General features: G+C 55.6%; 7 protein-coding genes and 1 long non-coding RNA gene across 27 annotated transcripts; 4 read left to right on the top strand and 4 right to left on the bottom strand.

Annotated features, from left to right (window-relative positions):
* Positions 1–6,857: 6,857 nt before the first annotated feature.
* Iqgap3 (IQ motif containing GTPase activating protein 3) lies at positions 6,858–42,824 on the bottom strand. Of its 3 annotated transcripts, none has more exons than XM_021249450.2 (38): positions 42,694–42,824; positions 37,848–37,935; positions 35,966–36,122; positions 35,085–35,162; positions 33,450–33,526; positions 32,604–32,671; positions 32,403–32,516; positions 31,986–32,164; positions 31,667–31,754; positions 30,976–31,139; positions 30,476–30,563; positions 28,544–28,704; positions 26,892–27,049; positions 25,020–25,141; positions 24,773–24,936; positions 23,486–23,576; positions 22,672–22,839; positions 22,434–22,573; positions 22,171–22,341; positions 19,293–19,376; positions 19,090–19,161; positions 18,944–19,013; positions 17,213–17,421; positions 16,591–16,743; positions 16,175–16,338; positions 15,720–15,944; positions 14,827–14,967; positions 13,404–13,488; positions 12,805–13,037; positions 12,423–12,555; positions 12,209–12,311; positions 11,669–11,795; positions 11,019–11,106; positions 10,156–10,485; positions 9,687–9,853; positions 9,411–9,512; positions 8,826–8,934; positions 6,858–8,395 (listed from the first exon to the last, which is right to left on the bottom strand). In XM_021249450.2, exons 1-38 carry the CDS (start codon positions 42,728–42,730, stop codon positions 8,282–8,284), a joined length of 5,022 nt encoding a protein of 1,673 aa, XP_021105109.2. In that variant the 5' UTR covers positions 42,731–42,824; the 3' UTR covers positions 6,858–8,281. The 3 variants fall into 3 exon arrangements, with proteins under 3 accessions (XP_021105109.2, XP_012923394.2, XP_021105110.2); XM_013067940.3 differs by having other exon boundaries at positions 10,156–10,368; positions 42,694–42,823; XM_021249451.2 differs by lacking the exon at positions 42,694–42,824 and adding an exon at positions 42,204–42,343.
* A 5,072-nt stretch (positions 42,825–47,896) lies between these two features.
* Positions 47,897–56,747, top strand: Ttc24 (tetratricopeptide repeat domain 24). 6 transcript variants are annotated; one of them, XM_087203383.1, is made up of 9 exons: positions 47,898–48,271; positions 49,474–50,171; positions 50,279–50,482; positions 50,860–50,988; positions 51,595–51,666; positions 53,056–53,153; positions 53,318–53,412; positions 54,034–54,130; positions 54,447–56,747. In XM_087203383.1, the coding sequence occupies exons 2-8, from the start codon at positions 49,478–49,480 to the stop codon at positions 54,125–54,127; spliced, it is 1,386 nt and encodes a 461-aa protein (XP_087059509.1). In that variant the 5' UTR covers positions 47,898–48,271; positions 49,474–49,477; the 3' UTR covers positions 54,128–54,130; positions 54,447–56,747. The 6 variants fall into 6 exon arrangements, with proteins under 6 accessions (XP_021104991.2, XP_087059509.1, XP_087059508.1 ...); XM_087203382.1 differs by having other exon boundaries at positions 53,294–53,412; XM_087203384.1 differs by having other exon boundaries at positions 47,902–48,271; positions 53,321–53,412.
* Positions 56,748–58,557: 1,810 nt separating this feature from the next.
* On the top strand, positions 58,558–60,922 carry Naxe (NAD(P)HX epimerase). 2 transcript variants are annotated; one of them, XM_004871220.4, is made up of 6 exons: positions 58,558–58,739; positions 58,813–58,921; positions 59,055–59,165; positions 59,249–59,362; positions 60,188–60,335; positions 60,668–60,922. In XM_004871220.4, exons 1-6 carry the CDS (start codon positions 58,558–58,560, stop codon positions 60,868–60,870), a joined length of 867 nt encoding a protein of 288 aa, XP_004871277.2. In that variant the 3' UTR covers positions 60,871–60,922. The 2 variants fall into 2 exon arrangements, with proteins under 2 accessions (XP_004871277.2, XP_004871278.2); XM_004871221.4 differs by lacking the exon at positions 59,055–59,165.
* Positions 60,923–61,528: 606 nt separating this feature from the next.
* On the bottom strand, positions 61,529–76,899 carry Gpatch4 (G-patch domain containing 4). Of its 9 annotated transcripts, none has more exons than XM_021249335.2 (10): positions 75,239–76,899; positions 70,211–74,436; positions 69,308–69,401; positions 65,849–65,982; positions 65,165–65,238; positions 64,982–65,074; positions 64,795–64,881; positions 63,231–63,319; positions 62,937–62,987; positions 61,529–62,769 (listed from the first exon to the last, which is right to left on the bottom strand). In XM_021249335.2, the coding sequence occupies exons 4-10, from the start codon at positions 65,925–65,927 to the stop codon at positions 61,905–61,907; spliced, it is 1,338 nt and encodes a 445-aa protein (XP_021104994.1). In that variant the 5' UTR covers positions 65,928–65,982; positions 69,308–69,401; positions 70,211–74,436; positions 75,239–76,899; the 3' UTR covers positions 61,529–61,904. The 9 variants fall into 9 exon arrangements, with proteins under 9 accessions (XP_021104994.1, XP_087059512.1, XP_087059515.1 ...); XM_087203386.1 differs by having other exon boundaries at positions 69,308–74,436; positions 75,239–75,380; positions 75,665–76,899; XM_087203389.1 differs by having other exon boundaries at positions 65,849–66,656; positions 69,308–74,436.
* A 3,308-nt stretch (positions 76,900–80,207) lies between these two features.
* On the top strand, positions 80,208–90,668 carry Hapln2 (hyaluronan and proteoglycan link protein 2). The gene is made up of 5 exons (XM_004871229.3): positions 80,208–80,307; positions 80,489–80,842; positions 80,918–81,034; positions 81,114–81,296; positions 81,666–90,668. Exons 1-5 carry the CDS (start codon positions 80,220–80,222, stop codon positions 81,947–81,949), a joined length of 1,026 nt encoding a protein of 341 aa, XP_004871286.1. The 5' UTR covers positions 80,208–80,219; the 3' UTR covers positions 81,950–90,668.
* Positions 83,541–92,570, bottom strand: LOC110347013 (uncharacterized). Its single transcript, XR_002391336.2, has 2 exons — positions 91,280–92,570; positions 83,541–86,283 (listed from the first exon to the last, which is right to left on the bottom strand). It is a non-coding gene; the product is annotated as an uncharacterized LOC110347013 (long non-coding RNA).
* A 50-nt stretch (positions 92,571–92,620) lies between these two features.
* Bcan (brevican) lies at positions 92,621–107,648 on the top strand. Of its 4 annotated transcripts, none has more exons than XM_004871231.4 (14): positions 92,621–94,707; positions 97,793–97,878; positions 98,060–98,434; positions 98,653–98,827; positions 98,970–99,097; positions 99,421–99,714; positions 101,054–101,275; positions 101,758–102,357; positions 105,275–105,382; positions 105,796–105,954; positions 106,147–106,229; positions 106,504–106,648; positions 106,763–106,953; positions 107,223–107,648. In XM_004871231.4, exons 2-14 carry the CDS (start codon positions 97,794–97,796, stop codon positions 107,340–107,342), a joined length of 2,685 nt encoding a protein of 894 aa, XP_004871288.1. In that variant the 5' UTR covers positions 92,621–94,707; position 97,793; the 3' UTR covers positions 107,343–107,648. The 4 variants fall into 4 exon arrangements, with proteins under 4 accessions (XP_004871288.1, XP_004871289.1, XP_087059506.1 ...); XM_087203380.1 differs by having other exon boundaries at positions 94,543–94,707; positions 97,533–97,878; XM_021249350.2 differs by having other exon boundaries at positions 94,570–94,707; positions 99,436–99,714.
* A 7,645-nt stretch (positions 107,649–115,293) lies between these two features.
* Positions 115,294–122,699, bottom strand: Nes (nestin). Its single transcript, XM_004871233.3, has 4 exons — positions 121,780–122,699; positions 120,873–120,997; positions 119,748–119,821; positions 115,294–119,501 (listed from the first exon to the last, which is right to left on the bottom strand). Exons 1-4 carry the CDS (start codon positions 122,560–122,562, stop codon positions 115,606–115,608), a joined length of 4,878 nt encoding a protein of 1,625 aa, XP_004871290.2. The 5' UTR covers positions 122,563–122,699; the 3' UTR covers positions 115,294–115,605.
* Between the last annotated feature and the right edge of the window lie 12,336 nt (positions 122,700–135,035).

Below are 135,035 nucleotides of genomic sequence, written 5' to 3'. Positions count from 1 at the left end.
GGGCTGGGGATGAAGCTCAGCGTGAAGGCCCTCGGTTCAATCCCCAGGACTAAAACAAAACAAACAAAAATAGCATCTTGCTGCCAACCTGGCACAGTCCCCAAATTCTGCAGGGCACAGGCTCAGAAGTGGGGTCTTCTGTCTCTCACTCTGGACCTGGGCCTGGGGTGTACTGCTGAGGAAGCAAGGCGCCAGGAGAGGCCTTTTTGGGTGGGTCCTGAGACAGGGTCTCCCACTGTAGTGCAGGCTGGCCTTTCACTCACTGTGTAGCCCAGGCTGGACTGGAACTCTTGGTGATCCTCCTGCCTCAGCCTTCTGGGATTGCAGGCATGCGCCACGCCTGGGTAAGAGAGGCCTCCTCATTCCTGCCGCACAGGGATGATAAAGTTGGGGATGGAAAGGCGCAGACTGGCTTTGCCTTTATTCTGCGTTGCGCCTCGCCCTCTGCACAGCTCTGGGGGCCGTTTCCGGTCACGAGTTGTTAGCCCACCGGGCAGTGGCCTTCCTCACTTCAAGGCGCTGAGCCAGAAGGCTGGGACAGGGAAAGCACGTTCCTGTTCACTCAGCAAGGAGCACTGTGGCTTCCAACCCAGGACTGGTGTGGCCACGAGTCAGGCAGAGAGGAGCACGGACACTGCAGAGAACCCCAGTGCCTCTTCACATGACACGGAGTGGGGCTGGGCACCAGGGGACACGTGAGGGGAAGGACCAGTCAGGACCATGTCCTCAAGAGTTCCACCTTGGAGGAGCTGCTGTGGAGGAAGAGGGCTCTGATCCCTCAGAGCTCGGCAGACAGACCGAGACCCAGCCCTGGCCCAGTCATTTCTAGCTGTGTGACCTCAGGTGAGTCACTGCCCTTCTCGGAGCCTGTGTTCCTCCCTGCTAACGTGACAGCTACTCAGAGGGCTGTGGAGTGCGACTGACGTGTGAACGGTGTACTTTGGACTTGGTTGCCATGCAAGAGTGGATGTACCCTCTCCTTCCGTCCTCTGTGGCAGAAGAAATGTAACCAAGGACAGCAGGCTCAGCAGGGCTGCAGTCAGGCACCGGAGCCCAAGCTGGTAGTTCCAGCACTGAGGGAGGCTGAGGCAGGCAGATCGGAAGTTTGAGTCCCACCTGGGCAAATGGAGAGCCTGTCTCAAAATAAAAAATACAAAAGGCTGGACCACAGCTCAGTGGGAGAGCATTCCTGGATTCGCTCCTCAGTACTGCAGGGGGAGGGGCACAAACCTGCTGGTATAGTGCAGGAAGCCCAAAGCCTGGCAGGGATCTGAAGAACACCAAATTACTTCCGGTCTCCTCCCTGTCAAGCTCCCTGGAGGCACAGGAAGCTCCCACAGGCTGCCTGGCAGCTCCATCCCAGAGCTGGAGGGATGAGTAGAACTGGAGCCCCAGTGCTGGAGGTAGAGATAAGAGGTTCCGATCTTCAGGATGGAGCTCTAACCTCCGCAGCCATTCGGAAGGCTGGAAAGGAAAGGAGGAGTTATCAGGAAGAAGCAGAGGTCTGCTGAGCCCGGGGAGGTGGTCAGAACTGCAGAGAATCGCCATGCACTCAGCACCTGACTGTTCTGGTTTGCACCCTAACAAGAATCCCAGGTGACCCAAGGATACCTTCAAGGTGGAGACTCAGCCTTCATAGTGGCACATACCTATAATCCCAGCTACTCTGGAGGCCGAGGCAGGAGGATCTCTGCAAGTTCAAGGCCAGCCTGAACTACATAGGGAGACCTTGTCTCAAAAAACAACAGCAACAAAAAGGGTTAGGGATGTAGCTCAGCACCAGAGTGCTGGCCTAGTAATATGAAGCTCTGGATTCAGTCCCTCTCTGGCTGCAAACAAAAAAATAAAAATAAAAACCAAGCAGTCAGTGCTGCAGCCTGTTTACAGCCCCCAGGAGGTGAGTGCTGTTAGGCTGCTCTTGAATGCTAGGGGCTGGCAGGGCTGGGGAGGACAGGGCTCTGCCCCCTCTGCCTGTGGCTTCTCTCCCTGGCTTTGCACAGCAGGCTCCCAGCCTGGCTGTCCCTTGAAGACCCTGGCTGCAGCCACAGGCCCCGGGTTCCGAACAGCTGTGCAAGGCAGCAGGGTTCGAGGGGATCTGGGCCTCTGACCTGGAGCAGCCGGAGGGAGGCCAAGGGCTCAGGGAGGTGGATGTGCCTGAGAGCAGTGCACAGGCCAGCAGTCCAGGTGTCCACAGACACGAGGGTGGTGTGGCCTAGTCACCTGCAGCATCAGTGCCTGAGACCATGCAGCGTCATGGCCTAGGGCTTGGGGATGGGCTGGGCTAACTGGGTGAGTCACTCACTCTCCGCGCTGGTGTCCGACCGACCGGGTTTGGTCGGGAGTCCTCCCAGAGCAGCCCCACAGGTCCTGCCCCTGGGCTGGACTTCCGTGGGGTGGGGGGTCTGGAACAGCAGCAGCCTCTTGGCTCCCATGTCTCTCCAGGGAGCAAGGCCAAGGGACCAGGCTTCTTACAGAGAGGCTAAGGCTTCCAGAATCACAGATCCTGAGATCAGGTGCCAAGGGCAGTCAATATTGCCTTTGAGTGCTGGGCATGGTAGTTCACGCCTATAATCCCAGCACTGAGGGAGGCTTGCTTGCTTTCTTTCTCTCTTTCTCCCTCTCTCTCTCTCTTTCTTTCTTTCTCCTTCCTTTCTTCCTTTTTTGCTTTCTTTCCTTTTCTTTTTCCTCCTTTCTCTCTCTCTCTCTCTCTCTCTCTCTCTCTCTCTCTCTCTCTCTCTCTCTCTCTCTCTCTCTCTCTCTCTCTCTCTCTCTTTCTTTCTTTCTTTTTCCTTTTTTCGAGACAGAGTAACCCACGCTGGCCATGAACTCTAGGCAATCCTCTTGCCTCAGCCTCGAGAGTGCTGGGATTATGGGTGTGCACCACCAAGCCCAGCTCTGTTGCTTCTTTTTTTAACTCCTCTCAAAAAAAAAAGCCTCCAGAATTTCTGTTCTTCCTCTTTTCTGTTAATTGGCACAGGTTTTCCCAAGGACACAAGGTCTCACAGAAAAAGATCCTTAGCAAACACGGACATTTTGACCAGGAACACCCCTTCTAGAAATATAGTGCATGGAGTAAACACAGCTGAAGATTTCTGTGGTCTGGAAGCAGCCTGGGCTGAGGGGCCTGGCCTGGCGGGAGGATGCTGAGCACATCAGAGTTGCAGGACTGAGCTGATTTGGAAAGGTTGGGGATCCAGGGCCAGAAGAGGGGTCTCCCGAGGGCAACCCGGCTCCACTTGTCTTTCCCTTCTGGGCGCCACTCTGAGAATTCAAGTTCCCAGGCAAGGGAAAAGGTCAGGGTGGCTGGTCTGGACCCGAGCCTATGCCCTGGACCGCTGGACAGCTTCTGCTGACCTGTAACTCATCGTGTGAAGGAGGGAGGACCGGTTCTAAGGAAGAGGTCAGAGAGAACAGCCCGGCAGGACTCGCAATGCAGCATTATTTTATGCATCAAGAACTAAAAGGGACCTTGGGCGCTGAGGTCCACGCCTGTGATTCCTGCTACTTGGGAGGCTGAGGCAGGAATATTGAAAGAAAGTTTGACAGCAGCCAAGGCAATTTAGTGAGATCTTCTTTCAAAATAAAACTTGAAAGAGCTGGAAATGTAGCTCAGTTGTAGGGCCCTTGTCCAACATGTATGAGGCCCTGGGTTCAATACTTGGTATCTGAAAAAACAAAACCAAAAAGAAAACAGAGCTGGGGTATAGCTGGGTGGAAGAGCACTCGCTTGGCATCGATGAGGCCTTCGGTCCCCCATGTAGTAAAAAATAAAGTGAGACAAAACCTAGATGCTTGTCTTGCAGTGGACGGCTTCAGTAAGTCGCTGTACATTCCTTTGAATATGGAGAAATGTTTAGTGTTAAATGGAAAAGGAGGATTAAGAAACGTGTGGCTCTGATCACAAATATGGTTAGGACAAAATACATCCACGTGTAATAAAACATTTGGTTACGCTGGTGTGGATTAGTTTTTTCTCTTTCTTTTTGGTGCTGAGGATCCAACCCAGGGCTCGTGCTTTACCACTGAGCTGCACCCTGGCCCTCTTTTTTTATTTTTAAAATATTTTCTCAATTTCCTACAATGAACATGTATTATAATTAGGAGAAAAACTATAGGTTTTTCTAAAAGTTCATATTCTTTGATCTACTGCTTTGTTTTAGTATTTCTTTTGTGTGTGGTGCTGGGGTTGATCTCAGGGCTTCATGCATGCTAGTAAAGTGCTCTGCCACTGAGCTACATCTCCAGCCCTTTTCATTTTTTATTTTATTTCCCTGAGTTGCCTAGGCTGGGCTTGAACTTTCGATCCTGCTGCCTCAGCCTCCCAAGTAGTTGGGATTACAGGGATTTACCACCATGCCAGGCTGTTTCAGTATTCTATTCTGAGAAGATAACTGCAAATGTAATTACAGCCTTCTATAAAAAGATATGCAGGGGCTGGGGATGTAACTCAGTGGCACCGAGCCTGCCTGGCAAGTGCAAGGTCTTGAGTTTGATCCCCGGTACCAAGAAAATAAAAAGATATCCATTGAGTAATTATTCATAATAGTGAAAATGGGGGTTGGGCTATACAGTGAGTGTTTAGCATGCACAGGACCTCAGTTTGACCCCTAGTATCACACATGTGCACACACACACACGTGTGTAATAGTGAAAATGAAAAACAACTGTCCAAAATGGTAGGAACTGTACTTTAAATTGTACTTCAGATATGGGCTATATACTATATTACGGGCATTACTAATGTTTTTGTAGCCAGGCGTGGTGGTGCATGTCTGTAATCCCAGTACTGGGGAGGCTGAGGCAGGAGGATCACTGTGAGTTTAAGGCTAGCCTTGGCTACATAGTGAGTTTGAGGCCAGTCTGAACTACACAGGGAGACTTTGCCTCAAAAAAACTAAAAAAGGGACCAGGGATTTAGCTCAGTGGCATTGCACCTGCCTTGCAAGCACAAGGTCCTGAGTTTGATCCCCGGTACCAAAAAAAGGAAGAGTTTTATAGTTTCAATTCTTACACAGTTCTGTGATCCAATTTGATCTTCCCAGTACAGGGGGTTGAACTCAGGCCCTAGTGCATGCTAGGCAAGTCCTCTACCACTGAGCTATGTCCCCAGCCCCTTTTTATTTTGAGACCAGGCTTTGCTTAACTGCTCAAGCTGGGCTTGAACTTAGGATCCTCCTGCCTCAGCCTCCTGAGTGTTGGGGTTGCAGGCGTGCACTCCTATGCTCAGCTGGCATTTACATTTTTGGTATTGCCAAGTTGTCTCCAAAGATGATGTCCTGGTAAATATTCCCACCCCGGGAGCTGAGTGCCTGGATCTCAGATTGGGCATCGAAGGTCAGCCAGGGCATTGATGAGCTTGAGCTTATGGGTGGCCATTGCTGAGGTGGAGGGGCGTGGGTGGGCAAAAGAGAGAGTGGTCCCAGAAGATGGTTTAAGAAATGTAAACATCTCGGGAAATATGAAGTGTTTTTTTAACATTTACTGGTTTATTTTATTTTATTTTTTTGGTACCGGGGATCGAACCCGGGTCCTTACGCTTGCGCAGCAGGTGTTGAATACTGGTTTATTTTAGACATACACAATGATCACATTCATCACAGGGAGTTTGTGTCTGTACATGATATCCTGCTTTTTTCTCCATTCCCCCTCCCTTCCCTCCCACCCCTCTTCCCCTCATTTACAAAAGCTTGGGAACATGAACTTTTTCTTCAGTTCCTTTTTTTTTTTTGGTACCGGGGATCGAACTCAGGACCTTGCGCTTGCGAGGAAGGCACTGGAACTACTCAGCTAAATCCCCGGCCTGGGAGTATGAACTTTTTGAGTGGATGGGCCTGAGGTTTTCGTTTTCCTTTTGGTGTTACTAGGGATTGAACCTAAGACCTTCCACTGAGCTACATCCCCAATCCTTTTTACTTTTTTTTTCTGGTAGCAGGAATCAAACTCAGGACCTTGTGCTTGTCAGGCTGGCACAGGCCACTGAGCTACATCCCCAGCCCTTTATTTACTTTTTTAAGGGAGGGTCTCACTAAAATGCCCAGGCTGGGCTCAGAGTTGCCACCCTCCTGCCTCGCCCATCTGGGGCCTGAGTTTGAAGCCCTATTCCGCCCCTCACCAGCGAAGCAGACAGGCAGTTCCCAGCCCTCTGAGTGCTCATCATTCTTAAACAAAGATGGTGGCCACTTATCTTTGCCCGGCTGCTGCAGGCAGTAAACACTCACATCTCCCAGCCCTTGACGGGTGAGCGGAAGCTTCTGTGACACCTGTGTGTGTGGACGTGTGGCTGAGTGCTGCGACTGTGGGCAGGGTTGGAGCTGCTCGATGGGTGTGACACTTTTAATGACTGAGCTTGTGCAGAAGCTGGCACCCACTGGTATGTGTCACTGTCACCCCGAGCAAGGCAGCGCTTGTCTTTGCTGTGACTGAGATCGAATGTGACAGCAAGACAGGTCCTGAGTGACAAGGGAGCGGACTGTGCCAGGTGCACGTGGGGGCCAATTGGGCTGCCAGGTGGTCTGCGTCAAGGCAGGTGCCTATCACCGCCCCTCAGGAGGGGCTTCCTCCAGCAGTGGCACAGTGCGGGGCACAGAGCCACAGCTCCTGCCAGACTCGGGTGCTGTGTGCGAAGGGGTGGGGCAGAGGCCTGGTACCCAGTCTCGGTCTCCAGCTTGGCTGATAAAACCAGAAGGGAAACTCCAGCATTGTCCCAGGGAGGGACAAGGAGCAAGTGCCCCACCTTGGGAAGACTTTCCCGGCTCCAGCAGGCAGCATGGCTCACCCCAGCTTGCCCTTCTCCGGGGGGAGCCTTGTGACCCTGAGACCTGCACTTTGCGAGGTGAAATAAAGGCGATCAACAGATGTGGGGGAAATGTCTGCTTTTATTTTAATTTTTTCAAACACAATTTTTGGTTGGGGGGGCAGTACCAGGGATCGAACTCTGGACCTTGTGCTTTTGAGGCAGGCGGTGGAACCACTGAGTTACATCCCCGGCAGGCGGTGGAACCACTGAGTTACATCCCCGGCCCAACATCTGCTTTTATTAAAATGGGATCAGAGGGCAATAGGGACAGGAAGTTGGAAGGCATGGGGTGGACAGATGGTAGCCGAGGCAGGACAGATGGAAGGCAGCTGCTGAAGAGCAGCTCGGAGGCCGAGGGTCCTGTGGGTTCGAGGATTGGAAGAGACCACTGTGTCCCATAGGAAGCTGAGATAAAGGGTTCTTAAACAATGGGAGCTCCACTGTCCGCCCCCGGGGGACTTCACTGTTTCATTATCTCGTGGTGCCGAGGATGGAGCCCAGTGCCCCACACATAGTAGGCATGTACTCTGCCACTGTGCGACCTCCCCAGCCCTTTCTAAAACTTTTTTGACACAAGATCTTGCTAAGTTGCCCAGGCTGCCCTCAAATTTGTGATCCTCCTGCCTCAGCCTCCTGAGGAACTGGGATTACAGCCATGTGCCACCACTCAAGGTGACTTTAATACAAGGTAGGGAAGACTGGCATGGATATTAGTCTTTTTTTTGGATACTGGTTATCAAACTCAGGACCTTGCGCTTGTGAGGCAGGTGGCAGAACCACTGAGCTAAATCCCCAGCCCAGATATTAGTTTGAGAAAGGGAAATGAAAACTTTCTTTGAGCTGAAAAAGATGAAAGAATCAAAACCATGATTAAGACTGTGCAATGGTCTGGAATACAGGGTGAGAGGCGGAGTAAACACCCCATTGACCCACATATGAAACAGACCCTAAGCAAGGGAACGAGATCTGAGCTCCACGGGAGGTCAACAGGGCCACAGGACCATGTGGGCACAAGCTCTGCACTCACTCCTGCCGGGGAGGAGGGGCTGGAAGCGCCCTGGGGTTCAGCAAGGCCCAGACCCCACTGGGATGAAGAGGAGGAAGACGGGGAGCTGGCCCAGCTCTGCAAGTCCGGGAGAGGATGGCCCAAGGGAACCAGGCCACTGAGGCAGCGCCTGTCACAATGGGTGACCAGGAGGGGGCAGCAGCAGACGTGGACCCGCAGCGTCCCAGGCAGCATGCAGATCCCAGGCTTGGTTCGTTTGCTGGAAGAGGCCGGGCTCCCTCCCATGGGGTGTGAAAGCCGTACAGTGGGGATCAGGGCAAGGCCCACTGCAGGAGGAGCCAATGTCCCGAGGCCAGGCAGCCCCCGCTGGCTGGGGACCAGGGGGGACTGTGTGCCTGGCCAGGCTGAGGCCCGGTGTCTGTGGGGAAGCAGAGCAGGGGTGGGGATGTAGAGGCTTGGCTGGCACTGCTGCGCTGCCGTCACTTCCGCAAGAACTTCTTGTTGAGCAGGAAGATGAGGAGGTTGACATTGACCCGGGCCTTGTTGAAGAGCTTCATGACGGCGACGCCCTCGTACTGGAGCTGCAGGAGGTCCTGGAGGGAAGGGACAGGGAGGCCCATCGGCCTCTGACTCCTGAGCATCGGGGCCTGCGGCCCTGGAAAGCCACCTCAGCCCCGATGAAAACAAGGCCAAGAGCAAGGACCGGGATTCGGCTGAGTGACAACTAAAGCAGAGCCAGGGCGTGAAATCAGTTTTCTTGCTCAAAGGCAATACAGCAGGGCAGAATGATGGGTTTAAAATCGCTGCCTCCCGGAGCAGGGCTGCACCTGAGGCTGGCTTCTTCACCTTCGGCATTGGAGCCATGACACAGGGATGACCTCAGAGGACTGAGTGAGGGGCGGGAAGGCCCTGGCTGTGTCGGGGCCTCACATACTGATCCTGCGCCCACACTGCCAGCCGGCTCTGCTCGCCTTGGTGCCAGCTGCCCAGCGGTGCCCCAGGGCTCGCTGGCTGGCCCCTCACCTGATAGTGAAGCTGAAACCGCTCCATGTCCACACCCAGGAATTTGGCATTGACTTCAAACTTCCCGGCCTCGTCTCCGGGGCTGATGTCGAAGATGACGTTCCTGAAGCTGTTGGGCAGGATCCGCACAGGGCCTTCGCCTCCTCCCGGGCTGCAGCCCCACTCCTGCTACTCCCCAGCCTGGGCAGTGGCGAGTGTCCTCGAGCCAGGCTGCCCTTCCCTGTCGCTCCAAGTTCTCTGCCTTCTCTCAATCTCTCCATTCCTCCACCTTGTGGGGATCAGACCCAGCAGCAAGCTACCACTGAGCTACATCCAGCCCCAGCCCTTTTTGAGATAGGGTGTCCCTAAGTTGCCCTGGGGGGGGGGACTTGTGGTCCTCCTGCTTCAGCCTCCTTCAGCATCTCGCCAAGTGCACTGGCCCTACCCAGCTGTTCTCACCAGGAAGCTTTCCCAGCTTTCTAGAACCGAGCTAGGCCATCTCTGCTGTCCTCTCCTGGGGATGCATGCCGTCTCCATCCTCAGTCTAGCAGCTCCTTCCCTCTACCGATCTCCAGAGCTCCCCACAGAGCTGTGCCCCCTACGTACTGAGAGGCAGGGAGATCTTCAATTTCCAGTAAGACGCCCCTCTCCAGGAGCTGGGCGGCAGTGTAGTGAAGGGATGGCTGCTTCTTCCCCTTCCCCGGATTCCTGATCAAAAGAAGGCCCGGAGGATTCACCCCCCACTCTGCACCGATGACATACTTGTTCTCCGTGGCTGACAGGAAGGAAGCGGGGCCCGCGGGGGACCCTCCTGGGGAGCACAGGGAAGGGGCTGTGTGCTGTGCCAGGCCCTCGTGGGCAGGTGGGGTCACAGGGACCTACTTGGAGCTGGGGGCCAGGTGGTCCAGGCAGGAGCGGATGTACTGGCTGTAGTAGTCGCCCTGCTCCTCACAGAAGGCCGTCTTGGTGCTCAGGGCCTGGAAGGTGGCCCGAAGCTTGACCAGCTCCACCTTCCGCCGCTGCCGGTGCCGGCGCTGGTTTCGGATGTCCTGGAGGTTGGAGGCGGAGGGAGGGGTTGGCGGGCCGGCCGCAGTGAGGATGTTTGGGATCCAGGCAGAGGCAGCTTCCTCTGGGAGGAGGCAGCTCAGGGCTGCCGGGCCCTCCCCTAAAGGCGCTGCTAAGTCCCCTTCCAGTATGAGCTGTAAGAACGGCCCTCTTGGGAGCTGACTCTGGGCATTTTCCCTGCACAGCGCCCTCCGCCTGCTCTGGCGGGGCCCCAGGGAGAGGCCTGCACCCCCAGCGTGCACACAGGTCCCACACACGTGCCGCAGGCACAAGGCCTGGCCAGTACCTTGGCCAGCTCATCCACTAGGGCCTGGTATCCATCACTGGCACGGACCAAGCCCAGGCTCCCAAGCTGGCGCAGGTTCCGCAGGACTCGCCGTTGTTTCTCTGCCAGCGGCAAGAGGGACTGAGCCGTCAGCGAGTGGTGTCGTCGCAGCGGCTCCGGGCTCTGGGCCTCACAGGCCTGGCGCTGGCACATCAGCCGCTCATGGGCCACTTCCTGGGGGGCAGAGATGCTGGAGGGGGCCCCACCACTGTGCCCCCAACCTGGGGCAGGCCTGGGCGCTTGGTGTGCTTTTGGGTGTCGCTGGGAAATGTCTGTCCTCGAGCCTGGCTTCTGCAGGGTGCAGGAGGGGAGGGTGCGCTGACAGAGTGGCAAGGCTGGCATCACGGATCGCAGTGGGTGGGGCCCAAGGGGACCCAAACAGAAGCCGCAGCATAAAGGACTCAGCAGGTGCAGGCTGGGACTCTCAGCACTGGGCTCTGTGTCAATCCAGGGTGTGTGGGCTTCCTCCTGCCCTGGTTTCAGGACATGCCTAACTCTGAGGGCTGCCTCCACCTTGCGGCCGGGAAGCCCCTGGCTCCCACCTGCTTCCTACCTTCTCTGGCTGCCAGACCTCAAGCAGGCCTCCCCTTTCTGAGGGGAAGGGCGCCCTCTGCTCCCAGACTGCCCCCTCAAGCCTGCCGGCCCTGCAAACCCAGGGCTGTCCCTGCAGGGGGGAAGTCGGCCCCAGGGACTGCACCTGGGAGCTGAGGCCGCTGGCCGAGGACAGCTGGATGGGCGAGGACAGTGTGGCCCTTCAGGGCAGACTGCAGCGGGGGCTCAGCGGCACGGGGTGGGGAGACAGTGCAGGCTGGCCGGCCACCCACCTGCTCTCTGGGGGCCGAGAGGGACAGGACCTCCTCCAGGGAGTCCCCGGGGTGGAACTGTATGAGATCGGCCAGCATCTGCTTGGTGCTGTGGGAGAGGAGGAGCAGGGAAGGGTCTGGCTGGGGCTAGCCAGAGACCTGAGGTAGGCGGACCTCGAAGGCAGGAGGGAGCGAGGGCAGGCAGGCCCCATGTCTAGGACACCTTGTCCTCGAACTGCCTTCCTCTGGATCCTTCAGCACAAGGACTCGCTCCTACCAGCCCAGGTGTCCCCCGTGACACTGCCTCCCCCCGGGGCTCTCTGCCCTGGTGGCCAACCCAGCCCAACCTGCAGCCCTGAGGCAGCAGGACAAAGCACAACAGCCCCATCGTGAGTGAATGGGAATGGCTGGGGAAGTGGGAACTTGGCTCCCTTGGCCCAGTGACCAGCCTGCTCGGCCCCGCCCCATGGCGACCCGCCTCGCCTCTGCTGGGTAGGGCCTTGGCAGGGTCTCACGCCGCTCGGTCTGTCCTCTGCCTCGCAGAGGGAGCCCCAGAGCCCAGGTTCTGCCAGCACCCGGAGGCAGCAGCCAGGGGAAGGCAGAGTGCGCTGAGGCCATGTCCTGAAGGCAGAGGCACTGGACGGCCAGGTGGGAGCGCGGGGCCCACGCACCTTAGAAGCAGGCTCCGGGCTCTGGTGCCATCAGCGGCTGCCTCTGGCCCTTCAAACTTGCTGATGAGTGTCAGGGACACTTCGAGCTTGCTCAGGTCGGGGTGCCTGTCTGCTGCCGTGCTCTCCCCTGAGGAGGGGCGAGAACGAGGGACAGGGACACGTGTGCGTGCATGCACACCCTTCCAGGCGCTTCCTGCACTGTCCTGGGGGCTGCACAGGCGGCCACCCTGAAACCAGCTCGGGACCTTGCCTGGAGTGCGTGCGGCGCTGTCCTGCCCTCCGTCCACAGCCCCGAGACCCTCCTTGGCAGAGAGACCATGGGAACCCCAAAGGCCCGGCCCCACACGACCCACCCTGCCATGCGTGTGACAGCACCAGTCCCTCCGCTCCTGCCCACTCTCAGTCGTCTACAGGCCTGTGTGTGTCTGCAGGGCAGGAGGGAGTGTGGGAGGAAGCCAGGCTGGTTCATGTGCTCCTGCGCCCTGCCCTCGGGTGCGACCATCCCCCTGGCAGGCACAGCTGGCTCAGAGTCGAGCGTACCGATGAGGTCGGACACAGTGGGAAGCTCCCCAAGGTCCTCCAGGAGCTGGTGCAGGGGGTCCTGGTGGTAGGGGGCGATCCAGTCCTGGTGCTCCAGCAGCAGCTGAGACAGAGGGAAGGAGCTGCAGGGCCGAGCCAGCCTCCCGCCCCCCCCCCCCCCCCGGCCAACACCTGCCCGCCTGTCTAGCCCGCGCCCACCGGCTGCAGCCCTCACCCTGTGTGTGTTAATCAGCTCCCCCACCGTGATGTACACCATGGGCTTGGCCACAGCCACCGTGTCCGAGTACTCGTCTACTGCAAAACGCTCCTCCGGCTCTGGGACCTGGCAGGCTCTGCAGATGAACTTCCTGTCCCCAGAGATGGCCCATGAGTGGGCAGGGTTGGTGCCTGCGTGTGCATCCTCACCAGCCCTGCCCGGCTGGCCCTTGCTGGTGGCCGCCCCCGCCAGTCCGCCTGAGTCTCAGCTCTGGTCCACTTTTGCCCGATGTCCTGTGCAGCCCCAACCCCCATCCTGGGAGGCCTCCCTGACCCGCTCACTGCCCTTCCTAACCCTAACCCTGGCCTGGATGGAGGAGTGGGAGGCTGAGACCCAAGACCTGAACTTGAGATGTGTCTCCTCCAGGAAGCCGTTCAGGACGTGCAGGTGCTGGCTCTCCCCGGAGAAGGTCTTGCCGGCTGCTGCGTGCTGCAGGAGCTGAGCCACAGCCCCCAGGGTGTGGCGCTGGGGGGCAGCCAGGGTGCCACCCGCTGCCAGGGCCACAATGTCGAAGGCGTCCGGAGCCACCACAGCCGGGTTCAGGAAGCGGTAGTAAAGGAGGTTCCCCACCACCTGTGGCACAGGACATAACCAGGGGCCACCGTGATGGCAGTGGCCGAAGGGTGCCAGCGCTCGTGCTAGGCCCTTCCCCACTTTGCAGAGAAGAACGGAGACCCAGAGCAGCTGGGCAGCTTGCCAAGGCCACGCGGGTGGCGCACGAGCAAGAGTGGGGAGTGGGGACTGGAGCCCGGACCTTCCAGACAGGAGGCCCAGAGCTGTCCAGCCTGTCGCTCGCGCCCAGCTGCCCTCCCTTGGCAGCCTGGGATCGGTTTCTGAGGTGGAACAGACTCCCCCAGATTCTGCCTGGTGGCCTTGCTGTCCTTGTGTCTCGCAGTCACAGGCAGCAGCAGCACAAAGGAGGGAGGGGAGAGCACTCGCCTTGTGGACCTCACTCTCCGGGACATCGGGGAACTTCTCCACCAGGGCTGTCTTCAGGACTTTGGCCATGTACCGCATCCCGTACCTGGGGACAAAGCCACGGGCCCGGCCCCAGCTGTCTCTGCCCAGGGCTCACAGAGTGTGACCGGCTGCTTCTCCCTCCAGCCCCAGCCTTGTCACAGCTGACCCAAAGCACGGCCCCTCTGCCACCGAGCACTCTGGGCCTTGCCCCTTCCTCCTGCCCGTGTCAGTACCAGGGTCAGGGACCCGTCCACTCCTAAGGGCTCGGGCTGCCTGCAACCCTCCTGTCACCCTGCAGAGCGCCCAGGTCAGTGCACCCTCTTCGCCGAGGCCTCAGCCTGCTCTCCAGGAATCTGACACATGGCCAAAGCCCGGGAGGCTTCGGGCGGCCAGCTGGGTGGGCTGTGGGCTCCAGGGACACCGAGCAGTGAGCAGGAGCACTGTCCCACTGCTCACCTAGCGGAGACTGCACCGGGCGGGCCTTCCCCCATCGGCCTTGTGAGGATCAAGTGCAACTACGTCTACAAAACCTTCAAAGGCATTCAAAGGTCCCAGACTTTATTACTGTCATTCCTATCAAGGTTGCGCTACCTGCAAACTTAATTAAATTTGTTCAAAAGTGATTCCTACCTCCTAGGGTACCAGAGGCAGAAGTTTACAACTCACTGTAGACTTCTCTTTCTTAGTCTGAGGGCAATGTTTTCTGACTCCTAATTGTAAACCCTGAATATAGTTCTCAAGTTTGAGGTCCGGGTTATGAACTCTGGGTTACCCCAGCACCCCACCTTCCCCTGGGGAGTGCCAAGCACCAGAAAGGCCAGGAGGCACAGTGATCCGTCCAGATGACACTTCTGGTCAACAGTTTTAGTTGCTTTTTGCTTTGTTTTGGAGACAGGGTCTTACTATATAACTCAGGCTGGCCTCAAATTTGCAATCCTCCCGCCTCAGCCTCCCAAATGCTGGGATTATAGGTGTGCCTGACAAACTGTTTACCAAAAATACCAACTGCATTTTAAGAAAGGATAGAATGGGCTGGGATTTAGCTCAGTGGTTTCACTGCCTGCTGTGCAAGCGCAAGGACCTGAGTTCGATCCCCGGTACCAAAAAAAAAGAAAGGAGAGAATTATAACGTGGTTCATTGCTTTGAAATATTTCTTATTTCTGACTCTGTGCACCAAAGGGTGCCATTTACCTGTCTGCTCTCAGACAACAGTGTGTCCTCATCGTTCCAGGCCCCTTCCTCTAGCTCTGGTGACGCCCTGCTGGCACACATGGCCCTGCTCACTGCAGCCCAGCCCCACCCCAGAGCAGGGGCTCCTGGAACGCCTCAGAAGCACCTGCCGCCTCCCGCCTGTTCTGCCCTTCCCATCAGGCCTGGCCTGTGCCGGGCTGTTGCACGTACGGAATTTGCTCCACAGATGAAGTGATGGCCACAAGGAACTTCTCAGTCACAGCGAGGAGGTTGCGCAGGGAGATGTCCAGGCGTCTCTGCACCTCAGGGTGGCTCAAGGCCTGCTCTGGGGTGACCTCATAGGGGAGGTGGCTGTGGTAGGAGAGACAAGGTGAGGCTGGAGGCCACCCTGCCGCCCGTCCCCTTAAAGTCTTCATTGATGAGTCTGGTCTCACACAGATGCGTCAGCAGCCAGCTCGCTAAGGGATAGGAGAAAGGGCTCATGGAAGAGGGAGGGGTGGCAGGCAAGGAAGAAAGAGCTGGGGTCCCCACAGGGAGGCCGGAAGTGAGTAGGAAGCAGTAGAGATGTGTAGAGACGCTGCTGGGCACTGGAAGACGCCAGGGGCTGCCTTCAGTCCCTCCCAGTGGGGACAGCAGGGAAGCCGAGGCCTGTTTCCCCGGCTAAAGCCCCTCTTGCCCTCTAGAGCAGCCACCAGGGCCACCAGGTCTCCTCAGTGGTGGGATTTCCCGAGTTCCTATGAACTCGAACTCGGCCATGCCCCACCCACAGGCTGGCCTGTCTCTCTCATGACCTCACTCATCGGTCCATCTGTGAATGTGAACATTCACCTACTCCCTTCTCGGCCAGGAGCTTACACCTCCACCCCAGCATACTCGGTGCCATTTGCAACCCCTGACACAGCAATGAAGCCCACTTGCCTATTCATCTCTGCTCATCTCCTGTAAAGCCCACCAGGTCCTAGTCACTTACACCAGTTCCCGGTTAACGGTTAAGGGCTACCTTATCTACCCCCCAGACCCGGATCATATTTGCATAAATCGGCACGCTCCCCTGCAAGCGCACCTGGCTTCCCAGGGAGGCGGCCAAGCTGCGGCCCGCTCACCTGCGCTGCCCCGTCTGGGCCTCGCTCTGGTTGATCCAGCTCTTGTAGAGGTGGACGGGGTCGGTGTGGACGCTGAGCGCTCTGTCCTGCAGCACGTCCTGGATAGCCTTGCCCAGGATCTCCCGCAGGGCACTCAGTCCCCGCCCATTGCGGTAGAATCTCACCACCAGCCTCACCACGGTGGGGTTGCCAGTTACCATGTCCCGGGGGTGCTCCACCTTTGACCTGCAGTTCGAGGAGTCAGGGAAGCGGGTTTCATGCCTCTGTGTGGTTGCTTTTCCTTTCTGAGATCGTGGAGCTCCCCGCCAGGGAATGTCCCACCATCTCTGTCTCATTGTGCCGTCCTGTCTCCCCAGGAGGCTAGTCTACCTTGAACCTCAATGAATGTCACCTCGTGAAGGAGCCCAGGGGCCTCTCAGCCCACCCTTCCCGCGCCTGTGCTTGGGAGAACCCACTCGATCTCCTCCTGCAGCGCTGACTTGAACAGCTGGAGCAGGAGGTAGGCCTCCCGGCAGTTGGAGGCGTAGTTGTACAGACTGAAGATCACTCCTTCCATGAACCTGGTGGTTTTGTTCTGTGGCATCTGGAAGATGAGCTTGGCCAGGTAGGTGGGCTGAGTCTGTGGGCAACAGGGGACAGGCAGGGCTGAGGATGCACCTTGGGGACCCAGACTGAGGGAGAAAAGCCTTTCCTGGCAGGAACTGGGGCACAGGGGAGATTCCCGACAAACAGGAGAGGGCATCACTTCCCCAGGGACGGGGCATCAGGGTTACAGAAAGGACGTCATGCAGGCAGGGAAAGGGCCCAGGAAAGTCCCAAGGCCCCAGGGCTTTGGGTGGACTGGCTTCTCCTTCCGGAACTCTCTGCTCACCTGGAGCAGGTAGAAGAGGTGCTGGTAAGCTTCAAGCTTCTGCCGCTTCTCTTTGCTCAGCGACTTTAATCCCTTCTGCTTGTCCAGAGCCACCATGTCTGACAGCTGCTCTTTGTTTTTCTTGGTCAGCTTCTTGCAGTGGGAAACCACCTCCTGTGGGGGCCAGAGAACAGGACTGAGCCGGGGGAGCAGTGCCCTGGGGTGCGAGGGCCCTGCACCAGTCACCTCTGCTCTCACAGGGTCAAGCTGAGGCACAGCCTACTCCGCCCTGCCACTCACTACAAACTCGTGTAATTTAAGGGTATGGAAGCCCGCCCTGATCTCCGCACTCGGCCAGGGGTCCACTCTCACTCCAGTTTGTTAAACAGGAAGCAGACCCCAAGGTTGGAGACCCCGAAGTAGTCAGTCACCCCAGCCAGGCACTGCCGTTCTGCCTCTGGGGCTCTTCCCACTACGCCACACACCCACACATGGCGCCTGCCTAAGGCCTCTCCAAGGTCAAGGGCCTTGGGGCAAGGGCCGAAGGGCGTGATAAAACCCGCGAAGGGCGTGATAAAACCCGCGCATGTGACGGCTTCCCCAGCACGAGTGGTCAGCAGCCCGCACAGGCGCCCGGTCTCACCTGCAGCGTGATCCGGTTCCTCACCAGCAGGCCGATCTTGATGTCCATGAGGTTGAGGTCCTGCTCCAGCTGCTGATTGGAGCGAATCTTCCTGACCACCTCCTCCTGCAGCTTGAGCAGCTCCACCTCGGCCAAGAAGTCCTGCTGGCTCTGGTTCAGGAGGTGGGCGAACTTTCGCACCACCCCGAGGGGAGGGTGGGCGGAGTGCACTGGGGAGGGAGAGTGTGTGGGACCCGAGTGCCCCCAGGGACTCCTTGGCGGCCCTACCCAAAGCTGGCCTGGGCTGCTCTAACTGGCTCTGCTCGCAGCGCCCCAGCCCGGACTGTCCCCGGGCAGGGACGAGTCTCATCTCGCGACCAGTGGGACACCGCCGTGCCCAGCCCAGGCCTGTCATTGACCTCCACACCCAGGCCCCGGCCCCAGTGGCTCTGAGGCCCCTCGTGCTGGGCTGGCCAGGCCCTCACCCCTCATCCCCGCCGCCAGCCCCTGCTCAGCCCTGGCTGCTTCACACAAGCTCCTGCAGGAGGGCCTGGCAGGGCGGACGGGGCAGTCAGTGGGGTTCAGAATATGGGGTGGTCAGAGCTAGATGGGATTTGGTATTTAAGGAAAAAAGTCTCCGAGTGAAGCTACAGGGATAACAAGACACAAAGTCTACACTTGTAAGCATTTTTAAAGCACCTGTGAGGTCAGGACACTAAAACCACCGGCTTACTGACAGTTCACTGAGGCACAGAGAGGAGTAACCTGCCCCAGGTCACACAGCTAGTACTGAAGGAAGGAGCCAGACCTGCAGGAGGAAGGACGAGGCCCTGTGCCTACAGGCAGTCTCACAGCAGAACTGGCTCACGAGCCACAGCTCACTAGTGTGGGTCGAGCTTGGGGATCGACGGGAAACAAGGGCTCTAAGGCCAGCCAGAGCATGGAGAACGCCTCCCAGAGGCGGCTGGGAAGAGGAGGAGAGCACAGCCTCGCAGAGCTGGAGGGCAGAGCTGGAGGGCAGAGCTGGCACTGTGGTGCAGCACCAAGACACCAAGGACAGAAAGGGCCGGGCTGCGGGAGGTGCAAGGAAGCAGCTAGCTGGCTGCAGGCAGGTGGCCAAGGTCCCTGGCCAGAGAAGGGGCAGACAGGAAAGGACTGAGTAGCGAGGGAGACAGCTCCTGACCTGAACAGCCACCCTGAGGCCTGAGAGTATAGCCTGCTGCTTCAGGGCCACAGGGCCCGGAGGTAAACATGAAATGGGCCATTAGTCAGCACCACACAAAGGAAGAAGACCCTTGCGGGCTGGGCTTCGGCATTGGAGGACAAATGCCATGGGTGGCCTGGAGGGGTCCCCTTAAGGCTTGATGTGCACGTCCAGCCTTGGGAACATGGGACAGGAAGCAGGTGCTCCCTGCAGTGCCCCTACACTGCCCCACAGGGCCTGTGCCGAACCTCAGAACCACAGGTGGAAGAGCCATGGGCAGGGGAAGGGGCACAGTTACAGCTGCCTGGAGCCCGAGGGAGAGGAGGTTTCTTTAGCCTCTGGTGGTAGCTCCAGGTGGCTAAACAGCCTGGTTGGGGAGCTCTGCCTGGGACAGGCTATCTGTTATTAGAGGGCAGGATGTGAGAAACCGTGCCGTGCCATGCCTTCCCTGCCCACCGTGTATCCCACAGGGGGACACTGAGGTGCCCCAGGCCCTGGGGGTCCTAGTCGCCCTTTGAACAGGGGTGGGGGTAGCTCAGGCAGCTCACCTAACGTCCTGTAGTCATCTCGGACTTTCCTGGCTCGGAAAAATGCCTGGATCTTCACAACAGAGTCAACCTGCCATGAACAACCTGCTGGCCACCCTTGTTCTGGTCTTATGGGGAAGGCCTGGGTGGGGACAGGCGACACTCACATTCCTCTGGAAGTAGCGGAGTCGCCTGAGGTACTGGCTCCGAGCTGCCCACATCCGGGCCCAGGCCTGGATCTGGGAGGAGAGACTGCCTCAGAGGTCCAGGCTGGAGGCCCAAGCTGCGGCCTAGCCGATTCAGACAGCCCAGCGGTCACAGAGGTGAGAGGGCTCCAGGGACAAGAACCCACCCGAGTGACCACAGCTACCTTGATTATGGCATCCAGGTTTGCTTTAAAATACTGCAGCCGCTCCAGGTAAACCTTCCGCTGTCTATAACCCCGCCAATGAGCCTGCAGAGGAGGAGGGAAGGCAACCCTAGGTCTCCTCTGCCCAAGAGGCTCGGCCCGGGGTCTCCCGGGATGGAGGGAGGAAGTGGGAGGGGAAATCGGCCGTGTTCTCAAGCTTCCAGCTTCATGGGGAAGCCCCAGTGGCTGCACGTAGCCATGTGTGCCCTCTGCCACACTCCTTGGTGCCGGCAGACACGCACACCCTCACCTATACCGCCTCACGGAAACTTGATGTTACATGCAGGCCCAAGAGACATTAAGAGCATACACATACTCTCCACCCTCACCACAGCACGCATCATGCCCCAGACACAGACACCCACGAGCAGCCACCTACACCATCACGTTCTGCCACCTCCCATGCACCCGCAGAGTGGGCCAGCGGTGAAGGCCACGTGTCACGGGGCCAGGGCGTGCACAGAGCCTGTCCACGGCGACCCGCAGCCACCTGGGTGCACCTTCTCTTCACACAACACCTGCCAGCTTTGACTCCAGCAAACCTTCCCACCGAGGCACCCAGCACCCAGCCCTGAATCACCCTCCTCTGGTCTCCTTCCTAGAAGCCTCTTCCCTTTCACCCCAAGCTTGCGTGAGATTATTTTTTCTAAAGTACGGCTTGAGCCGGGTGTGGTGACGGGAGGCTGAAGCAGGAGGATCAACCTGGGCCACCTAGTGAGTTCAAGGGCACCCTGAGCTACACAGAGACTCTGTCTCAAACCAACAGTACTGCCTGGACAGTGCCTCTCTCACCCCGAACCTTCCAGAAGTTCTCGACCATCTTACCCACACTCCACATATGGCTTCCCATTGTCCCTCACCCTAAGGACTCTGTCAGGTCAGACATTTCACTTTCTTCACAACATGCCTTAGGGCATTCTGTCCCTGAACTTTTATTTATGGAGCCCTCGCCCCCAGCCCTACCTATCCCACTGAAACCCTGTTTTAGGAACCACACCCAACATCTCCCAGCACGGGCCTGGAGGGCACTCCACCTGAGAGTTGCCACTTGGTCAGGTTTAAGGACACCCCAGGGCCAGTGCTGGCCAGGCTTCTGCCCGAGGCTTGCTCAGTCCTGTCAGGACAGGATGTAGATGAGGCAGCATGGCTGCCACTCCAGCTGTCCACACAGCTGCGTAGAGGCCAGGAAGCCCCATTTCCTGCCCTCCACACTTCTGTCCTGACCCTCACCTGCCGCCTGCTGTATCCTCTGGGAAGTGCGGCAGGACATGGCAGGGGGCTGCTCTCTGCTCTGATCCCCTTAAAAATACGCCGGAGGCTGGGGAGTAGCTCGGTGCTAAAGCACTGGCCTAGCCTGATGGAGGGCCTGCGTTCCATCACCAACACTGCCAAACCAAACAAAGCAAACAAAAAGCTACGCCTGCCGCCTGCCGATCTGCATTAGCCAGAATTTAGAACCATGGTTGGGGTTCCAGCTGGGTTAGAGGTTCAGGAGAGATCAGTCTCAGGCAACCTCACTTCTGAGCCTTATTTCCCCATAGCTGGGGCCAGTGGCCTATGGCTCTCCACTGCTTCCCTCCCTCCCCCTCCCCCTTTCCCTCTGCCCCAGGACCCAGGCCAGCACCCACACAGCTCCAGCATGAGCGAAAAATCTTCCTCTGACTGCACCTCCTCCCCATGGCCATGGCCTTTCATCTCCCTGGTGTGACATTCCACCCTGGGCTCGGGAGCCCGGGGTTGCTATGACTCACAGCACCCCACAGATGACCACAGTTCTCAGCTGTGTCCTGGGACCAGTATCCCATGGTGATGACGATCTCAGGCCAGCAGCAATGGCACGCGGGCTTACCGCCCAGGCCGAGTGTCATTGCCCCCCCGTAATCCTCACCAATAGCAGGGACGGTACCATCGTTGAGTGAGAAAACAGTGCTGACTGAGGGGCTGGAGGAAAGCACATGAGGTCATGTGACCCAGAAGTGGGCGGACCGGGAGGCAAACTCCAGCCTCCAGATTTCCACTCCAAGGCCCTTGGTCCTAAAAAGCCACCAGCTGGACACCTGTCTCCCTTGAGGCTCGAAGATGTCGTCGCATCTCTACCATCACAACAGGAAGTGCTGTGACCACTCACTGTGGGGCTCGCCCCACCGCCCCTCCGTGCCCAGTGCCCCGTGGCGTGCTCAGTGGGCACTGGGCATCCAGGGACGGCTCACATCTCCAAAGGCCCCGCAGATTGCCCTTGCTGGGGAGGGGAGGTCCCCTGCCACTCAGGGCTCGCATGGAGCCCCCTGGCCACCTCCCCTGGCCTCGGGGACCATGGTCCCATCCACAGGCCAGAGGATGAGACGGAGGGGTGGCTGCCCGCAAAGGTAGAAGCCCCTCCTCTCCCCGGGCAGCCCACCCCTTCTGCTCACTGCCACACCTCCTGTCTCCTGTTCGGCCAGGATGCCCTCCTGCCGTCACTCAACTTCAACCACTCTTCCCTGGGGAGGCTGGGAAGCAGCTCTCACATGCTGGGGAGTGAGAGACGCCAGTAGTGAGCCTCACATCATGGCCCCGCCTACCTGCCAGGCGCTGCATGTGAACACACGGGACTCCTGCCCTCCTAACAGGCCTGCCACAGCCTGGGTGCTATTATTATTTCTCTTTTCAGAGAAGGAAACTTGGGCAGAGAAAAGGTAACCTGCAAGGTCACACAGCCAATGGGCGGTGGGGCTGGGGTCTGAGCCTCCAGGTCCCACGCTTCCCACCGCGACTACACGGAGGCCCACGGATCACCCTGGCCCTGTTCAGGGAGGAGGGAGCGCAGACACCGCAAGGCTTAGAAAGCCAGAGCGGCCACCTGGATCTTGATGACGGCTGGGAGCCTGGTCCTCAGGAAGTGAGACCCCTCGGCAAACTTCTGGCGGACAAGGAAGCCGCGGACGTGGGCCTGGAGCTTGACGACAAGGCCCACGTGGGCCTTCCAGAGCTGCTGGCGGTCGTGGGCAGCAGTGACCCGGGTGACGGTGGACTGTGGAGACAGCAGAGCAGAGAGAGTGTGGTCCTCTGGCGGGAAGGCAGAGGCCTCTCCTTTGGGGTGGCCCCTCCGTGATCCCCGCCAACCTGTATCTCCTCCCGCGTCAGGTGGGAGGTGTTGAGACGGCAGCCAGGGGGCTGCTCCCAGGTGCCCTGTAAAGTCTGCAGATGGAGGTAGTAGGCGGTACCGTCCTTCATGCTGTGTCGGACCCACAAAGCTGTGTCCCCTGAGCAGAAACCAAGGAAGCAGAGAAGGATCGGAGGAGGCAAGGCGGCCGGGGTCAGCACAGGAGGGGAGGGAGGGGAGGGCAGCTGGGGCCACTACCTGCACTCCGCTTCTTGGCCCGGGCCCCTTCCAGGGCCCGCTGGTAGCCGCTGGCACAGCCAGGAACCAGGCCTCGGAGGGCCACGGCGGGGTTCCTTAGCACCCGCTCCGTCTGCGCTGCCTTGCCCTCCCTGATGGCCTGATTGATGGCAGCCACGCCGAGGGCCACTAGAGGAGCAGGAGAGAGTGGTGAGTCCTTCCTCACGTCTCCCACGGGGCCTGTCCCTCAAGGGGGCAGGCTTCAGAGGAAGGGACACTCGGAGGACCCAGGGAACCCCAGCAGGCAGCGGGCGGCTGCGCCACAGGAGGAAGCGGTAAGGGGGCCCTGTGGGAGGCACAGTGGGCCAGGCCAGCAGGGCTCTGGGACAGCAAAACTGGCTCGCTTAGAAGCTTAGTGGCAGAAAATGGGCAGAGAGGCCAGGACAGTTTCCCAGGAGAAGACAGTGCGAGTGGAGGAGGCTGGTGGACACCTACCCACCCACCCGCCAGGCAGGGTCGGTCTGCACCTTCCTCACCCCTTGAACCCAGGACCCTTCTCCCACCTGAGACCGAACACTGGCCAGAGCTCACTGTTGGAACCAAACTCGAGCTGCCAGCAGAAACGGGGAATTTCTGGGCATTACATGACCACATGTGCTCACATCACAGGGAAAGGGCCCACGGGAAGCGCAGGAGGGATCAGCCTGGACTCCCAGCTCCTACTCCGAGAATCTCCTGCCTGGCTGTCTCCTGCTCTGATCCCGGTGCCTGTCTGGGCTGCAGCTGAGGCCCTGTCCCCGCCCCCCCCTCCTGGTGCCCCCGGCCGCCCACTTACTTCTCTGAGCTGTGTGTGTGTCCTGGTTAGCTCGGACCACTCCCTGGCGGATCTCCTCCAGCCACAGCACAGCCCCAGGATCCCCTGTCACCTGGGAAATGGGAAGAGAAAAAGACATGGCAGGCGTCTGGTCTTTCAGGGCCCCCGAGCCAAGCAGCCCAGCGGAACCCAGCTGCAGGCTGATGCTGAGAGCCACAGCAATGGACTTGTGGCTTCCTTGGGTCGCTGCCAGGCACAGAAGGCTCTTGCCTACCCTGATTCGGGCTGTTCCAAGCCTCAGTTCTGCATGGCCCGGGGACTCTACGAAGCTTCTCACACCCTTAGCGTCTGCCGCCTGCTCAACAGCTGCACTCCCGCCCTGGGGCCTCAGCCACTCTGGGGATGGCCCACCAGAGGCCTCACCGACCGACCCCAGCTCCCCATTTCTGTGGCTTAATTCACACCTTCTCGGGCTGATCCTGACCTGACCTTTGCCTTCTCCTTCCTGTTCTTGCTCCATTCTCTTCGAGCCACAAGCACAGGACGATCACGTGGCACAGGTCAAGTGTGCCTACCTGCCATACCGACAGCGTGATGCCTGACCCACACTTGGCTTCCTCCAACTCTCACACCAGCAACAGACTTTGTAAATGATGCTGTATTGAGCACTGACTGCCAGCACTGCTCTGAAGCTTGCTTTCCTTCCTCCTTTTTAAATTATGTTGGGGATCAAACCCAGGGCTCTGTGCATGCTAGGCAAGTGCTCTACCACTGAGCTGTACTCCTAGCCAGCCTCAAGCACTTGACTATGAATTAACGTTTATAACACACATAAAGCAACGCTCCACAGTGAGAACTCAACGAATGTCAGGCAGAGCTCCTGTCATGTGACTCTCACCCCTGTAACTGTGAGGTAAACTCATCACTGCCACACTTTTGTAGGTGAGGAGATGGAGGCCCTGGGAGGCGGGGGACACCAGTGGAGGCACAAGCTGAAGTCGCCTGGCTCAGGGGCCCTGCTTCTGCTTCCCAGTCACTGTCTGCAACATGCTCAGGGCGGTTCAGCGCAAAACCCTGCCGTCTGCTGACTCATTATCACCCTCCCTCTGGGAGGGGCTCAGGACAGGGACTGCATCTCACAGGTGAGTGCACAAGGCAGAGCAGGGAGCAGCCTAGGATGAGTCCGCACGCTGGCCAGTACCCTGTGATGAGGGCCGGCTTCCTCCCGTGCCCACTCCTGAAAGCAGCTGTCCATCAGGCCTCAGTGGGTGTTCCCCTGCTCTCCTGCCTACCCAGGCCTGAGCTCACCTGGGCCTTATGCCTCTTGGCTGCCACTAGGAGGAAATGGTACCGCGGAGCAGTAGGAAGGCTGACATCTTCCAGGCCAGCCGCAGGAAGCAGCAGGGCAGAGAGAGTCCTCTCTGAGCTGCTCTGGTCCAGAGCCTCATTGATGAGGCTGATGGCGAGAACCTCTGAGGAAGAGACGTGAGATGGGCAGGCCCCAGCCTTCTGGCTAGGGGCAGGGCTGCCCAAGGGACTGTCTCCCCACGCTCACGGTCGGTTTCTTCCTGGACCCGGGTGTTGACCTGGCTCACGGCGGCTTGTAGGTCATTCCAGCTCAGGAAGGCCCCACCTACGCCACGCACCTGCCGCAGCTCCACCAGGGCCTCGAAGTACCTGGAGCAGGGAGAAGAGCATGAGGCAAGGGCCCTGCAGCCTGGGGCACAAGTGACAGCGCTTTAGCCAGCTCCTTGAGCGCCTCAGGTGGCACTCAACGGGGCTGCCCTCCTCACCAGCTGTCTCCCCACGTCCGCTGCCTGGCTGCTCCTGACCTCCAGGTGGAACCACCCGATCCCGGGTCGGTCGTCAGGTCTCTTCCACCGGCCTTCATGGCTGGATCACCTCACCTCGAGGCTCTATGTGTCTCACGCTAAGGACTCCCCAGAGCACAGCTCCAGTCCTCGTGTACCCAGCAGCCTGCAGGGGTCTCCACGCCGACACCCAGGCAGTGCTGGAAACCCCACGGCTCACGGCCGAACTCCTGATCCCCTGCTCTCTCCCTCTTTAGCCCCAACCACTCCATCTGACCCTGCCGTCCTGCTTTCAGGGCACATCCACAAGCTGATACCTTCTCCCACCGCCTCTGCACCTTCCCCAGCCAAGGCCCAGCTATCTGGTGCTAGAAGGCTCCAAGGGCACCGCAGGCCTCCCTTGCTCCCAGGCACCTCGAAATCCCTTCCCAGCACAGTTAAAGTAGTTCGGCCTGGCTCCCTCTGCCTGAAGGCCCGGGTGGCTTCCTTCCTCCCTCAGAATGAAAGTCAGAGGCCCACAGCCTGGCCTCTGCGGCATTCCCTCACCTCCTACTCCCCTCTGTGTCAGCCTACTCCACCACCCTGGCTTCCTGATGCCTGGTCTGGTCCCTTCCCTTCCACCCTTTCCCCCTCCCTCTCCCCTTCCCCTCTTTCTTTTTCTTTTGAGACAGGGTCTTACTATGTAGTCCAGGCTAGGCTCAAACTCACTAAGTAGCCCACGCTGGCCTCAAAGTCATGGTGATCTTCCTGCTTCAGCCTCCAGAGTGCTGGGATTACAGGTAGGTGTCAGTACAGCCGGCAAGCTTTACTTTTAGCTATTTTTGCGGTGCTGAGGATTGAACTAGGTCCTCATACATGCTAGACAAGTTCTCCATCTCTGAGCCACAGCCCTGGGCCTCCTGATGTCTCTCAAATGCACCCAGTACACGTTCTTGGGGCTCCAGCCTGAGAGCCACTTAGGCACTTCAGATCCCTGTCCCAATGATCCCCCTACCCAGAAGGCCACGCATAACCCCACAATTCGGAGAGAAAGCTGCCCCTCTCATGTCCCCACCCCTTGCCCTTGTTTGGCACCATAGCTCTTCTGCTCTCTCCCCGAAACCCTGTATTGGGGATTGAACCCAGGACCTTCACACTGAGCTACCCTCAGTCCTTTTTTATTTTGAGACAGGGTCTTGGTAAATCACTAAGTTGCCCAGGCTGGGCTTCAACTTGCAATCCTCCTGCCTCCAGCCTCCCAGAGTGCTGGGATTATGGGCGGGCACCACCTTGGAGCTCTTCTGCTTTTCTAATCATTTGTCTCCCTCTACTTCAAAGCAAGTTCGAGGAGGGCAGGATTTGTTTGGTTCACTGCATTTCCCAGCACCTAGAAGAGTATCTGGCACGTGGCTAGGTACACAAACATCTGCTGTGAAATACTGAATCAGTGGACAAGGGGATGGCCGTGGACCCACCCAGTCCCGGGAAGAGACACAGGCCAAGGGACTGCGCCCACACCCAGAGGGAGGCTGTCCCAAGAACAGGAACCACCCGGAAGGCGAGTCTCGCAGCAGGACTCAAGCATCAGCCCTGTTCTCCTCCCTCACTATCGAGTGTAGCCGACCCCTCACCCTCACCGTCGGGCATTTTCTCCTTCCACTTCGGCCAGGCCAGAGGCAGGGCTCCTCAGACTGCTCCAGAAGCCAGCGGCATCCCTGGCCTCCAGGGCGCGGTTAATCAGGACCACAGCTGAGAGCATCTCCACAGCCACGAAGAGCTCCTCCTGGCCCAGCTCCTGCAGCAGGAGGGTCTGGGTCATTCAATAACAGGTGGGCTCAACACGGGGACACTGAACAGTGTGCTTGAGTCTGAATGCCTCACACAGCATCATTTAAATCTCAGCAGGCTGACGAGGCAGGTGCCACTCACAGCCCCATTCCACAACCAGCCCACGGCTAACGATGCTGACACAGGTGCCTGACTCCAGAGCCACCATGAGCAGTGAGCTCCGCTAGCAGCCACCTGGTCCCTGCTCCACACCGAGAACCGCACTTGGCCCTGGCGCCACTTCCAGCCTGCCCAGTCCTCCTCCTCCTCCTCCAAATCTGCTTCTGCTGCCCCTGTTGAGGCACCCTGCCTGCCTTCTGCACTAGAACCCTGTGATGACAGTGGACGCTGCCCACCAGGCTCTTCTCCAAGCACAAGTGAGCTCACTGAGGCCTCACAGCAATCCTGAGAGGGGAGGACATGACGGCTCCCACTTTATGTACGAAGAAATGAGAGGCAGAAGGTAACTAACTGCCCAATGCCACACAGCTAAGAACTAGCAGAGTTTGCAGTCACTATGCTTTACCTCGTAGTACTTATTGTCGCCTCCTTGCATGAAAGCAATCCACACACTATGACTGTGAGTTCCTGAAGGTCATGCTTGTGTCGGGGTGTGCCTGGCGTAGATTTTCTATGAATGCCTACTGGAATGGGATTCTCTACTGCTTCTCTCATCTTCCAGGAATCCTTCCCTCAGTACCTCCTGCCTCACTTCCCTGAAGTCTTCTGCCCAAACCGTCTTTTCTTTTTTCTCTTTTCGTGTGTGGTACTGGAGGCTGAATTCAGGGCCCTTATACTGAGCTACATCATCAACCCTTTAAAAAAAATTTTTTTTTTTTTTTGGTACCGGGGATCGAACTTGGGTCCTTGAGCTTGCGCAGCAGGCGGCAAAACCACTGAGCTAAATCCCTGGCCCTTAAAATTTTAATTTTGAGACAAGGTCCTTATTAGTGGCCAAGTTGCCCAGGCTCACTCAACTTTCAGTGCTCCTGCCTTGGCCTCCCAGAGCGCTGGGATCCCAGGTGTGTGCCAGCACATCTGGCTCCTTCGGGTGTATCCTAACTTCTCCAACAGCCTGGGAGTCCCTGAGTGGAAGCGCTGTCACCTCCCTGTTGGCGAAGCATACTAACTGACATGAGGCGGGACAGCGGAGTGGCCAGAAGCATGGCCTGCTAGGATTCCTGGTCTGCACCCACTCCCGGTAAGCACTGCCAGGCACGTGGAGCTGGGCAGTTACCCTCTGCCCTTTAGCTTCCTGTCCACTGGACTAGGATAACACCTACCTGACGGGACTCCCTTCAGGCGTGAACGTGTGTGGGAAGTGGAGTTTTCAAGGGCATCGCCTGCCATGATTGCTCAGTAAGACCAGGACAAGTGTCACTCCCCTCCACAATCCCTTGCCAGCATCTCCATTGGCCCCAGCTCGCAGGAAGCCCCACGCCAGCCCTGTGTCTGGGCTTACCCCCTGCTGCTGCTGGAGCACCGCCAGCTCCTGCTGGTACACAGCGGAGGCGCAGGGGTGGACGGGAGGCAGCTGGGCTGCAGGGCTCATCAGCTCCCTCACGGTATCGGAAGCTGCTCCCCTCCGGATGGCCCTGTTGATCCGCTGCACAGCCTGGAGCACTGCATGGGAGGAGAGTGAGAAGTGTGCAGGCTGGGCCTTCCAGCTCTCCTGCTCTCCTGCCTGGCTCGGCTCTGCCAGGACTTCCGTGGGGAAGTCACTGCTCAGAGAGCTGTCGGCTGGGTTTGAAACACCTCTCTCCATGCTCAGGAGAAAAGGGCTTGGGCCACTTTAAGGAGAGGCTCCCCAGGAAGCCATCTGTCAGGCCCAGAGGTTGGGTAGCTCTGCACGGGACACACATAGCAGCTAACAGGGCAGAGGTGACTGCATGATGGACAGCTGGCTGTGGAGCATGACTGAGGCAAGATCAGCCAGGGGCTGCAGAGACAACCTTGGTGACAGCAAAGGCGAAGGCATCACCAGCTCCCGGGTGATAGGAGGAAGTTAGAAAGGTTCCGAGGTTCGCTTTAATCTGAGTTTACAAAATCCAGAGCTTAGAAAATGCCCAGGCAGATCTAGATTTTTGCTAACTGCATCCCATGTCAATCCCTGTAAATTGGTAATTAGTTCTACAGGCTCGATTAAATTTTAGTTCAATAAAAATAAAATTAAATAAAATGTCCAGGCATCAAGGACCACAGACGCTCTTGGGGAGAAATAAGGACACAGAACTCCTACAGAGCCTTCCTGTCAGAGCCAGACTGGAGCCCTACCCCTACCATGCGATGGCAGGGCAGGGGCACAGGGTCTGGCCAGGAGTGAGCAGGAAGCGTCCCGAAGGAGGCCCAGGCAGCCGAGACCTCTCACCTGCTCCTGGCAGGGAAAGTGCTAGAGAAACCTAACCCAGAGGACCAGAGGCCTGGTGACGGAGAGGCTGGGCAATCAAGAGAGAACAGGTCTTCCTGCTCCGCAGAGCTGGGGGTGACGCGGACAGGAGGTGGGGCCGGCTCTGGAAAGGGACTGCCTGTCGGACAAGGCGGCGACTGAAGTACAGTGAAGTACAGCAGTGCCCCAGTCCACCACCGTGATTCTTTCCAAGATTCGGGCTGAAAACTGAATTGTCCGTCCAAGAACCGAGTCAAATTCAATGGTTAGGTTCGATGTTACGGAGAACTTTGATTCAGTTCTCATCCTGTTTGGTTTGTGACCAGAAACGAGGACAGAATTAAGGTCATGAACCAAGGTAGCAGTGTATAGGCTGCTAAAGGGAAGACCCCGTGAAGACCTGAAGCTGCTCAGCACGGGAGGTAAGCTCAGAGGCGTCCAAGATGACTGGCAACAGCCATCAGGACCGACCTAAGCTACTAAGGCGAGCGCTGCCAGGAGTGGCCCTGTGTCCAGGAGCTGAGAGGCCGAGGCCGCAAGGGCCAGTGTCCCAGGCCAGGCATGTGCCGGGCACTCCGCCTCGCGCCTGCAGACAGACTGACCCCTCACGCCAGAGGGAGGCCAGCTCGTGTGTTCTTGAGGGAAGACTGATATCTGTACGTTTTCAAAGGAAACTGAGAATATAACTTTCTCTCATCTGGGAAATCGAGACATTTCAGCAGTCAGGAAGTTCAAACAGCTTGAAACTGTCGGAATGGGAAGCTTCCCGGGAGGAAAGTGCCTGCCCAGTGTGGCACTAACACGGCACTGTCTCTGAGGCCTCCGTGAACATATCTGTACGTCCCCAGGGCAGCCAGGACCAGAGCAGAGCAAGAGGGCAGAAATCCCTCTCCAGGCTGGTGAGCGGGCGGCACTTTCCTTGCCCAGTGTAGAGGCCAGGGAAGGTGTGGGACGCTCTTCCGTGAGCCGACAGGGCACCCAGACCAAACCTGAGCGGTGATGACTTACTGGCCTGCTGCTGGTCACCCTTCACGTTGGCCGCAGCCACCGCGGCCTGGACCTCCTCCTTTTCTAGAAGCTCCACCAGGCCCAGCTCCTGCAGAGGGAAGAGACCAGGGCAGAGTCCTGTGGGGCATGAGCTCCCAGTCCGCCCGGAGCCATCCTCCACCCACCTCCTCCCCTCCCGCAGGCAGAATAGCCCCGCACCAGCCCCTGAGCCTACCTCATCCTTTCTTACTGAACGAGCGTCTGAATAACAAACTGACAAAAGCGGCAGCATTAAAAACAAGATTACTAAGTTGAGGCCCTAATTCAGCAAAGGGGAGCGTACCCCTGCCTCCTAGGTCAGTGTGAGGGACTCTCGGAGGGCCGAGGCTGACTGGCCCAGTAGAGTAAGCTTTAAACACGCGGCCAGCGCCTCCTGATGCCACGGACTGGCAGTGGCGGTGGCCGAGTGGGAGGCCCTCTCCCACCCTCAGTCAGGCAGAGGCGGCAGGAAGCAGACCGACCTGTGCTTTCTGCTCCCGGTCCGAGCTCAGCTGTTCCAGGTACCAGTCAGCAAAGTCTCTCCTCACCCCGCGCAGGGCCAGGGCAGGGTCCTGCAGGGCCTCAAGCAAGCCCTCGGGGCTCTGTCGTTCCACGGCATCATCAACAATGTCTAGAGCCCCACGGACTGAAAAAGGAAGGCCAAGACTCCATGAAGGGCGATGTGAGAAAGCCCTCTTCCTGCCTGCCAGGTACCCGAGCCTGGCCCCTTGGGTTTCTGGGCCACCTGGTCCAGCCCACACTCCTCAGCTTCCTCTCCACAGCCTCCCCTCCCAGCACCTCAGACTGAGGATATTCTGACCATCATAGCCAAATGCCCGCCGTCCTGAGCCTTCTGCTACCCCACCCCAACCTGTGCTCTGCGTTCTCTTCTCAAGGACCCCAGGGAAACTGTCCCCCACCACAGAAGCCAGAGGGTCTGTCCCTCGGCCTCTGTCCTCTCCACAGAAGTCCCTTTAAACAGAAGCCTCCCACAGTGGACCGCTTCTCCAGACACTGATGCCAGAAAGTGGAGCGTACGCTCCCTGAACTACCATCTTTCTCCTGAGGAGAGCTGGCTCAAGCGAGGCGACAGGGCTTTCTGGGGGAAGCCACCCCCAAACCTCCCAGTGCTGACCCTGGAGCACCAGCAGCCCCTCTCGGCCAGTCCCTTACCGTTGACATGGTTGATGTTGCCCTGGATTTCCGCCTGGGTCAGGTAGTAGTCATAGATGTCCTGGCTTTCTCTGTCGTCCTGCAAAAACTAGAGAAGGAAACCAATGCAGGCCCCTCCTGGGCCTCCCTGCCCATCTGCACTGATTTCTTCTGGGGGCTTCCTGAGGCCAAGGCCAGTCACTCTGGGGAACAGACATAGTTAACAGTTTCTCTAACAAGCAGCTCTGGAACTAGAAAGGACAGGAAGAGTCCTGGTTTCACTTGAGACTCTTCAGGTCACTCAACTTCCTGGCCTCAGCACCCCGAGACCCCTCCTCACATGGCTCCTGGCATCGGCAGCCTTCTCCACCTTGGCCTGGGCCAGCAGCTCCTGGTAGAGGGCAGCCAGAGGCTCCCGAAGGTTCCCCAGGAGAGCGCTGGGATTCTGCAGGGCAGTGAAGGTGACCTCGACCACCCCGCGCTCCACCGCCTCATTGATGGCAAGAACAGCTGCGTGGACTGGGAGGGAGGGGGCATGGAAACAAGGTCAGGAAGCCAGAAAGAAGTCCAGGCCAGAGCAATCCACCTACAGACCCCTCCGACATCATGCCCTTCACCTTCCTGGGGGCAGGTAAACCAGGTAGCCTGATTCACCTGCCTGTGGGTGAGAGGAAGCCAGAGCCATCCAAGCAGCAGGAGGCTTGAAGTTCCCCATGCTCACTCGCCTACGCCTAGCAGGGCAGTGGCTGGTCCCTACCTGCAGCCTCATCCACAGAGAGCTCATTGGCCAGGATGCCCCCAATCTTGCTGAAGGCAGGCAGCTGGAGGCCATATTTAGCAAGCTCAGAGGCCATGTTGCTGAGTTCCTCGGCTGCAACGACACCACCAGTACCTTCATCAGGCCCAGACCCTGAGACCCTGCCCAGCCTGTGGTGGTCGGGGAAGGATCTGGGCTTACCTGTGAATTTCACTTTCCCGTAGAGATCATGTATCTGAGGAGCCAATCCCAGCCGGAAGAGGAAGAGACTGGGAAAGAATGGAGAATGGAGGGTGTTGGAAGGCACAGTGCCCGGGACAAAGGGCAGGCACAGGACATGTACTAGGGCCACTTAGAGCTGAAGACCCCTGAGGGCCTGCCTGGAGTCACCCTGATCCACAGGAAATGATGTTATCACGCACCAGGCAAGTGCTAGAGAGATGACTAAGATGGCGTGGGAGGCCTGGTGGGACTGGGAAGGCCTCACAGAGGACACTGGCAGGAGCAAGTCACAGGATGGTGACAGAGGACAGGAAAGGCGCTGCAAGCATGGACCTGCTGAGCCAAGGAGCGGAGGCATAAAAAGATGTGGGAAGTGAAGGCAGGAAGAGATGAACAGCCACAAGATCTGATGCGAATTCCTGTGACACAGCCAGCTCAGTGCTGATGGCTGCCGTGAGTAGGATCAAACAGCCTCTGCCATTCACACTGCATGGCTGGCGATGATGCTTTTTTTGGTGGTGCCAAGGATCAAACCCAGACCTCGCACATGCTGGACAAGCACTCTACCACCGAGCTACATCCCCAGCCTGGGCGTCACTGTGCGTCCATCTTGTTCTGATCCATTAACCTAGCCCAAACCGATGCCCCAATACTTCCTATTCTTTCCCTCCACCCACACAAATGCACCTGCAAACACGCACATCAACCTCAACACAGCCCCATGAACACAAAACCTCTCTCCTGACAGGCTGTGGCCCACCCTCTCTCCTTCCTGTTGTGGTAGTGCTGTCAATCATGGGTCACACCCACCCAGAGGAAGCGCACCTGAGGGCATGGATGCAGTAGATCACTCGGGGCATGTTCTTCTTGTCATAGATGTCTGTGGTCTCCGGGAAGAAGGTCTGGGGGGAAACCAGCCTGCTGTGACTGGAGACAGCACCAGGCATGGCGAGGGGCCAAGCACTGGGCCTGCCTCTCCAGCCTGAGGTGTGCGTCCCCTGTTGCCTGGGGCCTCCATCAGTCTCCTCAATCACTTCCGGTCAGCCCAGTACTGAGAAGGCACTGGGGACACGTGGTAAGCCAGTATCCAGCTACAGACACATGGTCACACAGTGCCCTGGTTGCGTGGAACCCTGACAAGGCCATTAGGCTGCAGGACACAACCCACATCCTCCAGGAAACACAGGCCCCAGTCACTTGGAGCTACAGCGAGGGTCCAGTGAGGTGCCCATGGCCTTGGACCAAACACAGCAGGGCAAGCCACCTGGCTCCAAGCCAGAGCCTTCTGATCGACTGAGCCCCCTGCTAAGAAGGGGGTCACTCCAGGTACATCTTCCCATGCCACCTAGCAATTGTGATGAGACCTAATGCATCCTGGCCATGATATGGACCCAAAGTGTACCGGCCTGAGGACACACGCTCCTATGCTTCTGCCTCCAAAGGATTTTTCATTATGCTGCTTCCTCATCTTAGAGTTCCTTTTTACAGAGAAGGCAAACAACAGAATGAAACCATACACTGTAGGATCCTATCATGCCTAATTTGTATAGCTCCTGTTGGGTGTGGTGGTGCATGGCTGTAATATCAGCATTTGGGAGGCTGAGGCAGGAGGATCACCATGAGTTCAAGGCCAGCCTGGTCTCCATTGTGAGTTCAAGGCCAGCCTGAACTACATAGGAAGACTCTGGCTCAAAAAAAAAAAAAAAAAATTGTGTAGTTCTTTACAAATGGAATTTGTACAGAGCACATGACCCTTCTGCCAACATTAAAGATAGGGCAGGATCGCTGTGCCCACTTTACAGCTGAAGTACACAGAGATTCACACAACGGATGCCTCACATGTAAAGCTGGGGTCTCCGGCCTCAGCCTCCCACCTGCAGTCTATCACCTACAAGGAGGGGCATGGCGAGCCCTGGTGCCCCTGTGAGGCTCAGGTTGGCTGATCTGAGCTGTCTCCTGCACTAACTGGGGCCCCGCTACACAACGGCTGCAGGGTTTTCACCTCCCTTCATCCACAGGGAAGCAGCGAGGCAGGGACCAAGTAACCTGGTTCAAAGAAACACAGCCCCAAGGAACTGTTGTTTGGTTATATTACTTTAGAAGATACATGGAGGCGGGCGTGGTGGTACACTCCTGTAATCTTAGCACTCGGGAGGCTGAGGCAGGAGGATCACTGTGAGTTTGAGGCCAGCGTGGGCTACAGTGAGTTCAAGGCCTGCTTGAACTGTATAGAAAGACCCTGTCTCAAACAAAAAAGATAGATGGAAGGGCCGGGGATTTAGCTCAGTGGTTCCACCACCTGCCTCAAAAGCTCAAGGACCAGAGTTTAATCCCCAGTACCAAAACAAAAGAATAAAAAAGATACATGGAGATGGGCACTAATGGTCCAGGGAGATAAAGCATGAGGGGATGGGGGACTCATGAAGGGTAGAGACAAGCAACAGTCAGGCCCATCGTTACCAAAGGCAGACCGATGTGGGCTATTGCAGATAGCCAGAAGTTGATGTTGTCTGTGTGCCGGAAATGCAAGCCAGTTGCCTGAAAGGGAAGGAAAGAGGAGAATCTATTTCCACAGATCCTGGTGCTTCCTATGGGCAGAGCCCAGACTACGCTTAGAGATCCAAGAGGAAAGGATGGGGGAGCAGAGGACCCCTCTCCCATCCCCCAACCAAGGACGAAGAAACAGAAGTCACCGGGACGGACGGCTCAGCTGGTAAGCCTTCCTAAGAAGGAGAGCAGGAGGGGAAGGGGCGGTTGGGCTGGCTAGAGCACAGAGCAGTGCGTGGGTGGAAGAGTCTGCTTTTCAGGGCATCTTTTTTCAGGTGGTTCTGGGGATTGAACCTAGGGCCTTGCACAAGCTAGGCAAATACTCTACCACTGAGCTACAGCCCCAGGCCATCGGGGCCATCTTAAAGCCCACCTAACAACTGCCCCTTGCTGATAAAGAGTAATATAAACCACCTGACTGGGAGACACCGACTTTTCATTTAAAAAGTTTTTAACACATACGAATTGTACAAGTTAATGGAGCTTTACTGTGGCATTTCCACGCGTGCACGCATGGGCCCTGACCATGGCTTTCCTCCCTCCCACCTCTCTTGTCCTCCCCTTTCCCTGCTGCCCCTGGACCCCTTCCCACTCCCTAATAGTCCCTATTCTAGTCTCAGGAGAGACCCTGGTTAATACCTGTTGTCCAGGTGCAATGATTAATAGTACCCGCTTTCCTCCTTTAAATTGTCCAGATTTGGACAATAAACTGTTCAGTCACCCATGCTCACGGTTGCAAAGAGAAGGGGTAGTTTGAGAGGAAGAAGGTGGAAGGTGGAGTATACAATGCCCACCTGGTACCGCAGTTGCTCCACGTCATAGATCTTCTTTAAGGGGACAACGGAGGGTGCGAAGCAGTGGCCCAGCTTGGCCAGCAGCACCCCATTCCGAAGGCTCTCCTCCAACTCCACCGGGGAAGGAAGCTCCTCCTTCAGGCAGGCCTCCATCCAGCTGCAGGCGTGAGAGCACCTCTCGCTCGCTCTGGCAGCCATGCTGGTTTATTCCAACTCAGGGTCTGTCTCCCTGTCTCCTGCAATGGCCCTGAGCCTCTCCTAGCTCCTGTTCCTGCCTTACCCCGACCCCCCGCCACTGCATGGCTCTTCCCACTTCCTCCCAGGCTGCCCCAAACCCCTGGACCGACCGGCTCTGAGCCCATCTACTCCAAGTCTGTCCGGCAGAGCCTGTGCCTGCCCACCTCCAGTGAGGCTCACAGACTCTTGGAACTCAAAGGCCCATTTTCCCCACCGCCTCCCCTCCATTCCCTGAGCCTCAATTGCAGCATCTGCAAAATGAGGGTGACACCACCTGGATTTCCTGCAGCAGTGGGCAGCTGCCAGGGTCAAATGAACTAACGAATGTGAAAACACTTTGAATATAAGGTTATAAAATATGTTATTGCTGGTAGTTTTACAAAGGAGAAAAAAAAGGCTCCTTAGATGGAATCTCCTAATGTCCCTATGTATTAGGTCTACTAGAAAGTGTGTTTCCACATTTTATTTTTGGTTTGCTTGTTTTTGGTTTGTTTTTGTTTTTGTTTTTTTTGGTACCGGGGATCAAACTTGGGACATTCCGCGTGACAGGTAGGCAACGGCACCACTGAGCTCAATCCCTGGCTGGAAGTATGTTTCCAAAGAGATCAGTCATGGCCTGCTTCCTGCCTTTCGTGCAACAGACACCTGATCTCTTACCTGCTCCACCCTACCTACTTTTTGGGGAACAGTAAAAATAGACTATTGGGTAAAAGGAAAGAATTATGTATTTATCCTGCCCCTCTCGGACAAACTGAATGGCAGGGTGACCAGAAAGCCCTGGGCTGATTGGGGAAAGATCTTTTTTAGAAAAAGATTTCAGGTAACTAATGAAGAAGCAATGTCAGAATTAGAAAATAGTCACTTAGAATCCTGATAAAATAGATTCTAGTGAGGACCAATAATCCAGGAAGCCATTAGATGAAAGGTTAATGGGGAATCTTATGACACAGACACCAGGTTATTACCTGAATTCCCAGATCAGACTTAATTTCACTAAAAGTGGGATGAGCAGTCACGTCCTATAACACACACCACTGTCAATGAAGGCTTCTTGTCAAACAAATTGAACCTGAATTCAATCAAGCCTTTAGAGCCAACATCCATTTATAGGAAATACGTGGCTTACAGGAACAAGGTGAATGACACAAGGAAGCAAATAAAGTCAGGATATAGGATGTTCTACAAGAAAAGTGATCCACTTTCTTAAACAAGCCAATGACCCAAAAAAATGAAAAACGGGAGGTGAACTGCTCTAGGTTAAAGAAGACGTAAAAGACAAGCGTAATAAGTGAGCTTTTTTAGATCCTTATTTGAAAAATCAGATTTTCTTTTTAGACAATCAGGACAATTTGAAAATGTCCTGGGTTTTGATCTTTAGGATTTACAGATACTTTAGCTAGGTATTATAATGGCACTGTAGTTACGTCAGCAAATGCCCCTAGATTTTAGGTAGGTTTTGAAGGACATGGGATAAAAGGATGTAATGCTTGGGATTTGCCTTAAAAAGCAGAAGATGCTATTTCAACCTGCCTTTTTCCACACCAAGGGTCCTTGTCCTGTTGCACTGGCTTTGAGGACAGGTGTCTGGGCTGGGGAGAGTGGGAAAGGCAGACCAGAGAAAATCCACCTTTCTGTCTCTGCTTACCGCTTGGCTTCCTCCAGCCGGCACAGGTACTGATAAGCGACATTCTGCCGCCTCTGCTCGTCCATCTCCTCAGCTGTGAGGCGTTCATCTGAGGGGAGAAGATCAACAAAGGGGGCTTAGGCAGGAGCCTAGCTCTGAGGCTTCTTCTGAAAGACTTTGCTAGAGCTGGGAGCACTGGTGCACACCTGTAACCCTGGTACTCTGTTGGTGAGGAAGGGAAGATCGCAAGCTCAAACCCAGCTTGAACTACACAGCGAGACCATCTCTCAAAAAAGACTGGCACACAGACCTGCCAGAGGCCTGAAACATCTCCCCCATGTCCCAACTAGTCATTCAAGACACCTTTTATCAAGGGGCCTCCTCTTCTTTGCTCCGCAGCTAACTTCCTGTCTTCCTTCTCCTTCCCAAGCCTACGCCATGCCTTCTGGCAGTGCTGTCCAGCACAGGTGTCCAGGGCCTTCCTTGGCTGGGAACTTAGCTCCTTATCTTATCCCTGATTAGACTGGGTTCTCCAAGACCTGGACCTGTGTCATCCTCATTAGGTACTCGGTCAGAGGCAGGGTTCACAGATTCAACTAGGACTCCATTCAACAACCCCTCATCATTCAGTCAATACCTCCCTTTCCTGGGGCCGGGGATTTAGCTCAGTGGTACTGCACCTGTCTCACAAGCGCAAGATCCTAAGATCTATCCCTGGTACCAACGCCCCCCCCAAAAATAAATACCTCCCTTTCCTCAGGCCAGGGCTGGTGGACCTCTCAGAAAACAGAGATTAGTACTAAAAGAGAAAATTTTGTAAGTTAATAACTCCAGTGTAAGGTAATAAGTGTAATCATAACCCATGAATGAAATCTATGGAAGCAGCAGAGGAAGTGAAGGATTCTACCTATGAGCTAGGTCCTTTTCTTTTTTTTTTCTTTTTGTGGTACTGGGGATTGAACCTTAGGGCTTTTGCACTAAGCTACATCCCCAGCCCTTTCTTACATAATTTTTTTTTGTTACTAGGGATGAACTCAGGACCTTGTGCTTGGGAGTCAGGCAGTGGCACCACTGAGCTAAATTCCCAGCCCCATAATTTTTTTTGATTTTGAGACACAGTCTTGCTAAATTGCTAAGTTCCCCAGGCAGTGCTTGAACTTGCAATTCTCCTGTCTCAATCTCCCAGAGTGCTGGGATTATGGGCATGCACTACCACACCCAGCTGAGCTAGGTGAGAACAGGTGCATGAACCGGTAGGCTGGGTTTGGTGGCAAAATCCAGCTACTCAGGAGGCTCAGGAAGGGGGATCATGAGTGCCAGGCTAGCCTAGGCAATTTAGAGATCCTGTCTCAAAATTTAAAAATAAATTATTTTCTTTTAAAAAAGGGATGAGCCTGGGTAGGAAGAATCAACATAGTGAAAATGGCCATACTTCCAAAACTGCTATACAGATTTAATGCAATGCCGACTGAAATTCCAACAATATACTTCACAGAGCTAGAGAAAACAATCCAAAAATTCATTTGGAACCAGAAGAGACCTAAAATAGCAAAAGCAATTCTGGGCAACAGAGACATGGCTGGGGGTATCACAATACCCAACTTGAAGCTATACTACAAAGCTACTGTGATTAAAAACAGCATGGTACTGGCAAAGAAACAGACCTGAGGACCAGTGGAACAGATTAGAAGATGCAGAAACAACTCCAGACATACTCAGCCACCTCATTTTTTTTTTTTTTTTGGTACCGGGGATCGAACTTGGGTCCTTGCGCTTGCGCAGCAGGGAGCGAAACCACTGAGCTAAATTCCCAGCCCGCCACCTCATCTTTGACAAAGGAGCCAACCACCCTCATTGGAGGAAAGATAGCCTATTTAATAAATGGTGTTGGAAAAACTGGATTTCAACCTGTCAGAGATTAAAACTACGGCAGGAGATGTAGCTCAGTGGTTCCGCTGCCCGCCTTGCAAGCGCAAGGACCCGAGTTTGATCCCCAGTACCGAAAAAAAACCCCAAAAAACAAAACACTAGACCCATATCTATCACCATGCACTAAACTAAGATCTAAGTGGATTAAAGATTTAAATATTTAGACAGAAACACTAAACTTGCTGGAAGATAAGTTAGGTAGAACTCTTGATGACATTGGCATAGGAAAAGACTTTATGAACAAAACCTCAGCCATCCTCTTAAGTGAAATAAATAGGACACACATGTGTAAATACCAAATAGTTTCTCTAGTGTGAGAAACTGAGAGTGTAAATTAGGACTAAAAAGATTAAAAACTAATAATTGATACTTCAAAATAGGAAAAGGTCCAAAGGGGTAGGGGTGGTAGGAGGGGAAGGGGAAAGGAAAGAAGGGAAAGAAAAATTATGAGAAAAGGAAAAAAAAATGGAAACGAAGTATGTAAATAGGGAAGGGTTTAGGGGTGAAGGGCTCACAGGGAATGGGGAAAAAATAAGAACCAAGACATATCATGTACAAGTACAAGCACCCAGTGATAAATGTAAATGTATTGTATACCTAAAATGTACCAATAAAAGAATTTAAGAAAAATTAAAAAAAAATAAATAAATAAAAAAGGGATGAGGAAATAGCTTAGGGATAAAGCTCTGGTGAAGCATATGTGAGACTCTGGGCTCAATCCCCAATACCACACACACACACATACACACATAAAGAACCGAGGGCTGGGGGTTTAGCTCAGTGGCACTGCACCTCCCTCACAAGTGCAAGGTCCTGAGTCCAATCCCCAGTACCAAAAAGCAAAACAAAATAAAGAATAGATAGAAAGGGGGAAAGGGGGCCCAACAGAGGGAACCACAGCACTCGGGATTAAGTGGAAGGAAAAGGAGAATTTTTTAAAAAATCACAGGGCTGGGGATTTAGCTCAGTGGTTTCGCTGCCTGCTGTGCAAGCACAAGGACCTGAGTTCAATCCCCAGTACCAAAAAAATAAAATAAAATAAAATAATAAAAAAAAAAATCACAAAAGTATCTTTATTATTGTTTTTTGATATAGGTCACCTGAGGAGGAAAATAATCTTCGAAGCTAAATAAAATGCAGACAACGCTGACCTCAAACTCAAGAAGAGAGAATTCTTTAAAGGAGACAGCATTCTCACTCTTCCCTAGTAGCTCCTTTATGCTATTCTCTCTCCTTCTCCTCCACCTCTCCTTAGGGAAGATAATATCAGATCTCACGGTGTGAGGGGAGGACACACACACACACACACACACATGACAAGAAAACAATGTAGGTGGCTTGCAGAGACTAAGCTTGGTCAATTTGTGCTGGGTCTTTATCCTGTTTCCACAGACTGCATATCCTGCGTAAGATTTGGAGAGGGCAGGGCCTATTTGAATTGGCAGTTAAGAAAGTTAAAAACACACACACACACACACACACACACACACACACACACACTTTCAAGTACAGATTTGAAAGCACCGGCCAAAGGCAGGAAGTCCACGGGCTCCTCTGAGGAGGCCTGCAGGGAACAAGTATTGGTTGTTAAGCATGGAAAATAAATCAGTGAGTGACCTCACCTCAGAGTTATGAACCGAGACTGAGATTGGCAGGACTTTGCGCGCGCACACACACACACACACACTCACACACACACACACTCACACACACACAGTGTCTCGTTAAAAAAAAAAAAGCCCACAAAATATTCTTCCTGCCCTTCTTAGGCTGGAACTAGCTTTCCTTCAAGAAGTGGGTGGACATGGACTTCGCTCTCTGAACCCTAATCTAGAAGAAGGAGGGGTGAAAAAAGAACAGCCGGTTTTGCATTTCACTCAGGATAGGATGGAAACCTCAGCCTTCCCATCCTTTGGCCTCCAGTCCCTCCCTCCCTCTCCAAGCATAGCACTGCTAGTAATAATTGCAGACGACTGGAAGCCAGGCCTACTGGAGCTGAAGCTGCTGGGTAGAGCTCAGGACTCTGCATTTTAACAACTCAGGCACTTTTGGCACCCTGCAGTTTGAGAAGAATTGTCTCAAAGCTGCCTCTTTCTGTTTTACCATTTTTGTTTTTGGTGGTACTGGGGATTGAACCCAGGGACATCACACTGAGCTCTATCCCCAGAGCTTTTTTTTTTTTTTTTGAGACAGGGTTGCTATTGTTCAGGCCAACTTTGAATTCACTATGGAGTCCAAGTTGGTTTTGAACACGTGGCAATCCTGCCTCAACCTTCCAAAGTGTTTGGATTACAGGTGTGTGCCACCAGGGCCGGCTTATTTTTTATTTTGAGACAGGGTCTAGGTGTCTTATTTGCTCAGGCCGGCCTTGAACTTTCCATTCTCCTGCCTCAGGCTCCCAGAGTGATGGGATCACAGGCCTAATCACCACACCCAGTTGCTCTGTACCTTGTTTGTCTAGTTTTGGTTTTGGAGACAGGATCTCATTATGTAGTTCAGGCTGGCCTCGAACTCGAACTCGCAGCAGTCCTCCTGCCTCAGCCTCCCGAGTGCTGGGATTACAGGCGTGCACCCCCACCCCCGGCTTCCAGGCGGCACCCCCAAGGCAGGCGTCCCCCACGTGCCTTTCGGAGTCCAGTCCCGGGACAGCGCTTGGTAGGCGCGGTAGCGTCAATAGCCCCGGGTTTAAAGGGCCATCTAGGCCACCTTGCACAACCTCCGGACCCAGGAGCCCCGGAGTCCGGCGTCAGGGAGACAGCCGTTCCAAAGGTGCGAAGCGGGCCACCGTCCCGCCCACCGGCACCGGCACCGGCACCGGGGCTCCCGTTTCCTCCGCACCGAGCAGCCCCCCGCCCCGCCCGCCCCGCCCGCCACCCCGCGTGCCCAAGCCCCTCAGCCGCATCCCGGCGTACCCGCTTCGGGCCCTCCCGACACTCACAGGCCTCCCGACCCCGGCGCTCTCCTCCGCCCTCCATGTTGCTCCTTCTTCCAGGTTTGAATCTCCCGCCGCTGGGCCACCGCCCCTCGCCGCCACCACCCTGGGAAGGGCTGCTTCCGGTCCGCGGCGCAGGGAACTCTGGGATTTGTAGTTCCGGGCCGCGGAGGTCCGCATCACGGGTGGGTAGGGAGAGCCCTGGTACTCGAGGCTGCGGAGGAGGGGGTCCGAGGCTGGGAAGGCCCACACCCTGTACCCCAGTTCAGGCTCACTTGGCTTGCTGTTCCTCCAAGGGCTACCTTCATTTCAGGTAGCCCTTGCCTTCATTGTTTCCTCTAATGTTCCCTTTCACCCTGCTCAGCTTTCCACAGTATCCCTGGGACTCGTTCTCTTAGGGGCCTGCTTGGTGCTGTGCACTAAATCAGGTGGCGGATGCAGAGACATAAACATTGTTAACGCTCTAAGAAGCCTGCTGTTCTGGCTCAAGTCCTAGACATATAGTTAAACAAATTAGAGGTCAGTGATGCCCAGAGAAGGGAGTTGGTTTAAAGGGCTGCTTCCTAGAACCAGTTGATCTGGGCTGAAAAGTAAGGGAGAATCTATCAGATTCAAGGAGGGAGTTTGCATTAGTTACTTTTCTCTTGTTGCTGAGGCAAAATACCCAACACCCAAAGTTAAAGGGGAAAGGGTTTATTTGGATCACAGTTTGTAGAGATTTCAGTCCATAGCCAGCTGGCTCCAGGGCAGGGTGGCCTGGCAGAGGAGAAACTGTTTATGGTGGCCAGAAGGTAGCAAGCAACTAGGGAACCTTAACAGCCTCTTTCTGGCCCTTTTTATCTTATCCAGACTACTGGGATTAGGGAGGTCCCAAACCAATCAGTGAGCTGGTTTAGTAATCACACTCCCTGAATCCCAGCATCACACACTCTAGATGCAGCTACCTCTGACAAAAACCCACCTATGACTGCACAAGGCTTTGGGGGACATCTAGACCCAAACCATAACAGAGGCATTCTAACCTGTGGAAACAGCCTATCCAAGAGCAAGGCACTGGCGTCAGGAAATTAAACTCAGTTCAGTTTTAGGGGAGAACAGAGTTCAGCCAGGGAGAAGGAGGAAGGAAATCTCAGGACCAGGTCAGGACCCTTAGCACTTTCCTAAAGTGCTGGGGTGAGGTCAGGTAAGCAGTCAGCAGCCAAGGAACACTAGACATAGGTCTCAGACAGATTTATGTTGTAGAAAGATCCCTCTTAACAGCAGGGGTTTGGAGGGGGATGAGACTGGGAACAGGGACCATAGAGGGGGCTACTGCAGTAGCGTAGATAAGAAGTAATAACGACCTGAATGAATAAATAGTTCAACAACAACTGTGCTGAAAAAATACAGTAGACCCCCAAATTACAACTGGCCTGACATACAAACAACTTGGATTCATTAGGTTAGTGGGAGATTCATCTGTCTCTTGTTATCTATAGCTTGTATTCAGGTAAACATACAGATCTTAGTTGTATTGACTTACAACCCACAGCCCTCAGGAACCAATCAAGTTCATAAGTCAAAGGTTCACTGTATTTTTGGGTACAATTTCTGATGTTTCCCTCCCCCACTCTTTCTTCCTTTATCCTTCCCTGATGTTCCATATGAACAGCCAGGCAGGTAGGCTCTCAGCATCAGGGGAGAATGTGAAGGGACAGAACACAGAAAACAGCCAAGCGTACAGCCTTTAGAACAGAGAAGATTCAGGGCTGAGACAAAACTGGACAAAATAAGGTTTGAAGATAGTGGGTATTCCCTTTAAGACCAGAATGGATTCCCCTGGCCTCTCAGAAACTAAGGGAATTAGAGACAGTCTAGATCTTGATGGCTCCTAGTAATATTGTTCCCCTTTCCTGCTTCCTGGGATGGCCTTTGGGAATACAAGACCCTGAGAAGAAAGTGTCTTAGTTACTTTTCTTGTTGCTAAGACAAAATACCTGACACCCAAAGTTAATGGAGGAGAGGTTTATTATAGCTCACAGTTTGTAGAAGTTTCAGTTCATAGTTTCCTGGCTCCAAGGCAGGGTGGCATGGCAGTGAAAAACCATTCATGGCAGGCAGAAGGCAGCAAGGAAGCAAGCAGTGAAGTATCGAAGCAGCAAGCAAGCACAGCTGTCCCCTTTCTGTCTCTTATATTCTATCCACTCATACCGAGCCTGGGCTTTCCCTTTATTGACGTCTAGGATTATGCCAAACCAATCAGTGGACCAATTTAGTAATCACACACTCTTGATCCCAGCATCACATGCCCTAGATCCAGGCACTTCTGAAAAGCCCCACCTGTGACCACATGCGGCTTTGGGGGACATCCAGACACATACTGTAAGTGAAGGGTTCCATAATGTCAGGCAGCTATGCACCTAGATGTGCAGAAATTCCCTGAGCCAGCTGGAAAGGACGTTCCTAAATGAGTTATTCCCCCTTTTTGCTTGGGCAGGAGTCTGGGCTTGAAAGGGTCAGGTAGGTGAGAAGAAAGCGGATGGACATCTTTGTGACTAGATGGCCGAGCCCAACATGGGCCCCCACCTTGAGTCCCGTCATCACTCATCTCCCCCACGTGGGCTCTGCCCTGGGGAAAAGGAGTGGGCCCAAGCCCCGGGCTGAATCACTGGCCCGCCATGCCAGTGGGATAGGGACTCAGAACAAGCTGAGAGGAGAGGTGTTGCTTTGGTTCATTTGTTTATTTTGTTGTGTTTTTCCTGTTGAGACAGGTTCTTGCTATGTAGTTCAGGCTGGCCTTGAACTCATGGCAATCCTTCTGCCTCAGGCTCCCCAGTGCTGGGACTACAGGTGTGTGCCACCACACCCAGCTTGAAATCTTTTTTTTTTTTTTTTTGGTACTGGGGATCAAACTCAGGACCTTGTGCTTTGCTTTCAAAGCAGGTGCCAGAACCACTGAGCTAAATCCCCAGCCCACCCAGCTTGAATTCTTAACCACTATACATAGATAATATCACCTCCAAGGCCAGGAGACTGCGGAAACGGGGTGCACTGGGGAGGAATTTCAAAGGTAGGCTGGAGGAGGAGGACCCAAAGCTTTTCTAGCTTTCAAAGTTTCTCGCTTCTAGACTGTTCTACTAATATTATGGCTGCATCTAGATGTCCCCTAAATCCTCATGCAGTGATAAGTGCGGCTTTTCAGAGGTGGCTGGATCTAGGGTGTGTGATGCTGGGATTGATTCACTGGTGCTAGGATTAAGGGTGTGAATGCTGCCCACCCTAAGGCTGAGCTGGATAAGATATAAGGGGCAGAGCTGCTGTTTTTGCTGCTGGTCGCTTGCTGCTTGATGCCTTCTGCAGCTCCGTGACACCCCCTGCCATTGATAGCCAGCCCTGAGCCAGCCAATTATGAACTGAAACCTCTATAAACTGTGACCTAAGATAAACTCTCAGTATTGTGTATTTTGTCTCATCAATGAGAAAAGTAAAACAACTAGTAGCACCAAGAACATGGGAAAATAGGAGTTTTACTTGGGTAAGTGAAGTCCACAGGTATACATGTAAACAGATTGCTTATCAGCGGTGTTAAAATCAGAAGAGTAAAATAAATGCTCTCGAAAGAGTACATGAAATAAGAAGAGAAAATATGAAAGGGCAGAGTGCTGCTGAGCACTAGCATTTAGCAGGTGGACAGAGGACCTGGAGAGGAGCTGGAAAAGGAAGTGTGGCAGGTGAGAGCCAGGACACGGTGGGCCATGGGATGCAAATGGGAGGGGTGGACATAGTCCGGAATCAGAGAAACAGTCAGAAACGTTCAGTGGGTTACCCATGGGAGGTTATCGTCCCCCTCCAAACCCTCCTCCAACCTTAGGGAAGCCTGCTGAGTCGGCCAGCCATGGGTGCATCCTGAAGAGCCAGCCTCAGGGCAGAAGCTGCAGACAGCTGGCCAGCCCACCCTGGGCATGGGCGCCCCTGCCAAAGGGCCACTGTGCCTGGCTCAGGTAAGCAGCCAAGGCTGCAGGGGAAGTGCGGGCCAGTCCACTATGGCCTCAGACGCTGACTTTGGGCAAAGGCCTCCCTACTGAAAAAAGGCCTTTCTCGCTGGGTGCAAGAGCACACACTGTGAGCCCAGCTGCTGGGAAGGCTAAGGTAGGAGGACTTCAAGTCCAAGACCAGCCCGGGCAGTTCAGGGAGACCCTGTCTCACAATAACTACAGAGGGCTGGGGACATTGCCACATGGTATCCCCGATACCACACAACCACCCAACCAACCAACTAACCAACTAACTAGAAGGCCATTCTCAAGGTGAACGAGCATATTTGCTTTCTGGTGTAGGCCATCCTTGGCAAGTTGGGCATCAGGTCCCTGTGCTCCCAGGGCCCGTGGTCCTCTCATTAAGCAGAGCCTGGAGCTGAGGAAAGGGGTTTGGGGACAGTGACGCTCTTCTGATCTCGGGCCTTTTCTGACCCGGATGTGGATGACCACATTCTGGTTCCAGATGTGAAGCTACCACACACAGGCGCAGTATGGACGAGTGTGTGAAGGGCTTCACCTCCACGACAGCCCAAACCCCATTACATTTTGCAGTCATCATGATAGTGGATGGGGCCCTCGGCTGAGTGCCTTGGATCAGAAAGCCCAGGGTCTGTCCCAGCATGGCTTTGCATACCTGTCAGGGAAAAGGAGAAGAAGAAACAGGTACGAGCTCAGCAGGACAGGCTCAGAGCAGGGCAAAGCTGAGAGGGCCGCTCTGGCACTGGAGACCAGGCCAGCTGCTCTGCTGCAGGCTGCGGGTCTTTTGTGGGGTCTCGGGGAGGGGGAGCTCAGCGCGAGGGGCCAGGCTGCCTGGCAAGGCTTGGGAGAGCACAGGCGGTGACGGCCACCCAAGACCAAGGCTTGGGAAAGCGCGGGCAGTGGCCGAAGAGCAGGGAGGACAATGCTAGGGGTCCCCGGATGAGCTGTGCTGGGAGCAGGGTTTAGAGGGGCCTCATCAGGACAGCGCCGCCGGATTCCTCCAATACCTGCAATCCCAAAACTCTGGGAGGCTGAGGCAGGAGGATCACAAGTTCAACCCTAGCCTGGGCAACTTAGTGACTCAACAATACCCTGTCTCAAAATAAAAAATAAAAAGGCTGGGGATGAAGCTTGGTGTAAAAGTCCTGGGCTCAGTCTCCCAGAACCACAAAATATAAAAGGAAAAGAAAACCAGGGATCTAATCCCAGCCGCGTGACAGCTGTTTTAGGCAAGTCACACCGGCTCTGAGCCCCAGAAGCGTCCTCTGAAATGAAGGGGCAGATACGATCTGGGGGGTGTTATTAGGAAGCAGCCCTGTGAGGCGTCTACTCCTTGAGTAAGGGACCTGAGGGTGGGGCTGCAGCAGGGTGGCGGGGGATTGGGTAGGCCTGCTGTCTGTGCCCAGCGCCATCAGAGTTCAGCACTAAGATAGGTCGCCCGAGCTGTCATTCAAAGAGTTCCTTAGCAGTGGGAGGGTGGGACCTGGCTGTCCGGTAACCCTGGGGGCCCCCAGCTAAGAGCCAGGGGAAGTAACTGGAGCCAGAGGAACCATTCCAGAAGCCCGCTGCACTGTGGAGAGAACCTGGAGGTAAGTCATCCTGCAGCCTCTGCCTGAGACTGGGCAGGGGGAGCCAGGAATGCCCCGTTGAGGGCCTTGAAAAGTCAGGAGTTCTGGGTGTTCTTGGAAGCAAAGATAGTTTCTCTGAAAAGAGAATGCATCACTTCTGCCTATTTCTGCTAAGAAAAGAAGAAGAGGAGGAAGGGTCGGAGGGCCCAGCGGCCTGGCCAGGTCTCTTCCACACCTTTTGCTGTCTCCTGGGCGCAGAGCTTAGCCAAGGGCTTTGCTTTTCCAGGGGAAAGTTAGGAACAGGATGAGGTGAAGGTGTTTGCATTTGGGGGGCTCTGGAGACCCGAGCAGGATGCTGAGGGTGCAGAACCAGCCAGCGGACCGGACCCTAAGCAGAGGACACGGGGAGACAGGAGCTCCTGGGGTATACGCTGCGGCTGCTCCTTACCTGGAGCCCTGCACATTCAGCAGCCTGTTCCCGCTGGGCCCCGGCCTGGCGTGGCTGTGCTGCTCCGTCTGGTTCACTCTAAAAGTTGTGGTAAGGTAGATGTAACTTAAAACTTACCATTTTAACTTTTAAAGTTTTTGGTGCTGGTTGTTGAGCCTGGGGCCACACTCACGCTAGGCAAGTGCTTCATCACTGAACGCTACCCTCATTCTAATTGTGTGTGTATGCGTGTGCCTGTACGTGTGTCATGGGGGATTGAACCCAAGGCCTTTTTTAAATTATTATTTTGAGACAAGGACTCTCTAAGTTGCCCAGCTTAGGCTGGAAGTTGCAGTCCTCCTGCCTCAGCCTCCCAGCATGCTGGGATTGCAGCTGTGCACCATCAGATCTGGCTCGATAAACTTTTATTTAGAATTTACTACGTGTCTTCAAGCTGCTCCACATCTAGTGGGAAAGACAGACAAGAAAGTCAGCGTCTCCAACCATGTGATAAATGCTGTAACAGACACAGGTGTGAGCTCTGCCAGGGCCACAGAAGCCCTCAGTGGCGGGGAGAAAGATGGAACCTGACCTGAGTCCTGAGGGAGGACTCAGGGAGGAGCCAGATGAGGTGAGGGGTGATGCGCTGCCTGCTGGCACAGATGGAGCTGCGTGAGCCGGGGAGAAACCCTGGGCACTGAGCTCACCCTGGGACAGGAGTAGGGCTCGACTGCCCCCAGGATCCTGCTGCAGGGGAGCAAGCCGACCTCCTGACCCCTCCGTTCCCCACTGTCAGCCCCATGTCTTCCCCCAGCCCCGAGGAGACACCCCAGGAGCCCGAGCCCTGCAACCGCAAGAAGAGGAAGAAGGGATGGCTGAGGCGAGAGGCCAGCATCCGAGCCCTCACCAAGGCCGGCCATGGGGCCCTCCGGGCGGGCCAGCACCGAGAGGCTGTGGTCAGCTTCCAGAAGGCTTTCCTCCTGGCCTCGGGGGCCCCGAGGCTCCGGGACACCTCTGTCCTGCGGGCCTGTGCCTTCAACCTGGGGGCCGCCTACGTGGAGACTGGGGACCCCGCCAGAGGCCTGGCGCTGCTCCTGCGAGCCCAGCCGGAAGCCAAGGCCCAGGGCAGGCATCATGGTGACCAGTGTTTCAATGTGGCCTTGGCCTACCATGCGCTCGGCGACCTGCCCCTCGCTCTGGGCTGGTACCACAAGGCCCTGGCCCATTACCAGCCGCAGGGTGACCAGGGAGGGGCCCAGGCAAGGATGGGAGCCTGCTACCGGGCCCTGGGGTGGCCCGAGCAAGCAGCCCACTGCCTTCAGGAGGCAAGCCAGGCCTACACCCGGGCGGGGCAGCCCTGGGCCGCAGCTCTGGCATTGGGGGCCGCAGCGCGGTGTATGCTGAAGAGTGGGCGGCACGGGGTGAGTGAGGTGGTGCAGGTGCTGGAGGACAGCCGGAGGCTTGCTGAGACCAGCGCTGAGCTGGGTCTGCTGGGTGAGGCCTTGACAGCAAAGGTGTGGGGCGGGGGAGCCCCTGAGGACTGTGGGAGACCCCGGCAGAGTGGACGGGATGGCACCCCAGTGACCCCCTCTACCCTCTAGGGCATCTCTATAATGACCTAGGCCTGGGCTATGCCCAGCTGCAGCTGTTCCCTCTGGCCGTGGAGGTCTTCCTGCAGGCCCTGCCCCTGTGCCAGCAGCCAGGAGAGCAGGCCACAGTGCTGAGGAACCTGGGGATGGCCCACAATGCCCTCGGCAACTATGGACAAGCCCAAGACTTTCATCAGAAGGCTGCCAACCTGCACGGTGAGTGCCTGAGGCTCAGGGCTGCACAGGGAGTAAGGGGGCGCTCCATGGGGCACGGGGCCTCAGGATGGTCCTGGAAGCCGAGATCCAGGGGTGAGGCTGGGAGAGTCAGACGGGAGGCAGCAGTGCTTGGGGAAAGGAGGCCTGGAGTGGAGCTGGGCCCTCCGTGTGACACTCAGCCCCCACGTATACAAACAGAGCCACCGACACCTCCTCGCCTGCCTCACAAGGTTGCTGTGTGGCTTAAACCAGCATCTGGGCCTGCAGGGAGAGGCCGGGCCACTGTGGCCCTGTGGATGCCAGCTGAGGCTGGGCACCAGGGCTCCTGGGCCCTCCCAGCAGGCACAGCCCCTTAGGGTGGTGCCCTCTGTCCTTAGGCTCCGTGGGGCAGAGGTGGGAGCAGGGCCGCAGTTTTGCTAGCCTGGCATTCGCACTGAGCCAGCTGGGGGACCACAGGGCGGCCAGAGACAACTACCTGCACGCCCTGCAGGCTGCCCGGGACACTGGTAAGGGTGAGGGGGTTGCATGGGACTTTGGGGGCAAAGACACAACCCTTGGGGCTGGCGAAGGGGCAGGGGGCGGGGGGTGGGGGCAGCATCTCTGGAGGCAGGGTCATGGGGAGCAGTGGGGGACCTCTCAGGCTCTTCCCCAGGGGATGTGAAGGGGCAGTGGCAGGCCTTCGAGGGGCTCGGGGCTGCTGCAGCCAGACTGGGGCAGTACGACCAGGCCTTGAAATACTACAAGGAGGCGCTGGCCCAGAGTCAGGTCAGATCTTCTGCGTTAGACTCTGACTCTTTCCTGCTACCCCTCCTTCAGAAGCCTGCAGCTGTCACTCCTGTCTTTGCTCCTGTCTCCTTCCCACCATCATTCATTTACTCATCAAACATGCACTGCACAGAGTATGGCCTGTGTGGGGTGCTGCTGTGGGGAAGAGGTGGGCCCTGTCTGCAGTGCTGGGCAGTCAGTGCAGGGCCCGGAAAGGCAAAGGAATGGGGTGAAAAAGAAGGGAGACAAAGTCCCCTCTGCCCTGCCTTCCTGTTTCTTTCTCCCAGTCCCCTGAGGACTACCAAGCCCAGGCCTGCCTCACCCTCCCGCATTACCGTCCTCCCCAGAAGGAGCCGGACTCCACACGGCGACGGCTGGTGGCCAAGCTGGCAGACGCCACGAGGACCCGCTTGACCCAGGTGGGCTGACCCAGGGTCACCCCTGGTGAGATGACCCCTAGACCAGGAACTGGGGGCAGACAAGGCTGGGGGTAGCGGGCCTGCTGTTCTCTGGATGCCAGGACTGCCCTGGGCCTGCCTGTACACATTCTGTGCCTGGGGCGGGGAGGCAGGGCTTTGGCCGGGCGCTAAGAAGCCCACGGGGCAAAGCCCGAGGGTCCTAACAGCCAAACTTGCGGGAGGTGCAAACAGGAGCAATTCCCTGGCTGCAGTTCCCTCAGTGGCCACAGGGTGGGGATAGTGCTCCAAGGAAGGCCTCACCGGCTCCAGGTTAGGGGCGTTTCTGTCTCCCCCACACTCTTGTCCCTCCATGGCCTCCTCCCTTGCACTTTGCGATGCCCTTAGGAAACCTCCTCCCACACCAGGAATCGAAATACTTTATAGTACGTACTTTGTTATATGTATTTAATAGGGTTTATGGCTTCTCATTTTATTTATTTATTTATTTATTTATTTATTTATTTATTTATTTATTTATTTTTGGTACCTGGGATCAAACTCAGGACCTTGCACTTTTGAGGCAGGCGCAGCACCACTGAGCTAAATCCCCAGGCCTATGGCTCCTCATTTTAAAGACTGGACATCATATTTATAATCTACAAGCAAAATTAAATTGTCCTAGGTCTGGGGGTGCACCTCAGTGGTACAGCACTTGCTTTGCATGCACAAGACCCTGGGGTTCAGCCCCAGCTCTGAAAAAATAAATTAGTCTGAGCTGGGTATAGGGGCACAGGGGTGTAACATCAACACTTTGGAAGGCTGAGACAGAAAGATTGCAAATTGGAGCCCAGCCTGGGGAATTTAGCAATTTAGTGAGATCCTGCCTCAAAAAACAAAACAAAACATTAAAAAAAAAAATTGCCTGGAACAGACAGCGGATTAGATTGTGGTCAGCAGACCCAGGCCCCACCCAAGGTCGGCCAACTCTGTGATCTTGCCAGATGAGGCTCTGGGCCAGGTGGGCTGGTGGTTAGGCTCCTACCAGGCCCAAGAGCCTGAGCTCCAGCTTGAGAGCAGCCAGTGGGGTCCTTCACGGAGCAAAGGCTTCCCCCAGGAATTAGTTCTCAGCAGCGAGCGGCACACCCTGTTATCTCTGAGAAGGCGGGGCTGGGGATTTAGCTCAGTGGTTCCGCTGCCTGCCTCGAAAGCACAAGGTCCCAAGTTCAATCCCCGGTACCAATAAATAAAGAAATAAACAAATAAATTGTCTGTAGGACAGAATCTCTGAGAAGGTAGCGTCTTTCTCCCAGCCAGTCTGCCTCCCTGCAGGCTGCAGAAAGCAGCACATGCTCACATGCACATCAGGGACATTGTTCTCAGAATGAGCCCCTGACTTCCTTGCATTCCTAGACTCTGGCTCCAGGAAGGCCCGAGGATCCAGGCAGGGCCTCCCAGGTGGCAGAGACCTCAGCCAGGACACAAAGGAGCTGGGCAGTGGCCCAGGACAGGTGAGTCACAGGCGCATTCGGGGGTGTGTGTGTGTGTGTGGCCACAGCTGCTGGGTGTTGGGGTGCAAGGGGTAGGACTCACTGGCAGCCCAGGGAAGAGCAGCCTGGCCAGGGTGCCCCTCTGCTGGGCTGTGCCCCAGTTCCCCACACAGCAGATCTCCCAGCAGATGGGAAGATGGAGAGGTGGAGGAGAGCCCCCCAGAGAAAGAAGAGGGGTCGGCATGTGTTCCTGTGATGTCCGGGCCTCAGAGACCAGAGCGTGAGTGGAAGTGGGCTGCCACCAGTGGAGCTCTCCTCCCGCTTCCTGGGCCTCCCACCCTCCATCTGCCCTCGAGCCACCCCGACCCTGGCTCTCCAGGCTGCCAGTCCCTAGTCCAGCCGTCCCCACATTTCTGCTTCCTCTGCACACACTGGCCCGTTTCCCCCTGACCCCTTGCCAGATTCACCCCATTCTCACTGCTCCCACTGCTTTCCCAGCTTGTAGAACTTTGCGTCTTGGAGACTTGCTGAGAGCCTGTTACCTGCCAGTGGGTCGCTGGGTGCCTTTCTTACCCCAGCCTGCAGCTCGTTGGCCTTCCTCCAAGGCTGCCAGCCTTGGGAGCAGAGCGAGTTCCCTGCTGCCTGGTCAGCAGGCTTGAATTTACCCAGGTCTTCACTGCAGTGTGTGTCCTTCCGGGCACAGTGAGTCAGGCATTCCGGTCAGCTCCTGTTTACTGAGCACCTGCCCAGCGGAGGGCAGTCCTTGGGGCACCCACTGTGTGCAGTCCCAGCGCGTCCCCTGACACACACAATCCTTGTTCCTCCCCCGGAGCTTTCTCTTTCCTGCTGTGATGGCCCTTGGTGTGGAGGCCTGTGATGGATGCACACAACCCTCTTCCAGGTCCAGGACACACAGAGCATCCTCCCTTTGGAGGTGCAAGCCCCCCCAGAGTGGGATGCCCCTGCGCCCTGGTACACAGTGGCTCCCAGGGTAACAGGTGAGTGGGGGGGCGAAGGAAGTAGAAGAGGCTGGGGGGAGGGATGGCCCTAACAGGACATGGCCAGTGTTAAAGTCGCAGAAGATGCGATCTGGTGCTTGGGGTGCAGGCCCCAGAGCCCCTTCGCCTTTGCCCTTCAGCAATCTGAACAGCCCTGGCCCAGCCTGGAGGCCTGCGGCCAGCCTTCCTCCTGCACCCGAGTGCAGCCTCAGGGAAAGGCAGGGCCCAGAGAGCTCTCCCTCCTGCCCTGAGTCCACAGCAGGGATGAGGCCCTGTGCGGCTGGCGAGTCCCTCTCTGCCTCCTCACGTCCTCTAGGGAGGCCCTGGGCAGGAGTCCCGCCAGGAGAGTCCCCCAGTCTGGCTTCTGCACTGTCTCGTGACCTGGATGCTTCCAGCAGGGACTTGGGGTCCGAGCCCTTCCGGGGCCTTCAACCCTGCGAGGCACAGTCAGTGAGTGGGCGGAGCAGTGCTGGCTCTGCTCCTCATCAGGAGCTGGGACTTAGTCGGCAAAAGGAAAAAAGATGGTGAATCCCCTTCTTCTTTCTGGATCCAAACCTCACGATCGCTAAGGCCTTGGGCAACTGTAAAACTGTCTCCTTGGTTAGGTGTCATGATGGCTCTGGAGTCACTGACTTTCTCCAGCAGATCGCCTTTCCTCCTTGGGAAGGAGAGATGGAAGGCTACAGAAGGCATCTGTATTTATTTATTCTGAGACAGCCTCGCTAAGTCAGTGAGTAAGCTGCCAGGCTGGGCCTGCACTCAGAATCCTCCTGCCCCAGCCTCCCAGAGAGTTGGGGAATTACATCCGTGGACTCTGCTTCCCGCCCCTTGGAGCCTGTCGGACAGTGACGAATGCCAACTCGGGCAGCAGTGACAGACATCTGTTGAACACTTGGACCAAGCCTCACGGGTTTCCTTCTCACAAGCCTCGGAAGCACCGTCGTTACCCCTTTCACGGATAAGGAAAAGCAGCTCAGCGGGCGAAGTGGTTTCCCTTCTAGGTCAACGCGAAGTAGGCGGAGAAGCGGCAAACCCAGCGGCGTGTGCCTTCGGTCCTGCTCTGGGGCGCCCTCCGCTGGCCAAACTGTGCTTAGCCGGCTGTTGTGAGGTCTCAGGTTTTGCTCGTGCAGGCTGTGCGGATTACTGTAAGGTGGAATTTAGTTAAATATATAAATGGATGAACTCAGTGTGAAAACAAGCGCTCTTTCTAAAAACTGAGCTGGATCCTTAAAAGACCCGAGTAAAGTGAGTCACTTCTAAAAGCTGCTACTGAATTAGATGCGAAGAAGATTACAAATTGGAGGAAAATTTTAAGATTCTGGATGGATTATACAGTCACATTGCTCCACACACACCCCTGTCGATTCTCCAGCAGACTGAAAATCACAGGTGATTTGTAACTGGTGAGGTTTATGTAAGAGAAAAGACCCTGGCCCCACTCTTGACAAGGAGTAAATGAACATATTTTAAATTGAAATAAAATAATTCTCTCTGATTAGGTCAGATGAGGGGGAGGCAAAAGTTAACCTCTACCCCTTAAGGGTCTCTGTTTGGGCCTGAGAATTAAATTGACATGAAACAGATTTTTTTTTGGTACTGGGGATAAAACTAAGGACCTTACACTTTCAAAGCAGGCACGATGCTGCTGAGCTAAATCCCCAGCCCAGATTTTTTTTTTTTTTTTGAGACAATGTTTCACTACATAGTTCAGGCTGGCATTGAACTCATAGTGATCTTCCTGCCTCAGCCTTCCAAGTGTTGAGATTACAGGCCCATGCTACTACACCTGGCTTATTTCTTGCTTTCAGGAAGAAAAGGGAGGTTACAGTGACCTCTTGTATTCCTATTTTTTTTTCTTTCGAGACAGATTCTCGTTTGTTTGTTTGTTTTTTGGTACTGGGGATTGAACTTGGGTCCTTGTGCTTGCGCAGCAGGCGGTGAAACCACTGAGTTAAATCCCCGGCCCTTGTTAATTTTGGGGGCGTTTTGGTACCGGGGATCGAACTCAGGTCCTTTCGCTTTCAAGGCAGGCACCAGAACCACTGAGCTAAATCCCTGGCCCTCAGATTCTCACTATGTAGTAGATGCCAGCCTTGAATTCACTATATAACCCAGGCTGGCCTTGAAATCACAGCAATTCTCCTGTCTCGGCTTTCCTAGTGCTGGGATTACAAGCTGTGCACCACCATGCTGGGCTTATTTTTTTTTTTAAATTGAGATAGGGTCTGGCTATGTAGTTCAGGCTGGGCTTAAACTCACTGTGTAGCTCAGGCTGGCCTTGAACTCATGGTTATCCTCCTGCCTCATCATCCTGAGTGCTAGGATTACAGCCCTGTGCCACCACATCTGGTCTCTGGCTTATTTTTTTCAAGTGACTTTAGCCCAAAATAATCTTTACACCAAAATGACCTATTGTGAGGCGCTGTGTTCTCCACCCTTCCTGGGTTTCTATTATACTCTGAACTACTTTACAAAGAGATTTTGAGGATTTATTAAAATATTTGTAGAGGACCTACTGTGTGGTAGGGACTCAGCTGATAGTCATCTATATCAGCTCTTATGTAAAGGGAGCTTATTATCTTGTCAGGTGCCAAGATATCTTGTTTAGTACATAGGCTGCAAAAAAAAAAAAAGATGGCTCATATAACAGTGGCTTTTTTTTTTGGTACCAGGGATCGAACTTGAACTTGGGTCCTTGCACTTGCTCAGCAGGCGGCGAAACCACTGAGCTAAATCCCCGACCCCTAATAGTGGCTTTAAACAGAGAATTTTACTTCTCACAAAAGCAGCCCAGAGTTGATACAGCTGCTCTGTGAAGCTTGGGGACCTGGATAGGATGCTCTGCCCTTTTCTCTTTCTTCCTTTTCTTTTTCTTCCGTACTGGGGATTGAACCCAGGGCCTTCACACTGAGCTGCACCCCAGACCTTTTTATTTCCTATTTTGAGACAAGGTCCAGGATGGGCTTGGACTTGCAATCCTCTGAATCCAGGGCTTTCGAACTGAGCCATACCCTCACCCCTTTTATAATTTTTTTGTTAATTGTGAGACAAGATCTTGCTAAATTGCCCTGGTAGGGCTTGAACTTGCAATCCTTCTGTCTCAGCCTCCCAAAGTGCTGGGATAACAGGCATGTGCCACTGTGCCCAGCTCTGATAAACCCCTTATGATAAAAAAGAATACCAGAAGAGTAGTAAAAAGCAGGTGGCTTTTACCCTTTCTCAGTGAACTAGCCATGATGCAGAATAATTCTGGTACAGAAAGAGGACCTTCACTCCACTTGTGTCTTAGCCTTTCCCTAATAAAATATCACAGACCAAATGCTTAAACAGCAGTACTCCAGAGAATGAGGCTTTCCTTGGCAATTCAGTGAGAGACTACCTCGGAAACAAATACAGCCCTCAGTCTTTTTTTAAATTTTTATGATTTTGGTACCCAGGAATCGAACTCGGGTCCTTGTGCTTGCAAGGCAGGGGGCGGAACCACTGAGCTAAATCCCGGGCCCTTGGAAACCAATACAAAGAGGGCTGGGATGTTGCTGAGTGGTAGAGCCCTTGCCTAGCACGGGGACTGCCTGGGTTCAGCCCTAGAAGTAGAAAAATTTGCAGCAAGCCTCCTGTCTCGAAAGCGCAGGGTCCCGAGTTCGATCCCCGGTAACCCCCCCCCCAAAACCCCCACATATTTATTTATCTTTTATATTATCCTCAGGATATCCCTCTCATATTTATCCTTCTCAGGCTTCTTTTTTTTTGATACCGGGGATCGAACTCAGGTCCTTGCGCCTGCGCCACTGAGCTAAATCCCTGGGCCTTCAGTTGCATTTTAAGCCATGGCTTAGGCAACCTGTTTAAGGTTTATACTAGGGAAGCACAGTATGATATTCTGTACAAACAGAGGTAGGGGAAACGGACGTCATGGAGACGGGCCCCAAGTTCCTTAGGGCGCGCATCAGTGGAAAGGAGAACGCCGGCCCGGCACGCAGCGCTGCCCTGAAGGGCGACCACGTTCCCTCTGCGCCGCGAGCCTGGGACCCGGAGGGCCCGGGTCATACGGGCAGGAGCCCAGGCGCGTCCTGGTTTCCGCGGGGCATCGAACCCGGGCCGCACAGCTCGGCAGGCCCTGCCCCTGAGCGCCATCAGCAGCCCCTCGTACAGCGCTAAACAACTACAAAACCGAAAAGAAAGCAAACAAAAACCAAACCAAAAACCCAAAGTGAAAGCACGTGAGTTCCTGTGAAACTTGGGCATCTGTCCGCACTCCCCGGCAGGCTCAAGACCCCGCCGGCAGGAGGGCGCTCGGAACTCCACCGCGCACGGCCGAGGCGCGGAACCAGAGAAGCCGGGGTGGGCCGCCGCCGCCAGCTTCCGCTCGGGGACTGGGCGGCGCCGCGCTTGCGCAGGGTCGGGTGGGCGGTGCGCAGTGGGAGCTCATGTCCGGGCTGCGGGCCCTCCTGGGGCTCGGGCTGCTGGTCGCGGGCTCGCGCCTGCCGCGCGCACGAAGCCAGGCAGACGCGTGCCGCGCAGGACTCCCGGGCTGGGGAGCGCAGCTGCTGAGCTCGGCCGGCCGTGGGGACCCGGAGGCCATGGCGGGCAGGGCGGTGAAATACCTGAGGTAGGCGAGGCAGGGGGCGGACCGGCCAGGCGATCCCTCCGGGCGCGCGGGGACTCAGCTGCGGTTCCCATAGCCAGGAGGAGGCGCAGGCCGTGGACCTGGAGCTATTTAACGAGTACCAGTTCAGCGTGGACCAACTCATGGAGCTGGCCGGCCTGAGCTGCGCCACGGCCATCGCCAAGGTCAGGGCTCAGCTGGCGACCTCGGGGAGGAGCGGGGGGGGGGGGGGAGGCGCCGCCCGAGCCCCTCGCCCGAACCCGGCCCCAGGAGGGAGGGAGGGAGGCAGAGTGCCCGAAGCCCTGCCTCTGCCTTCAGGCCTATCCCCCCACGGCCCTGTCCAAGAGCCCCCCTGCCGTCCTGGTCGTCTGTGGCCCGGGGAATAACGGAGGAGACGGCCTGGTCTGCGCGCGACACCTCAAACTCTTTGTGAGTCCATGGGGGAACGGAGTCTGGGGCGGGCTTGAGACTGCAGGACCTGAGTGTGAGCTGCCGCTGTCCTTTTCCCCTAGGGATACCAACCAACCGTCTATTACCCCAAGAGACCCAACAAACCACTCTTTACCGCACTGGTGACTCAATGTCAGAAAATGGACATCCCTTTCCTGGGTGAAATGCCTTCGGAGGTGAGTGGCTTCAGTTCAGTCCCCTCTTCCCGGACCTGACCATGTTCTGCTCCCCGTTTGGGTGGAGCTCACTTACCCGGAGCCCAGCGCAAAAGGTGCCTAAAGGTAGTGGTAGAAGAGCCTCCTCTTCCATGAGTTATGCTTCACGGGTCCCCAACACCACCACCTCTAAAGCTCCCTGCCCTGGCCCTCCTTCCCTGCTAGTCAGATGTTCCTTAGTGTACAGGCTGCACGTGACCTGTTTCTTGGGGGCTGGAGTAACTGCCTCGTTCTAAATCTTTCTGCAGATGGTGAATTCAAGGTTGAGCAATCTAAGATGTATAATTTCTTACACATTTTACAGATGAAAATAATGAAGTGCAGAGAAATGGTTTGTCCTGTGTCACAGAGCTGAGACCAGAATCCAGCCCCCTAACACACTGCAGCCTTCCTGGTGGCAAGCAGGCACTCAGAACAGAAAATGAGTCTGGCTGGGCCTGGTACACACCTGTAATCCCAGCTGCTTGGAAAGCACAGGCAGTAGGATCACAACTTTGAGCCCAGCCAGGGCAACTTAAGACCTTGTCTTAAAACAGTTTAAAGAAAGTGTGGGAAGCTGGGGATGTACTTCATGACAGAGCTCTCCTGGGTTCCACAGTCCCTAGTACAGTACTGCCAGAACAGTGTCTAGACTTAGCCCTTCCTGAGTCAGTGGCCAGCTTCCCTTTCTCTAGACCTTAGGAGCCCTCTGAACGAGGTACCCCTGTACTGTGCCTGAGGGCTCCGTGGGTCAGGACAGCTCTCTGAGCAGCTACCAGCCCGACACCCTTTTCTTCCTCCCTGCAGCCCATGATGATCGATGAGCTGTATGAGCTGGTGGTAGATGCCATCTTTGGCTTCAGCTTCAAAGGCGATGTCCGCGAGCCATTCCGCAGCATCCTGAGCATCCTGAATGAACTCACTGTGCCCATTGCCAGCATCGACATTCCCTCAGGTGTGGGACCTGCAGGCTGGGGAGCACTGCCCTACCCTGTCTCAAGGCTGGTACCTAGGAGTCCTGTCTCTTGAGACACAGCTCAGACCAGGTCTAACATAACTGGAGTCTAGGTGGGCAGAATACAGCTTTCCAGATCTCATATTAGGGCTGGGGAACAAAGTTCAGGAGCCCCTTTCCATGAAGACTGAGGCCCAAAGGAGCGTGTTGCTCCTAGGCTGAGCTCATCACGATGAGATTTGGGCTCTGTTAGGACTGGCATGAACCAAAGTGTGGAAGGGGTCTAGATCGGTGACCTTTGCCATGCTTCTTGAATAATACCCTCTTTCCAGGATGGGATGTGGAGAAAGGAAACTCTGGAGGGATCCAGCCAGACATGCTCATCTCCTTGACGGCACCCAAAAAGTCTGCAACCCAGTTTACCGGTCGCTACCATTACTTGGGGGGTCGTTTTGTACCACCTGCCCTGGAAAAGAAGTACCAGCTGAACCTGCCACCCTACCCTGACACTGAGTGTGTCTATCGTCTGCAGTGAGGGAGGCAGGTGAGCCTGCTTCTCAATAAAGACAGTCCCCCCTCTCCCAGAACTGGAGGCCTCGGAGCTTTTCTGGCCTTATATTAGTGGGTGTAGGACTAGAGAGCAACACTGGAGATGTGGTGCTCTCTCCTTAAACAGAACAGGCAGATCGCTGTGGCGTTGGAAGCAATGAAAAGTAACTGTTAGATGCCACGAGGTGTGCTGTCCTTTACACACCAGTGATTCTTACCTGTTTGGGACAGATAGGGAGGTGGATGACAACTCTAAGCTGCATCCACTTGTACTGGCATAAGACTTCAGAAGGTGAACAGAAGGAATTCTTTTTTTACAGCAAAACCTCTATTGTTATATTTTAGGCATACATAACAGTAACACTCATCGTAGGGAACTTGCATTTGTACAGGATACATCTGCCTTTTTTCCCCATTACCCTGTTCCCCTCAAGTCCCTTCCCCTCCCTATGTACAAAAGCTTTGTTTCCATTTTTTTCCTTCCCAGAAGGAATTTCTTGAAAGACCCAGAAGAAAATCTCATAATTTGTACTCAGGACTTTCCCAGGCTGGGAATAGAGATGCATGTTGGGACCCACCTGTAGGCCAGGAACCCAGGCTGATGGTATTTGTTTATAAAAGTTAGAAACGGGCAACCTGTGAGCTGAATCTAGCCCACAAACCTAAATTTTATGTTGTTCTTAGCGTCACAATATGTAAAAGTCAAGACACTGCCATAAATCTACCTTTTCAGCCTCTTAGCAGGAGGCTCCCTCCATGCATTCCTCTTCTCGGTCCTCAGCACTCCTTGTCCCCAAGCTGCCTGGCTCCTGGAAGCGCTTGAAATACTGGTCTCTGGGTTTGGAGCTGCAGAGGGCTCTACATCCACGGTCTCAGCTAAGGCTTAGCACCACATGCTGCTGCGGGAGAGCTGTTTCCTCCTCTGCAGGGACCCCATGGAGGTGCACAAGTCCTGCAGCAAGGCGGGTCTCAAGGCCGCAGCTGGAAGGGAATCAGCCGAGCCCCACCTTGACTAGAGGTTCAGTGTCTCTGCTGTTTCTTCTTGGCCCTCTCCCACTCTGGGTGCTGCCGCCTCCTTTTCTCCTCTCTGCTCTCTGTTTCCCTAGTCGCACCGACCTCATTGTCATCATGTACACCCAAGGCCTCTTTCTCCTGACGCTGCTGTCTCTTCTGCTTGCTTCTCTTGCTGCTTCCCTCACTGTGTGTTCCCCTTCCTGCTTTCCTAGTCTCACTGCCTAAAGCTGTCTCCTGGCCTTCATCCTCTGTGTTCAAATCCTCTTCACGCTGCTGTCTCTTCTTGCTTCTGCACGGGTCTGTGCATGCCCTGCTCTCCACCTTTTCCCTGATACCCACCACTGCCTCCTTCCCTCTTTGCCCCTTACCCAAGACCCCTGTCTCTTCCTCTTCCTCTTTGTGATGCTGCCTCTTCTTTTTCTTCTTCTTCTGGGGAGGCTGACCAGGGTGTGCTCTGCTCTTCAGGTCCCCAAGCCCTGTAGCCCCTTCCTCCTCTCTCCCTACAGTTGTTCCCTCTCTCCCACCTATGACCTTTTCTTCTTTATGGTGCCTTTTCTTCTTGCTTTTCCCGATGCTCTGGTTAGTGAATTCTAGGTGCTCATCATCTAGGTGCTCCTGATTCTTTTCCGTTGCTCTAGCTTCTTTCTCCTCTTTCTGCTTCCCTTTCTTTTTCTTTTTTTTGGAGGGCTTGCTCTCATTCTGGGGTGGGGAGGGCCCTGGGTCCTGGCCTTTGAGACGAGCCAGGAAGGCCTGCTCCTGGGCCTCTAGCCGAGCAAGCTTGGCCTTCATTGTGATCCCAAGACGGGCAGCCCTGAAATGGACGAGGTCCCAGTCAGCATTGGTGCTTAGGGAGATGGGCCTGAGCTTCATCCTGCAGAAAGGTGAAGGCTGAGGTGGGGGCAGACACCTGCCTGTCCTCAGACAGCAGCTAGGTAGATGGCAGGAATTTCCCAGGAGGGAAAAGAATCAAAAGGTGACAAAGGCCACCCTCAAGGTTGGGCAGAAAAGAAAGGTGCTCGGGGAGGTGACCACACTTACTTGTGTGCTGTTCGGCCCTCACAGGCCTGGAGCAGCATCTCATCGGTCAGACTGTGGGGAAGATGAAAGAGTTACTGCAGATCTGTGGGGAGGGCTTGACCTGCCTCCCCTCCAGAATGTTTCTTTAGTACTGAGTTTTTGTTTAAGACTTGGCACTTTTCAGGTGCAATGGATACAAAGATCAGTAGAACCTAATTACACCCCGGAGAAGCCCAGTCAAGCATCAGACTTGGCCTTTCGCTTAGATTGAGGTTATCTCCTCCCACATGCCCCAGTGCTAAGAGGAAGGCTCACCTCTCTGGAGGCATGGGCTCCTGCCTGTCATCACTGCAGCTCTCCAAGTTTCTGTCAGGCTTCTCTTCACCTGAAGTCAGCGTGGCTGTCTACAGGGGATCAAAGGGGGCCCATGGGGGTGGACAAGGCCCGCTCAACACACTGACATCCTCTTCGCTTGTGGAAGCCCACCAGGAGTTCAGAGCCCTAGGCAGGGGTCTGCCAGCCCCTAGCTGTTCCCTGCAGAGCCACAGCAGGCTCGCCTCTGGCTCACAGCTGGCTGATGGGCACAAGCAGTTAAGTGTCTGGGGTCAAGTCCTCCCAGGGATGCTGTAGCTGACAATAAAGTGCTACTGTAACCCCCACCCAGTACCTGTCCACAGTACCTCTATTTAACTGGATTAACTGAGGCTCTGCAATGGCCAAGAAGCTGGGGATGCAGAGCAGAGTGAGAGGGATGTGGTTCCAGCCCAGGTGGAACTGCAAAGTGTGAAGAGATCCTGCAGTTACGAGGGAAGTGCTGCCTGTGGTACAGACGCAGGCCACTCAGACTGCAGGGTTTGTGGAGCGGTTTCTGGAAGTAACTGATGAGTTTCTTGTCTTGGAAGCAAGAAAGAGGTAAAGGGAGAGCAATGTCCCTGGCCAAGGGAATAACGTGTAGAAACACAAGGGTGGAAGAACACAGTGTCTTGAAAGAGACTGTTTGCCTGAGGTGTAGTGGTGTTGGAGAATATTGGCAAGATATGAGGCTGGAGAAGGCAGGGACAAAGCATGGAGGACATGTGAGCCAATCTGGTAAGTGGCCTGCCGTCGTCAAAGCAGCCAGTGACGATGGCTTTGGTGTTGGAGAGAATGCTCAGGCTGGGAATGGAGCTGTGTAGCAGAGTGTTTGTCTTGCGTACGTGAGGCCCTGGTGCAGTCCCCAGCACTGCCCCCCTCTGAAAAAAACCACTCTGGATGATGTTTGTTCTGTTTTTTGAGACAGGGTCTTGCTATAGTTCAGGCTGGCCTTGAACTCACTGTTTCCCAGGCTGGCCCCGAACTCACACTCTGGATGATGTCTGAGGGGTGAAAGGATTTGGGTAGCATGAGAGTAGTGAGGAAGCTATTTAAGGTTGATGATGGGGTAGAGTAGTGTATGACAACAGAGACACAGAGAAAGGGGGAGGATTTGCTGTGACATGTAAAGCCCTTAGCGTATGATCATTAAATGTTAACTTTTCTTGTCAGTTTGGTAAAGGTAAATCCCCAAGACCTGGGTTCCGGTTCTGTCTGCCATTACCAACTATGGGCTCTTCACAAGCCATGTATGGGAAATAAGGGTTGACTTCACGATTCCTCAGGTCTCATCTTTTGACCTAGACACCCATACCACCACCAAACCCACTCTGTCAGCAGACAGGAGGACAGCAGGGATCCATAGAACCCGATGATGTCAGTTCTTGCCAAGGCCCTGGCCAGTCTAAGCACAAGAAGAGGCACAGGATCTCAGTGTTCTGGGACAGTCCTGAGAATTGGTTGGCCACACAGCAATTGCTCAGACCCTGGGAGAGATGGGGGGGACTCTCTTCCCAGCCTCTGATACCTTCACAAACTTCTGATACAGCAAGTTGGGCTTGGGGTGATTATGCTGGGTGGTCTCCTTAGAAAGGCGCCTGATCTGTACTCCATCCTGTGGGAGAGCATCCGTGAGTGACCCGTATCTCCCCTGCCCTGCATCCCAGCCCTCAGGTGGGAGCCGAGGCTTCACATGGCTGCCTAGCAGCTCGTACCTGCCCAGTTTCCACCACCAGGTTAGCTGCAGTCTTGTTGAAGAGCTCATTCCACCAGTGGTTTGTAAACTCTTTGGCAGGATCGTGTCCCACCTGCAAGGAGTAAGTACAAGCTGAGTACCTGCTCCATATGCTCCCGGGGTTCCCTTTCCTGCCCATGGTCCCCAGCCTGCCCAGTCTTACCCCATGAGTGTCCTGCTTCAGTGTCACCTTGAGGGGCTGCGTGATGCCATTCTCCTTCCGGCCCAGCCCTTTGCCTTTAGAAGACAATGGGTGACTTGGCTTCTGTAGACTGAGTCCTCAAGGGCATCCCACACACCTAGCGCTGGGACATTCTCTGTCCCTTTAGGAACCCTCTCAGCACTGTTCCTTCTGTTTTGTTTTGGTTTTTGGTACCGGGGATCGAACTTGGGTCCTTGCACTTGTGCAGCAGGTAGCGAAACCACTGAGCTAAATCCCCGGCCCAGCACTGTTCTTTCTAGTATCACTCCACAAAGTCCTACTCTTTTTGAGCCCAGACTATCTTTCCTGTCATAACTCAGGGCAGAGGCCATGTCTTTTTTTTTTTTTTTTTTTTTTTGTACCAGGGCTCGAACTTGGGTCCTTGTGCTTTTGAGGCAGTGGCAGAACCACTGAGCTAAATCCTTGGCCCCGAGGCCATGCCTTTTAATGTCTCCCCTCATCCAACGATTTCATTTTCCATCATCAAGTTTCTCCCAGATGAGTCAGAAAATTCTGCAAATTTCTATTTAAACTAGCTTTTCCTCCTACTGAAAGGACTACAGGAACTAACCCAGACTGACACAGGTTCTCCGGGACAGAAGCTAGGCAGGGAGCTGGGGCTGTGGGAGGCCCCCCCGGGATCACCTTGAGTCCATCCATGCTTTAGCAGCTGCTCCTCAGCAAACTTCATTCCTCGACTCTTGACCTCTGGGGTAACACTCATGGTGGGTGAAGAGGCTGTTTCTCAGGATCTCACCAGGGAAGGAAAGAATGTTGTCCTTTTCAGAGGGAAGGAGAAAGTGGCCAAAGCAGTCATCAGCCTGTCCTGGCTGGTCTGAAAGAATTCTCTTCCCTAAACCCTAACAATTCCCTGGGAGAGCCCTGGAGCCCTGGTCCTGGGGAGCTCCGTCTGGCCACAGGCCAACACCAACATGCTGGAGTCCAGGAGAACTGGTGTTCGTGCTGAGGCAAGCTCCGCACGTGACCTACTATGCCTAGGCTTTCCATGGATTTCATTCAGCCTTCCCAGCGTGTTCAGGAAAGTATCACCATCATCTGCTTTACAGATGAGGGAATTAAAGATGTTAGATGGCCTGCTCAGGGTAGAATTCCAGCCAGGCAGCTTGTCTGTAGAGCTCACACTTGTTACCACTATAGGATAACATCTCCCATAGTCTACTACCCTGTAAAAACAAAGCTATAAAGGGGCTGGGATTTAGCTCAGTGGTGCCGCCGCCTGCCTCGCAAGTGCAAGGTCCTGAGTTCGATCCCCGGTACAAAGAAACCCCAAAGCTATACGATGTTGGTTTGCCAGAATTCTAAGATGATGGCATTTAAGAGCCCACATCTTGTGCCATGCCTCAGCACTCTCACTCCTCTTGGTTGGGCGCCACACATTTCTCCTGCGTTGCTGCTGCGTTTTGCTCTTGTTGGGGCTCCCCTTCTAAAATTCCTGTTAAGGAAGGCCACTCACTGAGCATTTAATGCATAGCAGGTACATTCTACATATTGTCATCTCTTCTCAACAGTCCTATAAGATAGGTATAATTGGGGTGGGCGATTTAGCTCAGTGATTCCACCACCTGCCTCACAAGCAGAAGGACCTGAGTTCGATCCCTGGTACCAAAAAAAACCCCCAAAAACGTATAATTGTTATTTTACAAGTGAGGAAAACAAAGCCTGGGTTTCCTGCCTGAGGATACACAGCTAATAAAGGATGGAATTGTAATATGAGTCCAAATTTCCTGACTGCAAAGTGGGCCCTGGTCACACCACCAACCAGTGATGTTTCTTACAGTAGTAACTCACATGTTCCTCCTTTTGGATCCAGACTAGCAGTGTACCATTTATACACTGAATCCGCCTCAGAAATTGTTAAGATGGTTTATCACACTAAACATTCAAAACTAAAACTACCAGTGTCGACTTGACTCGCAACAGTTTACTTGTGCTAAGATCTGTGGACATTTTATTTATCACAGGAATTGCAGACAACTGTTAAAGCTGACTAATGGGACTGCTGGGATAATTTGGTGGCCTCCCCAAAAGACAGCTAGGAAGGGTAAAACTTACACTTGAGTTTCAGGTCTGGTAGGGATCCTATTACAAAAAAAATCAGGAGTGGGGATTTAGCTTGGTGGCACCGCACCTGCCTCAAAAACACAAGGTCCTGAGTTTAATCCTTGGTACCACCAAAAAAAAAAAAAAATCAAAACGTGCCATTACAGTCACTCCTCCCAAAGATCATGCATTAGGTTTTAGAAGGGTGAGCAGTCCCTAGATACACAAGAAGCAGATAGCTCACACCTCTGTTTCATGTCCACCGTGAAGGAAGATAACCTGACCCCTGCAGAGCTCCAGCGGAAAAGCACCAACTGAAGAAAAGGCTCATCCTGCTGCTTTTATTTATTTATTTATTTTTGGTACCAGGGATGGAACTCAGGTCATTGCGCTTTCACGCTACTACTGAGTGGCGGAACCACTGAACTAAATCCCCAGCCCCATCCTGCTTCTTGATAGAGTAAGACAGAATTCAAACGGAGGCCTTAAAGGCCACAGCAAAACTGCCTCCTTTCAGAAGTCATCTGTGATCTATACATCCCTAGATTTCAACAATTATACAAATAACCATATTTAAACCGCCCATGGTGGCGCATACCTGTAATCCCAGCACTCTGGAAGGCTAAGGCACAAGGATTTCAAATTCAAACCCAGCCCAGCCACTGGCTCTGTCTCAAAATAGAAAAATGTTTAAAAGGGCTGGGGATGTGGCTCAGTGTAAAGACGGAAGGACTGGGTTCAATCTCACATACCACTTATTGAACATTTGCTTAACACCTGGCTGTTGCCAATTCCTCATCTGGATTATCTCATTTAAGTCTGTCACCAACACTATTATTATAGACAGCTGAGTTATGTAGAAATATAGGGAGTCAGATAGGGTCAGGTCCTTGAGAGTCAAGACCAAGGTGAAAAACATCACAACTGTGGCCAGAGACACATCTGTTGGAGACTGGGTCTCATGATAAAGATAACATGACCAGACCTGTATATTTCCTCAAAGGGCAAACACATGGCCTTATGAAGTCTAGATAGACATCAGCCATCTCAGTGGGTGACCAGGACCTCTGGACCCACCATTTCCTAGGAGAAGTCTTTGTTCTTCCCATCCAGACTTGTTAGGAAATAGTGATCCACTTGGGAAACAAGTACCTTATTGGGTGATCATTGCTATGGCCCACATTGTACCTATGTGGGTTTAACTCCATAACACTCTTCTGTAGGGTGGGGTTCTCGGCTACCCTCCTGCCTCTCAGGAGCTATCCTATCAATAAATATTTTCCTACTCTTAACCTGTTATTCCGAGAATTCATTCTTCGATCTCTAGAGAACACGAACTCGGTGTATCAGACATCTAACAGATTGGGAGATATAATATTTCATATTTCATCTCCGGTGTCATTTTCTGTATCACTATTAGGCTAGGGGGTGTTCTTGTCCATAATTTACAAATGTGGAAACAGGTACTGAGAGGTTTAGTTATTCCACAAGTCAAATAGCAAGTAGGGGATCGTGGGTCGGTACTCAGGCACTCCAGAACCGGTGTTCTTAATCACTACACTCCTCAGTCTCTTAAAGCTTTGTGCTCCTTCCTTACAGCTTATCCTTTGTCGCGATAATTCAAAGCGACACGTCCCGGAAGTCGGAGACAAGCTTTATTCCTCTGCCCCTGACAGTTAAGGCGGCGCAGTAAACTGAGAATGTGTTCCGTCGATATTTGTTGAAATGAAAAACGGGTAGGAATTGCCTTAAAGGTATTTCATGGAAAACTGAGGACAGAAGCAAGTAGGTCTTTCATACTGAGACACAGTCTTTGTGAAGGCTGCAAGCGCACTTTGAAGGCACTGCCTCCTCGCCTGTCAATCTGAGTTTCCAGGGGTGGTCCACAGCTACAGGTCTTACACGGTCTGAAAGCCAACTGCCCTTTCCCTAGGCCTCCTGTTAAGGTTTAAATTCCAGCATTCTTACTGCAGTGCCACTAGGGTAAAAGTACTCTCTTGCCCTCACTTTTGTTCCTGAGCCCGGGGGAAGGGAGCCCCTTACCGTCACTGCGGAGTCCTCTCCGCGGAAGCATGTGCCACACCTGACATGTGCGCCGCCATCTTCCCGGAAATGCCGTCCCGGTCTCTCTAGGCTGCTGAAACCATAGAGACGGCTGTGGGAACCCAAGCTGTAGTAGTCCAAGAGACACTAGCTGGGGCGCGCTGGCTGGCACGGTTGCCGTAGGAACCACGCCCTGGAAAGTATCTTTCCTGAGGTTCGGAGAAGAGGCTTTCTCTTCTCAACTCCAGAGCTGCCAGAGGACTCCATCCTAACTGGCCCCTTCAGGAGGCCGAGTGCAGCTTCGGAACCTACAATGAGCTGCTCCCGACATCTCCAGGAGGAAGGGAAACCAGGGAGGCCCGGCCCGGGCGGTGTGGGGGGCGTCAGAGGAGGAGGGGCGCCTCTGCGGTGATTTATAGGGATAAACGCTCAGCCTTCGAACAGTTATTTGGAAGACTGGAGAGCTCAGTAGGTTCATCGAACACTTTTTGACCCACCACTCCTACCAGGACCTGTCCCTTTGGTACTGGGGACACAAGGGTGACCGCGTCACGAGACCTATTTCGGGCGCACTGAGGCAGCCCGGGAGAGGCGAGACAGTGTGGAAGCGAGCTGCAGATCCCCGACCACGGGCGGAGGAAGGGCCGGACTTGCCCGGGAGCTGAGGGTCTGTGGAACAGGCAGGGAAAGAAGCCAGAGAGAGGGGCTGCACCTCCTCCACCCACACGAGCTGCTCCCGGGTTTCCGCCGCCCCGGAAAACCAAAACCAAAGAAGTGTGCTCACCCTGCAGTCCCGAAATGGTGTTTCTGTTCGCTTGGCGCCCTCTAGAGACCCCCAAGCAGAAAGTCCCGTTCAATCGGCTCAGCGTGGCCCTCCCCTTCATCCCCTGAAAGGTTTTTTACCTTCCAAATATTCTCACGTTGCATCTTGGTTACTGGGATTTTAGACGCTTGCTGAAGGCGCGTGGGTTGCCTCAATGGCATACTCGGAGACTGAATCCAAGAGGAGAGGATGAAGTCAAATCTGAGTCCTTTCCCGCTTTGCCACGAGTGTGACCTTGAACAAACCATTTGTCATGATCGAGTACCCTTTCTCTGATCTGTAAAATCAGAGTATTGCACTGGTTCCATTATTTTTATAAACTTGAGTTTTATGTGCTTCACGGACCGCTGCAAAAATGCCATAGATGTCTTCAATTTCCACCCCCGTCTCTTCTACCCCTTTTACCTGATATGTGTATAATATTATATATAATAAAGAAGATTAGAAACTCCTAAATGATGTCATTTCAAGGGCCCTTGCCAACCCAGAATTTCTGTGTGGCACACTGCAGGCTGCTCCCAAAACTGAACGGTGTGAATCTTTGACTGATAGTTAACTGTGTCAGTTTAAGAAAGAAACACCCAACTAAATTGGTAAGCATAGTTCTAGGTGTGGTTGAGGAGATTTACTGAAGATTCACTGGGAGGTACTGGGCGTGAATGACAGCAGCCAGCGGCCTTGCCGTCTAAATGATATAAAAGGGAAAAGAAAAAGGAGGGTTGCTTCTTTTCTTCAGAGGCGCCCTCCTCTTTGGACGTCATCTACTGGCTTCCAGCACAGACCCTTTGGCCTCCTGATAATGGACTCCCATGGGACACTATAGTGAGCTCCAGGCCTTCCACTGGATCCTAGGTTGAAATTCAGCTCTCCAAGGCGCAGACAGGCCTTTTGCACTCTTCCACACCTGACTCTGTGGGCAGCCATTGTAAGACAATCTTGTAAATTTTTTTTTTGGTACCAGAGATCGAACTCAGGACCTTGCACTTAAGAGCCAGGCAGCAGCACCACTGAACTAAATTCCCGGTCCTTGTAAATTTTTAGATATTGGTATACCTTGGATTAAATCTGCCTCTCTAAAAAGTATTGACTGATACAGACTCATAATTTCTAGTCTGGCCTAGGACCTTAGGCTCCCTGGTTCACTAAGCCTCACATATTAAGGAGGATCCTTATAGACCAGGGGTTAGAGGAATGTAAAAGTCGATCCTTTGCCCTTTCTGTCAGGCCTTATAGTCTTTGGGGATGTGAACAGGTTTCCAGGCATTTATATTTCTCAGTAATGAAGGTCAGCACACAGCACTTGGGAGTACAAGGAGAAGCATGTGACCCAGTCCAGGGCCCCTGGGAGCTTTCTGGGGGTGAGGAGGGACCAGGACTCCAGGCTTCTCCCTAAGCTGTGTGGGATTGCAAGAGGAACAGGCCTTAAGGAATTTGGAATTTAATACGGTCTCATGCATCTTCAGAAGGGTGGAAATAAAGGTCACTATGAGAAAAGAATATGTGGAAATGTATAAGGAAATGACCTGAAATAGTGATAATAAAATGTATAAAAATATGTATTACAGCAATATTTATAAAATGGAGAGGACTTCTGGGAAGATGGCAGAGCAGTAAGCAGCAACAAATCAGCCTCTCTAAGAACTGGAATCCAGACACGGAAAATAACAACTTGGGGAAGAAAAAGAGGAGGGGGGTGGATTCCTGGGACCCAAGAAGGATCTGAAGGGAAAATTGGAGCCTATAGAGACATTGAGACAGGCCACAACGCAGAAAAAGGAAGAGGCAATCTACACTTTGTCCCCAGCTCCTGACTTGTGGCAAGAGAAAGAAAGATTGAGTATATACAGACACAGTGAAAATGGTTGACTCCAGAGGCCTTCAGGGAGAAACACATCAGTGGAATGGAACTGTGCACAACAGCTGGTGAGTGACTCCAGCCAAGGTCTTCCATACCTCCTGGAGAGAGTGCCTGGTTGGATGCCATTTTAGGAAGGGGCCAACCGAACTCAGATTCAGAGCAGCTGTGGGTTGGCTTCATCTTAGGGCTCCTGGTGTTAAATTCCCACAGTGACCGGGTGAGGGACAACCACAGAAGACGTCCATGGTCAGGGGGCTGTGGTCAGGCCAGCAAGAGACACCAGAATGCTATAAGTTAAACAACTCAGACTCACCCTGATGACAAGAGGCCAGGTTCAACCTGAATTTCTGTGGAATTGAAAGACCCAGAGCCAGCACCCTGTCCTAATCCTATTGCTGGCTTGCTGAGATTATCCAGCACAAACCTGGGTTCCCTTGTCGACCATCGAGAGCAGAGTCATGCCTTGAATTGGACACTGCCACAAAACTGTAGACCCCAGATGATAGCCACAGGCTTGAAATCACAGAGAAATTTATTATTTATTTATTTATTTATTTTTCCTTTCTTTTTGTTTGTTTGCTTTTGGACTTTTAAAAAAATTTTGTTTGCTGGGGATTTAGCTCAGTGGTTCCGGTGCCTGCCTCACAAGCGCAAGGTCCAGAGTTCGATACCCAGTACCAAAAAAAAAAAAAAATTTTTGTTCATTTGGTTTCTTTTTTTTTCTGATTGCTTGTTGTGTGTGTGTGTGTGTGTGTGTGTGTGTGTGTGTACACTATTTTGTTCTTGTTCTTGTTTTTTCCTTCTTTCCTTCCCTCCTGTCTGCTTACCAGTTTCCTGAGGCTTGGGTAATTGTCCCTTGTCCTTCAAGCTTGCTTCTAATCTGTTTTTCTTCTCTCATTTCTCTATTTTTTCCTCTTCTCCCTTGTAAATTTTCTCCCCTTACAGTAAAATCACTCTGCTGAGTGGATATTTACTGTATATAATTTTCTGATTTGTCTTAGATTTTTTATATAATATAAATCTTGTAGCTAGGGTTAAAAATGGCAAATTATTAGTTATCACAGTTTCTCATTTTCCAGTCTGTATTCGACAGTATTACTATTATGGATAGTACTATTTAACCAAGGAGACATAGTTGTGATCAGTTGATTGTTCTTGTATGCCAATACCTAAATTGTCTGGGGGTCCTAAACAATACTACATACTAGAGAACTGGGTGCTAGGCCAAATAGACTGCAACCTTTCATCCTTAAAAAACAGAAGAGGTGGAAACCTCTTCCTGCCTCCCTTTCCTTCCCTTCCCTTCTCTTCCCACTACCATAAGGAATTTACAAGCCTCAAGATGGAAAATAAATTAACAAAAAAAATATAGAAAATGAGAAAACATAGAAGCAAAATGCAACCCAACACCCCATATTCACCCAAGACAAACCCAGGGGGCACTGAGGTGGAAGAAATCAAAAGCCACCCAGCTGCAATTTCAGAAATGATAGTAGCAGAAGTAACAAAACAGATGGATAAGTCTCTTAACAAAACCAAAACACAAATAATCACAGATAATTAAAGAGATAACAGGGCCAGGGATGCAGCTCAGTGGTGCAGTGCCTGCCTGGCAAGCATAATGCTCTGAGTTCCATTCCTGCCCCCCCCTCCTGAGAGAGAGAGAGAGAGAGAGAGAGAGAGAGAGAGAGAGAGAGAGAGAAAATATGACCATAATGGTGTCCACAAGTCTGGAGACTCCCGGGAAGATGGCTGAGTGGTGATCAGCAGAGAAACAGCCTTTCCAAGATTTCATGTCCAGACACTGGAATAGCAACGTGAGGAAGACAAGAAGGAGGGAAGTGATCTGAATCAAGAATTGAAGCCCACAGGGAGCTCAAAGAGTGAAACTTCAACGAAGAAGGAAGTGGCAGGTGATGCTTTCTCCCTGAACCCAGACTCACTGCATGGGAAGGGTGGCTCGCACCTGCAGATGTATGGTGACTACTGGTGACCACAGAGGCCTCCAAAGAGAATCACAGAGCTGGGGATTTAGCTCAGTGGTTTCACTGCCTGCTGCACAAGCGCAAAGACCTGAGTTCCATCCCCGGTACTAATAAAAAAGAAAGAAAGAAAGAAAGAAAGAAAGAAAGAAAGAAAGAAAGAAAGAAAGAAAGAAAGAAAGAAAGAAAGAAAGAAAGAAAGAAAACAAAGAGAACTGCACCAGTGGAATGGAGCAGTGGACTCAGGGGACTGCAGTGGCTGATGAGTTATATGGGTTCAGATGTCCCCCAGGAGAGGGCAATTGGCCGGTAGCCATCTTGGAAAGGGACCAACTGAGCTCAGAACTGAGAACAACTGCAGGCTGGCTCCATCTAGTGGCTCCAAGTGTCAGGGTGAGGCTGCTGAGTTCAAGTCAGCAGGAGGCACACAGACGGTTGCAGGCTGAACAAATCTGGTTCCAGCAGCCTGAAAAATAAAAAAAAGAAAGCAGCCTGAACTTCAGTGGAACTAAAGGTGCAGGCTTGCTGGGATTATCCACTACCCCACCATAAAGTTACAGCTGGCTTGCTGGGATTAATCAACTTGGATCTGGACTGTCTGCCCATTTGTCTACCAGTGACAGCAGAGACATGCCTTTAAGTGGATATTTTTTCTTATTTTTTTCCACTTTTCTTGGTTTTTGTTTTTTCTTGGGGTTTTCTTTGGAGGGGGTACCAGGGATCGAACTCAGGTCCTTGCACTTGCTCAGCAGGCAGTGAAACCACTGAGCTAAATCCCCAGCCCCTGCTTTTTCTTGTTTTTATATATGTAGACATTCTTACTAGTTTGTTGTTGTTCTGTTCCTTTTTTTGGTGGGGGGTGGGTACTGGGGACCGGATTCGGGACCTTGCACTTGCTAGGCAGGTGCAGTGCCACTGAGCTAAATCTCTGGCAGTTCTTTTTTTTTTTCCATTAAGTTTATTGGTACATTTTAGGTATAAAATACATTTACATTCATCATTGGGATCTTATACCTTTACATAAGTATCTTGGTTCTTATTGGCAGTTCTGTTCCTATTTTTATTTCTTCCTTTTCTCTTTCCCTCCTGTCATCTTCACCAGTTCCCCAAAGTTTGTGTGATCTTCCTTTGTTCTCCAGCCTTGCCTAATCTCTTCCTCTTCTTCTATTCCTCTATTTTTCCCCAACCCCTTTTAAATTTTCTCCCCCAAGGGTAAAATCACCATACTGAGGGCAGCCTGGTAGTAACCTATGTCTCTGCCTCATTACCAGGTCATGAAGAGCTCAAACTTGTGATCCTCCTGCCTCTGCCTCCCAGAGAGCTGGATTGCAGGTATGGGTCAACAGGCCTGGCCATACTCAGCCCGTAGGGAGTCACACACCAGAGACCTCCACACCAGTTAGAAGTGACCTGGGGAAGAGCAGGCAGGGGCCCAGGCTGTGAGGCTGTGAGGCCTATTATACTCTTCCCTCCCTCTCCCTCCCTCTCTGTTTGAGTTGGGAGGAAGCCAATCAGATGCGCAGGATCAGAGAATCCCTGCTGAGGAGACCGGCTAGTTGCGTTCTCTCATGAGTGACAGTTCCGGGAGGAGGAGGAAAGGGCTAGGGACAGGGTGCAGGGGCAGAAGACAGCTGATCAGACCCTGAGGAGCACTGGCAGCCCCCCTCACTATTAGTCATGGCCCGAGTGCAAACCTGCACAGAGGAGGCATGGGCGAAAGGCAGAAAGGTCCAGGCTGTAGGGGGTGGGGGGCAGCTCCAGTGGTGATGGTTTGGGAAAGTTGCCGCTTTTCCACCTCCTCGTCTCCATTTGGTGATTGAGAAAGTTCATGGACCTCGGCCCCCAGGCTGGAAGTATAGATTCTACAGATGCAAAGCTACTGGGGTGGAGCAGAGAAAAAGGGGGCGAAGAAGCTATCCAAAGCTCTAAATGGCCAGGGGTGGTGGTGCATGCCTGTAATCCCAGCACTCTGGGAGGCTGAGGCAGGAGGATCACAAATTTGACCTCAGACTGAGCAACTTAGTGAGACTGAGTCTCAAATAAATGAAAAAAAAAAGATGAAAAAGGGCTAGGGGAGGGCTGGGGATTTAGCTCAGTGGTTCCAGCACCTGCCTCACAAGCACAAGGTCCCAAGCTCAATCCTGGGTACCAAAAAACAAACAAATAAAAGAAGAAGAAAACTCACTGAGCTGTACACTAAGCTCTGTGCTCTCCTTCCTTCCTTCATTTTTTCAGTACCAGGAATTTAACCCAGGGTGCTCTACCACTAAGCTACATCCCTGGCCCTTTCTAGACAAGTTCTTGCTAAACTGCCCCAGCTAACCTCAAACTTGCAATCCTCCTGCTCCAGCCTCACAAGTAGCTGGGATGACAGGCATGCACCACCAGGCCCAGCCTGTGCACTTTTTGTATGCAAATTATTTCTCAGTAGAAAGGTTTTCAAAATGGATTTGGACCTCAGCAGGAATTCAGAGTTCCTAATAAGAGAGAGTTTAGAGAAAGTGAATTTCTCTAAAAGATTAAGAGATTAAGGATTAAGGACAATAAGGACTTCCCTTGCTTTCTCCTGAGATTATGCGCCTGTGCTGAAGGAGGAGGTGGGACGCGGGGCTGAGTAAGAGGCCTTCATTTAGAGAGCCCCCGTCCCTTCCCTGGGACAGAGAAGTCCCTCTCTTAACTGCCATCTCTCCTGCAGCCACCCTAGCCACCCCCTCGATCCCCTGGCCTCAGACAAAATCTCCTCAAGCCCTTGCAGTGGGAGAACTGGGAGGTGCATGTCTGCCCTGGCCCCCGCTCCCTGGGCGTCCACTCCCGGGGAGCCCCCCGAGGGCCTTTCCGGTGCTGTGTGCCAGCCCGTCCCGCATCCCACAGCCCCAGCTGTTGACATTTCGTTGCCTTACCCACGGGACAAAGAAAGGGGCCCTGTTATTCAACAATAGGGAAAAAGACAGAGACAAAGGGAAATTGTGCTTCCGATGGGGTGGGTACAGAGAAGGAAAGGACAGACAGCCGAGCAGACGGGGCTGGACAGAGGGCACCAGGTTCTGTGAGGCAGCTGGGAGTCCTGGAAGTCACTTTCCACCTTGACAGCCTCTCCCCATAGGCGATGCGCACCCAGGGCCCGGGGAGCAGAGGTGAGGATGCCGCTGGGGAGGGAGGGCAGGTGCTGCCTGGTGAGGCCCATGAAGCAGTGTCAGGGCGGCTGTGGGTCTCTGAGCCACAGTCAGCATTCTTGCCACCCACACTGGTGTCCCCTGTGGTCCCCCAGCATCTGGCAGCGGCAGGCACTGCTTTCTGGGCCTTCTAGGTTGCCATCTTCACTCCTCTTCCACCATGGGCTCTGGCTCTCATCCCCAGCTCAGCATCTTCCCCTGGTCCCAGGGCCCGGAACTCCACAGAGAAGCCCCGGGGCTGGACACGGTCCCTTAGCCTGGCGTGCTGCACCGGGACGGGTATTCCCGGCACCTTGGCTTCCTCTTGGAGCGCAGGAGCGAAGGCTTCCCTCACAGGTGTAAAGGGAGCCACCACATTGGTCACCTAGGTGCTCAAGTCCCTGGGCTTTAAAGTGCCTGGACGTCCCAGGAGCCTGGACAACACCTTCACCTGGAAACTTCCCTTACGCAGGACCGAAGGCTGCTACGCATCGCTCCCTTCGCCTCTGGGCAGGGACCAGCTTCTAACAGGTAGGCCACGCAGCTGCTGGCTGCAATATCATTTTCTGCAAGGGTACGAAGATGATGTAGCACTTGCTGAGAAATACAGAAATACAGATCAATGGTTAAGAGCTTAGGCCTAGCTGGCATGGTGGTGCAGTCCTGTAATCCCAGCACTCAGGAGGCTGAGGGAGGAGGGCTGCAAGTTCAAGCCCAGACTGGGCAGCTTAGCAACTTAGTGAGACCCTGTCTCAAAATAAAAAATTAAAAAGGCCTGGGGATGGAGTTCAGTGGGAAGGCCCTGTTCAATCCTCAGTACCAAGGCTAGTGAGGTGGGGCAAGAGCTTAAGCTGTCAGATATGGATTCAAATCTTACCAGCTGTGTGATGGCACTATAGTTTCCTCAGCATGTGCACCTCTGTTTCTGCATGGTATGTCTCATGCCATTTATCAGTTCCTACCTCACACCAGGAGAAATGATATAAAAACACATAGGTGAAGTGTTTGCAGCAATGTCAGGGATGGCAGCTTTCACACATGTTAACGCCAGCTGTCCTTATAGGTGATTCCCGAGTCCATTTCAGTCCCTGCAGTCTCACTTCCCAGGTTTCCTGTAAAGAAGTGATTGTCACTCATTTCCTGTCCCAAGTACTCTCTCCCTTAATAACTGGGAAGTTTATTTTTTGAGACAGGGTCTCACTATGCAGTTCAGATTGGCCTTGAACTCACTGTGTAGCCCAGGCTGACCTCAAACTCACAGAAATCCTTCTGCCTCAGCCTCACGAGTGCTGGGATGTGTGTGCCTCCATACCTGGCCACCACTGGAAAGTTCATACTGTGCCTGACCTCAATTTCTCCTGCTGCAAGCTGGCCTTGGCTTGCATCTGCAGGAAGGTGGGGCTCAGGTCTTTAGATTTCTAGTTATGGCCCATCCCCGGGGTACTGAGATTGAACACAGAGCCTTCTCACGGAGCTGCATGCCCAGCCCTTTCTGTTTAATTTTATTGTTTTGGTACCAGGGATCGAACTCGGGTCTTTGCGCTTGTGTAGCAGGCGGTGAAACCACTGAGCTAAATCCCAGGCCCTGGTGATTTTATTTTTGAGACAGGATCTCACTAAGTTGCCCCAGTTGGGCTTGAATTTGCAGCCCTCCTGCTTCAGCCTCCTGAGTGCTGGGATTACAGGTGCGTACCACCATGCTCCACTCTTGTCATTCTCAGGGGAGTCCTCTCTCCTGGCACCCAGCTCTCCTTCCCAGAAGTCCTTAAAGTGAGTTCATTCACAAAAACACTCACACATCAGCTTGCAGTTCTGTGTCAGAAAGGACAAGAGGACTGGAGATAGGACCACCACATCCAAAGCCCCAGACCCTGCAGGCACAGATGTTGTGAATCCGTCTAACTCTCTGAGTCAAGAGGGAATTGTGCCACTGCTGCCCAATGACACTGACCAGGACACCGAGGCAGAGAGGCTGAGTAACTTGCTCAGAGTCATGCAGTAGGGTGTGGATGAGCCAGGTTTGGAAAATGAATAAAACCAGGGCAAGGGATTCTTGGCCCATTTAAACATAAAAATCAAAGTGCTATGAATAGATCCCATCACCGGGCCTGGTGGTGCACGCCAGTAATCCCAGTTACTCAGGAGGCAGACGCAGGAGGATCACAAGTGTGAGACCAGCTTGGTCAACTTAGTAAGACCCTGTCTCAAAATAAAAAATAAAAAGGGCTTGGGATGTAGCTCAACAGTAGAGTGCCCCTGGCAAAAAAAAAAAAAAAAAAAAAAAAAAAGAAGAGACAATAAAGAAGGGAAAAGGAACATGCTGCCAAAACAGACAGCTGCAAGGGAAATAATTTTTAAAGTAAGTTTATAATTTTATATTTTACAATTTTTTAAAACCCTCATAGTCCACATGTCATATTACTTTCAAATCACACTATTCAGGTGCCAATAAAAGTCCTTTTCTGGGTGTGATGGCCATGCCTGCCTGGAATCCCAGGATTCTTAAGGCTGAGGTGGGAGGGTCCACCCCATGCTGGGTAACTTAGGGAGATCCTGTCTCAAAATTTAAAAATTTAAAAGGCGGAGCCCGCCCCACACTGCACGGAGGTGGGCTTGAACCTGGGCTGTTTTGGACCCTCCCGGGAGTCCAGATCCCAGGGCAGAGGGTGGGGTGAAGGGCAGCGAGGGGTGATGTTGGACATGAGGGAGAACCTGGATCGCTGGGATTCTTGGAAGTCGCGGGTAGGGGGTTGAACTGGATCCTCAGGGCCATGGGGAGTCACTGTTTGGAGTGGAGGGTGACAAGATCAGGTTTACTCTGGAGAAGGGGCGGGGGCGAGGGCAGGACTAGAGTTGGTTAAATCAGGACCCGAAGAGCCAGGGGGTGCGAGCCAGGGCCTCAGGTCAGGTCGAGAGGGGTTGTCGCTGCCTGTCCCACCATTACCTTCTTGTTGTCACCCTTGGTTTCCCGCTGCCCGGTCCCCTTCAGGAATTCCCAACGGGGTGACCCTTACCCTGCCCGCTCTTCCCGCCCTTCCTTCCCCTCAGGGCTGACACCCCACCCTCGGCGCCCCGCAGGCCCCGCCGGCAGCCCATCATGCCAGGCTGGCTCGCGCTGCCCGAACTCTGCCGCTTCCTTCTCCCCTGGGTGCTCGCCCTCTCCCACAGAGCGCTGGGGGACCCAGGTAAGACCCAGGCCGGCCTGGACGCGGAGCACGCGGGGCTGAGGCTCCGGCGGGAGGTGCGGAGGGTAGGCAGCAGCCGCAAGTACCCGGAGCGCGGAGTCTGCGCGGAGGGAGCAAAGGGGCGGGATCTGGGCGGGCAGTGAGAGCCGGCGTCCCTGCCACTGAGGCCCCCTCTGCCCAGCCCTCCACCCGGGCCCCCACTACCTCCTGCCCCCCATCCACGAGGTCATTCACTCTCGTCGTGGGGCCACGGCCACACTGCCCTGCGTCCTGGGCGCCTCGCCTCCCAGCTACAAGGTGCGCTGGAGCAAAGTGGAGCCCGGGGAGCTCCGGGAATCGCCGATCCTCATCACCAACGGGCTGCACGCCCGGGGCTACGGGCCGCTGGGTGGGCGCGCCCGACTGCGGCAGGGCCACCGGCTGGACGCCTCGCTGGTGCTGGCGGACGTGCGCCTGGAGGACGAGGGCCGCTACCGCTGCGAGCTCATCAACGGGGTGGAGGACGAGAGCGTGGCGCTGAGCCTGCGCCTGGAGGGTGAGGCTTCCACCCGAGCCCCTGCCCCCGGGCCCCTGGCCCCGCCCGACCCTCCCGAGGCTCTTCCGCCCCCAGGTGTGGTGTTTCCGTATCAGCCCAGCCGTGGCCGCTACCAGTTCAACTACTTCGAGGCGAAGCGGGCGTGTGAGGAGCAGGACGGGCGCCTGGCCACCTATGGCCAGCTGTACCAGGGTGAGAGCCGGGCGGTCGGGGGCCGCGGGCGGCGCGCGGCCCGGTCTGACTGTGCTGTGGCGCCCCCTCCCGGCCGCAGCGTGGACCGAGGGGCTGGACTGGTGTAACGCCGGCTGGCTGCTCGAGGGCTCCGTGCGCTACCCTGTGCTCACCGCGCGAGCCCCGTGCGGCGGCCCCGGCCGGCCCGGCATCCGCAGCTACGGACCCCGCGACCGCACGCGCGACCGCTACGACGCCTTCTGCTTCACCTCGGCGCTGGCCGGTGAGCAGGGGTGGAGACCCGGGGGTGGCCTGGGCCGACCCGCCCACCGCGCGGTCCTGCCCCATTCCCCGCCCACCTCGCGGTCCTGCTCCGAGCCCCGCCCCATTCCCCGCCCCGAGTCCTGAGCCCCGCCCCCACTCTCCCGCCCACCGCGCGGCCCCGCCCCATTCTTCGCCCACCGCGTGAGGCCCGCCCTCATTTCCCGCCTACCCCGAGGCCCCGCCCCTACCCCGCCCCACTCCGTTAGGGCCGTGCCCTATCCCCCCCGCCCGCCCGCTCCCCCTCTCAACTCCCCCAGCCCTCCTGCCCCGCCGGTTCCCCGCTGTCCCCGCCCGGCGCTCGGCGGCCCTTGACTTGCTGCGTCCCCAGGCCGGGTGTTCTTCGTGCCCGGGCGGCTGACGCTGTCGGAGGCGCACGCGGCGTGCCGGCGGCGCGGGGCGGTGGTGGCCAAGGTCGGCCACCTCTACTCCGCCTGGAAGTTCTCGGGGCTGGACCAGTGCGACGGCGGCTGGCTGGCGGACGGCAGCGTGCGCTTCCCCATCGCCACGCCGCGGCCGCGCTGCGGGGGCCTCCCGGACCCCGGGGTGCGCAGCTTTGGCTTCCCCAGGCCCCAGCAGGCGGCCTACGGGACCTACTGCTACGCAGAGACGTAGGCGCCGCCCAGGAGCGGAGCCGGGTCCCGCGCTTCCCGGAGGGACGGTGGGGGGGAACCTGGGGCTACCCGGCAGCCGGTATGGAGGCGATCGAGGCCGCGGCGGAGAACGCAGCCGCCGCTAGGGGGCGAGAGGGGCGTCCGGGCATTCACTGACCTCTGCGCGCCCGCCGCAATAAAATAACGTGGCACCTGCTGTGGCTGATGGAGCTGTGAAGCTCGGAGGTAGGGGTACGTGTGCGAGGAGGCTGAGACCCACAGCGCGAGTGCGCGCCCAAGAACCCTGGGGCGGGGGGCGGGGGGCGGGGACCGGACACCAATAGACCAGGGACTCAGAAGAGCTCAGGCTGTCGTTGCTCCAGGCGCCACGCGGGGACGCCGCACACTCACCGACCTGCCATTGCCCTAGTTCAAATCTTCGAGGAGCATTCCTGCATGGACTCCTCTGGGTCGCACAGAACAAATATGCCACAGACCTAAACGTATTTCAAAATGTGTTTGTGTCCTGCAAGTTTCCCAGAAGCGTTTTCAGGGACTGTCGTTAAAGCTAGGAAACTCATAGGATTGTTACAATAAAAAAAGAAATTAACCCTGCTGAAAGAGGAGATAAACACCAAACACGTGGCCACGTGGCAAAAGGGTGCTGGACCGATAACAGTAAACACACACCCAAAGGAGACACACTGGTAACTCCAGAGACAAACTGGAAACCAGGCGTGGTCGTGATCCTAGCACTTGGGGAGGCTGAGGCAGGAGGATAGAAACCTGGAGGCCAGCCTGGGTTACATAGAGAGACAGAAGTCTAACGTCATTAACTCACTTTCCTATGCATATTTCGTGTGTATATACATAGAGTCTTGCATGACTTAGTGAGCATATGTTCTGAGAAGTGGTCTTGGGTGATTCCGTGTATATGGACATGGTAATACGGTGCACCCTTGACATGAACTAGATCAATTCCCGAGGGCTGGTTGTAACTCAAGTTGTTTGTAAGTCAATACAGCTGAGATCTAGATGTTTACCTGGGTACACACTATAGATAACCAGAGGCAGGGCCAGGGATTTAGCTCAGTGGTTCTGCCTTCTGCCTCACAAGTGCAAGGACCCAAGCTTGATCACCGGTACCAAAAAAAAAAAAGAAAAATAGATAACCAGAGGCAGATGAATCTTCCATTAACCTAATTAACCCAGGTTGTTCGTATGTCAGGCCGGTCGTAACTTGAGGGTCCACTGTACCTAGACCTTGTGGTACCGCCTATGACTCCTAGACCATGCAACTGCTCTGGCAACTGTAATACAATGGTATTTGTCTTAGTGACTTTTTTCATTGCTGAGACAAAATAACCCAATACCTACAAGTTAAGGGAGAAAAGGTTTATTTAGCTCAGTTTGCAGAGGTTTCTGTCCATAGTTAGCTGCTCCAAGTCAAGCATGGCAAAGGGGCATCACGGAAGAGAAACAGTTTGTGACAGACAGAAGGTGACAAAGCAACAAGGGACAATGCTGCAAACCAGCTGCAGTTGATGTCGATGTAGGGTAGGAAGGGGAGATGTCCTGGGCCAGCGATGAGAAAAGAACCTTCACAAGCAATGTTCAGGTTCCCTCTGAGAAGTCTCAGGGTCTGATTTATTTTTATATCTTTAAGCAATGGCTAGGAGGCACTGGGCGGAACATGTTTACATTTTAGATTGCCTTAGCAATTTCTATTGAAGTAAAGGTTATTTTTTGCTAAACAAAGTACAATTCCTCTAAGCTGTTTCATTTCATTGAACGTCACAAATACATATTTAAAAATTACAATTGTCCCCTTATTTACCCACACCTAAACAGAACAGAAAGTAACTTAATCAAAATCTTTATATCAGCGGGGGTACAAGCAAGATTTAATCAACTAAGTGTCAAACTTGTGATCACCAGCTGGCCCTTGAGAAACTGCACAATGGTTAATATAGTTTGCTATTAGCTCTCTGTTTTTCTATACCTCTATTCATCTTAACTAAATGTCATTTGGGTTCATAGTCCACGAGCAGGAGATATTTACAGCACTTTGAGAAATACTGAGTAACTTGCCTCCTTAATGCATTTACCTGTCTTAACGTTCTTTCTATTTCCCACTTTCCACTATTTCTTACATCTAAAGTCTGTCCTTTCAATCTCTTCATAAGACCCCTTTAGTAAAAAGAATGTCAGCAATAAGAGGGGGAGTCATAGTAGTGGGGAAACAGAGGGGGTTTTAGGAGAGGTTTCTTTAGGAGTGGATGTGGCAATAGAACTAAGAGAAACTGGAATTTGGGACTTGTGAGCCAGATCAGATTTCAATGTATCATTACCAATTTGTCTCATGGAGAGTTTGTTGTTAGTCACAAACACAATGACTCCTGTGATCAGAGTAACAATTATAAACATTATGGCAAGAAAAAATAAAACATGAGGGTACGATGTGTTCCACCCTTTCTTTCCCCCACCGGGAACTTTGTCAAGCAGCATTGGAGGTCGGTTGGGCTTCGCCAGGACAAGACAAGCCTCTTCTGTCCCTTATACTGTACTCAGGCTACTGAGATTAGGGCAGGGCCAAACCAATCAGTGGACTGATTTAGTAATCACACACCCTTAATTCTAGCACTCTTAATCCTAGCATTGCACCATGAATCAATTACACACTTTAAATCCAGCCACCTCTGAAAACCCCCCAGCTACGACTGCATGGGGCTTTGGGAGACATCTAGACAGCCATAACAGTATTCGTGCATTCAAATGCAGAAAAGGCACAGTTAAGATGTGGTAGAGATGGTGCCTTGTACGTACCCCGAGTGGTGAAGTGAGTGTGGAAGCCCAGGATGTTTCTGTGCACTGCTGTGGACTTTACACAGGCCACACCTAGCCTGCACTGAATTGATGACCAGTATTTTCCTTCGGTAATAAATTAACTTCAGTTTACTGTAACATTTTTACTTTATATGCTCTTGATAATTTAAACATTTTGACTCATTTGTAATAACAGCTTCAAACACAAACATGTACAGCTGTACAAAAGTAGTTTTATACCCTTGTTATATAAGCTTTTCTATTTAAATTTTATTTTACTTTTTAAACTTTTAAAAAAATTAAAAATCAAGATGCAAACACACACATTGGCCTAGGCCTACACAGGATGAGGAGTGTCAGTCTCTGCCTTCCGCCTCCACATCCTCTCCCCCCGGAAGGCAGTGACAAGGTGCCTGTCACCCCCATGACCACAGCTGTGGCTTCCCTCTGGATCCCTCTTGAAGGACTGAGGCAGGTCACTCTTCGGAAATATGCCCTTAGTGGGCTGGGGATTTAGCTCAGTGGTGCCACCAGCTGCCTCGAAAGCACAAGGTCCCAAGTTCAATCCCCAGTACCTCAAAAAAAAAAAAAAGAAGAAAGAAAGAAAGAAATATGTCCTTAGTTGTTTGCTTCTCTCTTTTTTTCTGTCATAGATTTTTCTTGTAGGCAGATAATGCGATGAAAACTCTTCTCTATTAAGGACAGCCTGTGGGTTTTCAAACACTTGTAAGGAGCTTGTTGAAGTCTGCAACCGCTTCTGCTAAATCTTCACTGTGAATTTTCTTCAGGGTTCTATTTCCCCCTGCAGTTTCTCTTTCTATTCTCCAGCCGTGTGTTCACTGCAATAGGAACTTTTCAGCTCTATTATAATCTTACAAAACCATTGTTTACCTGTCCTGAGCCAGAGCATCATTATGCAAACTGTATCTACTGTTTAGGTGACCTAACTACACAAAAACCTGGGCTACAACAGTAATAAGTGGGGCAAAGGGTTAAATATTCTAATGGTGAAGCTGTTTTACAAACAGGAAATAATTGCTACATTATTTTGCTAAAGTCAGTTCATCCGCTGTGGCATAATATGAGTGCAGGGAATGGCAGAATGAACAGCATCAACCACAGGCAGGATATTTGCTGAAGTTTGTAAGCTTTGGTTTTCCCCTCTTGGCCAGGGGATAATAATGGCTTTTTCCTGAGGATTAGCAGAGATGTTGCATGTACTGGGTAGAACATCGGGGGCACTCAGTCAAGTGGAACCTATGATTAAAATCATCATTTTTACGATAATATGCCAGGGAATGGTCATTGTTTGATGACGTGGTACAGCTGGCTGCTGGGAAGCAGGGTCTGACGGAGGAGGTGGGGTCCCTGGAGCGTGTCGAGGGAGGTTTATCGCCCTCTCAGCTCTTCTCTCCTCTGTCTGCTTCCAGGCTGCCATTCAGTGAGCAGCGTCCTCCACAGCCTCTGTGCTAGGCCATCCGTGCACCGACTGAGGTGACTGAAGCATGAACCACAACTAGCTCTTTCTTCCTTTAAAAAATAATAATTGCTGTTATTCTGGATCTTACCAGGCAGTCAGCACTGGTATTAGTCAGGAACAGCTACATTATGCTGTCAAAACAAACAACTCACACGTCTCTCTCTCCAGTGCTGAAAAACTCCTCTCAGGACAAGAGGGGAGGCAGCTCAGCTCGGGGCGTCTGCTCAGTAGGAACAACGCTACCCTAGGCTCACTGCTCACTGTTCAGAAGTAGCACACGGCCCCACCCAACCACACGGTGGCAGGAGAGAGCAATCCTACTTTGGAGTCCAAGTAGGAGAGCTGGAACTATGATTAGCAGCACCAGGTCCTGCCACAAGCAGAGGAGGGCAGGCTAGATTCCTGAACATACTGGTCACCTGCCCGCCCACCCCTTCCTGGGCAAGCCTGCACCCCCCTCACCCCTCACTACCTGTTTCTTTCTCTCCTTCTCTGTTTCTTTGTTTCTGTAGTACTGGGGACTGACCCCAGGATCTTTGCACTGAACAACCTCCCCAGTTCTTTTATAGTTTTGTTGTTTTGTTTTGTCTTTGTTTTTTGAGGTAAGGTCTAACAAAGTCACTAAGTTGCCCAGGCTGGCCTCCAACTGCTGATTTTCCAGACTCAGCCTCCCAGGTAGCCAGAATTACAGCTATGGCCCGCCATGGCCAGCTTTCTTTATTCCTTCTGTGGCTTTTTGTTGGTTGAAGAATCTGGGCCAGAGCTGGGCCGGGTGGTGCACAGTTGTTATCCCCACAACTCAGGAGGCTGAGGCAGGGCCTGTGAGTTTGACTCAGCCTGATGGACTTAAGGAGACACTGTCTCAAAAACATAAACAAACAGCCGGGGATTTAGCTTAGTGGTTCCAGCACCTGCCTCGCAAGCGCAAGGTCCCGAATTTGATCCCCGGTACCAAAAAACAAGTTTAAAAAGAAATATATAAACAAACAAACAGACAAGTAAAAGGGCCAGTTCTGGAGTCCAGAAGGCTAACACTGTGGTGTCAGCAGGGCCCACTCCCTAACACGGTCAAGCTTCCAGTGACTGTTGGGACCCTTGGCGGAGTCACCCCCATCCCTGCCCTGCGGTTGCTGTGCCTCCACCTCTGCATACCTGTGTCTCCCCCGTCTCTCATGAGGACGCCTGTCCTTGGATTTACCCCACCTGGTTAACCCAGGATGGCCAGAATTAAGGAGTATGCTCATGGAATGTGTCTGCAAAGATGCCTTTTCCACACAGCAATGTTCCCGGGTTCCACAGAGGAAAACATGGCCACCATTGGACCCCTGTACCGACCTGTGCTTTATCCCATGGTTACTGATGAGCATAGTCTAGATCCATTATTTCATTAAGAGTTACAGAATGGAGATTTTTTTGAATATTGTCATTCCTACTTTGTCTATTAGTTGGGAATCATTTATAAAGACAAATCTCCCAGTTCAGCATAATTACATACTTATAATCCCAGCTACACAGGAGGCTGAGGCAGGAGGATCACAAATTTGAAGCTAGCTCAGGCAATTTAATGAAATCCTTAGCGCTGCTGCCTGCCTCGAAAGCACAAAGTCCAGAGTTCAATCCCTGGTACCAAACAAACAAACAAAAAAATTAATGAGATCCTGCCTCAAAATAAATAAATAAAGGGCTGGGAATGTAGCTCCATTGTAGAGCTTTCCTGGGTTCAACTCCAAGTACCCCCCTCAAAAAAATTCCCTCAGCAGCTGTTTTGTCACCCTGACATGTAACCCACTTAGAGACGACAGGATGAATGCTTCACTGGTCTTAGGTAGGGGTCCCTGAAAGTAGATCTCCAGTCAGGAATCTGAAGATGCTTGGCTTATTTGGGGGTGGTGTTCATAGGCATGGGAAGAGGGCTGGAGAGGAGGGAAGAGAAAGGGAAGGAAGCCAGCTGGGTGTGGGGAAGCAGGTGGGCAGTGGGGGACAGCAGGAGCTGCTCGGGGAGGCTGCTGAGCACAGAGGCCAGTGTGACAGTCACCTCCAGGGCATTAACTCAGCATTGCTGGCTTGTCCTGAGCGCAAACACCTCCTACACCAGAAAAGGCCCCAGGTAGAGCTGCAGGCGTCCTGGAGCCCCTGCTCCGGACAGGTGAGTGCCCAGGAATGCGGCTCACGGGCCCTGCACTGCCCAGATCCTTGGCGCTGGTGTGGTGCCATTTGTCCTGTCACTGCTGCCGCAGAGTGGTGCACAGTGCAAGTTCTGGTTCCTTACAGCAGTTCTCACAGCAGGGCTCAAACCACAGGAGCGTTGCCGCCTTGTCCATAGGGCTGTGTCACACATTGGCCTCCCTCAGCTCCCTCTGGCGCTCTATGGAGCTTTCCCAGGGGACAATCCCACCTTCATCCCTCTCACTGCCAGGCCCCCGCTGCTTTACGGCCTGCTCATGGGTGCCCTGTCAGCACAGCCCCTCTCTTGCTACCAGCCGGCTGGCATGAAGTGCCCCAAACTGCCCCATGATCTCTGCTTGTTGCATCCTCCGCCCCAGGGACCAGGGCTCCTGCAGCGCCCAAATGTGTAGGAACTGGAAGCACAAGTTCCCTAGTGGGCCACCAGGACGGCCCCTGGGTCCCTGTACCCATGGTTTCTAGCCATCTTGGACAAAGCAGGGTACAACAGCTACTGACTCAAAATGTACTCTGGGTTGTGAAGGAGGGCAAGAAAATCCCAGAGGACCCTGCTCCCCTGCTGATTTTAGACGTGCTCTGAAAGAGCCGCTGTAATGTACCACTAAGCCGGCAGCTTCAGGGTGATGTGCTACAGTGTAGGGCTAAAGGATCCTGTGCGACATGCCCATTGTCACCCTTCCTTTATGGGGCAGTGAACCATTTTGCTTGGAGGGGATACACTATAAGCAATCTCATGAGAATAAGTATCACTTTGTGCCCTAGACACTGGCCAAAGCACTAGGTCAGTGAAGGCAGATCCATATCAGAACAGCACTCACCCCAGGAAGGACACAGGGTTCCCCCTCCATACTGAAAGAGAAACATAACCCACAGACGCCCAAGTAGCTGGTCTCCCTTAGGCCTTGGACTCACTATGTAGCCTAGGTTGGCCTGAAACACACAGCAATCCTCCTGCCTCAGCCTCTGGAGCGCTAGGATCAGAGGCGTGCGCCACCATGCCCAGCAGCTACTGGGTCTTTCTGACATGACCTCAACCTGAGTTTCCCAACTTCTTTGTTCTCAAGCATGACACACTACCCTGACCCAGACCTGAAATCCCTCGAAAGAGTCCTTGTTCCTTTTAGTGAGAAGTGCTACTTAGAGACCACAATTTGGACAGAAAGGGTATTTAGTGTTGTGGAGTAGTCACTGCTTCTGAGCCCTTTAGTAGATAGCAGATCATCTGTCTTCTTTTTTTTTTTTGGTACCGGGGATCAAACTAGATCATCCGTCTTCTATACCATAATATATATACTTTGTGTACATTATATAGATATGAAGTAATGCTGATATTTCCAATTCAGACTAAAGATTAACAATTTTTGCTTGACTTTTCTTCTCTTACACTAACAATCTTGGCTCTAACACCATTACTATAATCACTTATCTGCTTTATTAAAATATTGCTTAATAGCAGTTTATAATAATGGTCAAGATAACAATGCTGTCATTATATAAAAAGTCAGCCATGCCGGGCATGGTGGTGCACACCTGTAATCCCAGTACTTGGGAGGCTGAGGCAGGAGGATTGCCGTGAGTTCAAGTCCAGCCTGGAATACATAGTGAGTTCAAGCCCAGCCTGAATCACATAGCAAGTGCCTGTTTCAAAAAAAAAAAAAAAAAAAAGTCAGCCAAGAACAGTGGTGCACGGCTGTAATCCCAGCTGCTCATTCAAGAGGGTGAGGCAGAGGGATTCCAAGTTCAAGGCCAGCCCTGAACCCTGCCTCAAAACAAAAAGGAACAGAGCCAGGGATTTAGCTCAGTGGTTCCAGCACCTGCCTCAAAAGCACAAGGTCCCGAGTTTGATCCCCGGTACCAAACAAAAAAGGAACATTTATGAGTATAGATATGGAAATATATATGAATATACAGTAATTCAAACTGCTGAGTTCTACAGCCACTGGAAAGAAAATTCTTGTTGTTTTGCTCCAACCCCATACACATGTAGGTACATTTGTTTTCATTTGTTTTAGATGTTTAGGGATTGCTTCACTTTTCTTTCTGATTTAATCTCCAATTGAATTTTGTACTTTAATTATAAATAACATATACATAGTTCCAACATCAAAACAAGGTGCTCCCTTGGGGCGGGGATTTGGCTCAGTGGTTCCACCGGCTGTCCTGAAGGCACAAGGACCGGAGTTCAATCCCTGGTACCAAGAAAAAAAAAAAAAGCAAGGTGCTCCCACCATCTTACATGGAGAAAAGTGAAGCTCAGAGAGGTGAGGACTGTTAATTTTATTTTATTTTTTTTTTGAGACAGGGACTCACTATGTAGCCTAGGCTGCCCTCAAACTCATGGTGATTCTCCTGCCTCAGCCTCCTGAGTGCTGGGATGACAGGCATGCACCACCACGCTTGGCTCAGTGTTATGGCTGTGTCTACATGTCCCCCAGAGCCTCATGTGGTCATAGGTGAGGCTTTTCAGAGGTGGCTGGATCTAGGGTGTGTGATGCTGGGATTAAGGGTGGATGATTACTCAATTAGTCCACTGATTGGCTTGGCATGGTTCTGGGTGTGGATAATGGGAAGGCCCAGCCTGGGTGTGGGTGGCACCACCCAAAGGACACATAAGCTGGAGGGGATAAAAGGGGGAGGCTGCTGCTGCTTCTTCCATACCTTGCTGCTGGCTGCCCTCCTGCCTTCTGCCTGCCATGGATTATTTTTCCTCTTCGATGCCCTCTGCCAGGCCACCCTGCCTTGGAACCAGCCGACTATGGACTGAAACCACCACAGACTGAGCCAAATAAACTTTCTCCTTTAACTTTGGGTGTTGGGTATTTTGTCTCAGCAATGAGAAAAGTAACTAAGACAAGAACCCACCTGGCATGGCCGAGGCTGGGCAAGCATGTGGATCTTCCCCACTGGAAGCAGGGAGGGGGCTGCAGGGCTGTCCAGGGGCACAGGCTCTTCTTCAGAAGTAAGTGTGCGTGAGTTTCGGCTCCAGCCCTCCAGTTCTTTTTTCTTCCCAGTACCAGGAATCGAACTCAGGACTTTGTGCTTGCCAGGCAGGGGCAGCACCACTGACCTCCATCCCCAGCTCCCCAGCTCCTTCACCTGTGTTTTGTGGAGCAGGCTGGGGTTCCCTTGCTCCTTTGCAAGGGCCTGGCTGGCTCAGAGGGACAGCAGATCTCGCTCATTCGCTTGCTCCTTCATGTGGCAAGGTCTCCCTCTGTGTCACCCAGCCTGCTGTCTGGGTTCCTCCTGGTCTCCTTGTCCCCCACTCTCCCACCCCAGCTGCAGGAGCTCTCAGGGACACTGTTGCCATCTCCCAAGGCCAGGGGCTGGGGTCCTTCGCTTCCTGGCCCATTCAGAAGCTACCAAAGCCCCCTTTCTCTGGACACAGCAGTGCCAGCGCTCTGTCCCATTCCCATCCCTGTGGCACAGGACCCAGGCGGTCATGGGATATGTCGCCCCCACCTCCAAGCATGTCTGGGAGTCAGAAAGGAAAGGCCTTCCCCCCACTACTGTGGACGGGAGCCCAGGAGGACACCTGGGCTGGCCCTGGAGGGGAGCAGGAGGCGGGGCTGGAGGCAGAGGCTGCTTCAGCTTGGGTCTTGGCCCGGGCTTACACAGGGGCAGTGGGGGATGGATGGAAGCAGGAGATTGTTCTCATGCAGAAAGGTTGGAAAACTCCCCAGGGCCTGGGAGCCTGGGAGGCAGCCAGCAGGATGCACAGAATGGAGAGCAAGCCGGCTGCTCCCCTCCACCCTGCCTTTAGGAGACCTGGTCATACTTCTGCCAGTTCTGCCCATGCGGTCACCTCTTGAGGGCTGTTTCCTTGTCCCAGAGACATTTACCTTCTGCTGCTGAGAGAGGCAGTTCTGAGGGCAGCCTGGCTTTCACCCTTCCTGCTTCTGGTGGCCCTGTGTGCTTTCGGCCAGTGCCTGGGGTCCCTTTTGGAGATCTGGAGCGGCTGCCTGGGGCGGCCTTGCTCCTGCCTTCAATGAGACCGTGAAAAGAAATGAGGCGAATCCTACAGCTGTGGGTTCAGACGCAGGGCTCTGTGCTTGTACAGAGAGCCCTGATCAGCATTCGTCAGTTCAAAGTGCAGGTTAGAGGGCCGGGGATTTAGCTCAGTGGTTCCACCGTCTGCCTTGCAAGAGCAAGGACCCGAGTTTGAGCCCCAGTACAAAAAAGAAAAATTCATACTCAAAGTACAGGTTAGAGCTCAGTGTACTCACCCAGCTGGAAATGTTGGGGGAAACTTGGGAGGCGCTAGTTTCTGCCTTGAGAATCCCTCAGGAAAGACTCCACTCATCCCCTTCCCAGGGCAGCGGTCCACAGGTGCCTATCGGACCTGGTGCCTGTGTGCCATATGTGGGTGCCAGCAAAGGAAGAGGACCAGGTTTTGGGGACAGCAAGCCGTGGGCCACTTCCCTTCACCCCCCCAGGCAGCCCCTGAATGGAAGATGCCAGCTTCAGGGGAAGTAAGCCGCTGCAGACAGGCTCCGGGGTTCTCTCACCGTGCCTGCCTTCCCAGCAGGAGGCTGCCCTTGGAACAGACTGTCGCCCTGGCCAAGGCTGGGCTCCCCCTCAAACCCTGAAATGTGTCCCCGCACTGCTGCTCCAGGGAAGGTGGCCTGGAAGGTCACTTTCTCTGCCTTCTGGTCACAGCCAGGCTTCCCCAAGGCAAGAACTGTGGTTACATCTGAGCCACCACTGGATTGAGTTTCAGCCACTCGCTGCCTGGCTCGGCTCGGCCTGGCTGGCCTGAAGCCCCGTGGAGCCCCGAGGAGCTGCCCTGCCTGTGTGGGGGCAGACAGGACTCAGCCATGCTGCGACTGTCCTCCCTCCGCTCTGGGATGCAAGCTCTGAGACAAGCAGAAAGGTGTTGGGGTCCCCGGCACTGCCAGGCCTGTCCCCAAGGGCCTTTTTAGCTCTTCTCTCCATCAGGTCTGGGGGTCAGCAGTCCAAGGCCTCACACACTGCCTGATCCATAGTTTGCATTCTGTTAATATTTTTTAAGGCCACCTTGGTCTGTCTCCTTTAGCTCTGCATCCCTGCCTGGGCCATTTGTCTCAAGAGATCCCACCCCACCTGTCCTGTCCTGACCCTACAGGAGAAGGTCCTACTGAAGCCTCCAGGACTTGGGACTTTTTTTCAAGCTTCTCAAAGCCTTTGGGAAGCAAGTCCACAGCCCAGTGGGGAGTGGGGTTGCCCAGCAGGGAGCAGAACAGAATCCCCAGGAGGGACTTGGGGTGCTGTCCAGAGGAAGGGCGGGTGCTTGCTCCAGGCTGCATTTGCACCTCAGGCACCCCACGATACCTGCAGTCTTTGGGGGATCCTGCTGGAGATTATGGGCATCAAAGCCTGCTGCAAGCCACCCCTGGTGCCCATGGCTGGTGTCCAGGGGAGCCAGTCCAGACATCTGGCCGTCCTGCCACTGTCCATGCCAGGGTTCTGCCTGGAGTCCCACGAGGGAGGAGGGAGAGGAGAAGAAAGGAAAAGGCCTGGGAAAGCAGAGGCCCAGCCGCCGGGGCTGGGGGTGGCGGTGTCATTGGTATTCTGGACTCGAGGAGTCTCTGTCAGCTGGGCAGCCCTCAGGGCCACCCCGGCACCAGGCTGCACATTCATTGGGCGGCCACAGCCCTGGCTCGCAGGCTCCCAGCAACCCCGGCGCTCTGTACTTCGGTGCGCAAGACAGGCTGCTCACCGAGTCCTCAGCCCGCCCCTGTAGAGCGCCTGCTTCTCTTTGCTTAACCCGTGATCCTGCGGTCTCACCTCCATCCCTCCAGCTGCAAAGTCAGCTCCTCCTCCGTGCAGAGCGGGAGCAGCACGGGGACAAAATCCAATCAGCGCGTCCTCCAGGAAGGGGGCTGCAGCCGTGTGCACCTCGGCCGAGTCTCCAGAAGGGCTCCTCGTCCGCATGGGGTTGGGGCCGTCTCGCGTCGCCGCGCCCCGTGGCCAGTGGGAAGTCCCTCCGGGTGTCTGACTTCCATCCCTCCGTCCCCGCGGCCACCCCTGGAAGGATGTCCTACTTGGCGCGCCCGGAACCAACGCAGGGACGGCCGCGGGTCCCGTGACCCCGCAGAGCCCCCCGGCGATCGGGGCCAGGGGGCGGGGCGGGGCGGGAAGAAAGGGGTTTTGTGCGGCGCCCGGCGGGACGGCGCCCTCTTCCTCTTCCGCGCCCTGGCCTGGCCGGTCCTCGCGCCCGCTCTGTCTCCGCCGCAGTCTCGGCCGCGGCCTGGAGGAGCCGCGGACCCGGAGACCTGAGCTCGGCCCGCGACCCCGCGACGCTCGCTAGGCAGGTGAGTCCGGGCCGCGGCGGGAGGGGAGGGGCGCGAGGCCCGCGGCCACCACCCGGGCCACGGGCGCACACTCGCGTGCACACTCACGCGCGCGCGCGCCGGGTGCTGGCGCACTGTGGTCTGCAGTCCACCGGGTGGGAACGCCCTCTAGTCCTCCAGGCCGGGCAGCTGCCCTTGGCGACCTCCGACCTGGCCGGGTGCGAGGCCCAGGCAGGGGGAGTGCCCGGCAGGGCTGGGACCCCAACTCTGCCACTTACTTGCTGTGTGACCTTGGGCAACTTAGTTGGCCTCGCTGAGCCTCAGCTGCCATCCTGCAATGAGGGAGAAAGACGGGCGGACGGGCGGGGAGGGTCAGTGGGGACTGGGACACCTTCACCTTCGTGCAGGCCAAGCTTCCTCCCAGGCAGTCCACACCCCTGCCCTGAGCGGCCCTGCCCGCACGGCTCTAAAGGACAGACCAGAGGCTGGCACTGGTTTTCTTTGCACTCGCATTGCCTGCATCACTTAGATTTCAGGCAGCACAGGTCGGATCAGGGGACAGTGCCCACCACAGACCCCTGAGTTATGGTGAGCCTGGCTGGGCTGCTGAGAAGCCCACAGTCCACAGTTCAGATTTTATACCAGGAGGAGCTAACAGCTCTGCCGGGAGCGTTGCACATAGCATTATTAGTTGTGCTTCCAATAAATAGCACTATTTATGGGATTGTTGCAATCATTCCTGCCAGCCCAAGGCCTCCCTGGGACTGTGGGTTCTTTTGGTCACTCTGCCATGGGCCCCGCCTCCCTGCTGAGCCTGGAGTTCAGGTCCTGCACAGCAGCCCTGGGTCGGCCATCCGGTGGGCACCGGGCATGGAGCTGGTGGGCATTGGGGTGGGCACAAGGCATGCAAGGGCACGTGTGCGCACGCGGCCTGGTCTTGACTCCGGGGTCAGGTCTGAGAGGCCCTTGAGGGAGATGAACAGGAATGACAGCATAACAAGAGGAAAGTCCCTGAAGTGCTTAAGAAGATCAAGATGAGGGCGAGGGTCCAGAGGCTGGAGAGAGGGAAGGGCGGCCGGGAAGGGTGGCCCTCTAGGGTTAAGGGAAGGCCCTGGCGGAATCAAGACAGGAAGGAGGTGGCCAGGTGTGGGGCCAGGCCAGGGTGCAGCCCCAGGTGCCCCTGCCAGCGTCTCCTCAGGGGCCCTCACTGTGCCAGCAATGGGCCCCCCAGGACCATGGGGAGAGGGGAGAGCCGCCCAGGGCTCTCCTCGGTCCCGTGACACTGCTGTCAGCGACATGAGATGTCCCCCATCCCCTTGCTGGTCACCTGCTGCCAGAGCAGAAGTGATGGGAGCTGCAGGGCACTGAGCCCTGACCCCCCTCACGTGCACGGCCAGTAGTCTCCCTGCACTGGCTGCTCATGCCAAGGGGCCCCCAGTCCAACCAGACCACGGTGCTGGCCGGGGCTCCCGCCTGGAGCTGGGCTCTCTCGGCCCCTCTCACCTGGCCTGCTCCTCCTCTCAGACCTGAGCAGCCCCGGGCACCAGCTCTCTACTCCCCCCAGGCCAAGACTTGAACCAAGCGATGCCCGGGACAGGGAGGGAAGTGGAGGGAGGCAGGGAGCCTGCCTGGGAGGACCAGGGAGAAGAGGGGTTTCCCTATCAGTTCAGGCTCAGCAACGGGGACCACGTGTGAAACAGCTGGAGGAGCAGGGGAGATGGGCGTTGAGCAGCGGCTCTGCAGTCAGTGCCCAGGGGGTGCCTGGCCTGTAGGAAGTCCTGCTTGTGGTCTAACCTTCATCCCTCCTGCTGTACCACCTGGCACCCCGTATTCTTCTTGCTCTAAAGATGAAGTTGGCACCGGCTCTGCAGCCTTCCCTCCCGAGGGCACACTGGCCTGGTGCCCCAGCGGGGTCAGCCGGATCCATTTCTCAATGTCACCCACCTCTTAGGAAAGGACGAGTGCTGTGAGGCCCCGCGCAGACTGTTCTGGGTTCTCGAACAGTCTTCTAGCAGCCAGGGCCAGGCGAGGGTGCCCTCGTCCCCGGCCCAGGGGGGTGGGGACCTGGCGGGAGGCCAGGCTGGCAGAGACACAGGCTTTGTCCCAGTGTTTCTGAGCCAGGAGATCCGGTGGGAAAGCCCGTGCCAGGCAGAAAGGGGCGGCTGGGGTGGCAGAGGAGAGGGGGAGCGAGGGAGGTGGTGGAGGGGGCGCCTGAAGTTTCCTGGGAGCCCTGGTGGGGGGAGGTGGGGCGGAGACGAAGGCCGCCTGCTGTCAGTCTAGGGTCCCTCCTGGAGGAGCCCGGGGTGGGTGCCAGGGAGGCCGGACGGCAGGCAGGCGCAGGGGCAGGAGCGGCTGGGGGAGGGAGGCTCTGGCCGGCTGCGGATGGCAGGCAGGTGGACTTCACAGTTGTCCCCGGGAGTCTGTGGGGCTTTGGTTCTAGGAGCCCCAGTGGGTGCCAAACTCTACAGATGCTTCCGTCCCTCCTGTGAAGGGCGCAGCATTTGCAGAGAACCCGTGTGCACCCTCTGTGTGCCCCCAGCCATCTCGAGCTGGTTTGGGGCGTGTTTTGTTTTGTTTGTTTCTACTGAGGGCTGAATCCAGGGCCTTTGCACTGAGCTGCATCCCCAGCCCTTTATTTATTTAGAGACAGGGTCTCACTAAATCCATAGTTGCCCAGGCTGGCCTTGAACTTGCGATCCTCCTGCCTCAGCCTCCCAGAGGGCTGGGATAATGAGCAGCCGCCACCACGATTAGCTCTCTTATAGCACCCAGCATAGTGTAAATGTGATGTAAATCAATGTTGCACCGCTCAGGGAGTAACTGAAGTCTGTGCGTGTCCGGCACAGACAGAATCTTTCTCTGCGGCTGGTGAACGGTCCAGGAGGACCCCCACACGTGGGCTCTGAGTGTAAGCCCCACCATGGGCACGGACTTGCCCGGGTCACACAGCAAGCTGACAGGATGCAGTCTCCTTTGAGACTCCTTTGACCGGGGGACAGGGGTCAGAAGGCGCTCGTGAAGGGTGTGAGCCCACGAGCGTGCTGGGAGCAAGGACATCCACGTGAGGCCAAGCCCGTCTCTCCTCCACATGCTCCGGCGCCTGCAGCATGGCCCCGCTGCTCCCGGCTCTCATGGTCGCCCTGGCCCTGACCCGGGTCCTGGAAGCTGACGTCCTGGATGGGGACAGCTCGGGTGAGCAACCCACGCAGTGTCGGGTGTCCTGGGAGTCCTTCTGTGGGCGGGGCGGTGCAGCTGCCCAGCCTGGCGGGCCGGAGGCTGAGGAGGGCGCAGGGCAGGGGAGGACGGGGGCTGGAGGACCTGGGGCGGGCCGGGGGCGGGGCGGGCAGAGCGAGCGCAGCCCTCTCTCCCGCAGAGGACCGCGCGTTCCGCGTGCGCATCCCCGGGGCCCGCGCCGCGCCGCTGCAGGGCGTGCTGGGCGGCTCCCTCACCATCCCGTGCCAGGTGCACACGCTGCGGCCGCGGGGCCGGGCGGCGCCGGGCTCGCCGCGGGTCAAGTGGAGTTTTCTGGCCGGCGGCCGCGAGGCGGAGGTGCTGGTGGCGCGGGGGCTGCGCGTCAAGGTGAGCGAGGCCTACCGGTTCCGCGTGGCGCTGCCCGCCTACCCCGCGTCGTTCACCGACGTCTCCCTGCTGCTGAGCGAGCTGAGGCCCAACGACTCGGGCGTCTACCGCTGCGAGGTCCAGCACGGCATCGACGACGGCAGCGACGCGGTGGAGGTCAAGGTCAAGGGTGGGTGGCGACAGAGGCTCCTGTCCTGGGGAGCCCGCGGTCCAGGGGGAGCAGAGAACGAGTGAGGAGTGTGCACCTGTAATTCCAGCTACTCCGGGGGCTGAGAGCTCGGTCACAGTCACACTTCACCCGTCAGTACAGAGGCTCGGTACAGAGGCGGTCGGGAGGGCAGGCAGGGCCAGGCGCGGGGGACCGGCTCAGCAGCCCTCTGCCCGCAGGCGTTGTCTTCCTCTACCGCGAGGGCTCTGCCCGCTACGCTTTCTCCTTCGCCGGGGCCCGGGAAGCCTGCGCTCGCATAGGTGCCCGCATCGCCACGCCCGAGCAGCTCTACGCCGCCTACCTCGGGGGCTACGAGCAGTGCGACGCCGGCTGGCTGTCCGACCAGACTGTGAGGTGGGTTGGGGCCTTGGGCGCGGGTTCTGGCTGTCTCGGAAGTAGCCCCGTCCTCCGGTCAGGGTCAGCGGGGGCTCCCGTCTCGGGAGGAGGGGCCATGGGGGGCGAGGCCCCAGCGCTGGAACTGAGCCTGTGCCCCCAGGTATCCCATCCAGACCCCGAGAGAGGCCTGTTACGGAGACATGGACGGCTTCCCCGGGGTCCGGAACTACGGCGTGGTGGACCCAGGCGACCTCTACGACGTGTACTGCTACGCCGAGGACCTCCATGGTGATTGGGGCTCCAGCCTCGGTGGTCTTCCTGGGCCTCCCTGGACCTCACTGTCCCTCGTGCGCTTAGGGGACGGGGGGGGGCGACCATTAGAGTCCCTTCCAATCACGGTCATAGGGGCCAGTTCCTGACCAGAGCCTCAGGGCAGAGGCAGGATGCGGCTCTGCGGAATGAGCTCCAGTATTCATCCCGAGGTTCTGTCTAGACCGTGGTCCTACACAGCGGGGTCACTGCCCGGTGTCACAGACCAGCAGCCCGGGGCCGGGGAGGAAGGGCCGCCGACCGCCTGGGAGCCCGGCCGCAGCTTCCTCCTCCCCACCCAGGGGAGCTGTTCCTAGGCGCCCCTCCAGACAAGCTGACGTGGGAGGAGGCCCGGGCATACTGCCGGGAGCGCGGCGCAGAGATCGCCACCACGGGCCAGCTGTACGCGGCCTGGGATGGGGGCCTGGACCGCTGCAGCCCTGGTTGGCTGGCCGACGGCAGCGTGCGCTACCCCATCGTCACCCCCAGCCAGCGCTGCGGCGGGGGCCTGCCTGGCGTCAAGACGCTCTTCCTCTTCCCCAACCAGACCGGCTTCCCCAACAAGCACAGCCGCTTCCACGTCTACTGCTTCCGAGGTGAGGCCCTCCCTGCAGAGCTGCGGATCCCAGCCTGCCCAGGTGCTGGGTTCCCTGCCATCTGCCTGAAGGTGGTGCCCTGCTTGTCACCAGGGTCCTAACTCTGGGGGTGACCCCGGCTTGATCTCACTCAACAGTGTGGGCTAGGAGAGTGGTCACTTCTCTGCATGACCATGCCTGCCTGCCCAGTACGCCACGCCTGCGTCTTCACTGGGCTGTTGAGGAACTGCCCATTCCCATCAGCTTATTGGCAGAGCAAAGATGACTGACATTCTCGGGATCCAATGAGTGACCTGCTCATCTTCTAGTTAACCAAATGCATTCAGGAGGGTTTCTGGAACCTAAGTCAGCTCTTTAACCACCACGTGCTGATGGACAGACATAGCTGCCCCACAGGGAGCAGGACCTCAAGGACAGCTGGGTACAGCCTGTGAGCCAAGCGCTTTCTCCTGGAAGAAGTGGAAGGGGAGGGGGAGCATGACGGGGGTGGTGAAGGATGGGAAGCGAAGCCGGGGCCAGCAGGTCTGGTAGGGAGCCAGGCTGGCTGGACCAGGTGGCAGGGCAGAGACATGCTGTCCTGTCTCGCCTGGCTGAGCACCGACTGCTGTCGGGGCTTTCCTCAGCCCAGTTCCACCTTCGGCTCCCGGGCTTGCTGTGGAGGACAGGATAACCCAGCCTCGCTTGGTATTGGAAAGAGCAGATCCCCAAGGAGGTGGCCCCTTCTTTTGCCCGCCCTGGGACCTGCAGGCGGTGACTGCCGGAAGTTCCTCCTGCATTTGCACAGGTCTCCTGTGGGGTAGCGCTGTCCCCTTCTCTGCCAAGAGGCTCAGGCGGCCCCGTGACCCAAGCCCAGGACTCCAGGCACGGAGGCCGCTCTACCCGTCCTTCAGCTTCTGTCCTCCCCTCGAGGGAACAGCTCTCGCTGAGCCTTCCCTGACCCGCCTGGCAGAACTTCCCATCACACTGTCTCCTAACTCTGTTGAATTGTTCTTTACATCGTATCATTGTAAAAATATGCTTATTTGCTTAATATCTCTATCGGGAACATAAATTTCCTTGAAGACAGGAAGTTTGCTATTTTATTCTGCACTGCATCCTCAGTGCCCAAGAGAATGGTTGGCAGGACAATAATAGGCCTTCTTCGGTCAACATTTGAGGAAGGGGTGTCAAAGTTCTGGGGTGCTCCCTGGGTCCCACTGGTGCTCTGTAGGGAAGCAGAGAGGGAACTGAGAGAATTCCAGGGAGTCCAGCAGGCCAGCCCAGAGCCCTCCCATGCACACCATGGCCCAGGGGGCCACCAACCCAATCAGCCTCCCCCGGCATTCCCCTCCTGCCGCAGACTCTGCCCACCCCTCTGCCATCCCTGGGGCCTCCAACCCAGCCTCTGATGGGCTAGAAGCCATCATCACAGTGACAGAGACCCTGGAGGAGCTGCAGCTGCCTCCAGAAGCGATGGAGAGTGAGTCTCGGGGAGCCATCTACTCCATCCCCGTCATGGAAGACGGGGCAGGTGGAAGCTCCACTCCCGAGGATCCAGCAGAGGCCCCCAGGACCCTCCTAGGTAACTCAGACCCTTCCCCTGGGCAGCCGCTGGAGGGAAGTGGGTGCTGGCTTGGGGCCAGCATGATTCTGTCCCGTCTGTCCTGGGAGCTCAGTGGCGCCGGGCATCTCTCCTGGCCCTGCCCCAGTTTGCTCTTCTAATAAAGTGCACCCCAACTCTCTGGGGCTGTCGATGCTTGCACAAGAGGCTGCCCCCCGCAAAGAGAGTCGTCCCTTCCCCCGTCCTTCTCTGCCTCCCAACCCAAACTAGACTAGAGACAGACCAGGAGAGGGAACAGCAGCCACCTTGCTTCCCAAGCTAAAGGCCACTCTCAGCGCTGTTGCCTACACAGTGCCCTTCGGTCGCGGTCTTCCCAGTGTGGGGGACCCTGCTCCTCCCTCGCGCGGGCTCTCCGCTTTCCCTGAGCTTCCTCACGGGCTGGCCTTTCCTCCTGACCTCTGGGGGTGCTGTCCCTGGTGCTGAACCATGTGTGCTTTGCCCAGAATTCGAAATCGCATCTATTGTACCACCCACGGGGTCCTCAGAGGACGAAGGCGAGGCATTGGAGGAAGAAGAAGGGTACGAGGATGAAGAGGAGGCAGAGGAGGAGGCAGAGCAGGAGGAGGACGTGTGGGCGTGGCCTGGCGAACTCAGCAGCCCTGTCCCCTCAGAAGCATCAGTGGACTTGCTGTCCCAGGCACCCTGGGTCCTGCAGCCCGGCACACTGCCACCTCCCGAGGGACAGCCAGGAGCTCCCCGACCTCCGGGGGTCCGCCGACCACCTACTGAGGCTCTGCCCACTCCCGCGGAGGGGAGCCCAGCACCCTCACCGCCTTCCACTCCAGTTGGGGGGAGAGCGGTGGGGGAGGAGACTGGGGGTCCCGAGCTCTCTGGGGTCCCCCAGGGAGACAGCGAGGAGGCAGGGAGCTCCGAGGATGCGCCCTCCCTGCCTTCTGCCGCGCCGGGCCTTGGTGCTGGGGAGCTGGAGGCCCCCTCAGAGGAGAACTCCGGAAGAGCTGTCCCTGCGGGGACCTCAGCGCGGGCCCCCGTGCTGCCCACTGACGGCGCCGGCCAAGGCAGTGTGCCCGTGGCCCCCTCCTCAGGTAACTCTGCGCAGGGCTCAGTCTTCCTGTCCGCGCTCCTCCCCTTTCTCCCCGTGCAGCTCTGGGCTGCCTGACCCCTGACCCTTCGCCCCCGTCCCCCATCCCCGACACCGCCTGTCCTCTGCCCGCTCTCAGCCTCCAGCCCCACCCGGGCTTCCAGCCGGTTCTGTCCCTCACTCTGCGCTCCAGCCCCCGACAGAGGTCCTCATGCCTCTCGGGCGGCCTCGGCCTGCTGCCTGGGCCCCCCCCGCCCCGTGTGCTGTCCCCTCCCCCCCTCCCCCAGTCTGTCTCAGGGAAGCTGGGAGTCCGTCCCCACCCTTGACCCCTGGGGTCCAGGAGAGCCCTTGCCCCACACAGCCTTAAGCCACTACTTCTGTGAAGTATTTTTTTGACTGTTTCATGGAAAACAAGCCTTGGAAATAAATGTCTATTAAACCGCTTTGTAACCACACTGCCACGTCTGCCTGTATCTCCGCTGTCTGCTCTCTCGTTCTGTTCCTTCATCTCTGGCAGCTCTCTTTGGCTCCTCATCTCCCCTCTCTGTTCCTGTCTTCTGTTCCCTCTTCAGCCTGCCCCAGTCCTAGCCTAGCCGTCTAACTGCCCTTGCTGCCTCCTGCCTCTCCCCAGTCCTGTCCACGCCCCCCGCGGGCGGTCCCCCCAGGCTGCCTGCAGCAGGGGGTTCCCCAGGAGTGGGGTCCTCACCCCGACACCCGGAGCTGGGAGGGCGGTCCTCATGCGTGATTTCTGACCATCTTGATGGGTTCTGGACAGAGTGGTAACTCAGAAAGTCCCTCAGCACAATCACTTCCCTGGCTGCTCATCCCAGCAGGGAACAGGGCCTAACTCCCCCCGCTGTCCACAGCTGCCCACTCACCCCTGCAGTGAGGACCCCCCACACCTGAAGGATCTGCCTAATGCTGGGCAAGATGTGAATGAGGGGGTGAAAGAGGGTGTGTGCAGGAGGGCGAGCCCTGCCTGCTCCTGAAGGCCCGATTCCAGGGGAGTTTCCTGGGGAAGGCCAGGATCCTCCCAGCCCAGCCCGGCACCCCAAGATGGTCCAGGGTGGGCTGGGGCCCATACTGCACACCATGGCTTGGCTCCCACCAAGCTGGCCTTAGATTTCAGCGCAGCAAGGGGTGAGGAAGGGATCTCATCAGCTCTGGAGGGCTCTGCAGGGTCTTAGTAACTGCCCTGGAGGGGGAGCCAAGGGTCCCCTGGCGGCTGCCCCACCCGGAAGAAGGATAAGCCCAGAAGAGGAAGGGAGGAAGACAAGATGGCCCCCTGAGCAGTGTCCCTTCACCCTGCTCTGCCCGCCGGGGTCTGGCCCTGCCACCCATGGCCTGGGCTGGGGGACCGAGGAGCTTGAGAGCCTCTTCCCCAGGCCTGGAGGGCTGGACAGGAAGCAGAGCAGCGACGAGAGGAGCAGGGGAACACAAAGTGGGACCAACAGTTCAGGACCTGGGCCGCTGCTGGCCTAGGTCTTGGTTGGTTAAATGAAACAGCTCTACCAGCTGGGAAGAAACCTGGCCAGAGGGGGAAGACGATGGGAGTGGTGCTGGAAAAGCGAATTCACTTTACTCAAATGGCGAGGTCACCCAGGAGAAATTCTCTGGATCAACTCCAGCTTCTCCTCCCCGCCTCTGCTCGGATCCCGCCAGGCAGTGGGACCTGTGGCCAGGCTAGCGTAGAGCCTTGTGGACCTTGGCCTCAGCTCCAGGGAGAGATGGTGAGGTCCAAAGGTTCCTGCCTGGGGCTGGGGATTTAGCTCAGTGGTTCCACTGCCTGGTTTGAGGTCCTCAGTTCAATCCCCAGTACCAAAAAGAAACAACCAAACAACAACAAAACAAAGGGTCCTGCCTGGGGGTGATTCCCCCCATCGGGGCCCTGACTTGCACTGTGGTGTGGAGCTGACTCCCCAGCTTCTCTGGATCAGAGAGGAGGTGGACTGCTCCTCCAGCACCCAGGCAGGAACCCAGAGGAGCCACCTCCCACCCCAGGGTGCAGAGACCCACAGGAGGCAGGTGGCTGCTCCAGTTGACCAGATGGGGACGGAGGACAGACTGCAGGCTGCGGCAGGGCAGGGTTATTCTCGGGATGGCCTGGAGGAGACCAGGGAACCTGCCACAGGCCCCGAGCCACGTGTCTGTGAGCTACCAAGGGAGGCAAGCCAGGCATGGTAGCGTGCACCCCCTAATCCCAGCTGCTCAGGAGGCTGAGGAAAGAGGACCACAGGTCCAGGGCCGGCCTGGTGAGAGCTTGTCTCTGAATTTTTGAAAGGGTTCAGATGCGGCTCAGTGGCAGACACTTGGTTAGCATACACAATGGCCTGGGTTCAGTCCCCAGTGGGGCTGAGTGTGTGGCCAGCCAGCATTGCGGGACAGTGGCATGGGAGAGGGGACAGGGCCCCAGGCAGAGCAAGGAGCTGGGTCTCTGCTCACTTCCATGCTGGCTGACTCTGCCCGTGGACAGAGGGAGAGTGGTCAGAGCTCACCTGGACCATGCGTCAGGTACCAGGAGCAGGCAAGGGGCCCCAGCTGCACCCACCATTGCTACAGAAACTCCTCCCTCCTCCAGCGCCCCCTGCCCACCCAGGCTGTAGGGGACTGAACTGGAACAAGGCAGAAAGTCAGGGAGTGGGACTGCACTTCAGCCCACCCGGTGCACACCGAGCAGCCAGAGGGGAGCTGGGTCTCATCAGACACCCAATCTGTCAGCGCACCCGCTCCGCTCCTGTTGGACGGGCCCACTGTGGCCCTGACAGTGACCCGCACGGGCTGAGCAGTGATGAGTGGAGAGGGGAGAGACCAGAGCTGGGCCCGTGGCAGGCTCTCAGGAGGACGAGTCAGGCCTGGTCCCCCTGGGCCTCTGGGGGCGTGGAGCCAGGGCTCAGCTCTCCCCTCACGTCTCTCCTCCCTAGGCGACTGCGTCCCCAGCCCCTGCCACAATGGTGGGACGTGCATGGAGGAGGGAGAGGGACTCCGCTGCCTGTGCTTGCCCGGCTATGGGGGGCACCTGTGCGACGTTGGTGAGTTTGCTAGCTGACTTGGGGTCTGAAGCCCGCACCCCAATATAGCTCTAGGTGGGAGGTAGGGACACCGATCTGCCGTGAATGAATCCCTGGCTTAGGCGAGTTTCACAACTTCGCTGAGCCCCGTCCCCCACGTCCTGTCTGGCGTGGAGCCGGAGGCCTTAGCGCCGGCCTGGGCACCAGGAGGCAGGTGATGCGTGGTCGTCCCCCTGCCAAAGGAGGGCGGAGCTCTTCTCACGGGGATGGGGGGCTGCAGAGACCCAGACTGGACCCCCACCCACCCTGTCCCTGGTGCTCGGAGGCACCCAGTGCTGAGACCCCCAGCTCCCCGATCCTGCGACCTGCGGGGTGGGAGGAAGCCGGTGCCCCCGAGGCCCCTCCGGCCTGAGGTGCTGCCCTGCTGTGCCCAGGCCTCCGCTCCTGCAGCCCGGGCTGGGACGCCTTCCAGGGCGCCTGCTACCGGCACTTCGCTGTGCGCCGCAGCTGGGAGGACGCAGAAAGCCAGTGCCGGCGGCTGGGCGCGCACTTGGCCAGCGTGCGCACGCCCGAGGAGCAGGCCTTCCTCAGCGGTGCGCCGCCCTCCCGGGCTCCCCTCTCCCGCCCGCGCCTGGCCTGGAGGGCGGGGGCCGGCGGCAGGGACCGCGTGCCCTGCGCGCGAGGCCGGGCTGCAGCCCGCGGGATTCGGGAGTCGGGTTGGGGGCGGGCGCCCCCTACTGGCAGCGGGGCTCACTGCGCGCTGCGTCCCCCTCGCGGTTCCCCAGGTCGCTACCGCGAGTACCAGTGGATCGGGCTCAACGACAGGACCCTGGAAGGCGACTTCCTGTGGTCAGATGGCGTCCCTGTGGTGAGGGGACCTCGCCCCTCTCCCCGGCCTCCCCTTCCCAGGAGGCCTCGTCCCTTTCCTCTTGGGGCCTCTACGGCCTCCCTGCCCTTCTGTCTTCTCAGCTCCCGCTCTCCCTCCCCCAAGCCCCAGCCCTCTGACCTCCTCTTCCTGAGTGTCATCCCCAACCCCAGGCCCCCAGCCTCCCCCTCCGGGTCCCTCCTAGCCCTCCCCAGGTCCCCTGAGCCCATCCCCCAGGGCTACAGTTTTGGGGTCCTCACTGCCTCCATCTCCCCAGCTCTATGAGAACTGGAACCCTGGGCAGCCCGACAGCTACTTCCTGTCTGGAGAGAACTGCGTGGTCATGGTGTGGCACAACCAGGGACAGTGGAGTGACGTGCCCTGCAACTACCACCTGTCCTACACCTGCAAGATGGGGCTGGGTGAGGCAGCGGGAGGGGCCACAGTTGAGGCCTCGGGATCCCCTGATCTCCATCCAGATTCTGGAGCCGTGCTGGCAAGGCCAGACTCCTAGTCCCCGACTGTGTCCCCTGCAGTGTCCTGTGGGCCCCCGCCAGAGCTGCCGTTGGCTCAAGTGTTTGGCAGCCCACGGCCGCGCTACGAGGTGGACACCGTGCTTCGCTACCGGTGCCTCGAGGGCCTGGTCCAGCGCAACCTGCCCCTGATCCGCTGCCAGGAGGATGGCAGCTGGGAGTCCCCTCGGATTGCCTGTGTGCCCCGAAGGCCCGTGAGTGCCAGGAGGAGGCTTTGCTGGCCACTGGCAGTGCGGTCCTGGAGTGGTCGCTGCTCTCTAGGGGCAGGAGGAGGAGGTGGGTGGGCGCAGGGGAGTCGCTCCAGGCTGGTGTCTGGGAACTCAGGCCACCCCGGCTCTGAGGAGCTGAGTCAGGGTCAGCGGCTGGATGAAGTCGGGAGTCAGGGAGCGAGGGCACCAAAGGGCAGGCTCTGAGAGACGCGGAGGAGGAGTCAGCGAAGAAGGTGTGTGTGTGTCTTCTGCAGGCCCGTGATCCACACCCAGCGAAGGGCCCAGGACGCCTGGGAAGGCTATGGGGCCGCCGGAAGGTGCTGCTGACCCCTCCTTCTAGCCCTGCTCCTGGCCCCGAGGGAGCAAGGCCTTGAACACTGCTGTCTGGGCACTGCCCTCTACCCCCATCCCTCGAACCCTGTACCCTGTGAACCACAGGAAGTGACAGCCTGAGAGGCAGAGCGTGCCCGACAGGGCTTCGGGGAAATCCCGGGCCCTCTCTCCCCTACGGGTGAGCCCTTCAGGACCTCACCCACCCTCTGCCCGCCAGCCATCCTGCCCACTCAGCTTCCCTAGGGGGCACTGTGCCCACTCATTCCTGGTATTCACAGGGCCAGGGCTTTCGGGATGGAGTACCAGTAACACCAGCAGGCAATAAAGGTGTGCTTAAGCCCAAACAAGAGTTATTTGAGCGTGCATGTGTGTGTGTGTGTGTGTGTGTGTGTGTGTGTGTAAGAAATACCTGTAGCTGGAATCTTGTAATCTCAGCATTCTGGGAGGCTGAGGCAGGAGGATCACCCGTTTGAGGCCAGGCTGGGGCAACTTAGCAAGACTCTTGTCTCAGAATAAAAGAGCTGGGCATGCAGTTCACTGTGAAGGTCCTGGGTTCAATCTCCAGTACCAAGGAGCAGGGAGAACCAAGGCAGGGAAATGGGAGACAAGCTCGGATGGGCAGGGCCTTAGGATAAACACAGCTTCTGTGGCTGTGTTTAAAGCTTCTAAAGACTGGAGATGCCTCTGAGATGTCGGGATAAACAGTGCCCGCGTGGAGGAGCTGCCCAGTGTGAGAGTAAAGGAATGGTCCACAGCACGCACAGGTCGGCCTGCAGGAAGGCTGGGCTCTGCCAGGGCCTGGCTCCGCGAAAACCTGCGGGTCCAAGGGTGCGGCCACCAGAGGACGCAGTGGGTGCAGGCCATCGCTCGGGAGAATGCCGTGTGCGCATGCGTGCGAGGACCCGGGCGGAAGAGCAGTCGAAGGAGGCCCCCAGGGGGCGCCGCAGCCTTTCTTTCCGAAGCCCCGGCGGGAAGGAGGTGAGACTTCTTTCTGGTCGGGCTCAGCTGGCCAGGGCCTGTGAGTCAGCGGAGGCCGACGGTGAGGTCACTGCGGATGGGGGAGAATGTTCCAGGCTGCACTGTGCCCTCGGTACAGTGTGTCACGGGGATCGGCCTCCCCTCCCGTGGACGTGGATCCTCAGCCTGGCCACAGTCGCAGGCACACACGTGGCACACACAGCTCTGTGTGCCCAGCCCAAATCCTGTGCGTGTGTGCATGCGTGTGTGTGTGTGAGAGAGAGATGGAGACAGAGAGGCTGGGGATTGAACCCAGGGCTCCATCCCCAACCCTTTTTTATTCTTGTGTTTATTTTTAGTTTGAGACAGGGTCTCACAGAGTTTCTAACTTGCCCAAACTGGGCTCAAACATGTGATCCTTCTGCCTCGCCTCCCAGGGTGCTGGGATTACAGGTGACACCTCTACACCCAGCTCCGAATGGGCAGTTCTTTGTTTTTGTGGTTTGTTTGTTTGTTATTGAGGCAGGTTCTCGGGATGTAGTTCAGGCTACTCTTGAACTCATTAGGTAGCCCAGGTTGGCCTTGAACTCACACAGATCCTCCTGCCTCAGCCTCCTGAGTGTTGGGGTTACAGGCATGCACCACCACCCCCAGCACACATGGGCAATTCTTATTCCGTATTCCTTTCCTAAAAGTCAGTAAAGCCAAGAGGCAGGGAACAGAGGGGGGACACTGAAAAATATGGAGGTCCAAAAAAAAAAAGAAAAATATGGAGATCCAGAGACAGTGGGCAAGACTGACAGAGACAGGCCCGGGATAAGTGCGCGCTGGGGTGGCGGGCAGGCTCTCCTGGGCCTTCCCCAGCCTGTGTCTAAGCCCCAAACAGCTGGTCTCTGAGATTCCAGCACCAACCTCCCATCCCCCAGCACCACATCCGCCCTCACCCCGGGCTCACCTGTCCCATCCCATTCCTGTTCCCACCGGACCACAGCTGGGGATTGGGTTTCCTAGGAGATACAGGCTAGAGGAGGCCCGCTTTAGCCTGTTAGCCTCCGATTGCCCACTGTGCATTTTTAGGGATGTCAGGATGTTTAGCTGGCTTTGAAGGTGGGGCCTGGAGAGAAGGGTGGGATCTGACAGTGTCTGTCCCAGGGCCTCACAGGGTGCACAAGGGGGGCTGTTTGTGGCCATTGTGGGGACTGAACCCCGGCCCTCCTGCGTGCCAGGGCGCCCCCAGCTGCACCTCCAGCTCTAGGGGGAGTTTGGGAAGCAGGTTGGACTCTCTGAGTCCTTGCTTGAGTGCTGGGCAGGGCTTTGGTTCCTCTGCCTTCCACCAAGGGACTGTCGCTGAACCCCCCCCCAGACCAGGGCCCCCCATCTTCTCTGATCTGCTGTGAAGAGTCCCAGAGATGAATGAAGGGCCGGAACTGGAATCTGAGCCCCTCCTCGCACCTGCTGGGCTGCTCTGGCAGGAAACGGAAGCCTTCTCCTGGCTTTGTTGGGCTTCCTGGGGAAAGGGGAGCTGGTCCAGGGATGACTCAGCAGTGCCCTGCACCAAATCTGAGCCCTGGTCCTGTGTGGGAGTGTGTGCTTTTGTGTGTGTGTGTGTGTGTGTGTGTGTGTGTGTGTGTGTGGCCTGCACCCTCCTGTGTCCTACCTCCACCCCAGGGCGAGCACAGATCTGACCCCAGGCCCAGCCTGCCAGACCCTGGAAGTGTGGGTGTGTTCACCTCTCAGCACCTTCCCACAGCTCCAGAGTGGGGCCCCCAGCAAGCCGTCCTGCTGCCTGGGGACAGGGAGGTGGGAGCCAGCTGGAGGGGTGTGGATGGAGGGAAGACCCTGGCCGGGCTGGGGGCAGAGGCCTGAATATTGCTGCGGGCCTGGAAATGGCCTTCCAGAGATTCCCCATTTCCCCAGGCCGCTCTGACCCACGCCCACCTCCCCATTCCTCCCCACACCCCTAAATCCCACAGCAGTACCCCATCTCACTGGGGCCTTTGTCCCAGCCCTGAGGCCCTGACTGTGGGGCTGTGCCCTGCCCAACAGAGAAAGGGCCCCATTGTCTGGCTGCCCCGCCACCGCCCTGACACAGAAGCTCCCAGAGACTTTCCAAAATGCCCGCCTGCCTGACCCCAGCGGGGAGGACCTTGGGGTGCAGTCAGTCAGACCCCAGGCTGAGTGAGGACGGGGGCCACCTCTCCCTGCCTGCACGTTCCCCGTCCCTCCTTACTGAGGTCTGACTTGCACCCCTCCTGCTGCAAAGCAGCCAGCTTCCTCCTGGGAAGGGAGAACTGATGGAGCACCAGGACAGGGCTGGGGAGGAGAGGGAGACAGAGGCGGGAGGGAGCAACTCGGGCTGGGTCTGGGGCATCGTCTGAGTGGGGCCTGAGCCTGTGTGTTTATCGAAGCCTCGCCCAGTGTTTACAGGGATTCTCAGCATAGGAGCTGCTGCTGGCCATGCAGACTGGAGTATTTGGAGGAGGCAGCCATAGAGCCCTGGCTTATCTATAAGACCCCACATGACCGCTAGGGGCAGGAGACAGCTTTCTGTGCCTCAGTTTCCCTATCAAAGCCAGCTGAAGTTCACTGTGACATAACTTTCTGGCAAATGAGGAGACTAGAATAGGAAGGAATCCTAGAGAGAGGAGGGACTCAGAGTTGGGAAGGGGCCAGGAAAGAGGGGATCCTGGAAGACAGAGGGTAGGCGAGAAGGGGGAGCCAGGAGGGAGAGTGGGGTCCAGCGTGCTGAGTGAGGCTGCCAGGAGAGGTCCTGTGGGTGGACGGGCAGAGTCCTGGAGCCGAAGTCTCTGGCCACCCTTCCTGGGGCCCTGGGGAGCAGCTGCGGGGAGGGGTCCCTGACAGAGGCCTCCTGACACCTGCCTGGCGCTATTTCTGGACCACAGCTGAGTCACGGGGTGGGGGTGGGGTTGCCTGAAGAGAAGGCTGGGGGGCAGAAGGGGGCTCCAGGACCTGGGTTGTAGAGACAGCTGCACTGGAGCCCTGGGAGGGCAGGGCTTGGGGACGGAAGGGGCCCTGGGTGGAGGAAGCCGGGAGGCCAGTGGGGAGAGACAACAGGGCGGGCTTCCCCGCTCCTAGCACAGACCCTGCGGGCCTCACCCGAGACCCTGCTGTCCTGGGGTGGGCACTGAGCCTGCTGCCCCTCCCTGGCTCAGCAGCCGGCTTCCGAGGCCTGTCCTGCCTCCCCAGGCCAGCTCCGGCTCAGGCTCAGCTCGGGGCATCACTCACGCCTTTCCCACCTCCCCAAGTCCCTGCGTCTCACTTCCCCGACTTGGTACCAGCTGTCCTGGGACCAAGCCCTCCTGTGGGGTGGGAGGGGGCTCCCTGTGACCCCCTTTCCGTAGGCAGCCCTGAGGGCACATTCCAACCAAAATTAAATCACATTCCTCATCCCTGCCTCAGCAGGATGGCGTTGCTGGCAGCAGCTGTGACACCGAGGGGTCAAGGACAGCAGCTGGCTCCCATGGGGTGGCCGGGGAGGGCTTCGGGGAGTAGGCCTTTCGGGAGCCAGGGACGACTCTCTTCAGCTCCAGACCAATCCACCCCAGCTCTACGAAGGTGGGGGACCCTGCGGGAAGCCCGAGCCGGGCTGGGCCTGGGGCCTTTAAGAGCCTGTCTCTGAGCGCAGCCTTGGCAGGAGGCCAGAGTGGGCTCCAATTTCCCCCGGGCTCTGGCCGCAGCAGGCGACAGGGACAGCAGCGGCGGCTGAAGGGAGAGCTCAGCCTCTGACCTCACCCGCTGCGCAGCTTGGCCACGAGCCTTATAAGGAAGAGCCCCAAACAAACCGAGGAAGCCACCCCGGGCCCCCTGCCCTGCGTCCGCCCCATTCTGGGGCTATATTTACCCAGAGAGGCCCCAGAATAACCTCTCTTGTCCTCTAAGCAGGGGGTGCTGTCTTCCCTCTCCCTGCTCCTTCCCTCCCGGACACACCCAGAAGCGCGTCTGTCCCCTCCCCGGCCGTTCACTCATTCATCCACCCACCCCCTCGTTCTGTGTCTGTGACCTGGACCAGGTTTCTCTTTCCCAGAGCTCTCTGCCTACAGACTCCCAGCCCCGTCCTCCAGCGCTGGGGGACCCTTCTCCAGCTCCTGTCCCCATGTCCCTTGGTTGGGAGGTCCTGTCCCGGTGCCTCCTCCGCCCCTGTGCTCTCTTGGGGGGGATCTCTGGCCAACTCTTCCCCCTGGTGTCAGAGATTGAACCCAAGACCTTTGTACTGAGCTACAACCTCAGCCTTTTATTGATTTTGAGACAGGATTACTAAATTGCCCAACTGGGCTGGGACTTGCGATCCTCCTGCATCCGCCTCCCAGGGTACTGGGATCGCAGGCATGCACCACCACTCCCAGCTAACTCAGACTCTTGTCTCCAACCTGGCCCTCTCTCCTGGGCTCCAAATCCCATCTGCACCTCCTCAGGGAGGGCACAATTTCCTGCTGGATGCTTCCTCTCAGAAAGGGGCAGCCTGGACTCTGCTGCCCTTTGCCCTCACCGCCCACAGCGGCTCCCGAGTCCTGAGACCCTGCTGCCCTGTGCCTGGGCCCCTGGGCCCCTCTCTAGGCCTCGAGCCAATCCAGTCGGCCCTCAGGCAGCAGCAGCAGGAGGGGGTTTTGTGGGAAACCTGCCCTCGCCTCCGCACAGCCTTGGAGGCCCCACCCCTCCTGGAGGAGGACAAGGCTTGCTCACCCCTGACTCTCTCTCTCCTCCCGGCCCCCAGCCTTCCTCCTGTCCCTTGGACCCGGACCCGGGGCTGTCCCCCTTCCCCGCTGGCCACTGCACCTCACCCTTCAGGTCCTGGGGCAGTACCCCCAAACTCCCTGACCTGACCGTCAGGGCCGCTCCACCTCCCGTAACTCAGGGCACTTCCCTGGCCTCTTTCCCCCTTTTATAAAATAAAATCAGCATATGTTTGTGATACATAAACGCAGCCATTGTGGGAGCTGGCACAAACACACACCTATCCTGATGTTCTTCACTCCCTTCTCCCACCGCCCCTCCTATCCCTCCCCAGCTCTACAAAGTCTGTCCACTTCCTTGTTTTCAAATATGATTTCCACTTGGAAGCCTGCTCAGTCAGTAAGTAACGCTTCCTGTGCAAGAAATCTTGTTATTTGTCTGTGGATTCCCATGACACATAGTAGATGCTCAGTAAATAGCTGTTGGAGGGCTGGGTGGGGTGGCGCACACCTGTGACCCCAACGTGCCTGTAATCCCAACATTCTGGAGGATGAGGCAGAAGGATCACCATGAATTCAAGGTCAACCTGAACTACATAGTGAGACCCGTCTTTTTTTTTTTTTAAAAAAAAAAAAAGCTGTTGGAAAATGACAGTGGCTTCTCTTATCACAGGTAGGAATGTTCCCGTCACTGTCCAACCTTCCCTTGCTGCATGGACGGTTCATCATTTCCAAGGAGGCCACATCTACTGTACAGACTTTAAGAACATCCTTGCCTCAGGCTGGGGATTTAGCTCAGGGGTTTTGCCGCCTGCCTTGCAAGCGCAAGGTCCGGAGTTCAATCCCCAGTACCAAAAGAAAAAAAAAAAAGAGAGAGAAGAACATCCTTGCTCCAGAGCCTGGGTTGTGGCACAGGCCTGTAATTCCAGCACTCTGGGAGGCTGAGACAGGAGGGTCACAGGTTTGAGCCTAGCCTGGACAACTTGGCAACTTAGTGAGACCCTGTCTCAAAATAAAATATGTACATAAATAAAAAGGGCTTGGGATGTAGCTCAGTGGCGCAGTGCCTGCCTGGAAAGCGCAAGGGCCCAAGTTTGATTTCTGGTACCAAAAAAGGAAAAAAGCAAAACAAAACTCTGGGTTCAATCCCCAGTACCCCAAAAAAGTTTTCCCAAGTCCCCCTTCTGTCCTGCTCACTTCCCTCCCCCTTTGGGTGCTGCCAGCAGTGGCCAGTTTGGGTAACGCCGCAGGGGCCTGGCTCTGTGCGAGGCAGGAGGTCAACCAGCCCGGGGAGGGCCAGGGGGCTCGGGCGCCCAAGGCCGGTGCTTCCATCCCTTCAGAGGGGCCAGGACTGGGCCTTACAGGCCCGGGGCCGTGAAGTCCGGCGGATCAGAGAGAGCCTTGTCAGCAGTGGGCAGGAGCGGGGAGAGCGGAGGCTCGGCGGCCAGAAGGGTGGGGTGGGGCAGACAGGATCCGGACCCCAAGGGCTGGGCGGGGCGAGGCGCCCCATGCCGCCTCCGCCCACAGGCAGAGCTCCCGCCCTGTCGTCTAGGGGTCACCAGCCCCGCCTGCTCTGCTGAGCGGAAGGGGGTGTCCTGACCTCGAGCCCTCTGGCCCCCACCCTGCCCTTCACAGGGCCCAGACCCCCCGGGAAGTGGGGGCGGAGGGGAACCCTGGGTCTAACGGCCTCCTGCTGGGACCCCAACTCTGGCTCTCAGCTCCCTGCTCCCGGCTCGGGCTGAAGCCTGGGAAGGTCCCGCTGCAGATCTGAGCCCCCAACAGTGAGGGCGAACCTGTGAGAGGAGCGCCCAGACTGCAGCCCAAACCCACTCACCCACCAGCACTGAATACGGAAGCACACGCCAAATGTCTTGTCTTAAAAAGAGCAAGCAACACGCAGGCCACAGGTTTGCCGCCACTGCCTGGGGGCGGCCCTCCTCCCTGCTCTCCTGTCCGTCCGGGAGCCCAGAGAGGTTACAGGCTTACCTGAGGCCACGCAGCCGGACCCCTCTCTGACCTGGACCCCCATGGCCTCAGCCAGTGGGCACAAGCCAGACAACTGTTTGGGTTTGGGGACCAGGGGGCTTATTATGCTGGCGACACGGCGAGGCCATCCGAGGGTGGGGTGGCCCGAAGCCTGGTCCTGTAATCAGTGCAGCGGGCAGATGACAGGCACAGCTTCCGGCCCTTCCGCGGGCACTGAGGTCACCTGGACGGCCCCCCAGGCCGCCTCGTCCCCCGGGGCAGCCCCTCCCACGCCAGACCCCACCTCCCCGCTCTGCCCCAGTGCCAGCCCGAGGACCAGGACGGCCCTGAGTCGAGCGCAGGAAGGAAGAGTCCAGACTTCTACACAGGTGGAGACTTTACTCGGGGGGAGGAGCCAGACGGGGTTAGGGCGCCGGGCGCACCTTCCCCAGCGGCGGAGCAGAGGCAGGGAGGAAAGGGGCGAGCACTACAGGGGCTCTGCTGCGTTAGCCTCCGTGGTGTCCCCAGGCAGGCTCCCAGGTTCTGTCCCAGAGCCTCCCTCCTTGGAGCAGCTCCTTCGCCATACGACGCCGCCTTAGCCAGCCGGGAGGGACTCTCCCTCTCAGAGGAAACCGGGGTGCAGAGGTCATAAATTAGGGTGCCAGCTGAGGGGTGGTCTTGGGAGCCTGGGCTAGTCTTCCCCCGAGGACCAGGAGTCTCCATCTCCTTCTCTCGGAGTGAACTTCAGGAACTGGCTGGGGCCCAGGTGCAGGGGAGCCCCGGCCCAGGGGGTCTTCGGGGGAACCCCCTCCTCTTCCTGCGAGGGGGTCCCCCGCCCCCCGGCCCCGTTCAGCACCCTCCCACCTGTGTGCTCGGACTCCGCCTCCAGGCCGGGGCCCCCATTGACACTGTGGCTGTCCCCTGGGCCTGTGTCCTCCACCCCGCTGGGGTCCCCCTTCTCCCAGGGGGCAGAGTCAGACTCCTCGGAGGGCTCTGCACTGTCCTGGGACTCGGTGTCAACGGCCGTCACAGGGGTGTCAGCCGCGGCACCCTGCAGGCCGTCGTCCCAGGGGACACTGAAGCCCAGGGCTTCGGGTGCCAGGGGGCCCCCTCTCCGAGGGCTCCTCAGGACCTGCAGGCTCCCCCCAGAGGGCCCTGGCCCCCACCGCTGTGCCCCCGGCACCCGCCCCTGCTCCTCGTCGGCCTCCTCCCCGCTCTCTTCATCTGCGAACCCATCGGACTCCCTGTCCAGGTCCCAGGCTGCAGGCTCCAGCAGTTGGGCCGCCTGGCCCAGAGGTTCTGCCGCCTTCCTGGGGGCCCCAGGAGGCAAGGAGGCCTCTGTCTCCAGGTCCTCGAACTCTTCTGACAGCTCAGAGTCCTGGCCCTGCTCCTCCTCTGCCCCGGGGCCCCTGGAGGCTGGGACAGCAGGATCCCAGCCTTCCTGGCTGCCCTCTCCCTGGGGAGAGGGCCTCTGCTCTTCCGCCTGGTCCCACCCAGGGGACGAGGGGGACCTGAGGTACTGGCCCAGGGGAGTGGAGTCGGGAAGGGTCTCCCCGAGCTCGTCCGCCTCGAAGCTCTCCGCTCTGCCCTCCCCCTCCGGAAGCTCCTCCTGCTCGCTCTCTTTTCCCAGGGCTTCAGCCCTCCCTTCCAGCCCCCAGCCCGCCACCTGGGGCCCAGGGGAATCTTCCGGGATCGGGGTGGGTGCATAGGGCTCAGTCGGCCCAGGGGCCCCCAGCACTAGTGGTGCACCCTGGTCTTCCTCCATCCCCAAGGGCCTGGGCTGAGGGGCATCAGCAGGGGACACCCCCTCTGCTCCCACAGGGGCCTCGGGCCCCCACTCTCCCCAGTCCTTGGGGTGCTCCCCAGGGTCCCCGCTGCTGCTGGGGAGTACTGCCTCCGTGCGGCCCTGCCCAGGCCCTCCCAAGCCCCGAGCACGCTCCCCGTGCAGACTGTCCTCCCCCGGGGGTGGCACGGGGACCTCCAGGCCTCTGGGCTCCTGCTCATGTCCCTGCCCTGCTCCCACAGCAGAGCCGCCCCTGGCCATCTCTGACCCCCAGGTGACTTCTAGGGAGGCCTGGCCATCCCCTGGGGGCTCCTCCTCCTCTTCCTGAGGGGCCTCTGTCACCTCTCCCACCTCTGCCACTCCCTGGGCAGCCTCCCGCTCCTGTGGCCCTGCAAGGCCCTGGGGGCCCTCAGTGGCCCCCTGCCCACCGTCTCCCGCAGCTGGGCCCCTCTGTTCTGGGGGCTCGGGGCTCCCTGGGCTCCAGGCCTCTGCTGCTGCATTCCAGTCCTGCTCCTCGTCTCCCACTGCTTCTCCCCTGGAAGGGGCTTCCAGACCCGGACCTCGGTCTCCTGCGTCCTTCTCCCATATCTGCTGCTTTTCAGGCAGACGCAGCTCCCGCGCCTCTTCTTCCAGAGACCTCAGTGACTCTTGACTCTCTTCCAACTGCCTCTCTTCTTCCTCCAGACCTTCGCGACCTTCCTTCCCTGCTTCTCCTGGAGATCTCAAGTTCTCTAGGTTCCACTCTCCCAGGGGTCTCAGTGTTTCTTGGTTCTCTTCCACAGACCCCATTGTTTCTAGAATTTCCTTTTCTAAACTTTTCACTGTCTCTCTATTCGTTTCTTCTAGAGACCACAGTGACTCTTGAGCTTCTAGAGATGTCAGCATTTCCAGGTCCTCTTCTGTAGACTGCAGTGGCTCTGGGTTCTGAGTTTCTGAAGATCTCACTGCCTCTGTACTCTCAGCTTTCAGAGACTTGAATAACTCTCGATTCTCTTTTTCAAGAGACTCAACTACCTCCTGTTCGTTTCCAAGAGATTCCAGGGGCTCTGGATTCACTTTTTCTACAAGTCTTAATGTCATCTGGCCTTCTTCCCCTAGAGCCCTCAGTGACTGTTGAGTCTCTTTTTCAAGAGTTTTCAATGTCTTCTCGTCTTCTTCTAGAGCCCTCCGTAGCTCCTGGTCCTCTTTTTCTGGAGGTCTCACAGTCTCTTGATCCTCTTCTTCTAGAGATCCCAATGGTTCCTGGTTCTCTTTTTCTAGAGACCTCACATTCTTCTGGTCCTCTTCTAGAGTTCTCAGTGGATCTGGATCCTCTTTTTCTAGAGGTCTCATGGTCTCATCTTCTAAAGACCCTAGTGGTTCCTGGTTCTCTTTTTCTAGAGCTCTCACATTCTTTTGATCTGCTTCTTCTAGAGACCGCACATTCCTTTGATCTGCTTCTTCTAGAGACCGCACATTCCTTTGATCTGCTTCTAGAGACCTTAGTGCCTCCTGATCCTCTTTTTCTAGCATTCTCACAACTTTCTCGTCCTCTTCTTCTAGAGATGTCAGTAACTCCTGTTTCTCTTTTTCTAAAGGTCTCACAATCTTCTCATTCTCTTCTAAAGAGGTCAGCGGCTCTTGATTATCTTCTAGAAGTTTAAAGGTCTCCTGGGACTCATCTTCAAGAGACCTCAGAGATTCCCAATTCTCTTTCGGTAGAGATTTCCACATCTTCTGATCCTCTGCTTCTTGAGATCTCAGTGGCTTTTGGGTCTCCTTTTCCGGAGTTCTCAGGGACTTTTCTAAGTTTTCTTCTAGGGACCTCACTAGTTCTTGATTTCCTTTTCCTGGAAATGAAACTGTCTCCAGATTACCTTCAAGAGATATTATCAGTTCTTGGTTCTCCCCTTCCAGGGATTGCAATGTCTGTGAGTCCTCTTTTCCTGCAGGCTGGGGTAATTCAGTGACTTCCTTTTCTACCAGTCTCTCTATTTCCATGTCTTTTTCTCCTAAAGACCTCAATACCTCTTGATTTTCTTTTTTCAGAATTTTTAGTGTTTCTAGGTTCTCTTTTTCTAAAGACCTCAGAGATTCTTGATCTTTCTCTAGGGCCTCGTGGCTCTGGTTCTCCAGAGGCATCAGGGACTTTCGAATCTCCTCCCCCAGGGCCTTCAGGGTTTCTCTTTCCTGAGGATCCTGTGAGTCCTGGATTTCCTTCACATCCAGTTCCCCTCCTTCTTGCCATATTTGCTGCTGCAAGCTGCTTACTACTTGGTCCTCTATGGCTGCTTCTTTCTCTACCAGTCCCCAGGTTGGCCGTTTACCTCCCTCCTGGAATCTGCTGGATGCTCCAGACCCACTGCGTTCTCCATCTTTTGTCTCTGAACTGGGGTGGTCAGGGCTGAGGGGTGGGGCCAGGGAGGCCTGGCCCTCAGGGGACTGGCCTGGACTGGCCTCTTGCTGCTTGCCACCTGGCTCCTCGGGTCCTGGAAGGATGTCGGCAGGGACTGCTGCCTGGGCTTCAGCCCACAGTGGCTCTGGAGCCTGTTGCCTCCCATCCTGTGGTGGTACCAAGGAGTGAGGGGCATCCTGGGCTCTGACCTCTGCATTCGCAGCAGGATGGGGAGCCTGAGGTGCGGCTGGGATAGGGGTGCTGGCCAAGGTGGGGGTATGAGCCTGGAGGAATTCCTGGCTCCTCAGAAAGGCTGGCACAGGTGTCTGGAGGGTGTTAGCCAAGGGGGAGGGGAGGGAAGTTGGGCTGAGGACAGGTCCCAGATGCTGGCCCTCCGGGGTCCCAGAGAAATGCAGCTCCAGCTTGGGATCTGGAAAGGCAGAGAAGGAAGAGACAATGTCAGGGGTGCTGGGCTGGGAGTTGGGGGACAGAGCAGCACTCACTTCCTGCAAGCCTGTCCAGAGCTGCCGCCCTGGTTCCCCACAGCCTGGCCTGAGAGCATGCACAGTGCTGTTGGGGGCCGAGGAGTTAAGACTTAGGTGGGGCCTCTCCGGAAAGGCCTGGCAGTAAGAAGAGCGAAGAGGTAGTTTCAGAGGCACTGGGCCCTGCCTCTTACCCTGGAAGCTGAGAGAAGCCTTGGAACTGACGCCAGGGGTCTGCAACCGAGAGTTCTCAGCCTCCAGCAGGGTCCTGGGGAGGAGGGGGCACAGCTGGGTCATCCTTCTTCCCGGGCCAGCGGGGGCGAGCTCAGAGCTTCACCCCACGCCCGAGCTAGAGTCCCCGCCACAGGACCCACAGACACATAGACACTGCGGGTGATTCCCAGGCAGCCCACACGGCTCAGGCCTCTCCTCCCCCAGCCTCATGACCTCATCCTCCCGCAGGGGCCGATTCTCATGCTAATCACTGCCTTTGTCCACACCGCCATCTGGAGGGTCTGAGGCCAGGGGCTCTAGGGAAGTGGGAATTCTCAGGCTGTTCCCATGGGATGGCCCCTCCGCTTCCCCCAGGGCCCCAGAGCTGGTGACAGACAAAAGCAAATGAATTCACCGCCCCCCTCTGAATCCTTTTTCAGGCCACACAGCCCAGTGGTGACATTCCTCTGGGCCTGCCCAGGGCCTCCCCCCTCCCGCCTGGTTTGACTGGGGTCACCACCCTGACAGATCTCGGATCTTGGGCACTCTGCCTCCTGAGGCCCTATGGGGTTGGAGGTCTTTGGTTCCTGTGCCCCTGCCTTTTCTGCAGGAGTCTTGGGGAGGGGCCGCTCCTAAGCAGGTCCTGCCACAGCGCTGTCTGTGACCTGATGGACTGGGCCCGACCCTTGGAGCTGCAAAGCCCCTGCCCTGGGCTCCCTTGCTGGGCCAGGGTCCCAGAGGAGAGAGGACTTTGCTGGGCCGCGCAGCCAGTGAGAAGCAGCGGGAAAGGCAGCCAGTGAGCCGGAGAGGAGAGGAGTCTGGAGAGGAGTCGGGCTCCACGACGTGAGGTTAGCCCCGGCTGTGGAAGTCACAGCTCTTCCCCTCGCCATGGCGGTGGCCAGGCCAGGTGGCAAGTCGATGGCCACCCACCCCAGCATGGTCGCCCAGCCTCGAAGACGGCCCACGGTCCTCACCCGAAGGTGTCCACACAGACTGCAGGTGCTTGGGCACGGGTGAGCCGTGTCCTTGTGAGGAAGCGACCAGCTTCGAGCCACAGGACCTATGCCTGTGTCCCCCACGTGTGTGTGGGAGGCCTCACGCCTTACCTGTACGTGGCCACCTCCAGGCTGAGGGACATCTTGAGGTGCGCCAGCTGCTGCCGGCCCTCCAGGACTTGGGCGATTTGGCTCTGCAGGCCCTGCTTCTCCTGCTCCAGGGCCTCCACGGCCAGCTGAGGAGCAAGACAATCAGTCAATGGGCCGGGGGAGCCCTCCCAGGCGGGGTGTCCCACCCCTCACTGCCCGCTGCCTGCTTTCCTGACCCTTCCCATGCAAGGAGCCTCTGCCGGGTCCCCAGATGAGTGCCCCCCGCCCCAGCCCTCTCCCACGCTGCCTGGCTGCTCCTTGGGACGCTGACTAAACAGTCACACATGCTGCTGAGAATTCAGCTCCCACAGGAAGGGGGAGGCAAAGGGAGAGGAGCCGGGTTGCAGAGAGGAGAGGGAGAAAGTGGAAGCAGAAGGAAAAACGATTAGTCAAGAGCAGGAAGCCCAACAGCCGAGTCCCATCGCTGTCTCCTCACCCCCCCCTTTCTGGAATCTTCCTTAAGGAGGGGGTGGGGAGGGGCCCCGGCAAGAAGCTGTTTCCTCAGCTGTGGGTCCCGTCTGCACAGTGTGAAGGAGAGCATCGGTCCCGAGCCTCTGAGCCATGCTCCAGAGACCGTGAAGCCGAGACCCGGCCAGGGGCTGGGCCACTCCTCTCAGAGGACAGCTGTAGGGACCTGGGGACTCGGAGTGGCCGGGCACTGCAGGAGCAAGTGCCGAGCAGTTCTAGGGGACTGCGGCCTGGCCTCCTCGGGAGGGTCGGGACTTTCAGGACGGGCAGCAGCACCAGGTGCGAAAGTCCGGGGCTGGGGCGCCGGTGGTGGGCGCTCTGAGCAGCGGCTCCGGGTGGAAAGTCCCTTCTCAGAAAGGCTCCTGGCGCCCGGTCGCACCCAGGCCCGCCGCGTCCTCACCTGGAACTTTTCAGTGGTCCGTAGCCGCTCCTCCCAGCGGCCCTCCAGCCTCTGCTCCAGCGCCGCCCTGCGCTCCTGGAGGCCGCCGTGCTCGGCGCGGAGCTGCAGCAGCTCCAAGCGACCCTCCCGGGCCCCCTGCAGCGCGCACCCCAGCCGCTCGCGGGCCTGGCCCAGCGACGCCTCCAGGTGTGCCACGCGGTCCTGGTAGCCGCGCACGGCCCCGCGCCACACCTCCCCCAGCCGCCGGGCCAGCTCCTCCACCTCGGGGCCCGGCGCCGGGGGCCCGCGGGGTGGCGCGGGGCGGTGGGGGACGCAGGCCACCTGCGCGTGCAGGCCGGCGCGCTCCTCCTCGTGCGCCGCGCGCAGCGCCTCCAGCTCGCGCTCCAGCTCGGCTGCCTGCTCGCTCAGCCAGTCCCGGGCGCGCTGCTCGGCCTCCACGGCGCGCCGGCCGCGCGCAGCCTCCTCGACCGAGCGCTCCCGGGCTGTCCGCAGCTGTTGGCACCGGCCCGCCACCCTCTCCAGCTCGTCCACCAGGCTGTCACGCTGCACCTCGGCCGCGTGCTTCTCCCGCCAGCGCTGATCAACGAGGGCGCGCAGGGCCGCCAGCTCGCCGTCGGCGCGGGCCCGCCAGGAGGCGTCACCGGAGCGCGCGCGGAGGCCCCCGAGCTCCACGCTCAGCCGCGCGTTCTGCTCCTCCAGCGCCTTGACCCGGCCCAGGTAGGCCTCCAGGCGCCGGTTGAGCTCCCACAGCTGGAAGGACTCCTCCCCCGCGCAGCCGTCCATGCTGCTCGTCGGTCACCAAGGCGGACGAACGCGGGCGCCGGGAGGAGGCGGAGGACCTCAGCGCTCGAACGGCGGAGCGGAGACAGCACGAGCAGGAGCTCGAGGCAGAGGGAGCAGCCGAGTGTCTGAGCCCTGGTCGGAGCGAGGCTACTTATACTCCCGCCAGCCGGCCGGCGAGGGGCGGGCCCAGGCTTAACCCCTTAGAGCGTAGGATGGTGCCGGTCCGCGTCTGGGTCCCCCGAGGGCAGGAGAGCGGAACCGGGGAAGGGTCGGAGCCCGCTAAACCATAGGATGCAGCCGGGCGTGGCGGCGCACGCCTGTGATCCTGTACTCAGGAGGCTGAGGCAGGAGGATCACAAGTAGCAGCCCAGCCTGCGCAATTTAGGGAGACCCTGTCTCAAGAAAGGGGTCTAGGGTCTGGGAATGTAGCTCAGTGTGAAGGCTCTGGATTCAATCCCCAGTACAAAAACAAAAACAAAAACAGAACTGGACGGGGTGGGCTGTGGGAGTCTCAGTTACACAGAATTGTCTGAGACTTAGTTTCCCCACCCACAAAATGGGGGCGATGAAAGCACGGGCTTTTTTGTAAATAGCAAATGCGCACCCTGGAGGGGCAGCCCCGCAGGGACGGCAGGGGAGTACCTGGGCGGTGGGGAGGACAAAGTGGTGGGGACCCAGCGCGTGTGCGCTCACCAGCTCCCGCGGCCTGGGCTCCCCCGGAAGGGGGAGACGGGAAGACCGCCGACCCACGACTGCCCGTCTCCCTCCCTCCCTCCTGGCTTCCTCCCCGTGACGGAGGAGCGTCCCGTGCGCCCCAGGAAGCACTCCCGGGTCGGGCTGCAGCGCACTGCGGAGGGCTCGTTCACCTTGATGCCGGCCTGGGGCTTCAATGCCACCACCCCACCCCACAAAAAACCGAAATTAGTTCTCCGAGGCCAGGGAGGGGCGCCACACCCATCCAAGTGAGGGATTTGGGGACAGAGGGCGCCGCCTGGTGGCACACAAATCCGATCCAGCCGAGGAAGACGCCTGAAGCGTGAAGCCGAGCCCTTTTCCCTATTTGCTTTGTTTTTGCTTATTTGTATTTTGAGGCAGGGTCTCGCTGAGTTGCTCAGGTTGAGTTCCAAATTGCAATATTCCTGCCTCCGCCTCTCAGCTTACAGGTGCATACCTTGAGCACCAATTTTTCCCTTCACTATTAGGGACTGAACCTGGGACTTTTTTCTCTCTCTCTCTTTTTTTTTTTTTTTTTTTGCTACCTGGGATCAAACTCAGGACCTTGCGCTTGCAAGGCAGGTATGGTGCCACTGAGCTAAATCCCTGGCCCTTGAACCTGGGACTTTTGCACTGAGCTACATTCCCAACCCTCTATGAGACAGTGTCTCTGTAGGTCTCTAAGTTGCCCCAGCTGGATTTTAACTCGTGATCCTCCGGCCTCAGCCTCCCAGAGTGCTGGGATTACAGGTGTGCACCACTATGTGCAGTGCCAAATATTGTTCTAACATTTAACTGACATTGTCTCACGTAATGTTCAACACCTTCCTTTGCTCCTGCATGTGTGTTCTGAGCTTCCCTCAAAGGTGTCGGGTATGCGCAGGGCTTTGTGCCTGTTCTGAGAACCACCATTCGGGGCCATGAATCGAAGAAAGGCCCTGCCGTCGTGAACCATCCAGGTGAGCTTTGGGGCCCTCAGTGGGCAGAGAGGGTCCAGGATGCTGGGAGAGAGTGTGGTGCTGATGTTTCTGACTGGAGAAGCAGCTGCTACAGCTGATGCCTGCTGGGACTGAGGCCCATAACCTCTCTTTGAAGCTCCGAGGAAAACATGGCCCTTTCCTGAGTGCCAGCAGGGCTCCATGGGCACCAGGTGGGCTGGGCAACTCTCTTCCTTGGGCATTGCATAGGTTACTGGGACTCTTGTGAGGCCTTTGGCTGCCCTCGAACCCTGTCCCCAGTTCAGCAGCTCCCCAGAGCCCGCCATGAGTGAGCTGAGGGCTGTCCTGAGCCCATCCTGCCCTTGGCCCTGACTATCAAAGCCTTGAGAGAAACACAGAAGCCACATCTCTCAAATCTGCACATTATGCAAAAGCTGAGAGGTAGATTTGTTTTTTTCTGGTACCGGGAATGAGGCAGTTGTGAGGCAGGTGTGGCGCCACTGAGCTAAATCCCCAGTGTAGATTTTGACAGAACAGGAAAAAATAAACCAAATGAGATTTAATAGGGATAAATGAAAATTCTGCTTTAAAAAAAAATTTTTTTTTGAGATAGGGTCTCCTTATGTAGCCCAGGCTGGCCTCGAACTCCTGGCAATCCTCCTGCCTCAGCTCCTTGAGTGTTGGGATTACAGGTGTGCACCGCCACACCCAGCTTCACCCCCAGTCCTCTTAATTTTATTTTCAAACAGGGTCTTGCTAAGTTGCCCCCGCCAGCCTGGAACGCTTGGTCCTCCTGCTGTCACCTCCATGCCTGGGAGTCACCATCGTTACACAAGGAGAGATGGTCAGAGGGAAGTGAAATGGAGAGCAGGCCCTGGGAGAACCCCAACTTTCAGGAGCTCTGCACCAAGCGATCTGGGGAAGTGGGAAAGGATGAGCCCTTGTTGGGCACCAGGCTTTCCCTGGAGAGGCTGGGCACTGGCTGGAGCCCGTCTTCCTCCCCTCCTGTCCCAGCCCCCAGCCTTGAGGGCAGCATGGTACTGGTCCAGAGGTAGAGGCCGCCTCTCTTCATCCCTCTTTTCCCCACTGGAGCAACGGCAGGACTGGCCTGTCCACATCACACGGGGATGGTGGCCTCCCTCTCCCATCCTGCGGGTAGAGGCTGGAGCACTGCAGTGGGCAGAAGGAGCTGGCCTCGCTGTGGGAACTTGGGCACGGATGTGTGCACTCGCCACTCTGGGCCCAGGTTTTCTCAGCCATTCCTTCACAGCATGTATTGATTTATGTATGCTTTTGAGACAGGGTCTCACTGGCTAGCCCAGACTGGGCTCGAACTCAGAGCGATCCTCCTGCCTCAGCCTCCTGAGTGCTGGGATTATAGGTGTGCACCACCACACTGGGCCCCACAGTATTTATTTGGTAACTGTTGCATACCAGGTGTGCAGTAGGTGTCCAGTGCATGTTAGAAAGCAACCAAAGATGACTAATACGGACCCCGCCCCAAGGGGCTCATGGTATGTTAGAGACCTGGGAGCCAGACTGTGAACAGGGGCCCCAAGGCCCTGTGGGTGTGGCCAGGGGAAGTAGGGCCCAGGGAAGGGTTTTAACCTGGCCAGACTGGCATCTGAGAAAGACCAGTGGGGAGACTGGGGTGGGGTGGCCAGCAGTTACCACAGCAAGGTGAGGTGTGGCACCGGGGCCGCCCAGGAGAGGAGGGCAGAGACAGGCGTGGGACTGTTAGGCTGTACAGGTTCCAAGTCCGATGTAGGAGGGAGGCAGGGGGCAAGGAAGGCACCTGAGGCACGTGGCTGGCCCTGGGAGGGAAGAGAGCCCTGCCAGATGTGCCGAGTCCAGAGGATGATGCAAGGTTAGGGTGAACAAAGGACACCCTCCTGCCTCAGCCTTCCAGAGTGGGATTCCAGGCGTGAACTACTACTCATTTTAACTCCGACATTCTGCACCTGTGGTTTTGATTTGCAACGTTGCGGAGGGTGTCGGGCGCGTGGCCGCCAGGGGTCGCTATTGCCTCGGGGAAGCTACATTTACGCTCTAAAAAACAATTTTTCAAAATTAATGGTGTCTGAAGGTCTACTATCTAGAATATATAAAGAATTGAAAAAAATCAGACCCCCAAAATTCAAAGACCCAATTCAGAAATGGGCATCTGAAATAAACAGACATTTCTCAGACAAGTAAAAGCAAATAAATATATGAAAAAATGTTCAACATCACTGGTCATTCAAGAGGTGCAGATGAAAACAACACTGAGATTCCACCTCACCCCAGAGAGAATGGCTGCTATCAAGAAATCGACCAATAACAAATGCTGGCAGGGGTGTGGGGAGAAAGGAACCCTTCTCCATTGTTGGTGGGAGTGCAGACTGGTGCAACCACTGTGGAAATCAGGGTGGAGATATCTCAAAGAACTAGGGCTAGAGGTCCCGTTTGACCCAGCTATTCCCCTGCTGGGAATCTTCCCCAAAGAATTAAAAGAATCACACCACAGCGATATATGTGCACCCGTGTTTATAGCGGCACAGTTTGTAATAGCTAAAGTTTTGAAACAGCCCAAGTGCCCGTCAACTGGAAACTGGATAAAGAAGATGTGGTTTTTTTATAAAATGGAGTACTACTCAGCCATAAAGAACGAGAAACTAGAGGCATTTATAGCTAAATGGATGCATATTGAGGCCATCCTCTTAAGTGAAATAAATGGGACACCCATGTGTAAATACCAAATAGTTTCTCTAGTGTGAAAAACTGAAAGTGTAAATAAGGATTAAAATGATTAAAACAAATAATTGATAATTTGAAATAGGAAAAGGTCCAAAGGGGTAGGGGGGTGGGAGGGGAAGGGGAAAGGGAAGAAGGGAAAGGAAAAATTATGAGAAAAGGAAAAAAATGGAAACAAAATCTTTGTAAATAGGGAAGGGTGGAGGGGGTGAAGGGCGCACAGGTAATGGGGAAAAAAATAAGAACTAAGATACATCATGTACAGGTACAAGCACCGAATGATAAATGTAAACGTATTGTATACCTAAAATGTACCAATAAAAGAATTTAAGAATTAAAAAAAAAATAAGATTTGAGGGGATTAAAAATGGCAAAGTAGGGCCAGGAATTTAGCTTAGTGGTGACACCGCCTGCCTCGAAAGTTCAAGGTCCTAAATTCAATCCTGATAATGGAAAAAAAAACAAACAAAAAATGGCAAAATAAAGGCCAGCAGCAAAATAAAGTCTCTCCATTACCTAGAATTGAGACACCTAGAAAACAGCAACTATAGAAGAGAAAAGTTCCAGCTATAGGAATCAAAACAGAGGCGACAGGAAAACTAGAAATCACAGGGAAAATGGAGAGCTGAAGACAATGTGGAGGAAGGCACGAAGCATTCTGGAACTGCCGTCCCAGCTCCCAGAGGAGGTCCTGTCTGCAGACACAAGCTGTGGCCTTTAGCTGGCTGAGTTAGGGTTTGTGTGTCTGCAATATGTTGCTGCTGGTGCTTTTCTCCTCCCTGTGTGGTGCTGGGGATTGAGCTCCCAGGAAAAGGACAGACACTAAGAAAATACTCAAATTTTACACTGAATAGGTTAAAGAGGGGGATAAACACCCAAACACACCCAACCCATCACAGGGGACAGAACACATCACAGGGGGACAGAACCTAAAAAGATTGCCATAGTAGTGACAGAAGTGACTCTCAACTCAGCACCAAAACAATAGAAACAGGGGCTGGGAATTTAGCTCAGCAGTAGCAAGCCTGGCTTGCAAGTGCAAGGTACTGACTTGGATCCCTGGTACAAAAAAAAAAAAAAAAAAAAAATCATTCAAAAACAACTGAAACATGAGAAGGCAAGGCAAGAAGATGCCCGTAAACCCCAAACTCCCCCAAAGTTGATCTCATGGACACTGAAGTAGAGGAAGCTAAAGGCAAGGAACTCAAAAACCAAATGGTTGCCAGGCATGGTGGCACATGCCTGTAATCCTGGGAGGCTGAGGCAGGAGGATCACTGAGAGTTCAGAGCCAGCCTGAGTACATAGCGAGACCCTGTCTCAAAAAAAAAAAAAAAATTAAATTAAATTTTAAACCCAAGTGGTCAAAATGTTTGAAGTGATAAAAGAAGAAACGTAAGTGGATAAGATGTTTAAGGAGCTCAAAAAGAATTTAATTAAACCATAAAGGATTTTGCTGATGAAGTGCTTCACAAATGTAAATAAGAAAGAAATGATAAATTAATTGAGTTAAACAAGACAATACAAGACACGAATGATCACTTTGGTAGAATTAGAAAGTATTGGGCTGGGGATTTAGCTCTGTGGTTTCGTCACCTGCTGTGCAAGCTCAAGGACCCAAGTTCGATCCCCCGTACCAAAAAAAAGAATTACAGAAATGCATGGTATGGAGATGGGCATGGTGGCTCATACCTGTAATCCCAGCACTCAGGAGGCAGAGGCAGGAGGATTGCCTAGAGTTCAGGGCCAGCCTGAACTACAAAGTGAGACCCTGTCTCAAAGAAAAAAAGAAAGAAATGCATGATATGAAGAATTCAGTGGAAAGCAGGGGGAGCAGACCTGACTGATGTGGACAGAGTTACAGAAATAGAAGACAAGGTGGATGTAGTAGACTATATATAAACTCAGTGATGCCCTAAAAATGACAAGACACCATGCAAGCTGGATCTAACAGCTACTACATGTCTCCAAAAAAAAAAAAAAAAAAAAAAAAAGAGCCAGGTGTGATGCAGCACACCTGTAATCCCAGCATGGGGAAGCTGAGGCAGGAGGAGTTCTGTAAGTTGAAAGTCAGCCTGAGCTACATAGTGAGTTCAAGGCTGGCTGGAACTACATAGTGAGACCCTGTTGCAAAACAAATCAAAACCCCTCAGGATTACAAGAAAAATTAGAATATTACTCAAAAGGTATTAAGAAATTTATTGGCTGAAATCATAGTATAAAAATTTCCCAATTTAGGGAAAAAAATTTATTATTTAAGTATAAGATACATCTAGAACCCCCCATACCCATGAGCAGGAAAGACCTCTCCATGACACATTATAATCAAAATTCCAGAAATTCAACAAAAGGAGAGAATACTAAAAGTTCTTAGAAAAAACCTAGAAAGGCAAGCCCATCAGAATAACTACAGATTTTTCAGCATAAACCTTAAAGGCCAGGAGAGCTTGCAACAGTTTTTCAAGGCTGAAAAGAAACCAGTTGTCAACCTGAACTTTTATACCCTGCAAAATTAGCCTTCAAAACTGATGGAGAAGTAAAGACTTTCCATGACAAAGGAATCTGAAAGAAATTCATGACCAGTAAATCAGCATTGCAGATAATATTTAAGGGAATCCTAGACAGAGACAAGGAGGCCACTAGTACAAAAAAAAGCCCAAAAGAAAGTATACATATAACTAGGAGAGTAGTTAAACAAGAGGAAAAAAATAAAGTATCAACATTGGAAAAATAATGATATAGGGGCCAAGGATGTAGCTCAGTGGCGGCACCCCTGCCTGGTAAGTGCAAGGTCCTAAACCTAAGTTTGATTCCTAGTACCAAAAAGAAAAAAAACCCATAACAGGATTCAATAAATACCTTACAGTAATAATTCTCAATGCCAGTGGTCTCAATGCCCCAGTCAGAAGACGTAGACTGGCAGACTGGATAAAAAAACAAACCAGCCAGGTGTGGAGGCACTGTAGTCTGTCATCCCAGCAAGCACTCAGGAGGCTAAGGCAGGATGATCACTTGAGTTTGAGGCCAGCCTGGGCTACAGACAGACCCTGTCTCAAAAAAACAAAAAACAAAACAAAACAAAAATGCAACTATATATATACTACAGGAAACACACTTCATCCAAAAGTACATAAACTGAAAGTGAAAGGGTGAAAAGCGATATTCCATTTACCTGGAGCCTAAAAACCAGCAGGAGGAGCTACCTCATTTCCAGACTTCAAGCAGACTTCAAGGCAAAAGCGATCAGAAGAAACAAAGATGGACACTACATACTGGTGAAAGGAACAACTCAGCAGGAAGAGAGAACAGCTGTAAATGTCTATGCACAGAATACCTGTGTACCCAAATTCACAAGTCAAAAACCTCTGGACCTAAAAGGACAGACACACACCAGTGCAGTCAGAGTGAGGGCTTCAGTACCCCACTCTCATGGTTAGACAGGTCAGTGCCACAAAAAGATCACCGAAACATCAGAGTTAGACCCATACCCCTGAACAAAAGGACTTACCAGATACCTAGGGTTTCATCCAAAAACAACAGAAAACACATTTTTTTCTCAATAGCACACTAAACTTTTTCCAAAGTAGACCATATCTGAGGCCATAAAGCATGCATAAATAAATACAAAAGGACTGAAATAATCCCCTGCATACTATCAGATCACAGCAGAATTAAGCTAGAGATCACCAGGAAAAGAAGCCACAGAGCTGGCATGATAGTGCACTCCTATACTCCTGCCATTTGGAAGGCTGAGGCAGGAGGATCATCCTGAGTTCAAGGCCACCCTGAACAATATAGCATGGTTCTGTCTCAACACACACACACACACACACACACACACACACGCACACACACAGAGAAGGAGCTACAAAAACTATGCAAACACATGGAGATTAAATAATACATTATTGGCCTCATAGCCCAGGTTGGCCTCAAACTCACAGTGATCCACCTGTCTCAACTTCCTGAGTGCTCCTGAGTGCTGGGGTTGCCGGTGTGCACCACCATGCCTGACTTGAAAGCAGTTCTAAGAGAAGGTGATGGCTGTAAACACACACTGTAAATGGAGCAATCCCAAATAGGAGGCATTGCAAGGTCCTAGAAAGACAGGAACAATCCAAAATCTGAAATTAATAGAAGGAAAAAAATTGCAAAAATCAAAGTGGAAAATAATTAAACTGAGACCAAAAAGGACAATGGGAAGGATCAATGAATCAAAGTGTTGGTTCTGGGCCAGGGATTTAGCTCAGTGGTTCTGCCACCTGCCTCACAAGCACAAGGACCCAAGTTTGATCCCCGGTACCAAAAAAACACACAAAAAAACAGTTGGTTCTTTGAAAAGTTAGGGAGGGTGGAGAGGAGAAGGGAGAGTAAAAAGGATCAAGATATGATATGTATATTTTCCAACTCCCCATGATTAATGTATTAATTATGTATTGCAAATATATACCAATTAAAAATTGAGAAAAAAACAAAAATGAGAACTTTCAACATTTTGCCATTAAAAATAATAAAAAATGAGATTTAAAAAAATGTACTATAACAAATGTACTGTAAATAGAATAAAGACATGCTATTCACTTTAAAAAATTAAGCAGAGGCTGAGTGTAGTGGTCCACACCTGTAATCCCAGCACTCCCGTAATCCAGAGGAGGCTGAGGCAGGGGGGGTCACAAGTTTGAGGCCGGCCTGGGGGACATAGAGAGACCTCATCTCCAAACACACAAAACCATGGGCTGGGGAGTTAGCCTAGGAATGCTGGTGCCTGCCTGGCAAGCACAAGGTCCTGAGTTCAATCCCAGGTATCAAAGGAAACACATACACTGGGCCAGGGATTTAGCTCAGTGGTTTTGCCGCCTGCTGCGCAAGCGCAAGGACCCGAGTTCAATCCCCAGTACCAAAAAACAAAACAAACAAAAAAACAAAGGAAACACACACACACACACACACACATACACACACACAGAGAAAACAAACAAAACCCTGCAGGATTTACATAGCAGGCAGTGTTGTCATTGTCCAGTTTTCCAGTTGGGAGTTAGATCAGAGAACTCAGGTTCCCCAAGATCACAGGGTAGGACTTGAATGCAGTTCCAACCCGAGCAGGACCTCTGTCTCTGTCTCTCTCTGGAGGAAAAGTCAACGGGGGCAGCTGGTTGGCGCCCAGAGGTGCGTCGGAGAGGGGCTTTCACACTTCTCTGTGTCCTTCTTGCTTTGCTGCCATGCCCGCACGTGGGGCTTGGAGTCTGCCTTCCCACCCCACCTCACCTCCTGCCCAGCTGTTGGGAGACGTGGACAGAGGACAAGCGGAGGCGGTGGAGGCCAGGCTGGAGCCGGGTTCGGGTGGGAAGAATGGGGGCAGGAGCTCCGTGTCTGGCAGTGTTCCTTACCCGGAAGGAGCGGGCCCTGGAGGCGCTGAGTCCCAGCTTCGGGTGTGTGAGTGGACAGTACACTTCCAGCAGCAAGCGGCCGGGCCAGGAGGACCGGAAGTTTGAGTCCAGCCTGGGCAATTTAGCAAGACCTCATCTCAAAATAAAAGAAATTAAAAAGGGATAGGGATGTAGCTCAGTGGTGGAGCAGGTGGGCTCAATTCTCGATTCTCAATACTCAATACACATGCACCCGGCGCACGTGTACGATCTGGAGGGGCCGGAGGGGCGCAGGGCGCAGGGCGAGTCCTCAGCTCCACCGGGTAGCAACACGGCCTGAGTCCAAAGAGAGCTCACACCTGCTAGCTCTCCTGCCAGCTGTTCTGAAAGAGTCTCCTCTGTTCTGCATCGTGGTGATCCTGGGAGGTTCTCCGGGATTCACCACTCTGAGGCGTGTTCACTCAACACTCAGCTGTGGAGATATGGTGAGATGGGTGGAGCGAAAGGCACTATGTTGGGCCAGAGAATCTCAAAAGGAAAAGCTCACACAGCGGGTGCCATGCTCAGGAAACCACAAACCCTGCCGGCCACACCACACAGTACCATTAGAGAGGCTTTCACAAGCTCCAGAACTATTTTAAAGGTAAACTGATCCAAATAAGAGGACAATGATTCCTTCTCAGGAGGAGGAAGTCTTGAGAGGGGGCTGGAGAGGTACCCACTGCAACATTCCTTACTGACAGCCCACAGGAATGAATAATAGATATGTAAGGGGCCATATCTTTAACCCTAGAGCCTGAAGCATTCTTGGGTTAAAGAATCCACTTCTTGGGCCCAGGGATGTGGCTCAGTGGTACCACTGCACCAGCCTGGTAAGTCCAAGGTCCTGAGTTCAGTCCAGTCCCTTGTACCACACACACACACAAAATCCATTTCTTTTCTCCCCTGCACTGGGGATTGAACCCAGAATCTTCACACTGATACATCCCCAGCCCTTTTTTGTGTATTTTATTTTGAGACAGGGTCTCCCTAAGTTGCCCAGGTTGGCTCCAGTTTTCATCCTCCTGCATCAGCCTCCCAGAGTTCCGGGGTTACAGGACTGAGGCACTGTGCCCAGTGGACCAGACTTTACGGGGCCCCCAGGAAGCAGAACCAGGCCTGAGAGCTGACCCTGCCTCTTAGGCAGCAGCCCAGGGGAGGGGAGATTGGGATGGGACCTTTCGTCCCCTCTCCTCTGCCTCCACACGATGCCTTTATGGTCCCCAGTGACGGCCCCCACCCTGCCTAGAAGGTTGGGGAGCTTGGGGCCTCAGGCCCCCCACCCCGCCCCGGATTTTAATGCCATCTGAGGCAGACAGGTTCCAGCCCCAGCGAGGAGGCTGCCACGGTCCCTGTACTGGTGCTAGCTGCCCCCAGGAGGCACCAGGACCCTGTTAGTGGAGGTGCTCCCCAGAGCCTGGTCCTCTCTGGGCATCCCTCTTGGGGTCTGCTCTAGGGGACTGCGGTGGCCTCCCCAGTCCAGGAATGAGTGAGCAGTGATCCTGAGATGGCCCTCTGAGCCAGCCCATCCTGAGGCTTCCCTGAGGACTCCTGGAAGGCTAATTCCAGGAAGGATTCCTGTGGTGTAGGATCTCACAGGACTTGGGCTGGGGAGATGCGGAGCAAGGGGCTCTGGGCTCACAGCCACCAGCCACTGCCCTGGCAGAGCCTGAGAGGGGCCTCAGGGACAAAGCTGGGACCCAGGGGGCGAGCTGGCCTGCAGGATGGTGCTGCCCCTCGTCCAGTGCAGCCCCGATGCTAGAGGGAGCAGCCTGGACATGAGGCTCTCCCTCCAGTCCCTCCATGGGACTCAGGCCAGCTGTGTTCCCGCTGGAAGTCCGAGGCCAGGACCGGGCAGCAGAGACTGCGGGGAGAATACACAGCGAGTGTCGGGTCTGAGGAGACTGCAGGAACGGAGGAGGAGGGATTCTGGAGCGGCCATTGGCCTGTCCAGGGCAGCTGGGGCAGGAAAGGTATATTTGTCCCCTGAGCTGGTGGCCATAAAAATAACTGGGGCCCTGAGTAACCCAAGCTTCCCAGCCTCCTCAGCCGGGATGGGGGCCTCGGTGGAGACTGGAAGGGCAGCGTGATGAGGGGGCTGAGGACAGAGCAAGACAGGTCCCCATCAGGATGTCCCAGGAGGGGCTGGGCTGCTGCCTGCAGGGACCGGGAGGCTGGTGGCCCACAGGCCGGCTGGAGGGGCTGGGAGGGAAGGAGGAGGTGGAGAGGGGCCTGGCAGGAACAATGCTGGCTCCCAGCCAGGCCTCCTGAGCTGAGTGGGGGACTACGGAGAGCAGTGAAGGGGAGAGGAGGGGAAAGGGAGACAAAGAAAAGAGCTCACTGAGAAGTTTCCCTGTCTGGCTGCCAGCGCTGCCCTCCTTCCTCGCCTGCAGCCCCTGGAGGAGCAGAAGCTGGGGCTGCTGGAGACCCTCGGCCCTGGGAGGGAGGGCTTCTCAGAGGAGGCACCGGGAGGTGGGCGCCTGGAGGGCTGATCTCCCCAGCTTCCTTGGGGTTGTGGGACCTGTTCCTGCCTGAGGGAGTGCTAGATGAGATGACCTCACTTTCTGCCTGTGCTTCCTCAGCTCCTTGGCTGGGTCCTGAGCTGTGATGACAGAGGGACAATTGCAGGGAGTCAGGGGGGCCCAGGACGTGAGGCAGCCGCACAGGGCAGAGGCTGGCAGG

The sequence above is a fragment of the Heterocephalus glaber genome, unplaced genomic scaffold (assembly GCF_053883595.1).
Source record: "Heterocephalus glaber isolate CG9 unplaced genomic scaffold, H.glaber_assembly_v1.0 deba00001795, whole genome shotgun sequence".
Taxonomy (NCBI): domain Eukaryota; kingdom Metazoa; phylum Chordata; class Mammalia; order Rodentia; family Bathyergidae; genus Heterocephalus; species Heterocephalus glaber.
Note: the sequence above shows the minus strand (reverse complement) of the source record. Positions and strands in the feature narration are given on the sequence as shown.

What these genes read in the sequence shown, in the direction of transcription:
- Bcan (XM_004871231.4), top strand. Translation starts at nt 97,794, where the DNA reads ATGGCCCCGCTGCTCCCGGCTCTCATGGTCGCCCTGGCCCTGACCCGG. An exon ending in CTACGCCGAGGACCTCCATG is followed by an intron (nt 99,098 to 99,420) that starts GTGATTGGGGCT and finishes CTCCCCACCCAG; the next exon opens with GGGAGCTGTTCCTAGGCGCC. An exon ending in CCTGTGTGCCCCGAAGGCCC is followed by an intron (nt 106,954 to 107,222) that starts GTGAGTGCCAGG and finishes TGTCTTCTGCAG; the next exon opens with GCCCGTGATCCACACCCAGC.
- Naxe (XM_004871220.4), top strand. Translation starts at nt 58,558, where the DNA reads ATGTCCGGGCTGCGGGCCCTCCTGGGGCTCGGGCTGCTGGTCGCGGGC. An exon ending in AGGGCGGTGAAATACCTGAG is followed by an intron (nt 58,740 to 58,812) that starts GTAGGCGAGGCA and finishes CGGTTCCCATAG; the next exon opens with CCAGGAGGAGGCGCAGGCCG. An exon ending in TGGGTGAAATGCCTTCGGAG is followed by an intron (nt 59,363 to 60,187) that starts GTGAGTGGCTTC and finishes TCCTCCCTGCAG; the next exon opens with CCCATGATGATCGATGAGCT.
- Gpatch4 (XM_087203389.1), bottom strand. Translation starts at nt 65,927, where the DNA reads ATGAGTGTTACCCCAGAGGTCAAGAGTCGAGGAATGAAGTTTGCTGAG. An exon ending in AAAGCATGGATGGACTCAAG is followed by an intron (nt 65,239 to 65,848) that starts GTGATCCCGGGG and finishes TGTCTTCTAAAG; the next exon opens with GCAAAGGGCTGGGCCGGAAG. An exon ending in TGAAGCAGGACACTCATGGG is followed by an intron (nt 65,075 to 65,164) that starts GTAAGACTGGGC and finishes TACTCCTTGCAG; the next exon opens with GTGGGACACGATCCTGCCAA.
- Iqgap3 (XM_021249450.2), bottom strand. Translation starts at nt 42,730, where the DNA reads ATGGAGGGCGGAGGAGAGCGCCGGGGTCGGGAGGCCT. An exon ending in GAAGGAGAAAATGCCCGACG is followed by an intron (nt 25,142 to 26,891) that starts GTGAGGGTGAGG and finishes TCCCTGCTCCAG; the next exon opens with GTACTTCGAGGCCCTGGTGG. An exon ending in TCCGCTACTTCCAGAGGAAT is followed by an intron (nt 19,014 to 19,089) that starts GTGAGTGTCGCC and finishes TGTTCATGGCAG; the next exon opens with GTTGACTCTGTTGTGAAGAT.
- Hapln2 (XM_004871229.3), top strand. Translation starts at nt 80,220, where the DNA reads ATGCCAGGCTGGCTCGCGCTGCCCGAACTCTGCCGCTTCCTTCTCCCC. An exon ending in CTATGGCCAGCTGTACCAGG is followed by an intron (nt 81,035 to 81,113) that starts GTGAGAGCCGGG and finishes TCCCGGCCGCAG; the next exon opens with CGTGGACCGAGGGGCTGGAC. An exon ending in CTTCACCTCGGCGCTGGCCG is followed by an intron (nt 81,297 to 81,665) that starts GTGAGCAGGGGT and finishes CTGCGTCCCCAG; the next exon opens with GCCGGGTGTTCTTCGTGCCC.
- Nes (XM_004871233.3), bottom strand. Translation starts at nt 122,562, where the DNA reads ATGGACGGCTGCGCGGGGGAGGAGTCCTTCCAGCTGTGGGAGCTCAAC. An exon ending in CTGGAGGTGGCCACGTACAG is followed by an intron (nt 119,822 to 120,872) that starts GTAAGGCGTGAG and finishes CCTCCTCCCCAG; the next exon opens with GACCCTGCTGGAGGCTGAGA. An exon ending in GGCTTCTCTCAGCTTCCAGG is followed by an intron (nt 119,502 to 119,747) that starts GTAAGAGGCAGG and finishes CTGCCTTTCCAG; the next exon opens with ATCCCAAGCTGGAGCTGCAT.
- Ttc24 (XM_087203385.1), top strand. Translation starts at nt 49,478, where the DNA reads ATGTCTTCCCCCAGCCCCGAGGAGACACCCCAGGAGCCCGAGCCCTGC. An exon ending in AGGCGCTGGCCCAGAGTCAG is followed by an intron (nt 51,248 to 51,594) that starts GTCAGATCTTCT and finishes CGTCCTCCCCAG; the next exon opens with AAGGAGCCGGACTCCACACG. An exon ending in TGGGCAGTGGCCCAGGACAG is followed by an intron (nt 53,154 to 53,293) that starts GTGAGTCACAGG and finishes GCTGTGCCCCAG; the next exon opens with TTCCCCACACAGCAGATCTC.